At 38.4% G+C, this 140,540-nt stretch overlaps 14 protein-coding genes across 22 annotated transcripts; 7 read left to right on the forward strand and 7 right to left on the reverse strand.

Annotated features, from left to right (window-relative positions):
• The first annotated feature begins 1,046 nt into the window (after positions 1 to 1,046).
• Positions 1,047 to 2,520, forward strand: LOC116248414 (uncharacterized). The gene is made up of 4 exons (XM_031621188.2): positions 1,047 to 1,410; positions 1,506 to 1,609; positions 1,728 to 1,985; positions 2,194 to 2,520. Exons 1-4 carry the CDS (start codon positions 1,236 to 1,238, stop codon positions 2,344 to 2,346), a joined length of 690 nt encoding a protein of 229 aa, XP_031477048.1. The 5' UTR covers positions 1,047 to 1,235; the 3' UTR covers positions 2,347 to 2,520.
• A 2,892-nt stretch (positions 2,521 to 5,412) lies between these two features.
• LOC116248639 (uncharacterized) lies at positions 5,413 to 12,523 on the reverse strand. Its single transcript, XM_031621545.2, has 7 exons — positions 12,137 to 12,523; positions 11,115 to 11,286; positions 9,715 to 9,873; positions 9,304 to 9,531; positions 8,965 to 9,195; positions 5,775 to 6,012; positions 5,413 to 5,688 (listed from the first exon to the last, which is right to left on the reverse strand). Exons 1-7 carry the CDS (start codon positions 12,190 to 12,192, stop codon positions 5,558 to 5,560), a joined length of 1,215 nt encoding a protein of 404 aa, XP_031477405.1. The 5' UTR covers positions 12,193 to 12,523; the 3' UTR covers positions 5,413 to 5,557.
• Positions 12,524 to 21,650: 9,127 nt separating this feature from the next.
• On the forward strand, positions 21,651 to 24,456 carry LOC116247256 (protein SINE1-like). Its single transcript, XM_031619307.2, has 3 exons — positions 21,651 to 21,802; positions 22,066 to 23,433; positions 23,820 to 24,456. The coding sequence occupies exons 1-3, from the start codon at positions 21,692 to 21,694 to the stop codon at positions 24,351 to 24,353; spliced, it is 2,013 nt and encodes a 670-aa protein (XP_031475167.2). The 5' UTR covers positions 21,651 to 21,691; the 3' UTR covers positions 24,354 to 24,456.
• An 11,619-nt stretch (positions 24,457 to 36,075) lies between these two features.
• On the forward strand, positions 36,076 to 54,470 carry LOC116247725 (phospholipase D delta). The gene is made up of 10 exons (XM_031619999.2): positions 36,076 to 37,609; positions 38,952 to 39,068; positions 39,940 to 40,134; positions 41,184 to 41,465; positions 41,553 to 41,627; positions 41,772 to 41,919; positions 50,931 to 51,079; positions 52,199 to 52,369; positions 52,889 to 53,086; positions 54,031 to 54,470. Exons 1-10 carry the CDS (start codon positions 36,692 to 36,694, stop codon positions 54,322 to 54,324), a joined length of 2,547 nt encoding a protein of 848 aa, XP_031475859.1. The 5' UTR covers positions 36,076 to 36,691; the 3' UTR covers positions 54,325 to 54,470.
• A 796-nt stretch (positions 54,471 to 55,266) lies between these two features.
• On the reverse strand, positions 55,267 to 60,820 carry LOC116248948 (uncharacterized). The gene is made up of 14 exons (XM_031621994.1): positions 60,407 to 60,820; positions 59,634 to 59,745; positions 59,414 to 59,526; positions 59,182 to 59,304; positions 58,757 to 59,031; positions 58,557 to 58,632; positions 57,755 to 57,841; positions 57,543 to 57,623; positions 57,407 to 57,439; positions 56,751 to 56,804; positions 56,635 to 56,676; positions 55,955 to 56,033; positions 55,795 to 55,865; positions 55,267 to 55,692 (listed from the first exon to the last, which is right to left on the reverse strand). The coding sequence occupies exons 1-14, from the start codon at positions 60,566 to 60,568 to the stop codon at positions 55,612 to 55,614; spliced, it is 1,389 nt and encodes a 462-aa protein (XP_031477854.1). The 5' UTR covers positions 60,569 to 60,820; the 3' UTR covers positions 55,267 to 55,611.
• A 13,093-nt stretch (positions 60,821 to 73,913) lies between these two features.
• Positions 73,914 to 75,474, forward strand: LOC116249168 (24-methylenesterol C-methyltransferase 2-like). The gene has a single exon (XM_031622346.2). The coding sequence runs from the start codon at positions 74,033 to 74,035 to the stop codon at positions 75,104 to 75,106; it is 1,074 nt and encodes a 357-aa protein (XP_031478206.1). The 5' UTR covers positions 73,914 to 74,032; the 3' UTR covers positions 75,107 to 75,474.
• A 9,021-nt stretch (positions 75,475 to 84,495) lies between these two features.
• LOC116248934 (thiosulfate sulfurtransferase 16, chloroplastic) lies at positions 84,496 to 89,722 on the forward strand. The gene is made up of 6 exons (XM_031621973.2): positions 84,496 to 85,073; positions 85,173 to 85,277; positions 86,041 to 86,114; positions 87,900 to 87,970; positions 88,060 to 88,113; positions 89,298 to 89,722. Exons 1-6 carry the CDS (start codon positions 84,856 to 84,858, stop codon positions 89,367 to 89,369), a joined length of 594 nt encoding a protein of 197 aa, XP_031477833.1. The 5' UTR covers positions 84,496 to 84,855; the 3' UTR covers positions 89,370 to 89,722.
• Positions 89,723 to 92,740: 3,018 nt separating this feature from the next.
• Positions 92,741 to 98,982, forward strand: LOC116247797 (BTB/POZ domain-containing protein At2g30600). Of its 3 annotated transcripts, none has more exons than XM_031620117.1 (13): positions 92,741 to 93,129; positions 93,319 to 94,185; positions 94,339 to 94,656; positions 94,832 to 95,062; positions 95,510 to 95,671; positions 95,783 to 95,995; positions 96,085 to 96,132; positions 96,214 to 96,272; positions 96,499 to 96,631; positions 96,727 to 96,801; positions 96,882 to 96,962; positions 98,531 to 98,599; positions 98,676 to 98,982. In XM_031620117.1, the coding sequence occupies exons 2-13, from the start codon at positions 93,319 to 93,321 to the stop codon at positions 98,892 to 98,894; spliced, it is 2,475 nt and encodes an 824-aa protein (XP_031475977.1). In that variant the 5' UTR covers positions 92,741 to 93,129; the 3' UTR covers positions 98,895 to 98,982. The 3 variants fall into 3 exon arrangements, with proteins under 3 accessions (XP_031475977.1, XP_031475978.1, XP_031475976.1); XM_031620118.2 differs by lacking the exon at positions 92,741 to 93,129 and adding an exon at positions 93,130 to 93,192; XM_031620116.2 differs by lacking the exon at positions 92,741 to 93,129 and having other exon boundaries at positions 93,136 to 94,185.
• A 1,242-nt stretch (positions 98,983 to 100,224) lies between these two features.
• On the reverse strand, positions 100,225 to 105,465 carry LOC116249023 (5'-adenylylsulfate reductase-like 5). The gene is made up of 4 exons (XM_031622118.2): positions 105,160 to 105,465; positions 101,180 to 101,364; positions 100,941 to 101,065; positions 100,225 to 100,834 (listed from the first exon to the last, which is right to left on the reverse strand). The coding sequence occupies exons 1-4, from the start codon at positions 105,364 to 105,366 to the stop codon at positions 100,416 to 100,418; spliced, it is 936 nt and encodes a 311-aa protein (XP_031477978.1). The 5' UTR covers positions 105,367 to 105,465; the 3' UTR covers positions 100,225 to 100,415.
• A 2,206-nt stretch (positions 105,466 to 107,671) lies between these two features.
• Positions 107,672 to 111,831, forward strand: LOC116247153 (uncharacterized). 6 transcript variants are annotated; one of them, XM_031619145.2, is made up of 5 exons: positions 107,793 to 107,935; positions 110,462 to 110,606; positions 110,688 to 110,758; positions 111,216 to 111,297; positions 111,375 to 111,831. In XM_031619145.2, exons 3-5 carry the CDS (start codon positions 110,699 to 110,701, stop codon positions 111,518 to 111,520), a joined length of 288 nt encoding a protein of 95 aa, XP_031475005.1. In that variant the 5' UTR covers positions 107,793 to 107,935; positions 110,462 to 110,606; positions 110,688 to 110,698; the 3' UTR covers positions 111,521 to 111,831. The 6 variants fall into 6 exon arrangements, with proteins under 6 accessions (XP_049931751.1, XP_049931752.1, XP_031475005.1 ...); XM_031619147.2 differs by having other exon boundaries at positions 110,714 to 110,758; XM_031619146.2 differs by having other exon boundaries at positions 110,462 to 110,546; positions 110,660 to 110,758.
• Positions 111,832 to 113,889: 2,058 nt separating this feature from the next.
• LOC116248228 (uncharacterized protein At1g76070) lies at positions 113,890 to 115,262 on the reverse strand. Its single transcript, XM_031620890.2, has one exon. It carries the CDS (start codon positions 114,889 to 114,891, stop codon positions 114,232 to 114,234), a length of 660 nt encoding a protein of 219 aa, XP_031476750.1. The 5' UTR covers positions 114,892 to 115,262; the 3' UTR covers positions 113,890 to 114,231.
• Positions 115,263 to 118,665: 3,403 nt separating this feature from the next.
• LOC116247038 (uncharacterized) lies at positions 118,666 to 121,435 on the reverse strand. Of its 2 annotated transcripts, XM_050075764.1 has the most exons (4): positions 120,907 to 121,435; positions 120,154 to 120,443; positions 119,705 to 119,910; positions 118,666 to 119,068 (listed from the first exon to the last, which is right to left on the reverse strand). In XM_050075764.1, the coding sequence occupies exons 2-4, from the start codon at positions 120,241 to 120,243 to the stop codon at positions 118,810 to 118,812; spliced, it is 555 nt and encodes a 184-aa protein (XP_049931721.1). In that variant the 5' UTR covers positions 120,244 to 120,443; positions 120,907 to 121,435; the 3' UTR covers positions 118,666 to 118,809. The 2 variants fall into 2 exon arrangements, with proteins under 2 accessions (XP_049931721.1, XP_031474845.1); XM_031618985.2 differs by having other exon boundaries at positions 120,154 to 121,435.
• Positions 121,436 to 122,962: 1,527 nt separating this feature from the next.
• Positions 122,963 to 126,576, reverse strand: LOC116248257 (protein STRICTOSIDINE SYNTHASE-LIKE 6-like). The gene is made up of 4 exons (XM_031620943.2): positions 126,069 to 126,576; positions 124,635 to 124,942; positions 124,086 to 124,218; positions 122,963 to 123,407 (listed from the first exon to the last, which is right to left on the reverse strand). The coding sequence occupies exons 1-4, from the start codon at positions 126,471 to 126,473 to the stop codon at positions 123,132 to 123,134; spliced, it is 1,122 nt and encodes a 373-aa protein (XP_031476803.1). The 5' UTR covers positions 126,474 to 126,576; the 3' UTR covers positions 122,963 to 123,131.
• Positions 126,577 to 129,159: 2,583 nt separating this feature from the next.
• Positions 129,160 to 132,397, reverse strand: LOC116248181 (protein STRICTOSIDINE SYNTHASE-LIKE 6-like). The gene is made up of 4 exons (XM_031620828.2): positions 131,747 to 132,397; positions 130,453 to 130,760; positions 129,986 to 130,118; positions 129,160 to 129,627 (listed from the first exon to the last, which is right to left on the reverse strand). Exons 1-4 carry the CDS (start codon positions 132,146 to 132,148, stop codon positions 129,352 to 129,354), a joined length of 1,119 nt encoding a protein of 372 aa, XP_031476688.1. The 5' UTR covers positions 132,149 to 132,397; the 3' UTR covers positions 129,160 to 129,351.
• Between the last annotated feature and the right edge of the window lie 8,143 nt (positions 132,398 to 140,540).

Below are 140,540 nucleotides of genomic sequence, written 5' to 3' on the forward strand. Positions count from 1 at the left end.
TTACTCCAACCCTACTAGAATGACAAGAATGCAATTTAGTCATAAAGGATAACATAACTATAAAAGTATAATGTTGACATTTTTTATAAAATGTGCAATACTTTCGGTTAGCTAAGCTTTCTCGTTGACTGACTGGGTGGATATTAATGTCGCTGTCACAAAAATTTATGAAAGGTACAGAGATATCTAAAGATTTGGGATTTCGACATATTTTAAAACCCAACTAATACGGCGACTCAAACAATATACACCGATGCACATTGGTCATGCTTAAATTACTTTTGTATTATAAAAAAAAGTTAATAATACTTTTTTATATATAAACTGAAGGATTATCACGGTAGTGGAGTATTTCATCCTACTGCCCATACAAGAGCCGAAGCCCTCAATGCAACAACTCATTGTTCTTATAGTATATAGGGTATGCTTTAGGTGCCTTGAGGTGCCGCTTCCACTACTCTTCAACTTACGTGTCATATGTAGTTTCTTTTACGATTCAAAACGAAAATTGACAACCTACTAGCCTCTACCCCAACTATTACACCACCTTTGTGAGAACTATTTTTATAAGGTAGTTTGTTTCAAATATTTTAGAAGAAGCTTGATTGAAAAAAACATTTGTACTTTTGACATGTGCATATTCAATATAATAACTAAATCTATATTTTTTTAAATAAAAACATGTAGTAAAAAAACATAGCATTCTTCTTATCAAACACTCTCTCTAGCGATTTCACTAAATGTAAATAGTGATGTTGATTCAGTGCTATACTTAAAACATCCATAAAAGCTACTTATAAGTGGATTCTTTGATTGTATGAAGGGGTATAGCATACAGGTTGATTGTTACGATGATGCAGATTGTGTAAACGGTGTGTTCTTATTTTGATTCCTGCAGCTCACTGCCCACCCAGACCTCTGAAGATAGAAAAAATGGAGGGCTTACAGGCTCCAAAATTGTTTTGGTTTTTTTTTTTTCGGGAAAAGATCTCAGAAAAACGGGTGTTTAGGATGGAACCTCAGTCTTGTCTGGGAAAGTATTTCTCAGATGCGCACAGTGGGTAGGAAAGCTCAGGCGGCGAATCAAGAGAAAAGATTCTGTGGGGTCGTAAAAAGATCGAGGTTTGCGCGAAGGAGGATGGAACGGGGAGGGGGGAGAGGTTGGAGCAGATCTTTTCGCAGGCTCACAGGTCTGTGGTTTGATTTCTCTCTCCCTTTCTCTCTCTTTTCCGCAAATGGAGTCCCTTGCTGCAACTGTTTCGACCATCCCTCGATCATCGTCGATCTTCAGCCCTCACGTCACCGGAAGAGGATGCGACGCCTTTCTTCGTCCAACTCTCCGCAGCAACTACCAACATCATGGTTCTCGTTTCCGCATCTTCTTCTCGAGCAGGAATTCTTCTTTTTCTGGTATTCTCTTTCTCTCTACCTCTCTCGCGATCAGACACACGAGTTGAACGAATGGCTGATGCCCTTCTTTTGTTTTTCTCCTGATGTTTTCTCAGGCCACCATGGCAGCAATCAGGAGGATCCATCATCTCCTGCCCCCGATAGCAACGCCATCGTTCCTCTTTTCAGAGATAAAGTCTCCTTCTCCCATCTTTCCAAGGTCTCTCTCTCTCTCCCTATCTCGGGGACCCCTGACCTGTTCATCTGCTGTTTTCTTTTTATCTGTTTTTGAATTGAGATAATTGCCGAAAGCATTTGATCATTTGCAATTGATACAGGACGAAGCGATGGGCTTGGTTCTGAGCGCGGCCGGAAGAGGATGGACGACGGATTCGGGGATGGAAGGCCCACCGTCCCCAGCGGCTGGCGATCAGCCGGACTCTGTTGCTCAACAGGTCTCCACCTTTCCATGGTCGCTCTTTACTCGATCTCCTCGCCGTCGCATGAGGGTTGCGTTCACCTGCAACGTCTGTGGGCACCGCACCACCCGCGCCATTAATCCCCACGCCTACACGGATGGCACCGTCTTTGTGCAGGTAAATATGCATTTCAGGTCACACTTTCGGTATGAAAATGCAAAAGAGAATAGAGGAAAAATGAAATTTGATGGCTCAATTATGTGATTTGGCAGATTTGCCATCGATTTAAGCAGAATTTGGAGCAAAATTACACATGGGCTTCTGTTTATGATCAATTTCTGTGGATTAGATTTGTTCTGAAGCGATTGTTTGTGCTTTTTGTCAGTGTGCAGGATGCAACGTCTTCCATAAGCTGGTTGATAACTTAAATCTCTTTCTTGAGATGAAAGGTTCCAGGTATCCGAAATTCCGGAAGGAAGATCCCATGGATGATATACAGTTTAGATATTTGGGCCTGGATGACTTCCCTTGCCCGTAGAAGCAGGTTCATGAAGAGTTGGTATAGTACTATAGAGGCTGAGAAAATGATGTGTACAGAGTTCATCAAGAGCTATGTTAAGTTCTTGAATGTAAGTTGATATATCAAAATTAATGAGAACTATACATAATAATATATGATGTGAAATCCAAAGGATCCTTTTCTTACAACAAATGCACAATTTCTTGTTCCATTTCTTTACTGCTTCCCTTCTTGTTGCGTTATTGAACTGCTTTTGTTACTTTAGATGGTTAATTTAGCATAAACAAGTTAAGAAAAGTTTCTGAATTTTGGATTTCCATGAATTAGCAGAAGAAGATTGGTTGCACTTGCACCTAGATTTTGTTTATATATAGGTAACTTCTTCTTTATCTTTGTGGATGACTACCACATTCTTACACAGTTGGGGGAGTTTTCCTGGTGAACAAGGAAGGGCATTAAGGTTCTCAGTTTTCACACAAAACAATTCTAATGAAAAACTGAACCATTTGGTGAACAAGATCGTGGTTTCCCTTGTCATTAATAAAAGTTCCAGATCATATAGCTGCAGTATTTATAAGTTCAATATGACAAAATTCTCTTGCTTGCAAGATAGATTAGAATTGGAAGACAAAGAACATGAGCTCAGATAATACAAATGGGCAGCGGTATAATCCTTGTTGTGGCCGCCAATAAGTTCACCATGATCGACGTTTTGGATCTCATACACTTCTGATTCTTGAAACTTTGGCTCCTTCCTAAATCTGGAAAACAGAGGATTGCACGACTACTAAAAGCCGCAATACCAAAATTGGCCTATTACAATCGATTCGGTGCTTTTGGATTTGATAGATGATTTGATTCAATGTGGACAAAACATATTTACTGTGTGTATTATTCTTTTATATTTTCATTGTTTTATCTTTTGTTTTCTTTGCTCTTTGATTTTTGCTTAAAAAATGTCTTTTGTTTCATCGAATTTGCAAACTGACTGTTTCCGATTGGACTCGGCTAATTCTCTCAAACTTTTTGCTGACCGATTCAATTGAGAAGTCTATTTTGAAAACGTTGGTATAAATAGTCTATTCTATGGTACCGGTACATCTGATTGCGATGGGAGATACTTCAAAGAGATTGAAGCCCTTTCTTTTGTCCCTCTACCTTGAGTTTAGAACTGCTTTGCGACCTGAGTAAGAGCAGGACATAGACGTGCTAAATTTGTTGAAGGCAGATGCATTAGAAAACTGGAGTCATCGAAAGAAAGCAAGAGAAGAATCATTGACGGAGGCGTTTGATAGCGTGACATAATTTTCAAACTCCCACTCTCAAAGTATAAGTATGTTGTACTATGAAAAGAATCAAAAGCAATGCTTCAATTCCCAAGGATACATAAGATGACATGCTCTCAGATATCATCATATGTCTAGCGAGTAGATATGAACCCTAATCTCAAATTGAACAATTTTGCCCCCAGAGCTTTTCTTTCATCCCCTTAAATTATGCTATTCGAGGACTACTTATAATTTCTTTTATTTTCACAGGCAAATCTAATGTGAAGAGTAGTCATGTCAATAGAAAGAAAAAGAAAAGGGGATTTTAAAATAAGTCACAAGGAACCATCCATCATGCTTATGTATCACCACACAAGCATCAAGTTTTTATTTATTTGTGTCAAAAAATAATTTGAAAGTAATTCGAAATAACTACGAAACGAAAAATATATACATGTTTTTTGAAAACCAGCAGACCAAAGCCATACTGATACGATTGATGTCGGTCAATACGGGCCGATACGGAACTGGTCGACACAATAGGCTCGTGGCAGCAATGCACATGATCTCACATGCCATCAGATTGCAGCCCTTTTTTATTGGGAAGATTTCAGCAAAAATATCAAATCATTGGCAATAGCGACAATGACAGACACTAGTTTCAAGTATTATCAGGATCATATTTGCTTTCATGGTCGTTAGAGATATCCAGAAGTTGCTTTCTGTTACATCTGCTGTTACATGCTTAGGGGCCTTATCATTTTGCCATCTGAAGTGAGAAACAAAAAAGTATCCAAGAAGAACATTTAATCTTTTAATTTTTCAAAAACATACCAAAATCTTGAGAAATGTTTCAGAAATACGCCAAATGTGCCCAAGCAGGTTATATGTTGGAGGGAAGCGTGAAAGGAGCCCAACACACAAATTGAGATCCAAATCTGCACCTAACTCTACGATATTACTGAAATAAAAAGAACACACCTAAATAATTGGGATCCATTTTAAAAATATCTAAGCCGTTTGCATAATTGCATCTACTTAAAAAGTCAGCTAGTTAAATCATGTTGTTGGGTTTTTGCCTTAATATCTGTTGAGAGTATTGATATATATATATATAGAAACTTCTTAGGTGCTTTGTCTCTCAGTCAAACAGCTTCCTGCATCTCCCTTCTATGGTGACCAGTGAATTGACTTTAGGCTGAACAGCTGTAGCCTGTAGTCCTCCTATACCACAGATTCACAATGGCAAACTTTCCTTCAACTATGGATAGTGGCTTAGTTAATTACAAGAAAAGGAAACACCAAATAATTGTATACTGGGGTCGCCGGCCTGAACCATGTACACAAGCTTCTCTATGTGCAGCTCGTTGAGCCTTCTGAGGCAGTGCCTGTGCCTCAAAGGAAGGGGCCAATAGGAATGAAACAAAAAACGAGCAGCAATTTATGAGTGAATGCGAAAACCAAGCTTTGCTTGATGGGAAGGGCCTTTACTCGTTGACAATGAGGTTTGGCTATTACCATAAACTTGATCTGACTTGCTAAGAGCTTTTCTTCTGCAAAATTAAGTTTAATCACTTTGAACTTGCCATTAGACTGCTTGCTGATGGCATTAAAGCAAGCCAATTTTCAGCAAGTATTGCCCCAATACAATGCCTTAAGAATATGATTGATTTATGGTCATTCTGTGTCTGGAAGGACATGAACTTAAGAATGATAGAGTGCTATCTTAATTCATGACTGCACACAAGCAGGCACTCATGAACCATGATAATTGAAACAAGCCAATTCTCAAAAACCACTGTTCTATGCAATCGCATGAATAAAGACCATAATTTAATTGATAATCATTTACATGGACATCTTTTGTTCTGCTGGCATACATGAACCAAAATAAATCAGCTACTGCTATCAAAACAATATATTGTACATTCATGGAGAATATAACGAATGAAGCACCTGATTCAAGTCAATGATCGTCCCAATACAAACCAGGTCGTTGTTGCAAGAGCACCAATGCTTGTGTGTACAAAAAAGCGATCAAGCACAAATCCATATATGGATATTCCCGCAGTATTGTTGGACAAAAAGTCTACTGCTTAATGAAAAAACACAAAAAAAAAAAGTTTATAAGGTTGATAGTGCAAGATATCATGAATGTTGAATATGAAAGTTGCATACCTAATGCAGAACGTCCAGCCCAATCCACCTGAAACTGAGAAAACAAACGGATTCCATTCTGTATATCCTTTTCAGCTGCTTCATTGATTAATAATGGTTGCAAATTCCTCATTGCTTCAAGTGTGGCATTTGCATTCATGGAAGATGCAGATTTTAATATGCGTCGATGCAAATGAGCTATTCTAGAAGCTGATCTCAGGCAGAAAATCCATCCAGTTATGTTTACGATATTTACAATCTGAATATCACGAGGCAACAAGTTATCAATAGCACATTCAGGGATCGCATAAACTAACAGCAACTTCCTAATTAATTAATTTACATGAGCAAATCCCCAAGGAAGAAAGTACTACTATATTAAAATGTTAAACAGACACCAATAACCTGCCAACGAATGATACTGAAAATAAGTGAAATCTCCAGGTAGAGAACAGAAAATAAACCTTTTTTTTTCTGGATGTGTCAGACAGCGACATGGGAGCTAAGTGTTTACTATGCTCCATCTTACATAACAATCGATGTAAGTGGTGCAAGCACCCCTTCCCTTACCATCAGAAACACAGTTTCAGCCTCAACACAAAAGAAAGTTGACTCCAGGTATTGAACTCTAAACTGCCATCTGTTTGGAGGCTTTAAGTCAATGCACCTAGTCCAATGTGTGAAACCCTTATGGGCATAGTCCTCTCAATTGGCTAAGATCAATACGAAATCACAATAAACTGATAGCAGTATTAAGAAAAGCTTCCAGCAATCTTATTACTATTGAGACTTTCAGAACAAGCATTAGTTCATGAATCTTTGTTTGTTACTTTCTAGATCAAGTGTTCAACTCATGCTATTTAAAAAAAAATGTGATATTTGCTAATAGAAATTAGTACAGAAAATCTGGACCACCCAATTGAACAAACCTTGAGCTGGGGATCAGGAACATTGGAAATTGTAGCGGTCAAATCCAGGATACTAAATTCTAGTGACATATGCCTACTTGATGTAGGGCATCCTTCTGTTGCAGTTGGGTTTTTCTCTCCACCCATTTGTTATGCAATGATTTGTGGAATATTGAGATATTCGAAGAAATTGGAGACAAGAATCACAGAAACATAATTGCTGCAATATTGAGGTTTACAGTTGTATAGATCCAAAAAGTACTTTATTATATTGAACCTGCCGTTTGGTTACTACGCTTTTTATGGGATTAAGCTAGGAATAGGATCTTACAGGTGAAAGAAAGAAATGATTGTGAAAGTAAATTCATCAAGCTGCAGCATGTGGTATTCTTACAAAGGTCATTTTGGCAGCTAATTAACTTGTATCAACATTAACAAGTAAGAATGCAAGTCACATCTAATTTAACATCTCATGAAAAATGTATATATAAAGCTCATCAATGAGAGAATAGAAGCATCACTATTTTAAGATGCTTATCAGATCCAAAGTTTAATTTGAAGCATCTTTGCTGATATTTTAGAACACCAACATATGGGGTACTAGAAAGTTGGAAATGAATTGACATATTCTATTGAACAGTTAGCAACCTAACCCATGGGAGAAATTGTCTTTTCAACCATGTACACCCCCTCTGTGAGCACTTTTTCCACATACAAGATTGTCCCCTTAATTTAATCTGGCAATCAGATAATTTGGTCAAAGAAAAATTTCCAGCTAAGTAATTCTATAAAAAGGAAGCCTGAAGATTAATCCTAATGAGACAGGAACAAGTTGGGATTCAAATAAATATAATATACTAAGTTTGCTGAGAGTACAAATAGGCTTTCCCTTGGGATGACCTTTTCCTGGGGGTATTGCTTAATGAAAATGACCTAGAAACACCAAATTCAAGAAACAACTATTTTGCTTAAAAATATTCTTGACACATTGAGCACAACGGGAGCTCTAATCAAAGGAAAGAACTTTATAGAAAAACAAATGCTAGACACAGGACAAAGCCAAACTAAGGATACAGGACGATGAAGAGCCCAGGTTGAAATTCGTTGAGAACTATAAGAATCAGTTTTTGAAGGATCAAATAAGCACAGAAGCCCGCCGGGACTTATGCCTATGAAAACGTAGAGGCCAGGTGGTTCATGGAGTGAGGCTGAAGAAAAATAGGGTTCTTTAGTGATAAGTAGCCAACTACATGGGGCATGCAAGCTTAATTTACATGGATATTGACCAATGGGTAAGCCAATACCAAAAGCACTTAACTAATTGCAGCACTTAAAATGCCTATTCATGAGATAGCCACAAAGTCAGTTTTGGACATCTCAGTAACCCTTTTTATTTTGTTTCGTTTGCAGTTGCAGCTCCCAAGTTTCACTTGTTTGAATGAGGTATCAGTTTGTTCCTAGCACTAAAGAAAGCTTTCTTCTATCATTTTATTCTTTTTTTGTTTTTTTTTCATATTCTTTCAATCTAATCTTTTGAAATCAAGAAAAATTATCAGGAGACAGATATACAGATTCAGAGCATGTACACTGACTCATACAGACAATGCAATAAATAATGCACTTTGGTATAAAAAACAACAGCCAAGCTTGTATTTTCTACTTGAGTATTTCTGTAATTTATGAGACACTTTTCCATAGTACAACAAGAGAATATCCAGACCTACATCCACTGCTGAAAGAAAGGACTTGTTGAATGGGTGGATTTTCCTTGGTTTCAAACAAATTTCTTGTGTTGCCACCATTCTTTGTCAGCTATTCATGATTCAGTAAATAGCAGGACAAATACAAGGGATGTTCATACTTGAAAAGTTCGAACCCAGGGAAGCACTAAGCAGATTGAAGCACAAAGTAGCATGTTAAGTGAAAGTCGCAGCAGCATAAAACCTAGATGACAAAACAAATACAAATTTGAATCTAAGTGCATGTAGCTCTTGAGAACTGAACATCAAATTCTTGCACCATAAAGGTTTTGGATATCCAATCAAATAAGAACAGCTTATAACTGATTAAAGAAAAAAGATTTCGTTTGAGAATTCAACAGGTAAAATTACAGAAATGAATATCATGCAAAATGTTAAGGTTGTTGTCTTAAATATCACATTTTGTGTAAGAAATCTGTACTACTCACCACATTAAACTGACTCAGATTCTACTACCAGATTATGCATCAAACTGTGTTCACTTAGATCAAGTGGCTCAGACAATCAATATTTTGCAAGCAAATAATGCAATCTCATACTCACCATCAAATCACCAGAAAGCAAAATTCCGGTTCCAGTTCTGACATCATCTACTATCTCATATAATGAAGCCAAGAAACCACATACTGAAATACCGCCAGTCATAGCTAAAAAGAACCTGAAACGGCGACTTGTAGCCTTCAAGCATTTCAGAACCGTCTTGTAAGCATTGAAGTAGTACCCAATATCAAGTCCTCTTCGAAGTAGATCGCTATACAGTTTCATCTTTGTCTCCTTCAAATAGACACGAAGTGTATAATAAATATTTAGCTTGGAAAACTACTGTTAGCAATATGATTATCATTTCTTAATGTTCCTGACAAAGTGCAGTGCGAAATTCACCTGTAAGACACATGCTTCCCCAAAGAGTGTACAGGCATATAAGTATGTCCCTGTTCCGAAACACCATGACAAACATAGAGCAACAGCAATAATGATGGTGTCAAGTGCCTTGTTCTTGAACCCAAATGGCAGGGGTTTCAAACTAACAGTAAGATAAAGCCACAGTTTGTGTGCCACATAAGCACATAATAAGGGAAGAAAGAGTTTGATAAGTTGAATGCGGCAGGTCTGCATGATAAACAAGCTTGTCATGTAAAAAGAAATTACAAAATAAGTTATCTTGTAAGAGAATACAAATACAATTCTTGCTCATGCTGTGCTTCATAAATCAGTAATCAACAACTGGATGTGCAATAAAGCAGCTCCTATTTCATGTAAAAGGTAAGGAAACAATAAGAAAAAAAAAGATACCTTCATGATCGATTTGTGCTTTTCTTCCATTTCCTGAGTCTCTTCAGTGAGGAAAAGGATACCTTTTGTACCATGTTTCCAAACAATATGGCACAAGCATATGAACGATATAGACGAAATCAAAAATCGAAGCAAAATTACCAGGGGTTGGAAAACAAGCTGCAATCAAGAAGATTGGTTCACTTTTAAGGAATAGACATGGAAAGATAATCAGTGTATGGAAAGCTTATAAAATCTTCTGTAAAATTTCCAAACAAGATATAGATACTGGTAATATTGCCAGAAACAAAGTGTATATAAGAGAAATCTTGGAAGATAGCAGGGTTCTTTATATCCGTTCGTTTTAATTCCCCTTCTGCAGAGAAGTGGTAGTTCTCATATACCTGTTTTGGAACATGCATGCATGTAAATGCTTGGATGTGCACACAGAAACAGTACTTGCTATTATTTTTCAGTTTTTCCCCCTAATATCCTCTAATTTAAACAACCAAATCATAAACACTTTTTTACATTTAATGATAAAAGCTTGTCCCACATACTCACTGTTCTACGTGTATTAAAGAAACATCCTAGAACAAATGACATTACATGAATGTCTTCCTTAACAAGAGAATAAAAGCTAAAAGAGCAAGGAAGAACACACAAATAAAGAAACAAATTTGGTGACTGTAGGACAGCAAGCTTGGCTTGAGGATGTAAGACGTGTTGGCAACTTGCATGAAACTTGAAAGATATAGTTGGGATTGTGGGACCCACAAGGGAACACCTTTGTCCACCTGAAATAAGATCCTGTTGGAATTTTGGGCACTCAGAAAGGAAGTTTCCATTCAAGTGCTAAAGAGAATGTACATATAAAAAACATAAATTTTGGGTTTCATCAATATGATAATGTTTTCATTTGAGCATGCAGACATTGAAAGGGAAGAATGGAAGCCTTTAAGTTGTGCAAATCAACGAGTTTACAATTGTATGTTGACATGCTTTCAGACAGAGTAATAGTGGAGGCCACTTAGTGTTCTCAAATGTAGATAAAAGACTCCCAGTATGCAGATACGATGTTTTTCACTTATTTCACATTTCAATTTTTGCTTTATTCCCCTTTTTGCATTAGATTAGTCATGCAGTAAATATAATAAAAGCACAAAAAGGAAAACAGGAAAAGAAGTATGTTCTACAAGTCCTGTTGTGGAAAGAGTGAGTGCAGTTAAATTGTGGTGATACCAACTCTCTCCCCCCCACCCCCCTTTCTCTCCACACACTCCCACAAAATCATATACATATAAAGTCCAATACGATATCTAAATTATTGACAACTAGGAGACTGTTTCGTGTCAGGAGAAATATCATTTAAAACAGTCAATGTTTCTTGTGCAACAACGAATGAAAAGAGTTATTGATACCTCTTGGCTAGGATCGCTAGATTTTACAAAGATCAGCCTGAGCACAGGTATCACGAATATCAGTAACACTGCCATAGTGCATAGGAAGATCCTCCAGCATAACTGCTTAAAATCGTTCCACCATGATCTTCTGTCATGTGGAAGTCCTGGCAGCCGCAAAGTGGAAGGATCTCTGGAAACACAACCAAGATTTAGTCACAAAATTTCAATTGCCACAGAAAAACAGAAATATGCAATTAGGTCTTTCAGTTTATCGGATATTAAAAACTTCGATGTTCCTTTAGGAATCAAGTGAACTGAGGACTGAGTATAGTTCCATTGAATATTAAAAACAATTGAAACATAAGTACATTTCAATTGAAAATTAAAAAGAAAGGTGGGCATTTCCTTTACTCTTCTATAACAAAAAACCGTATCCGATCTCATCTTTGACTCACCAAGCAGGGGCAACTAACAAGTCGCTCTTATTCTCAAAAGCTCCAGGAGTCGGACTTGATACCAACAAGCGTGTCAGACAAAGATGACAAGCCGCAAGTCCAATCAATAAATGCACTAAGCCACTAACCACTATGTACCACCACGCTCAAAACGGTTTCTCATGTGGGTGGATGAATTAAAGCCACCTCTCTGTCACCAAGTTGACAAGACGTCATAAGTTGACAGCCCCGCAGCACACGAACGTCGACAAACTGACAGAACATCGTGATTGTACAACCCAAAAACTCGAAGCTAGTTGTTCTTCCTGATCGGAAAACGAGAGTGTGGATTCTTTAACCTATTGCTAAGTCCAACCAACATGGTAAACTAGATCGTTTTTGCCACATTTTTACGAAAATAGAAGTATCATGGCAACGCAAAAGTTCTGAAATGGAAAAGGAAATGCCAGTGAAATACATAAAAAGGGAGAGATCAGAGACTCAATCAGAAGACGAAAGAAGCTGAAGATTATAATCAGAAACACAGGCAAAGGCTGTAAAGCATTCGATCCGCAGCACAAAGAAACGAAGGTTCCAACTTGTTACCGGAAGTGAACATGGAGCAGAGAATGGGAGAGATCGTTCCCTTCTTCCATTCGCATCCTGCAAAGCGTCCGCAGGAGATAGAAAGGACCAACCAATTTCAATTGAAGGCTTCAGCCAAAGGAAGGATGGCCTGCTGGCATTATCGGGCGCGAACCAACGGACAACTGGGCAGATGGTAGGCCTTGATTTTCGGTCGCAGGACCCACAAGACCTTCCCCTTCTTGACCACCGATTGGATCCCAGAGAAGGAGAGAGCGCTGGCGCACGGGCATATCCCTCCTTTTCATATACTTGTCACACACACACACACACTCTCTCTCTCTCTCTCTCCGTGAACCTTTCTTTCTTTTTGTGCTGTTATCTTTCCTGTTTCGGGTGCAGACTGGTTGTTAAATGTCACAGGCAGGAACACAACGGACAAACGGGCATATATTTTATAAAAAAGATTTTTTTCTGCGAATGGTTCTCAATTATTAGCTACCCATGAAATCCCATCATTGCTTCTCTCATTTTTGTTGAAATCCATCCACAGTTTTAATGCCATCAATCCTCTCCGTCAACGACTCCGATAACATATAAGTTAATGGCTGAACTGATCCTGCTTAAAAAGAAAACCAAAAATCACCGCCAACCATGCAAGTCTCTTTCTCTCCTTAATTATAACACAAAACCTCCATGAATCCTTGCAGAAGCTTGGATCAATGCACACGCGTAGCGTCCAGCCAAAGCAGCAAGGATCTAGGCTTTCCGAGTCAAAGACAATCGTCTTTTTTTTTCCTTGAAGAAACTAACAAACACAATCTTGCGTCATGAAAGCTGCCATATAGGTTTTTATTTTTTGTGAAAAAAAGAAAAGAAAACATCGTCGTGCTTGTTTAAGTTATTATAAGTTTGAAAATAGATCAAACTGTCACCCATTGAACCACATTGCCTTGGATACTTAGAGGTATCTTTCATCTGAACCGACAGTATTTTTTCTTTATTATCAATGTATTGTCATCTCTGACAAAACAAACGCTTGCCGGCTAGCAGACGTGATGTCAATTATCGTCACTGTCAAATACATAAATATATAAAAGGTAAGAGAGAGAGAGAGAGAGAAATATATAGTAAAAAAGATGAATGCCAAACTGGAGAACCATCTTGGACCACTTCTTTGATAAACACATTCATGTTGCTTAATGGCAATGTCATTGTTGATTCGGGAGCCGCCTATACATGTGAAATATGTGCAAGTCATCAATATTTATATTTCTTGTTGATATCTTAATATAAATCAGTTATTGTTAAAACGTTTTGCACATGTTTCCTGTATGCACTGTAATGCACATTGTAGACGCTAGTTTTACTTTTCAAATAATGTGAATTTATTTTAATTTAATGTATAAACAAGATTTGAAAATCAAAGATTTCTTAGAGTTCATCGGAAACATGAAAGGAATGAAATTTTATGTTGATATTTAAGTTTCCAGACGCGGACTGCATGTCCATGAACCATGACTGTTTTTTCCGGAAGCACTATAAAAAATTTAGGCTTTGGTGGAGATCCATGATTATGAGTCATCAATTTAGTAAACACTTTATAATGAGTACTATGTAAATTAAGTTTTATTAAATATCACTGTTAATATCCACCTTTCTAAAAGTATATATGTATATATATATAACGAGATTGAATTGTGACTTTAGTTTTTTATAGTCACCTGGTCATTTAATTAGAGTTGTTCGATCCAACATGAAAGATGATTACAGGAAAAATAAAGAGAAAAGGTGATTGGTATTTTCTTTGTTTGGTATTAGCTCATTCATTCTTTCAACCATCCATCTACTTTCATATGAACGACCTTGGTCAGATGGTTGTATTGAATCTAAATTGTTAGAGTTATAATTCACTCACTTTATATATATATATAGATAGATATCAAAAGAGAGAGAGAGTCCACGTTACTGTCAATCCTGTCTATTTAGTGGTTGTTACTCGTTCAAACTTATACAAGAAAATTTAGCAAAAGGTTAGCTGTTACATATAAGAATCTTCCAAAATGGCATAAAGTTAGAAAGGAAAAAGAATTTATCTCTTTCTTGGCTCATAAGGATAGTTGGACCAAAGCACCATTCAAAGTTCCAAAAGGAGGCTTGATAAAGCATTTGAATTTCAGAGCGGCTTTCAGAAACTATATAATTTTAAGAAAACTTTCAAATATATATTTGAAGTTGGTCACTGCATCGAACCACAACAGATTCATTAATATTATTGGAGGAAGTCCACCAAACTGATTTAGATACAGCCCCACAAGATTTCTTTATTTTTATATTTGATATTCTAGAAAATATGTTCATTTATATATTTAGTGCTCCTTAGCCAGGACTGGAGCCAAAATAATATGGTTAAGGAGCACCAGTTATAAGAGTTTACGTTTTGAATTGGAACCAATATGTAAACGAGAAAAAATAACCTTAAATATCAATATTAGAATAAACATTTTGGTTGGTTTATATGCGCAACTGCGACATGGTGCCCACACATATGGGTGAACAATGAGTTGAGCTACTCGAGCTCGACTCATTAAAGCTCGGCTCGTGAATGAGTTTGATCCGAGTCATTTGCTTAACGAGTTGAGCTTGAGTTCATGAGTCGACTCGTTCAAACAATCGAGTTGAGTTCGAGCTCAACACGTAACTGCCGAGTCAAGCTCAAGTCTTAATCGAGTTTGTCGAGCCTTAATCAAGTCGATATATTCAAACAAGTTTACAAGTTTGTCAAGCTTTAATCGAGTTGAGCTTGAGCTCAACACGTAACGATGAATATCAATTCTATTCAAATGAGTTTGTCGAGTCTTAATCGAGTCGAACTCGAGCTGCTTCCGTCGAGCTATTCTCGAGCTCGAGCTGATTGAACTCAGGCTCGACTTGGCTCGTGTTCACCCCTACCTACGCATGCCTCCATTCCTGCCCTCAGCCTAAAATTCCTAGCTCCGCCATTCTTTGAGACTCCCATACAATGTTCAAGATAAGAAACCATTTTTAGGGTTCGGGATCTCTTGGCACTCGTCTAACCTGCTGTACTTAGTAGGAAGACGCTAGTCATTTGCTCATTATGCTCTCTCTCTCTCTCTCTCACACACACACATCAACTTTCATAAAAAGAATAAGCAAAGGGTCCATGTTATTTGTTGGTTGGAAATAACTCATGATCATTTCCCTTAATAACAGGGAATGACTAATGTAAGTCCAAGAAAATGGTTGAGGCTCTGTGTATTCATCATCAGTGGGCCTAGCCAATACATCATGCTATAATTATTTCATGACAAATCTAGTGAAGAAGAAGTGACAAGTTTCTGTGCTGGGGGCCCTCTGTCCCTTTACTGTGTGCTCGTTTGGCTCCCCATGTGAGTGAAAGCGCCAATACATTGATCCCTCTCAGATGTAGTTTCAAGTTAAAGAATGCACATCAACTTATGAGGTAAAAGTGAAACCCCATCTAAGCGCTGCACTTCTTTTAGTGGTCAGATTTATTGTCTTGTCCTCCCTAAGTTTAATTTGAAAAGGTTGAGTACTGGGCCTTGGTGGAGAAAATAAAATCTAATTAAGAATGCGATTAAATTTTGGTAAGTAAACGTGCATGCAACTTAAGATTCGGTCTCAAACGTGACAAGGGTTCGGCCAATCTACGTGTAGGGTGATTATTTATGTCACAGATCCAATAATTTGAGGTCCGACGTATATATATATATATATAGTGGTGAAATTTGGTGTTTGATTACTTTGTGGGCCCTACATTAGCTTCAGGTGTAAATGGCATCCGATCGGATTCATATTCAGTTTGATTCGGATCAGATTCATTTTTGGACAAATATGTTCTATCTAATGTTATTAAAATTTAGAAATTAGCAAAACGTTCAAAATTTGGATTTGGATTCAGATGTAAATATAAAAATGGATTCATATCGAATTAGAATTGTAAAATCTGATTCGGATATGACTTTTCTTTCTTCAAATTTGAATCTGAATATGCAAATATCCGAAAAAGCGTATATGATTAAGGGATATATCCATCATTTCCGGATCTCACGTCCTCCTTTTTTTTTAATGTAGTGGTGAAATTTGACGTCCTTTTTTTTTTTACATAATGGTGAAATTCAGTGTTTGTTTACTTTGCGGGCCCTACATAAAGAGGTGAAATTTGGTGTCCTTTTTTTACATTGGTAGTGAAATTGAGTGTTTGTTTACTATCATATCAGCTTTAGATCAAACACATCAGAAAATTGTTAGCTAGTGCCTAGTTGTGCTTTCATTTGATTAAAAAAAATCAAGTTGTAACATGAATGAGACACAGAGGAGGTGTTTCATTTCTTTGGAGTTTAGATATATAAATAGGATGCGATGCAGATTTGTTGATACGATCAGAGATGCATACTAAAATGTATAGTTCATCAAACTAAGGAACTCAAGGCACACTTGAGAACCCCATTATTATTTTTTGGTAACATATAAGATTAGAGTGGAAAAGTTTTCATATTAAATCTATGAATTTCATATAGTTTGACAGTTGGAATATTCTCTGAATGCACCACGACTACGGTAGATTCATAAAACATTATACCTAGGTGTATATACATCTATTTAAATCTTTGGGAAAAAATTATAGAATACTGTGTTCTATTTGCCAAACAACCTCTTATGCATAGATATATGAAATTTAGAATTTTGCGCGCACAGATTTGGAGATTAATGTGAATGTATATAATACTTTATATGCTGTTTAATAACAAATTAACCATATATTATCATAGACCAATTAAAAACTATGTGATTTTGTAAATGATCAAGATGGTATCAATATCAGATTTTATAATTATCCTAAAATGGACTGCTTTGACATTCAAATATGATCTAAAGTCCATAGTCACACAAAAAAGCGCGACAAAAAAAAAGTGTGCAATAATGCCGTTTAAAAAAAACGCAAAATGAAAAAGAAAATTTTCTCTCTCTTTTTTTTAAAAAAAAAAATCAGCATTTTTTTATGTTTTTAAATGCCAGGCTGCTTGTTTCAATTTTCTAACTTTATAAATATCCTAATATAGACGGCTACAACAATATTCTTGACTTGCAAAATATAATCTAATTAGTCACAAAACAAATGCGATTAAAAAGTTCGTCAATAACATGAAAAATAAGGCGGTGAGAAAAAAATGGCAAAAAATACCGTTTAAAAAATGTGAAAACACAAATAAACATGTTTTTAGTGTTTTTCTCTTTTTCTTTTTTCTTTTTTTATTTTAGGCTTTTTTCATGTTAAACACCTCGTTTCAATTTTTTAATTTTTATTGTTGTTTATGTACGTCTCCTTTAATGTAATCAATATTTTCATATTTTTAATTTTTTTTCAATTTTTAGGGGTTTAAATTTTTTAAAATATTACTATATTTGTATTTTTTTATTTTTTAAATCCCGCCATATTGTGCCCAAAAAAATATCGTAAACACGGAAAATAATATTTATGACTATGACCTAAACATTATATTTTCATGATTAATTATTTAATATCCATCTTTAAAATTATATTTTTTAAAGAAATCTTTCTTTATGACCAAATGTGACAACTCGGTTACATCTTGGTATACGCAAACCATTCATTTTAAAATTATTTCTGTTGGTGCTAAGTCCACATCAGAAAGTATGTGGACGACCATTGAATGATCAAGTGCTGCACACTTGAAAGTTGCCTTTTCAGTTTTCATTTAATAAGAAATGCTTGTTGGATTGGAATTATTGAATTGGAATTAGTATATGAAAACATATGCATGCTTCTCTATCAGATTTTGTGGCATTTAACGCCTCTATCCACCACCGCCTCTTGTTATTTCGACTCATTTGGCATTCGAGTCGTCTGTCATTTTTGTGGTGTTCTTTGGTTAGTGGGTCTCTCTCTCTCGTGCCATTGCTTTTACCTGACTTTTTTTTGTAAGTCACATCAATACTTTTAACTGCCTGCTTTGACCTTAGTTTAGCTAACCAATGTCTCTTTTGTTGTACAACGGTCACATATTTACATTTTTTTTTGTTCTTGTCCTTTTTTCCATCATATGATTTCATTTGCTTGGTTGTCCTATCACAACCAGGTGCATCCAAAATTGAGTCGTTTTGGCTTGTCGATTGAATGTCCTTGACTCACTAGGGTTCATCTGTTCATCTCCTTCATTAATTCGGTTAGCTAAGCTCACATTTCTTCATTAGCTTGGTGGCAAAATATGGGCTGCGTTTGGAGCTACGCGACCGAACTATGCCCAAAAGAGGTCCCATTCAGTTCGTTTGGCTCTATCCTGAACTTTGGAAAAAATAAGGAAACAAGTTTAAGTTATATTTATTAGGAGAAAATTATATCAGATTAATAAATGACATCCGATTAGATTCAGATTCAGATATATATAATATCCATTCAGATTCAGATTTTGATTGGATTAAGTTTTAAGTAAATATCCTATGTTCAATGCTCATATGTTTCGATACTCAGACGAATTCATATTCAAATATGAATGTAAAAATCTAATTCGGATCAAATTAGGATTGTGAAATCAAATTTTCTTCATTTGTATTCAAATCCAATTTTGAATATGTGAAACTCTGAAAAAACGGCTATAGTTAACCGTATATTTGATTTGAATCCGATCCATTGACATCCCCATCTTCACACCTACCTATATATGGCTCCACCACAGGGCCCTTTCAGTTTTGGACCACAAATTCATAATTTTCACAAAGTAATACAGATTCGAGATCCCTAGCTGAAATCAAAAGCACGATGGGTTGCTGACCAAATGTGACCACTCCTTTACACCTTCATATATGCAAACCATTCATATTTTATTAAGTCGAGCTCGAGCCCACCTTGCAAGCTCCAGCCAAGCTCGAGCTGATCCATGTGTGAGTCCACCCTAGCCAAGCTCGAGCTGGCCCAACTCAAGCTTGACCCTTCGTAGGTACATCCCTACATGCAGGCATAAAAAAGAACGGCAAATTGTTTTGTTCGATGAATCAATTTGAATGATTTGATTTTGGTATATTGGAGTTTTGTGGATTATCTTGATTAACAAATAGGGGTGGAGCCAGAAAACTTTAACAAATGGGCACTAGTCATATAATTTTAGACTTTTAAGGGGCACTTCTATATAAATTCAAAAAAATAGCCATAAAATTTCAATGTAAAAATAACCATTTTCTGTGTGCTTGAGTGGGCAATTGCCCACACTATGCCCACACCTCCTTTCGCCCTTGTTAACAAGTTTTTGTTGTTCTTGATTTTGATTTACTAGGTTCTTGCTATGCATGTTGTAGTGGTATTTATATAATGTTTTCTTGCATGAGCTTTGTATTAAAAACAACAGAGAAAATAAGTTAAGTGAAACCAACAAACAAAGTGTTTTTTTTTTTTTTAATCAAAAGATAAACAGAAGAAACAAAACAAATTGCACAGCATGCAAACGCCAACATACAAAACAGAAATAATACAAGCCAAACATCCAATGTACAAAGAAAACAAAATCAAGCAAAAAGAACTTGATGTTTTGTTCCTAAAATCCTTCAAATAATGAATAGAGAATTCCGCGAACAAGATAGACATAACAATAGTTTCGTGGACAGGACCCCGTGTTCATTTTGTGCATTTTGTCTAGAAGATCGTTATCAAACGGCCTCAATCTCTGCATCAAACACATTATTAGGAGTAGTTTGGCAACAATAATAGTAGTAAGTTATGTGATATGTCTCTATTCTTGGACAAATTCATATAATTAAAGAGCGAACAAGATTCACGTTTTTTAGTTCTAAAGTGAAAAAAAAAGATATAAAACCAACGCTGATATGAAACTATAGATGGTTTCGATCCTAAATTCGTGGATCTCTTATCATATCAGATGCTTCTATTTGCAAACATGTTTCCTTAGGTTAATATCGCACATGAAAATAAAGTTTTAAAATCAAAAGACTTTTTGAAAATATGCGAGCCGTCAAATTGGAGAACGTTGAACAGCTCCCGCCCTCCTGCACACAGACGCACAGGCAGACGGACAGAGACGGCGACGATGATGGCGGAGAGGGCGTGGGACATGCTGCCGGCGGCGGCGCTAGTCACCATCTTCAGGACCGATTCATCGGTGGCCCTCCGGTGTGCCGGTCGTGGAGCGATGCCTCAAGAAACCCTCGCTGCTGGGAGTCGATGCTCGCCGAGGGAATGTGCCCCGCGCTCCACTTCATCAACCACAATGACTACGACGTTGTTTTCCCGCCTGAGAATCTCTCTGTCCGGGGTATCGAGCGGTCCGGCGGTGGCGCTACCACTCTCTACCTCTCACCTCCCGCCCCGTTTACGTCGTCGACGATGACAATCTCTTCTTCACTGCTGAGAGGTTCTTTGACTTCCTCGTTCGTCAATCTCCCTGGTATCGGGTTGTGAATTATTTGGCCATCATTTTTGAGGTAACGATGGTCCACTTTAATTCAGTTGGATATAGAGAAAATTTTAACATGTAATCAATAAATCAGGTCAAATTCGGTTGTAAGGCATCTGGTCAGATTTGGATTCAGGTTCAATTTTAAATAAATATCTGATTAGATGCTAAGGATCACTGTTGATGAATGTTCAATGCTCCTCTTGAAGTAAAAAACGAAGTCTTTCAATGCTTCAAGTTCTTGAAATGCTCCAGCTCGATTCCCGTGAAGAAAAGCGTTAAATGCTTCCTATTTAGAGCTCTAGCTCAATTCACGTCAACCAAGAGGAAATCTCAAAAAGATGGTTAGAGAAACGAGGGCCAGCTACAGAAATCAACATTACTCTTTGGGGAATAGGTGTTCATTTAGACATTGCACTCGATTTTGCAACGGCACATGAAAATATTTCCTATATAATCCTATTTCCTATTTCTTGTAATATGCATAGTAAAAAGGGAGCAACCGGGTGACATGAATGGTAGGCATTTCTCTTTCCTTAAATTGCGATTTTTCCTATACTAGTGTTCATAGATTTTGAAAATCGACTGCATCATAATGTGGATTGAACTTCCGTTCAAATTCAGTCTCCAATTCAAAAGTTGGATTAGGACATGATTCAGTTGTGAAAAAATGGTTTGGATACGGTATACATATATACATGTTCTATTTGCATTGGAATAGTAAATATCTGAAAAACTGAGTATCAAAAAAAGGTATACTGAATTCAAATCGGATCCATTGACATCCACACAGACCTACAAAAATGTTTATTTCTATATTGATGTCTTAGAACTATTTTTTCATTCAAGGATTGGTGCCTCATAAAAATCTAAAATTTAAATGTTAATGCCCCTCAGCTAGGAATTTTTTTGCACTTCCTTTGCCTCTAGAATAACAGTGAAACTCTTTGGATGTCTATTATTTGTCTCAAATTGTTACAACGAAGAAAGAAAACCACCAACGTTCAAAACAACATGAATTCAAATTCTTGGCATAAGTACAAGGGGAAACAAAGGTGGGGTTTGAACTCAAGGGGTCACCGCCCTACCGACACCATTTGAAATTTGAATGAACCCCACCCTTCTTCCGTCGCCTGCTTCACTCCTCCCACCCTCTCTGGAGCCCGCAGGTTTGTTGCGGCCGGTCCTCTCTGGAGCTGTCACGCCCCACGCACGCCAGGTTAGCTCTTCCTCCTCCTTCTTGAGAAAACCTTCTCCTTTAAATTTGTTTCTTCTCTTTCAGCCAAACCCCGTGATGCCCAAAAGTTATTTCCCTTGCTTTTGGCTCGAAATCGACCTGAAATTGACCAAAACCCTGACTATCGATTTTGATACTTGTGGGGAAACTTTGGGCAGTTCTGTATGTGGTAGTTTTGCTTTCTCTTTTGCTCCGGTTTTCAAGTTTCCGCAGGTTCTGCTATTTCATTGAATCGCAACATGCAGAGACGAGCCGCTTCCGCAGATCTTCTTTCAGCTTCTTCAATGGGGAGGAGCGTCAGTCCACTGCTGAAGCAGGAGCTTGCGAACCTCGAAAAGGATTCGAACACGCGCCGGTCTGCCATGAAAGCTCTGAGATCTTACGTCCGAGAGCTTGATTCCAAGTCTATCCCTCAATTCCTAGCCCAAGTCTCAGAATCGAAAGAATCAAATTCTTCATCGTACGAGCACACCATCTCTCTCTATGAAGTCCTTGCTCGTGTTCATGGAAAGAATATAGTTCCCCAGATCCGAAACATCATGTCGACTATCATCTCCACCTTGACCTCCAGTGCTGGTTCTTTCCCACTCCATCAAGCTTGCGCGAAGGTTGTACCTGCCATTGCACGTTATGGAATCGATCCTTTATGTCCTGACAGTGAAAAGTCATCGATTATTGACTCTCTTGCTCGGCCCCTGTCGGAAGTTCTAATGGGACGTTCTGAATGCTTAGCTTCTGGTGCTGCCCTTTGTTTGAAAGCTCTTGTGGAATCTGATAATTGGAAATTTGCTTCTGATCAGACAGTGAATATGGTTTGCTTGAAGTTATCTGGAGCTCTTGAAGAGAAGGTAACACAGACGCATTCTCACATGGGTCTTGTAGTGTCTCTTGCAAAGAGCAGTCCATTGATCTTAGAGGGATATGCTCGGTCACTTATAAGATCGGCTATCGACATATGTGGACCTGGGGAGACTGAAATATCTGCACAGAAGCGCTTGAACGCAATCCAACTAATAAACTCCATTTTGAAACATGTAGACCCAAGTAGCATTTGTTCCGAAATGGAGCAAATTCTCGTCTTTTTGGAGAAATGCCGCTCTGACCAGTTGATGTTTGTAAGGAGTGCTGCCACCGACGCTCTTTTGAATGCAAGAACCATTGCAGTAGTGAAGAAACTAAAAATCAATGCGCTTTCAATGGTGAATGAGTCTTTCTTTTCTCAAAAAAAAGATCGTAGCATGAGTCCATACAGTGCAGAGTCCACAATCACCTGTAACCACTCTCCTAGGTCTGTAACACCTGAATCTGAGACGGTGACTTCTGTTGCTACATCACCCATTTCGCCTGCTCAGTCATACTGCAACTTTGGAAGGCCTACAAATCGTAGGCTTTGGATGGACGCTCATAGTGCTGTAGATGTTTCCTTGAAAGATGGTCTTTATTCTTTAAGCATGACGGATGGGCATACAGGTTTCATTGGTACTAGCTTCGAGGAAGATCGCAAACACTTGATCGATGAGGATGTTACTTATACGGGAGCTGAACTTTCTGAACAGTTTACTGGGTTTGGTTCAAATTCTGAAATTTTGGAGGCAGAAAATGATATCCCAAAGGTACAAGATCCAAAGAAATAGCATTTCCTTTTAATGATTTTATTTTTAGCTGAACCAAGGTTGCGATATAAACCCAATTCCAGTTTTACAAGTCAAAAATGTAGTTCAAGCATCAAACAAATGAGTTTAACCTTGGTTCTATATGATGGTTGGAAAATTTGCTTTTTCAGTGAAAGAAGCTTTACCCAGTGTCTTAAGCCATATTATGTTCTGCTTAGAAAAAGTCTCATTTGATCCTTATTGCAAATAACACTGGGATTTTCTTAGAACAATTTTTCCTGATAATGTTTCACCCATTTCTCGTTTGCAAGAGTTCAAATGTCTGGTTTTTAAATATTTGACTTTTGACTTCTGACATGTGTTTTGTTTTTCTCTTCTTTTCCCAGAAGAAGTATCCAACAGTTCCTATAGATGACATCAAGATTTTCACAACTCCCAGAAAGCTAATGCGGTCTCTTCAAAACCAGGACGCTGAGAGCAATATCTTGGATGAAGAATCTAGTGATCGAAGTAGCCAGAATTCCAACGGAGCAGAACTCAGCCCACTAAACAAAATTCAGGAACATCTCAAATTGGAATTTTGTGAATGGAAGTCTTCAGAAGCCCCCAACATGACCGATTGGCAGAACAATGTTGAAGATGCTGCATTTCAAGCCGACAAGGTCCGCCAATCACAATCCTGTCATAAGGCAGAGTCTGTATCTTCAACTGATGGGGATCCAGTGGAGGCTGATCGTGCCTTATTTGATGAAATGGCAGAAGGAAAAAAGAAACCGCGTATTACCGTCAAGAAAAAGATGAACCCCATGATGCTCGTTTTCAGTTTATGTTTTGTCGTATTGCTTGTTTCTATTGCAGTAATGTTCATCACAAATGGGACGAATCACAGGGATATGTACAACAATTTCGTTGCCACCTGATACAACAATTTAGTTTCTGGATAATGTAACCGATTGTTGCATGATTTTTTGTAGTTGCTTTGTGACTGATTCCATGTCGTGTAAGTTATATTTTTAGCTTTTATACTGTTTTCCCATCTTGAGATAAAAATGTGATATTTGCAGAAAATTGACGACACAATATTGAGTTCTTTCTCATGGGGCGAAGCATCAACACATGCAATAGAAACCAGAAAGAAGAAAATAAAAGCAGATAACCATAGCTATGCGCATATTGAAGGTTCTATTTCCATGAGATTCTGAATAATGAAGTAGTTGGAAGTCTTGAAGACATTGTTAGATTTCACGTTTAGTCAGTCAAGTTACATCGGGCTTGCCTTCTCGTTCAAGAGATAGAACTTTGAAGAAATGATTTTACTTCGTGTTAAATTTATGGAGAACAAGTTTTGCTTCATGTTTCTCTCGAACTGAAAGTACAGTAATAGAGGTTTAATTGAACTGCCATAAGTTTTTTGGTTGCTAATTGTTTGTCGTCCATCTTGCAGCTGACGATGAAGTATGATGCTGGACTAATAGCCCCTGATATGCATAGATCCCATTTACCTTTTTTATTTCTTTTGTCGGGGCTGCCTTTCAAGGGCAACACTGTCAAAAGATTGGACTGTAGAATGATACAGTGTTTTCCAAACTTCATCCCGCTATCTACTTTCCACCTTCGTAGTACTTTAGATCCCACATGCTGTTTGCTTAGCATATATTTTCTGTCAGCTCGGCCAGTCTGGGAGACAAAGAAGATACTTGCATGGTATTTGTTGTGGTCTGGCCTTACCTCGATTACTTGAAACAAATGCAACATCGGTCATGATTGGGGTTTAAAATCAGCGTGAGTTTTTCTCTGTAAAATAATGTGCTCACCGTTCATAGTAACTTTTTTGCTGTTTAAATGCTTCCAACAAGGACCTGGTGTCAACTCAAAACAGCCTGGAGTCTTCTTACTTGTTTCCGGTAAAGGTGTGCAGCGTGCTCTATCTCTTGTTTATTTTTCAAAACAAACTTTTCTTTTAGCATCCTGTTGGTCCCTGAGTAGCTGCTTTCATATTTCCTGTAAAGATCTTGTATCACATTAAAGAAGCATGAGTTCTCCTTAGAGTTGATACTTAATACAAATACTATTTTCTGCAACGTTGTGAATATTGGTTTCCATCTTGTATCCAATACTTATTTTTGCAACCCTTGTCGCTGCTACATCCTTTGGGTTGTTGCCAATATGCAGGCCATGTTGACGGCACTGGTTTTCTGGATTCTGTATAGAGCTGATTATTTGAGAACCAGTGTCAGCTTTGAAAACCAGCACAAAAAGCTCGTTTTGTAAAACCTCGTTTTGTATGTCTAATTAATGCCTATTTAAATCATATCATTAATTTTATTCTTTATCTAATAATAAAAGGTCATATACAACGTTTCACCATGTTATATGATATAACAAGACATTATCTGTTTCAACTTTAACTTTGAATTCATGTCTATTTGTACCGTTTCTCCTTTCTCACTTCCAGATGCCAGTAAAGATGGCAAACACCAACGCCAGTTTTCTGATCCAAAAATCCTAAACGTTTTTCACCACGATGACCAACATTTATGTTGTGATGCAGTTCCAACATGTAAGATGAGATCACCGAGACTTCAAAACCATAAAAGACACGTACATACAGTCATATATCTAGCTATAGAAATGAGCATCCCAATTAGAATAAATGATAACAAAGTTCTTTTATAGAAATTTGCTTATCCTATTCTGTGTAAGGATGATAGGGTTGTTGATTGTATTTGTCTGTCAAACTCCTCCATGCTTCTAAGGAACTAGACGAGTTTAACAGTCAAGCCTGTTCCTGCATTTCATCGTCAGAGGATTTGCGCATTCCACTCCTTCCCTCAGGAACAGTGGTGGCTTCGTAATGAAGATATCTATTATAGGCTTTCTAAAGGTTTGTGCTCTCAATCATATCGTGTAGGTGTCCAAAACTGAAGCATCTGTCACTTAAGAGGATGTAAATTGAAATCAGAAGCTGGGTTCCTCAAATTGGTTCAATCATGCACGGAGCTTGAATTGTTAGACTTGATGCTTGCCAATTGTCCTCAGCTGTTCTGCAGCACATGGGCCCTTGCTGGCCAGAACTGTAGGCGCAATTTCCTCAATTATGGGCCAGGGAAAGTATCAGCAATTGCTACCAGCTTCCCAAAGTTGCAATTCCTTAATCTTTGCTCTACTGAACTTAGCATCCACGATCTTTCTGTGAAAGACCCTCGTCCTGATCACAATGAACGTGCAGTTAGTTACATCAGCTCCACCAAATGTGGAACCACGTTAGCATGTAATCCATCCTCATGTAAAGAGGATGTAACTGAAAGGGTAAACCTTATGAAGTCTGTTAAAACTGAAAAGGTTATCCCCATCCATTGTAAAGCAACAAAGTATATAAAAGGAAAGCAGGAACCACGGTAGTGCGTGTGTGTCCCTGCATCGTGGATATAGCCTTAACAGGTGAACCACGTTAAAACTTCTGAATACTTTCATTCCTCTCATATGGTATCAAAGCTAATGGTGCTCCATTACTAAACCAGCGTGGACATGGCAGCCAGCTCCTCTCCGTTTCCAGGCCTACCAGCTCCTCTCCGTTTTCAGGCCTACCAGCTCCTACCTCTTTTCAACACTTCATTTCAACCAAGTTAGATTCTGATAACTATGTATTGTGGGCATCTCAATTCCGACCTCTGCTTATCTCCTATGATCTTGAAGGCTTCATTGACGGATCAAAAACTGAACCTCAAAAAATAGTCATCAAGGATGGCAAATCTGCTCCCAATCTTGAGTATATAGATTGGCGTCGGCGAGATCAGCTTCTCCTTAGCTGGCTTATTTCCTCTTTGTCTGACTCTGTTCACTCCCAAGTTATTGGATTGGAAACGTCTTATGAAGTCTGGACCACTCTGCAAGATGCTTATGCTGCACAGTCACGTGCACGCATCTTACAACTTAAGGAGCAGCTACAGAATTTAAGAAAGGGAAACAAATCTATTTCCCAATTTGTTCAAAAAGCTAGATCCATTGCCCACCATCTCAAAGTTGCTGGAAAGAAAGTTGAAGAAGAGGACCTTATTCTTCATATACTCCGTGGTCTTCCACCAGAGTATGATGCAATGCGTGTTTCTATATCTATTCGCAAGGATCCTGTTAGCATGACTGAATTACTTAGTCTCTTGCTGTCCCATGAAGCCTATATTGGTGAAGATGATTCTGTTGAAAAAGCATCCAACTCACAAGTTGAAGCTAATGTCACTCACAGAACCAACCAAGGTAGCGGAAATCAATATTATGGAAGGGGAAACTATCGTAGAGGCCGTGGTGGTCGATTTGGCTCACGAGGCCGAGGACGAGGAAATTACAACAACAATCAGCAAAATCAAAGGTATTATAATGATCAACGCTCTCACATTGTCTGTCAATTATGTGAAAAGATAGGGCACTCGGCAAAGACGTGCAGATTATTCCAGCAATCAGACAATTCTAATTCCAATCCTCCTCATGCGTATAATGCTGCTACATCTGAGACCACCAGTGATGATTCGTGGTATCCTGAGTCTGGTGCTTCCCATCACGTTGCTCCTGATCTCAGCTCTTTGTCAATAAATTCCGCTTACTCGGGCACTGACTCTGTCAAGGTGGGAAATGGTACATGTTTAGCTATTAAACACATTGGTAGTTCATCCTTTAAAGTTGGAAATCTCAACTTCAAGATGCATGATATTCTTCATGTTCCTCTTATCACCAAGAAACTTCTCTCTGTGCATCAGTTTGCTGAAGATAATAACGTTGCTTTTGAATTTGATGCAAGAGAGTGCAGAATTAGAGATGCCAGATCCAAACAAGAGCTATTGAGAGGACACGTTAAAGGAGGAATCTACACTCTTGACTTTGACAAGTTTAAAGAAAAAGTTGCTTGCATTGAAGAAAAGGCTAGTCGCGCTACATGGCACGCCCGGTTGGGACATCCAAATAGAAAGATTGTTGATCGTGTGCTTAGTTCCTTTAATTTACCTTTTTCGGACTACAATATCAGAATTTGTTCTTCCTGTCAAACTGCTAAAATGCATAAGTTGCCCTTTAATCGCATTGATTACAGTAAATTGGAACCTCTAGAGATCATCTTTTCAGATGTATGGGGGCCAGCCCCTATTTCTAGTATCTATGGACATCGTTTTTATGTTATCTTTGTTGATGCATGGTCAAGATTACATGGTTGTTTTTGTTGAAACATAAATCTGAAGTGCTTGAGACCTTTCAAAAGTTTAAAGCAATGGTTGAAAATATGTTTGGAAGAAAAATTAAGAACTTCCACAGTGACGGTGGAGGAGAATACAAGTGCATGGACAACTATTTTTCCAAGGCAGGAATTAAACATCGTTATTCCTGTCCTCACACCCAAGAACAGAATGGCGTCTCCGAACGCAAACATAGGCATATCGTCGACACTGGATTGACTCTTATGACTCACAGCAATGTGCCAAAACAACTCGGGAATTTTGCATTTTCAGCTGTAATATTTCTAATAAATCGATTGCCTGCTGCAGGCTTGAAAAATAGAAGTCCTCTTGAATTGCTTTGGAACAAGGAACCCAACTACAAGTTTCTTAAAACTTTTGGGTGTTTATGCTTCCCCAACTTGAGAGCGTATAGATCCAACAAACTTGACTATCGATCTCATGCTCACGTTTTTATGGGTTATAGTGATAATCATCATGGCTATCTATGCATGGATCCTAACTCATTCAAGATTATTGTGTCCAAAGATGTTATTTTCAATGAGAAAAATTTTCTTTATTGAAAAACCAGCTAATGACACTTCGGCTCGAGGAACTCACCCACAAGCTGTTCTTGTGCCTCCATGGCTCTCATCTTCAAGCAGTGCCCTTGCAGAAAATCCTACTGCTCCTGTTCATGACAGTGGACCGCTTATTGTGCCTAACTCGCCACAAACAAGTCCAGATCAACCTGCTCCTCAAGAGGCACTGCTGGTCACCTCAAGGCCTCACTCTATGGTGACACACTCCCAAACTGGTTCACTCAAACCATCCTCTCGTTATGCTTTCTCTAGTCTCTTGGTGACTAAACTCCTTGAAGACAAGGAACCAAAAGATTTTAATGAAGCCACCAAGCATAACGAGTGGCGTTCTGCTATGCAAGACAAATTTCAAGCTCTTTGCAAGAATAAAACATGGTCTCTTGTGCCTCGCACCTCGGACATGAATGTTGTGAGATGCAAATGGGTGTACCGCATCAAACGCAGGTCAGATGGCACTCTTGAGCGACACAAAGCTAGACTTGTCGCAAAAGGGTTTCACCAAGAAGAAGGAGTCGACTTCTTTGAAACTTTCAGCCCTGTCGTCAAACCAGGTACTATTCGAACCATGATCTCACTTGCTTTACGGGGGAATTGGATAATTAGACAACTTGATGTCCATAATGCGTTCCTTAATGGAACCTTATATGAGGAAGTGTATATGGCTCAACCGCCCGGCTTCATCGACCACCAATTTCCATTACACGTCCGCCACCATTGGATAATTAGACAACTTGATGTCCATAATGCGTTCCTTAATGAAACCTTATCTGAGGAAGTGTATATGGCTCAACCGCCCGGCTTCATCGACCAGCAATTTCATTCACATGTCTGCCACCTTCATAAGGCCCTATATGGGCTAAAGCAAGCCCCTCGAGCCTGGTTTCAACATCTAAGTCAAAGCCTCTTTCATTTTGGATTCACGAGTTCTAAAACTGATCCTTCTTTATTTATCATGCATAGTGGTGAAAATATCGTTTATATTCTGGTCTATGTTGACGACATTCTTGTCACCGGCAATTCTCAAAGTCTTACTAACAAGATTATTAAGCTTCTTGGTGAGCAGTTTGCCTCAAGGGATCTTGGGAGGCTTCATTTTTTCCTTGGGGTGGAAGTTTTGTATAATTCCCAAGGTGCTATCCTCTCTCAACGGAAGTACGTCATGGATCTTCTAAAAAAGGCAAAAATGCATGAGTGCAAACCATCCACCACTCCAATGTCATCCTCCTCTAAATTACACATTGGAGACGACATTGATTTCGAGGACCCTACCTTGTATAGGAGCATTGTGGGTGGTTTACAATACCTATCTCTCACAAGACCAGACGTCGCTTTCAGCATCAATAAAGTGTGCCAATTCATGCACAAGCCCTCCATAGCTCACTGGACAGCGGTTAAAAGAATCCTAAGGTATTTGAAATATACTATTCAGTATGGATCGGTGTTCAAAGCATCTAAAGACACTAGCATTAATGTCTACACAAATGTTGATTGGGCTGGGTCTCCTGATGACCGAAAATCCACCTCAGGGTATGCAGTTTATATTGGCCCTAACCTTGTTTCATGGAGTTCAAGGAAACAACATGTTGTCTCCCGCTCAAGCACTGAGGCCGAATACAGAGGAGTAGCAAATGCCGCAGCAGAGCTAACCTGGATTCAGTCTCTCTTAAGTGAGATGAAAGTTAGTGTTGTCAACACACCAGTCATTTGGTGTGACAATATCAGCGCTAACTACCTTGCAGCTCATCCCACGTTCCACTCCAGAAGCAAACACATTGAAGTTGACGTTCACTATGTACGCGACAAAGTTTCTAAAGGTTTGCTCAGAATTCAGCATCTCTCATCAAAGGACCAAATTGCTGATGGCCTAACCAAGCCCATTGCTGTCACACAGTTTAATTATTTCCGTGTCAAGCTCAACCTCAGAAGCATACAATTGCACTTGAGGGAGGCTGTGAAAGACCCTCGTCCTGATCACAATGAACGTGCAGTTAGTTACATCAGCTCCACCAAATGTGGAACCACGTTAGCATGTAATCCATTCTCATGTAAAGAGGATGTAACTGAAAGGGTAAACCTTATGAAGTCTGTTAAAACTGAAAATGTTATCCCCATCCATTGTAAAGCAACAGAGTATATAAAAGGAAAGCAGGAACCACGGTAGTGCGTGTGTGTCCCTGCATCGTGGATGTAGCCTTAACAGGTGAACCACATTAAAACTTCTGAATACTCTTTCATTCCTCTCATATTTTCAACCATTCTGAAGAGTTGCACGTGCCTGCAGTTTCTTGATGTCATCAGCAGCGAGTGTAGTGACCTCTATCGTGACGAGGATCTCAATGATATGGGTGCTAGGATCCCTGAATTTCTATGTGAAAGCATGTATGGAGAGTGGGATAATTATGTTTATTTCTGTGATGATGGTGATGAATATTTGGAATATGATGGCTCCATCTGGCAGCTTCATGCAGTTTCAGGATGATGACGACGACGAAGATGATAATGATGGTGATGAACTTATTGATCAATACCTTAGTGCTCTTATGTTCGCCCAAGATTGGAGCGATTAACATCTTTTAGTTGGCGAGGTGTTGTGCTGTTTTTGTTCATAAGGGCCTGTTAGTAGGCTCAGGTCATGCTGGTGACTGGGGAAATGGGTGTTTGAGTGAATGCCCGCTCAAGTTTTTTGGATGTGATACATGGTACAAGTAGGTTGTATGTAATACTTTGCTCTTGTTTACTGGCGTGGATGTTGACCTAGGTCAAGGATTATCAAATGCTTGAATCAGCATATATTATAAATGGATGAAATCTAGGGTTTTGCTTACATATATGGAAATTTAGTCTGAATCTGTACAACTATTTCTAGATGTTTTATGAAAAATTTGACCATTGTACACCAGTGAAGAACTTTTGAAACTATTAGATTTTTTTTTTTAAAAAAAGGTCATGAATGCTTAGTGTCTACAGATTTTATTTAGAACGGCTTGGACATTCTTGACTTACAAAATCTGATCTAACATCATATTGTCATGATTAATTATTTAGTGTCTACATATAAAATTAGTGTTCTTAAAAAGATCTCTTGTTCATCAAAATGCTGAGAGGTTGGTTGGGGATTTCAGCCTTTAGCCCCACTGTGGCATGTTGGATAGTGGCTATGAGCCCTATCCCTGCTTTCTTGTATGTTAACTCTGAGCCCGACTCCTTTTCAGGCCGGGCCGGCCCGATGCCGGGGCTTACTCCTCTGACGTCGCCTTCTCCCCCAAATCGCCATTTAACCCATCGTATTCAACCAACTAACTGATATTGCTCTGGTCCCAACAAACAAAAAGTTGGATCTAGCACTTGACTTGTTAGATATGGACCTTGAGCACATGATGCACATCCAATTTTTGGGATGGCGGCATTGTCCTTTTGTTGCTTGAGCTTTTTCATGGTGTCATTCCCTCAGCTCTCAGCGACAAAAGCTTTCTCTTTTATTGACAAGGATCTGATAATGATTTGGCCCCACTATTATATAAATGTCAAATCTTTCACATTGTGGCAAAACAACACTCTTCAATACTATCAGGATAGCACCCTCTAGAATCGAACCAAAGATTTTGTAAATACACATGACACATCCCCATCAGATGTGTGTGTGAGAGAGAGAGCTTGTCGTTAGAGACTTAACATCTACAGGAATCAAGCTGATGGCAGACGCCGGTCCTGCCCCTTCAACCTAACCCTTGCACCGGCCATCTTCTAAAGAAAGCATAATGTTGTGACATCTCTTATTAGGAGAGTAAAAATCTTTCTTCCCCTCCTAATCTTTCTATTTCTCAAGGAATTGGGGATACACCATATTTTTTTTTCCTTTCCTTCTCATTTTCATTTGCCTTTTATCAAAGCACATTTTTTTTAAACATTTCCCTTCCCCTCCTTTATACTTGGTTATCTAGACTGTTCTATTCTTTTCTATCTGCTTCCTTCCATCCCGTCCATCCAAACATAGTGTTAGTGTCATAGGTTGTAGGTAGAGTGGGATATAGTTGGCTGACTCGCTGAGTTGGCTCAGGAATCACCCGAGTCAGCTCAGTGGCCACTAGTTAAGTTTGGCTTGACTCGCCCCTAACTCGGCCCTGACTCACTCGATTTGAGTTACTTTAAAACTCGACCCGTTTGACGAATTAACTCGCCGACCCAATGACTCGGTCACCTGCCGATCTGTGTTAGGTCAGCAAAGTGCGAATGGACTCTTCACTATAGCTTAGGCCACTAGGCGGCGTTTGATTACTTCACATGCTCGCATATTTAATGGCGATTTAAGATCTTGACTAATCCATATAATTTTTGCGCAATTCAAAATGTACTTTTTAAATTTACTTCTATATTTGAACTGCACGGATGTAAATGAATCGAATATGTTTACTCAATGTAATCGAATGTAATAAATAAATTTGAATCCAATTACAATTCAAATTCCATAAGAATTTCATATTTGAATTTAAGAATATGAGTCTGCTTATGAGGCGAAAAGAGCTCCGCTTCCATCCTACCGTGATGAAAGTTCGTTGAGAAGGTCTGAAGCATGGGCAGAGCTAGGATTTTGTTTAAGGGTGAGTCAAAAGGTCCAATGAACTGCAATGAAAGGGACGAAGTTTTGTGGGTTAGATCTAAGTAGGACCAAACTGAACCCAAATCCAAACAATACATAAACACAACAAAAATTTTTTAATTTTTTTAATGTATTTTTTTTTTCAATTCCTTGGGGTGGAGCTATGGCATAGGAGCCCAGGACAGATTGCAATAAATAATTTCACTCTTAGAAAAATCTTTCCTAACATGTGCCTAACATGTGCAAGCCATGACACCACAAGAAAAACAAACCCAAATTTTGACATCTGGAACCGCGGAGAAGTTTCTCCTTTTTTTTTTTATAAAGTTGAACTTTGATTAAGCACACCAACGGAGAAATCCACAATTAAGCACACAGCCTCCCCTTGTTTTAAAAAAAAAAATTTCCACACACACACACACACACACACACATATATATATATATATATATATAAACGTTTAATTTGGGTGTGTTAGTCGGATCAAAACTCAATTTCTAAAGGTAGGTTCAGTTGTAAATCCAATTAAGTTGAACTCAACAAAGGTCGTTAAGAATAAGGCTAGGTCTAAGTTCTGTGGAGCTTGCAAGGTCATTTTCATTAATGGGTTGAACTCAAGGTTCTATACTTTTGTTCCATCAAATTTAAGGCTAAAAGCTTTGCCCACATGACTCCACAAAGTGAGAAAAGAGCTTGGGTGGCTGGAAAGAGGGGCTCCGGATGCCAGATCCAACCCCACAAGTCACTGTTTCTCCACAGTTACACATTCTTTTTGGCGTTAAATGCTGGATCCGGGTCCCACTACCCGAATCCACTTGACGCATTTGCTTCTTCTTTGGATCTGGGTTTAGACTTGACTCTTCTTGAGGATCAATGAATTGGATTTGGATCAACAAACTTGGACGCAAAATTTGAGTCGGTTGCCCTTTGTCGTTGGTAAAATATTTGGTGAAATAATCCGAGATTGCCACCTACCGCGTTGAATGATGAACCAATAGGCTTTGGAATGAACAGATTGATTGCACCCATAAGTTAATGCGGGTAGAAAACTTTCCACGTGTGCGCTGTAAGCCCACAAACAAAAAACTCCCACAAAAAGATATTTTTCTTTCCCTTTATTTTGTTTTTTTTTGTCGGACGTGTCAGGTGAGTCTTTCATCTCATGATTTCTCATCTGAAATTCTTGGAAGAAATTTTTCCTGCATTCAAAATTGACACACCCTACATGGTGATTGCTGCTCTTTGTCTGTATCGAAAAGAAAGTACACTGTTTGATTCTACATGGTCGAAGTCACCGTCCAATTTATCTTCAAAATATGTTTCTCACGTTTGACGACCTACATGGTGATCGTGTTTGATTCTGCATACCCGAAGTCACTGTCCAATTTATCTTCAAAATATGTTTCTCACATTTGATTTGACATCCTGCATGGTGATTGCTGTTGTTTGTCTGCATCGATAACTTCAGAGTAACAGTAAAGTAAAAAGGTGTAAGGATGAAAAAGATGACAATTTTTTTCCTATGTAAACCAGAACAAGCTCTCGTCTCGGGTCAAAACTATACATCTCAATCATCAACGTAAAAAATATCGAAAGCATAATAAATGTTTGAAGCAAGGCCCTGCTCTAACAGATTCACTGGAAAACCAGTAACTACCCAAGAACTCTTCTCTCCCACTCCACTCACGTTTCTCTCTCCCCCCACTTTGTTCGTAACGCTTTCCCACGTCGTGCTAGTTTCATGGGTTCAATGTTTAGTTCTTTTGATCAGTTACTAAGTTCAGATACCAGAGTTTCTGACGGATCAGATAACGACTTATCATTTTTTTACTCATAGTTGGATAAAAAAATGCAGAAGAAACAAATTCCAATGTCCATGAGAATGAGATATTAGTCAATTCCAGGAGGAGAGACAACATAGAAAACCCACATTGAATTTCTAATTGAACATGGCGTTTCTGATCCACTGGATTACTTGATTCAAATCAAATGCCCGAGTAAGCCATTGGCATCTCCCACGAAAGATTGGTCTTATTTTATCTTCAACACCGACCCCATGATCTATATTTCTCTCTTCCGCTGAATTGCAGGCTTTGTATGACACAATCTATACGTAAGCGACCCGCAGGAAAGAGAAGAAAAAGAGGAGAGAAGAAGATCACTATGACACAATCGAGTGTTCGGTTGCAAATCCTAAAGAGGCGTGAGTGCGGGAGGGGTTGTGGGGAGGTTGGGGGGCCGACAACGCCACTGGATGGGAGGGCCACCACCATGGCAGCAGCTTCGCTAGCTGTTTACACTCACATAATGAAGCAATCGGCATGTTGCTTCTTCTTTCCTCAGTTACGATTATTTTATTAGCAGTTCTTTGTTCCTTTCTTCCATCTCAGTCCTCCTTTCCTCCCCTTTTATGTTTTACCTGACATTTTATTTACAAAACGGTAAAAAATCTGCAGAAGAGATTAGGGAGAAAGTTTGATTTCAGTTTTCACCTACCAGTTTTCTACTCTTTTTGTCTTTGGTTGGAGATTATGGCTTCCTCTTCTGCCCGTCACCTCACTAGTTTTAACCTCCCTTATCTATGACGACTTTGAGCCTAAGCATCCCGTCATCTTCTCCGCCCATTGTATAAACGGTTTTTTCTCTTTTTGGAGATTTTTTATTGTAAATTAATGAGAGAATCAGGTTGTGGATTTCTTGGGGAGGGTGCTGAACTGGAAAAGGCTGGAGTTTCTTCTTCTTGCTGATGAATGTGAAGGAATTGGATGTGTTGAGTGTTGGTAATTGCAGGAGATTTCTGGGTACAAAGGCTGTTCTTGTGGGGAGGGGAGGAACTTGAGTTTCAGATAGAGCTGTCGGGAATGATGGAGGCGTCGGAGAAGGTGGAGTTCTTCCATGGCGACCTCGACCTCTGGATTTTGGAGGCTCGGTCACTGCCCAACATGGACCTGCTTTCGGAGCATCTCCGCCGCTGCTTCACTGTCTGCGAGCCGTGCACCGCCCCGTGTCGGAAGCCGCCGTCAGGCAGCGCGCGTCACCATCACCGGAAGATTATCACTAGCGATCCCTACGTCTCAGTGCTGGTTGCCGGCGCCACCGTAGCCAAGACGAGGGTCATCTCCAACTCTGAGGACCCTATCTGGGAGGAGCATTTCACTGTCGCCCTTGCCCACCCTGACTCCAGAATCGAGTTCCAGGTGAAGGACAATGACGCCTTTGGCGCGCAGCTGATCGGCACCGTCTGCATCCCGGCCTCGAAGATCCTTTCCGGCGAGCAGATTGATGATTGGTTCCCCATTATCGGACCCGGAGGTAGTCCCCCGAAGCCGGATTGCGCTTTGCAACTCCGGATTAGATTCCAACCCTTGGAGGGAAATCCGCTGTACAGTTACGGCGTGGGTGCTGATACGGAGAGCGCCGGCGGCGTTCCGAACACGTACTTTCCTTCTCGGAAGGGTGGGATGGTCACTCTGTATCAGGATGCGCATGTCAGGGATGGGGACCTTCCTGAGATTTTGCTCGACGGCAAGAAGTACGAGCACGGTAAGTGTTGGGAGGACATATGCTATGCAATCTTGGAAGCCCACCATTTGATCTATATTGTGGGTTGGTCTGTGTATGACAAGGTCAGGATTGTGAGGGAGCCAACCAGGTCGATCCCCGACGCCGGGAAGATGACGCTCGGCGAGTTACTCAAGTATAAATCTCAGGAAGGAGTTCGTGTCTGCCTGCTTGTTTGGAATGATAAGACTTCCCATGACAAGTTCTTCTTCAAAACGGTACGTTTCTGGGTACAAAGGCTGTTCTTGTGGGGAAGGCCGCTGAACGGATAGTACTTACAGATTATTGTTGATTATGGCATATTATCGGTGAGCGTGTGGCCATTAATTTTGTTAATTAAACATCCGTAACGTTGCGTAGTCTTAAATCTTCAACCAAACCGATTCTTAGGGATGAATGTTAGATTTCAAGCCAAACACATGGATTTGTCTCTTGAGTAGTCTGCATAATGCACGTCTCCTTGACGTGGTTTCTTGCTGCAAATTGAGCACAATCTGCATCAATATGCAACCGAATGGGAGGCAAGTGCTTAATTCACGATCTCTCTTGTTTAGCCATCCGATATATTGGACACAGTGCTCAAAATGTTCGGAAAACTGATATACTTCATATTTGGGACTCTTTAATTTGTAAGAAGAATTTCAATTTCATAAGTGTAGATTGTGGCCATCCGTCGTATTGTTATCTGCGAGCCTTATCTTGTATTTTTTGACTTTGAGTTCTGGGCGCATGTAACAGTTTAGGAAAGTCGAAACGTGCATGGGTAACCCAGTTTATTTTTATCTCTCGAGGAATTGGAAAGGAATAAAAGATTTAAAATGTACTTTTGATTTAGTGTAGCTGGTAATCTGGTGGACTTGAATGTTTGACCTTCCGTTAGGCATCTGGGTGATTTATCATTGTCTCTAATCGACCTAATCAATCACCTTTCGCTTGCTGAGAGAAAATAAGACGCCCAAGATCACGTCAGTGCAAGAAAGAGACATGCCCCCTTATAGAGAAATGTCTTTCTAAGTGAAGGGCCTCCCTGAATTTGTTTAGGCTCATGTTAGGTAACCAGTTGGACTGTTGGAATGCTGTAATGAGAGAGCAGGCTATTTTATAAACCGATCTCCTTGTTGAATCCTAGCTTCATGCCATGTGAAAAATTGAACGACTAAAAAAAAAGTTGTATTTGCTTGAGAGCTGCTCCTGAGTAACAATGATAGAAGCAGAATAGAGAAGGATAAATGGACCCGCAAATGGAGCATAGATAGTCCCATGTGCTATGATAAGTATGGACATGTTAATGTTTGACAGTCCACCGTCTTCTCTTCTGGAAAGGTTTTGCTTTTGTCATAGATGTAAAAATGCTGCTAGCCTACATAGAGGAACAGTGCTGCTGCTTTGAGGATGAGCATATGGCATCTTTGTGCTACATACTTGACCTTTTGATAATGGACATTAATTGTTTGTACACGATTGATGATGTTGGTTAAGACCTATATAGTCACTATTAGTTTGCTTGCAGCCAGGTTGTGACTTGAAGAATAATGGAATAGCTTTGTGGTTTTGGTGCAGGCAGGAGTAATGCAGACTCATGATGAAGACACCCGGAAATTCTTTAAGCATTCATCTGTCCACTGTGTGCTGTCTTCTCGCTATGCCAGTAATAAACTTAGCATTTTCAAGCAACAGGCATGCCATATGATCCACTGTTTTGTTTGAACTTTGAATCTTCTTTCTTTCGTACAACTAATGCTTAGTCAGTAGCTATTCCCTGTTATGAAACTTGAACATGTTTTCAACTTGTTTATGTAGATAGCTATTTTCATATGAATATTCTACCCATTATATGTGATGGCATGTTTGGAAGGTGGATTTAAGTGTAACCCAATCGGACAGCCTACATGTTGGAAATTTTAACTATTTTGTTGTATATGTAGCATAAATTTCTTAAGAACAAAGTAGGAAACCACAGATGATGCATGTGCATGCATTTTTCATTTCTGAAATGTGTTTGGCTTCATTTTCAAAAGTTCTAAATGTAGTTATATAGATGAGAAGTAATTGTACATCTATGGCATAATTTGATGGTATGTGAAGCACAGAATCAAGAGTCACTAGTTGCTATGACCATGGAGCTTTTCTTTATTTGGTAATTTGATTTTTCAAATCTGCAATGATATTTTCTTTCTAAATTGATAATATGAAAAAATAGATGCCATTCCTCTTTAGTGATGCTTTTAGCATGCTTCTGGATGGTCAAACGTCAGTTTGGCAGTCATCGAGGCCTTCCTACAATGAGCCACACTTACCCTTTATAAATATATCTAGTAATGGTGGCAAAGTTATTGCATGCATCTGTTTTCTTGTAAGATACTGAATGTAATAACTCGACTCTTCCAGATTTTCCAGATAAGGTCAGTTGTGAAGGCCTTCAATTTGTAACTTGATATACCTGTTCATGTTTTTTTTTTTTTCCATGGATGAATACATGCGTTGGTATTTGGAACCCCAGAATTTCATATTTGATGGTTTACTGTTGGATTAATATGTTTCTGCCCAGGTTGTAGGGACGTTGTTTACTCATCATCAGAAGTGTGTACTTGTTGATACCCAAGCCCCAGGAAATAACAGAAAAATCACTGCATTTATAGGAGGGCTTGACCTCTGTGATGGCCGTTATGATACTCCTCAGCATCGATTATATCAAGATTTGGACACAGTTTTTCAGGATGATTTCCACAGTCCTATAATTCCAGTGAGTCCTCGTAATCATTCCACACGTACAATGGCATTCGTTTTATTGACTTAATGTTTGCTGGTTTATAACATGAAATTCTTATTGTTTATTGTGGTAATTGAAAGCAGTTCAAATTGACTAGTCAAGTTTTAGTGGTTTAGTTAAGCTTGGTGGCGGTGCATCCATTGTAGCTTGCCTCTTTTGCATTCAAGTTAACATTTAATTTTGTGGAGATGAAATAATGGGCCAGATATCATGTGGTTATTATGTATAATTTCATGTATAACTTGATTTGCTATTTGGTTGACAATGTTGCACTTTCAGTCTTTCATGTCATTTAGAGAACAGCATCCGTTGCTGTTTGTAATGTCTGTTACTTTACAATACTTATCACAATTATTATAAAACATCTAAATATGCTAGAAGAGTAAATCCAGGAGCCATGCATTATTGTGCAAAACTAGAAATTGATTTATGTGCAAGTGCAGCATTCCTCTACCTACCATCAGTAGGGTGTATTTTGATTGCCAGAAAGAATATCCCACCTTTTTCTTATCGTATCTCAACCACGAAAACTAGAAATTGATTTATGTGCAAGTGCAGCATTCCTCTACCTACCATCAGTAGGGTGTATTTTGATTGCCAGAAAGAATATCCCACCTTTTTCTTATCGTATCTCAACCACAATGAATTCTTCAATAGTGATTGAGTATCACTTTTCTCCTCCTATCTGTAATATGGTTGTCTTGAAGAATGCTATTCAAATGTCCATTATTCCTATTTACATATATACTAATGTTAGAACCTTGAGGTTCAGACAAGTTCTTTTGGGTCATTACATCAAATGCTTGGAAGACATTATATTGCAGATTTTAGCAACTAATATGAGTCTCTTGAGCATTTTAATCTTTTATTGAAATGTAAGAATTTTAAGTCCTTATTCTCTTGATCAACAGTTAGGCTACTGTACAATATGGGTGGCCTTCATTGTGCTCTATATTCCACCTATTCATGCTGTTAAGACTGTTCAGGGTTTTGTGACAACTTTGTTTCTATCCTTTTGTTAGGTGGGTACAAAAGGCCCTAGGGAGCCATGGCATGATCAGCACTGCAGGATTGATGGTCCTGCTGCATATGATGTACTTAAAAATTTTGAGCAGCGATGGCAGAAGGCTACAAAATGGTGGGAATTTGGACAACGGTTCAAGAAGGTGTCTCATTATCATGACGATGCTTTGCTTAAGCTGGAGCGGATTTCATGGATACTTAGTCCTTCTCCTACTATTCAAAACGATGATCCAATCCTATGGGTTTCTGAGGAAAATGATCCAAAGCATTGGCATGTTCAGGTTGCAAAAACAGTGTGTCTGCAATGTTAGTATTTTCATAGTCCACTTAGATGCAGGTATAAACTAATACTTTCCAAATATTGGCAGATTTTTCGGTCAATTGACTCAGGTTCTTTGAAAGGATTCCCCAAAGATGTTGAAGTTCATGATGCTGAGAAACAGGTTAGTTCTTTTGCACACCTTACGTTATTCCATTTCAGGATAAAGTTGCAAGTTGACCATGTTTCAACCTGGACTATATTCTGACTGTTGCATTTATTCAACCTTTTGTGTTTTGTTGACTAATTTGCTTTTCTTTGCTTCCAGAACCTTGTTTGTAGAAAGAACTTGGTGATAGACAAGAGCATACACACAGCATATGTTAAGGCTATCAGATCTGCCCAACATTTTATATACATTGAAAATCAATATTTTCTTGGGTCATCTTATGCATGGCCAAAGTACAAAAATGCAGGTTTGGATAAGAATTATATTTTTCATGTTCACGTTCAATTCTGTTTGTCATTGAGTACCATGCTTCAGTCATTACTGACCTGGCTGCCTTGGAAGTTTTATTTGGAAGAGTTCACTTGTCTGAACAGTAAGGGCCTGTAAGATAATATTTTCTTCAATTTTCTTATAGCATGTCATTATATATGTGTGTGTATGTGCTATGTGTGTGTGTGTTTCTCTGTATATGTGCATTGATGGACTTACTTCTATTCTCTTAGTTAATTTAGTATTAGGATCTTCAGTTCTTTATATTGGGCCACTTATTTCTGTGTAGAGAACAGGGCAATGATATTCTGGGTTTAATAGTTCTGTGGTTTGTTGTGCGATGGTATAGTTAAAAACAGATGAACCGTAAGTCTTTAAATACTCAGACTATCTTTTAAATTGCATATGCTATTTCTTGTTCAGCTGCCTTATTTATGATTATACTCTAAATATTGAAGTCCATTTCCTTTTTAACTAGCAGAACAAGCTACAGCGTTCTTATCTTAGTTGTTAAGGCATCGCCTAGTCCACGCCTAGGCGTGAGTCTATACACCCGTTGCCTAAGTCCATCACTTAGGCGACAGGCGTTAGACTGGCGCCTAGGCTGGCACCTAGGTGCTCCTAGGCTGGACTAGGTGATAGCACGCCTAGTCAATGGGAAGGTGAAATGTCACCTTCCCTTCAAATTAAGTCCTGTAATTTTATTATTACACAGTGATACCGTGTATACTTATATTATGTGCAGTTATATTATATAACTTCTGTTTTTTAAGTACAGTTTGCTATACTTAATTACATTTGTTACCCGCACCATACCGGTACAACACTGGTATGGGTACGAGTGTGGTGTCGGGTGCAGCGTTGACCGTGTCGGATACAGTCAATGTACCCGAGACCGAGTCCAAAATGGTCCATCGCACATTTTAAAAAACCATTTTTTTCCCTCTCTCTCGCACGATGCCTTCGCCCTCTCGCCTCTCCCCTTCCTCGCCCCTCTCATCCCTCGCCCTCTCGCCTCTTCTCCCCCACACCCCTCTTGCCCTATGCCCTCTCTCTTGCCCTGTTCACAGTAGAAGAAGACGTCTCGCGAGGAAGAACACCAGATCCATTTCATTCCCACCGCAGTATTTTTCTTGGTCTTTCCCCTTCTTTCTAGGCCTCTGTTTTTTATCGTGGGGTTGTGTTTCGTCTGACCACCCCTCTTGCCCTATGCCCTCTCTTGCCCTGTTCACAGCAGAAGAAGACGCCTCGTGAGGAAGAACACCAGATCCATTTCATTCCCGCTGCATGTATTTTTCTTGGTCTTTCCCCTTCTTTCTAGGCCTTTGTTTTTTATCATGGGGTTGTGTTTCGTCTGGCCAATTAGAGATATATTGTTGTTGGTATACATATCTACTATATCCATCATTGTCATGTTGTTTCTCTTTCTGCTCTCAACCGGCAACTTTTTCTGCAACCAGGATCAGCTGATGGTGGCATTACTGAAGTCAGGGAGGAGTGAACAGTTGGAACAGCCATGGAACTTGGAAGTAGGCTAGCAGTCCCTTGGAACTCCCAAAGGACAGATTTTTTGTCTTGGAATTCTTAGTATCTATAAATTTTGGATCATGATTTAATGATTTATGAATATGCTATTTTGTTTGTAATTTTTTGATATGTATATATATATATATATATATATATATATATATATATATATATATATATATATATATATATATTTAATATATATGTGTATGGCCGTATTCTCGCACTCAAGTTTTTGGAAAATGATTCGTACCTGCACCGGTACCTGTACGGCTGTACCGGCACCCGTACCCCTACCTATGTGACATAGTTAATTACATATTCTATATCAACTCATCAAGTGGAAGTTCCAGCCATATGTTAAGTGCTTATTCTATAAAACCATGAATTTCTGTATATATCTTATGTGCTCTAAAACATATTTTGTGGAACCTATGCCAGCCTTGTTACCCATGTTAAGACCTATGTTTATGTTAAAAAACCACCAGTTTCTCTTGTTTAGTGCACATCTAGTAATCAGAGAAATACATGCAGACCTCACTTCAACATAGTCTGATGTTAGAGCTGCAAAGAAACAATATGAACTATGTAGATGATAGTCGACACATGAAGCATAAAACATTTCCTAAATTCCTATGTTGTAGAAATCCTCTTTGATACATATCTTATCAATTCATGGTGATCAAATATTCAGTACACAAGTAATAGAGTAAAGATTTGTTAAATATGGGTAAAATTCTTCATCTTCATTTACAGACTAAATGCAATTCTTGATTATGGCAACTAATTTTAGCTAGATATGACTTAATTACAGAAGAGCTCTTAAAGAATTGAAGTGTTAGTAACAGAATAAAAGTCTATTAGATATCGCTGGTGCCTGGCAGTGCCTAGACGCCTTGACAACTAAGGTTCTTATGGAAACTTGGTGGAGAGGCCTCTTCTATTTTGGAGATGTGAGAGGTGAGGTGCTTTCTCGACTGCTCGTTCTGTAGGTTACTCAGTAATGGCCATGAAGCTGCTTCCTAAAGGGTTAGAAGAAGCTTTGTCCGAAGTCCTTGTCATAGCTGGTATTACTGGATAAAATCAGCACAGAGCAACCTGAAGAAAGGATTTCGCTTATCAGGCGATTACTGCTTTTGTGAACAAGAGGAAAAGATGAGCATCTTTTGTGATACTGTTTTTCTCCAGTTGTCTGCTGCCTACTTGGTCAGACAGAAGCTGGTTTTGGCACTTTCCAGTTGCCATGAAAGTTTCTGTTGAGGCTCATATAATTCATGAAGAGGTGCTGGGGTTTGGTCATAAGTGTCTATACCAGTATGGTAATTGTTAAAATATAAAGCCTTCACCAGCACGTTGAAGAGGAGTCTCTTAGGATTCCACCTCCTTGTAGAATGTGTTAAAATATTTAATGTCCTTGTAACATGTGAAGAGTCTCCTAGGATTCTATGTTATAGTTAATATCCTTGTTATATGGGAAGTCTCCTAGGATTCTATGTTGTAGTTAATATCCTTGTAATATGTGAAGTCTCTTAGGTTTCTATGATGTAATTAATGTCCTTGGAGCTTGTGAAATCTCTTAGGATTCTACGATTGGAGACTCTTAGAATTCTGAAAATGAGATTATAAATAGAGGCCGTGCAAACCATTTTGGCTACGGCTTCTTCTCCTCAGTTTCTTCTTGTTTTCATTCTCTCTCTCTCTCTCTCTCTCTCTCTATCTTCCTGCGTGAGTGCTGTTTTCGGGTTACAGATATTGGTGCTACATTTCTATCATGGTATCAGAGCGCCAGGTTACGTTATCTCTACCAAACGAAATGCCCAAACAGGTCTGATCTGGTTAGAACTCTTTTCTCATCTTGTCTCTATCCTGAATTTACTTGTCTCTTGCGCAATTCTTGTTTCTTTTTCTTCTTGCTTACCAAGGACACATCTTGTTATATCGTGTCTTCTTTCCCTCTCATCTTCTACCTATATACCATTCCTTTCTGCTGTCATGGAAAACCTTTCGCATTCTGGCATGTCCTCAAGTTTTCTTCCTCACCTTATTACCGAAAAACTCAACCATGAGAATTATCTGATCTGGAAAAGGCAAATCATGCCTTTCATAAGAAGTCAAGGCCTCTTTGGACATCTCGATGGTTCAACAAAGGCTCCACCAATATCCGTCTTACAGGAAATAAAAAATGAGGCAGGAGAAGTTATTGCTGTTCATGAAGACAACAATCCTGAACATGCTATGTGGATGAGACGTGATCAAAGTCTGGTTGCGTATATTTTGTCCACTTTATCTCAACAAGTGTTACTTTCAGTTTCTGATGATTGTACTGCAGAAGAATTATGGGAAACCCTTGCTGATACCTTTTCCCAAATATCAGAAGCTCGAATTATGTACTTAAAGAAAGAATTTCAGAATTTGAGCAAAGGTTCAACGTCTATCATGGATTATTTGGGGCGTATTAAGGCCGTCGCAGACCAACTTGCTGCCTCAGGGAATAACATTTCTGATAAGGAAAAGGTGCAGCAAACCTTGAATGGACTTGGGCATGATTATCATGCTTTTATTACAGCTCTTGAGGTCCTTCCTGTTCTGCCTTCCTTCAACGAACTACAAGGTAAACTTCTCCAACATGAAATGAATATGAAAAGAGTCATTGAAAGGACTGATCAAGGGAACTCCCAAAATGTGTTGGCTATGAATGTAAAGTTTGGTAAGAGCCATGGGAACTCCAACCATGGTGGTCGTGGCATTCTACCAACACCACATAACCAAGGTATGTCTCTTTTGGATACTTCAAGAAAAATACCAATTTGTTTTCAGTGCAACAAGAAAGGACACATGAAGGCACAATGTTGGTTTAATCCTCAAAATAAAAACAAAGGGGTAAGACATGATTATAAACAAGGAGGACAAAGTTCTAAATCCACCGCTGAAGATATGCAACAGCTATTGATGGCCGCATTCTCAAAGATGACTATAAAGCAAAATGAGCAGGGAGAATGGTTCTTGGATTCAGGTGCAGCTACCCATGTGACAGGAAATGCAGGTAAATTGACTAACTTATCCCCTCATTACGGTAGAAGTTGCATTATAACAGGTGATGGAAAATCTCATCCTATTACACATATTGGAAATGCACATATTCCATTGTCATCCTCGTCTCTATCACTGTCTAATGTTGTTCTTGCTCCCAATATCAAAAAGAACATCATATCCATTTCTAAACTCATTGATGATACAAGCTCTTCTGTTGAATTCACACCTTCTTCTGTCTATGTCAAGGACCTCCAAACGAAGAAAATGTTCGCTAGAGGGGAGCGTCAAGGGAATATATACGTCCTCAAGGAATGTCTACCCAAGGATTCATCCACTTTTGATATAGGATTGAAGACATTTTCTCTTTCTCATAATGCGTCATCAGTGCCAAGTTCTTGCCATTTTCAATCAAAAGTAAGGGGCCCTAACCAATTTTTGGAGTCTGATTTGTGGCATAGTCGGCTAGGACACTGTGGTCGACATTTCATTGAAAAACTTGTGACAGATAGTCTCATTCCAAGATCAAGTTTACCTCTTACTTCAAGTGTCAAAAAATGTTCAAGTTGTGGACTTTGTAAGAGTCATGTTTTACCTTTCCATAATATAAATCAAAGGGCTTCCAAACCTTTTGAAACTATTTTTTCTGATGTATGGGGGCCAGCCCCTATTGATTCCATGTCTGGGTCAAGATATTATGTCTTATTCATTGACTCTTACTCACGTTTCACCTGGATTTACTTCATGAAACACAAATCAGAAGTACCTCACATATTTCGAAACTTCTATGCCATGATTCAAACTAAATTTTCATCCAATGTGGTGCATTTTCAATGTGATGGAGGGGGAGAATATTCCTCGCTTGATTTTATTGAATTTCTACGTGAAAAAGGGATAACTAGACAAATTTCCTGCCCTTACACACCACAACAAAATGGTGTAGTTGAGCGGAAACATCGACATATAGTTGAAAGCGCCATGAGCATGATGTATGATACTAATGTGCCCATTTCCTTGTGGACTGAAGCCTTCCATACTGCTGTATACATAATAAATTGTTTGCCTATGACACTCTTGATGTCTAAATCGCCATATTTTACACTCTTAGGCAAACAACCTGATTACAAGAACTTGAAGGTTTTTGGTTGTGTATGCTATGTTCACGTTGATGCTGCCTTGAGGAACAAGTTTCAAGACAAAGCTATTCAATGTAGATTCGTTGGATATGCTGATGAATATAAAGGTTTTCGATGCTATGATCCAACAACTAAACGTATCAAAACTTCAAGAAATGTCATTTTTGATGAACATAGTTTTGATAATACAAATGAAATGCCTATGACCATTGAATCTTATGATCCCTGGACCAGTACACAGTTATTCAATGCAGATCCTGTTATAGAAAATGATGTGCCTCAAAGTGAAGATTCAGAGAGAGCAATACAACCGTCGGATATGGCTCAAAGTGAAAATCAAGAAGATCCAACACAGTCATTAAGTCATCACGAAAACAATAATGAACAGAGCAACGATGCACATCGGTATTCGGGTCTTATCTACAGTCGACGACTAAGGGACAGAGATGCTCACAGTGAAGAAGACAACATGCCCCACCTTAGAAGATCCCAACGCATTCGTCATCCCATTCACAGGTGGGTTAGCTATGATTCTTTATCACTTGATTTTCAGTTATTCATGGCAAAAGTTGGCAAGGAGGAAGAACTTACTTCATTTGATGAAGCATCAAAATCACATCATTGGAGAAAGGCTATGAAAGAAGAAATGGATGCCTTGCATGAATGTGGAACATGGGAGATCGTTCCGAGGCCACACGAAAAGAACGTAGTGGGCTCCAAATGGGTATACAAAATTAAATACAAACCTGACGGCAGCATAGAAAGACACAAAGCAAGGTTAGTAGCAAAAGGGTTTACACAACAATATGGAGAAGATTATGATGAGACATTCAGCCCTGTGATCAAAATGGGAACAATTCGCGTGATTATATCATTGGCAGTTGAATATGGATGGAGACTACATCAAATGGACGTGAAGAATGCTTTTCTTCATGGTGATTTAAGGGAGGAAGTATATATGGAACAACCTCCAGGATACACGAAAGGAGACTCTCATGCATGGGTTTGCAAACTAAGAAAATCTATTTATGGACTTAAACAGGCCTCACGTTCGTGGTTTGACAGTTTCTCTTGCAAGATTCAAGAATGTGGTTTTCGGAGATGTCCTCTAGATCACTCTCTTTTCATTTATCGAAAGGAAAACATATTTACTTTACTTCTTATATATGTTGATGATATTGTTATCACAGGCAATTCAGAAAAACACATAGAAGAAGCTAAAGTTTTGATGATGCAAAACTTCAAAATGAAAGAGGTTGGTGATTTACGATTCTTTCTTGGAGTGGAGATTGATAGGCACAATAATCGCCTCACATTGACACAACAGAAATACACGTTGGATTTGTTGAAAAAGTCAGGTATGTCTGATTGTAAGCCTGTTGGAACTCCTAGTGTTCTAAATCAAAGACTAAGTGCTCAAGATGGGGAGTTATATGAAGATCCTACGCAATATCGAAGTATTGTTGGGGCACTTCAATATCTTACATTTACTAGACCAGATATTATATATGCTGTGAATCAAGTATCCCAATTTATGCATGCACCTAGAGATACTCACATGGATGCTGTCAAAAGAATATTAAGATATCTTAAAGGGACAGCAGGAGATGGCTTAGTTTATGGTAAGAGTGAAAATATAACTACTGGACATCAACTTATGACATTCACAGATGCAGATTGGGCTGGAGATCCCGATCAAAGAAAGTCCATTTCTGGTTTTTGTATTTTCATTGGACGTAATCTTGTGTCTTGGAGTTGTCGAAAGCAAAAGGCAGTAGCAAGATCCAGCACTGAAGCTGAATACAGATGCATGGCTGCAGGTACTGCTGAAGTTACATGGGTTAGACATTTGCTAGAAGACATTGGAGAAAAGATTAAAACATCAATGTTAATGTGCGATAATCAAAGCGCTATTAACATTGCCTTTAATCCCGTACAACATGGTCGAACAAAGCACATTGAGATTGATCAACACTTTGTTAGACAAAAGGTGGAAGACAAGGAAATTCAGCCTATTTATGTTCGTACAGATGAACAAGTTGCAGACTTATTTACAAAAGGATTAACAAAGGAACGATTCTGGTTTCTAAAAGGCAAGTTGTACATGGTGCAAAACCATGCACAACTTGAGGGAGGGTGTTAAAATATAAAGCCTTCACCAGCACGTTGAAGAGGAGTCTGTTAGGATTCCACCTCCTTGTAGAATGTGTTAAAATATTTAATGTCCTTGTAACATGTGAAGAGTCTCCTAGGATTCTATGTTATAGTTAATATCCTTGTTATATGGGAAGTCTCCTAGGATTCTATGTTGTAGTTAATATCCTTGTAATATGTGAAGTCTCTTAGGTTTCTATGATGTAATTAATGTCCTTGGAGCTTGTGAAATCTCTTAGGATTCTACGATTGGAGACTCTTAGAATTCTGAAAATGAGATTATAAATAGAGGCCGTGCAAACCATTTTGGCTACGGCTTCTTCTCCTCAGTTTCTTCTTGTTTTCATTCTCTCTCTCTCTCTCTCTCTCTCTCTCTCTATCTTCCTGCGTGAGTGCTGTTTTCGGGTTACAGATATTGGTGCTACATTTCTATCAGTAATCACATAGATAGAAAGGAATTGTAGTTGGTAAAGCTTCAGTTTTGCAGCTTATTATTATTATTATTATTTATTATCATTATTATTGTTGTAAGCAACAAGAATGTCCATTATCCATGCATGTCATCTTGGTTTTGTTTACCTTGGACTGGGAAAAGTACCTATATTAAGGCATCCATAATCATGAATGATATGAAGACCTTCATCACAAAATAAAATTGATTTTTGTTTCTTACGAAGGGAGATTTAATTGTAGATAAGAAAATAACTTGCGTTTGAATTTTGGATGTTGATTCCTCAATGGCAGGTTTATCAGCAGAAGTTGGAGTTATTGTTTTGATAGATCATTTCAACAACATGAGAAAACATCTAGTTGAATTGAATATATGTACTTTGTTTTTAACCTTTCCCTTCTAGAGAGTGTTATGCTCAAATATGTTAGATAGAGTTTGTCTTTCTTTGCATATGCTCTCGTGCAAGGAAATTCGTGGGTTTTAGACTTTTAGTGCACTAGCATGACTAGACAGCTACAGGGAACTTGCTCTTCAAAGGCTTTCATGATCATGCTTATTCATTTCCATAATCTTGAGTTGTTTGCTGGGATTTGGTTATATTGCTAGTCATGGTTGTTGCAATTGCTGAAAGACCATGTTGTTGTTGGTTTTGTATGCCATGTACCTTGTTCTCTAAATTTAAAAGCACAGGTGCGGATAATCTGATACCAATGGAGTTGGCTTTGAAGATTGCTAGTAAAATAAGGGCAAAAGAACGTTTTGCTGTTTATGTTGTCATTCCAATGTTTCCTGAGGGTGTTCCTACCAGCCAGACTGTTCAAGAAATTCTGTACTGGCAGGTACTGAGGTTTTCTTCATTTGCTTTTAATTCATGTTTATGGCTGTGATGTTCTGCCGTATATAGAACAGATGATAATCATAATTGGGTAACTCATGATTCTGGCATTAGAAGGGAAAAATGGCACAAATGAGAACATTTGTTCCTTCTCTGTTTCTTTGGTTTACGTTTATTGGACAACAAATCATCTTGTAAATGAGTTAATGTGAACGAAAGAGCTAGTCTATCATGAAGGCTTGTACTAACAAATTTGTACAACCATGTAAAATCTAGATGTTAACTGAAGCATGCTGATTTTCCATTACAGTTTGGTAAAGGGCAGCAGCTGCCAATGCTGTAAAAGGCAGTCAATAATATATTCCTGGTGTGCTCGTTGTGGTTTGGTCTTGTCAATTGTTGGCCTGATACTCTTTGTTGGTAGTTCAAAAGAGTACATGTGATCCTCCCTTTTTTTGGTTTTTTGAGCTCATCCATGGTCCTCATTCTCATGCTCTGGCTTCTATTTTATTGGTCTTCACTTACCCGATGGAAGAGGAACATCTTGTATTGTCATTATAAAAAAAATTCCAACATATAATAAGTCATATGTACAAATACTTGTCTCAACTACATCTTCTCAAGGCAAAATCTCATGTATACGTGTGCGTCTGTATGTGTGGAAAGTATCAAGAGAATTTTGATACCTGAAAAAGCTTAAAAACTGTAAAATATAACAGAACTAAATAATGGATGTGAAGATAATGATTTGTTTATACCGTCGTAAAGAAATAAAAATAATGAACATGTTTAAATAATTTTTTTTATATGAATGTGAAGAAAGATGAAATATGTTTAAAACTTTAAATTATAAAAAATGCAAAAGCACTCCCAGGTTTTTCCGAGCTTTTACAAAATAGAGAATAACAATTTCAACTTATCAGTTATCACAATATATTTCTTTTGCATTTAAACTTCTCCAATTTCGTATTTTTATATCACAATGTTTTCAAATTATCAGTGCTGTCTATAATTATCCAATGTTTAACTTTATATATTGTAAAACTTTTGTATTATTTTTATAAAGCAATTTCCTATCTTAAGGATGTTAGGTTTAAAGTTAATTATTCTCTCCTATTTGCAGGGGCAGACAATCTCAATGATGTATGAGATCATTGGGCGAGAACTTCAATGTCAAGGCATTTCTGATTTACATCCACAGGATTACCTAAATTTCTACTGCCTTGGTAATCGAGAAGCACCACCAAGTGAAATGCCTGGATTGACCGATCAGCCTGATGGAAACAGCCCAGCGGTGAGATATTGCAACATATTGTTCACTTCTCTTTAGTTCACTTTTATCGAGTAGCAACATTTAGAATAGGATGTTATCTTAATGTTGGTTGGTACCTCAACCCACTTTTGCTTTCTTCATGCTGAAGCTGGTTCCTTGCCAGTTAATTGGGTTCACTAAGTATTTGTGTGGATGCCAAATTTACTTGAGTAATTATTGGCCTAAAAAGCAGAGGAAGATGTCACTAGTGTCATTTTTCTGCTTAAGATTGGCCTGCCTTCCATAGAGCCATCTTCTTTCACTAGTAGGCAGTAATAAGCTTTTTTTCAGTTTTTGCGTGCTTCATGCTTTCTAGTGAGAAATTGGTTAGACATATCTGCTAAATGAAGGTACTTTTATTATCCACTATTTTTAACTGGAAGGCAGAACTTTGCGTTCCCTTTTAATCACTGTTGTTGAATGACTTACATTCTGTACTTGCTTCCTACTATCTTGGAAGAAAATCTCATGTTTTTGCTAATTGAAGAAACTAATTGGCAGGCTTTGGCTCATAAAAATGGACGATTTATGGTATATGTTCATGCTAAAGGCATGATAGTGGATGACGAATATGTGATTATGGGATCTGCTAATATTAACCAACGGTCGATGGATGGTTCAAGGGACACCGAAATTGCCATGGGTGCTTATCAACCTCATCATACATGGGCTAAGCAGAAAAATCATCCTCACGGGCAGGTTTGTCCAGTTCCTTATAAGTTTCTGATACTCAGTATAGGTTGGTTGTTAAATACAATAAAGCAATCCGTTGAATATGTCATGACTTCTATTCCTTATTTGTCTCCTATAATGAGATGTAAACAACTTAGAAATGATAGTGGTTCTTCCTGTGGTTGAACTGACATTTGTTTGTCTTTGGTACCACCAAAATCATTTTTCCTGCAGTTGCATCCATTTTGCAAATGATATATATATATATATATATATATATATTGTCTCTCTCACGCCTGGCATTCTTATCCCCTTGTAAACCACCTGTGGGACCCAGAGTCTGTCCCTCTACTTCAAAATGGCCTCGGCATACAGGCAAAATTTTCTGTCCATATATATCTTGTGATTATATCGATCTGACTCTCCAACCTTGTTGGAGTCTAATGCTGGCCTTTGTACTGTTGCAGTTGTCTTTGTCTTTGCTTCACATCTTCATGTCAAGCCTCTGTTTGTCTAATAGCATGAGTTCACCAAGTTGTCCCATGCTGGTGGTACTCTTGGATTTAGTTCTTGCTACTTCCCAAGGCTTTGGATTCAATTGTTGATATTTCTAGGGGCTCAAAAGGGCCACTTGTTTGAAGTGACTAGTAACTGAATTGTCCCTAACTGGTACGCTTTCAGACTTAGTTCTTGCTACTTAAGGTTCAAAAAGGTTAGGTGAGCCAAAATTGCTTATCGATCCCACGGAACTGGAAAGATGATGGTTCCTTGGTTTTTGTGTTATCTGCTGGGTGAATTGTTTCAAGTTTGAAGGAATAATGAGAAATTATTGACTAGTACTGTCTAGAGCTCATTCTTCTGGAGCACAGAAATGCACACACACACACACGTGTATGAACACACAAACAAAATCAAACTGCTACAACTCTTGGTATGCTTACAGCAACTTTGTTAAATTTCTTTCCTGGCAGATTCATGGATATAGGATGTCGCTCTGGGCAGAGCATCTTGGCATGGTTGATGGTTGCTTTTCAAGCCCTCATAGCTTAGAATGTGTCAGGAAGGTGAATACTATTGCTGATGAAAATTGGAAGAGGTATTCTGCAGAAACAATGACAAATTTGCAAGGGCATATCCTTAAGTACCCAATCAAGGTCGATACAGATGGAACTGTAGGGCCATTACCTGGACATGAGTTCTTTCCTGATCTTGGTGGGCGGGTACTTGGTGCAGCTACTACGTTACCTGATGTTCTAACTACATAGTTTATTCAGATTTAATTTCCTAAAAAAATATGTTGTTGTTCAGTTGTATACTTGCATATTGTTTTCATTCTTTGTAACAATGTAAAATCATGAAAACATGTTGATAGTTGTCTGTCAAATTGAGACGGTCTCTCTCTCATTCTCTCCCTCTCGCCCCCTCTTATATCCTTCTTATTGTGCACTCATAACCACCTCATTTTCCGCTCATTAAAACCTCAGAGAAGTCATTTTTCTGTCATTGAACGAAACTGAAAAGTTAAGACAAATGGGCTAGGGTGAGCACATTTAGGTTAGATTTCGTGAAAATTTACTAGATAAGCACGTAATAGCCTATACACAGAGAAATATATGATGGTTCATGGTTACATCATTCCGTGGTATGAACCCCTGCTTGTATGGATCTTCGTTCCAAACGTTATTAAATGTGTCATTTACTATTTTAGTAGGTTTAATTGCTTCATATGCATGATGTAATGAAAAATTAAGTGTTTTGGGATAAGGCTCCAGGTGATGGTTTTCTCTTTGGACGACAAATTTTTGTAGATCATGACTTCTCTCTCTCTCTCTCTCGCTCTCTCTCTCTCTCTCTCTCTCTAAGTTTTCTGGGATACACTAATTTTCCTACATATTTCTATGATACAAATACACAAATTATCTCGTAAAATGTCAAAAATTTAGGAATGAGAAATTAATTAGATTTTATAAGCCTTCTCAGATGAATCGACCTAGTTTTCTGAGTTAATAAAATCAAATTCGGGCACAGAATTTTCATAATTTGTAGAATTTATATATTTTCAAACATTATACACTTTCTACACAGGAGGGTTTTCGAGAAAGCAACTAGTTTCAAGACTATATAGTCATAGCGGTCTTTCTTCTATAACAAGCCAAGTCGATGAATCCTTTGGTAAGAATCAAATGATAACAATGTGCAACGAAACATTACAGATTGTATTTTCTTACATTAACTCACCGACAGTAACGAGATATCTGTACATGTTGACTGTGTTATCTCCACTGATAATGTAAAATCATTCTCTCTCCCTCTCACGTATGATATTATATTCAATGAGAAGAATTTACTGCACGAGGTCTTCTGTATATTGTGAAAGTTCGATATTTATGTACAATGAGGCGACTTTACTGCATGAGGTCTTTCTGCATGTTGTGAAAATATGCAATTTGTCGTTCCAAAATGTATACTACTTGGAGTTGTGCCATGAAATTAATCTTTTGGCTGGTGTCTTCTTTTCCTGTGTAAGCTTCACAATATCATTTTTGATGACCTTAAGCGCGCACCACCAAGCTGCTGAGCGCTGAAATAGGAGGAACGGCTCTCATAGTGCAACTTTGGACAAATGCAGCCATCTGTAAGTATGGAAGACAGAAAAAGGAGGAAGAAATATAACTGCAACTAGTTTCAAGAGCCATTAAAATCATGCAGTTAGATGTTGTTGATAAGCACATTACCATGACAAGCCCAGTGCACATAATACTGAAACCAGGGAAATGAAATGGTGCTTCTGCTGAAAGGAACAGAGCTAGTAGGCAGGGATGCACATGCATCATCAGTACATGATAATGGTGAACACATAATCACTAATAAGAGAGAAAATTCAAGCAGAACTACCAGTTAGAGGAGTCACGACCAAGGGGGACACGGTATTTGCCAAGGAGCAAATTCCTGAAATGCATCCTTGAGCCTTCCCCTGCAATTAGCAGCAACAAGAATAAGAGGAAAAGTGGTGCTGACCTCTTTAAATGAACAGTAGAAATTGAACAAGTTTCAGAAAATCGGTAGAAATCTCAATCATTTGATCTTGAAAAAACCATGCAACATGTGAAAATATCATATTTCCAAGTTCCAAAGTATTTCTTCCCCTGTAAATATCTTAATCCAATGCAGACAACGATCATGTAGGAGTCCATTCAAGGAGCTTCGTCATTGATGCACCTATTAACATATACTCTGACTAAATTTCTGAATTTAGTCCTGCATAGTCCACCAATTGGGATATCTTCTCAAAGCTGTCTAGTGCTTGCATCCGTACCTCACACCATAAAAACTCACAATTATGACATTCTAAAAAAAGTCGTACTGTTTTATTGTAAGATTTCAGGAATGCTCATGCAATGCTAAGAAAAGATGGTATTTTCAAGAAAAATATAGACACTGAAATATCATATTCTTTTCCTGCAGGCAGTATTCGTATGAATTTGTCAAAGCTATGCAAAGGAAAAACTAATTCTTGACTTGCTAATCGAATAAAATCTACAACATGCTAAATAATTGGTTTAGGAAGATAATACCTGTTCATCAGGACCAACTTGTTTTGACACAATGCTTCTTATCTACACGAGAAAAATGGAGAATAAGTTGGAAGTTTATCAGGCCAAAATGACTGACCTGCAGATGTTTTACTTACACATGGATGGACCATGACAATCATCAGCCCAAAAAATGCAGCGACGTATGGCACCTGTGACCAACCCAAATGGCTAAAACTTTCAGAATCGTGTATGGAGTATGGACAGCTTTCATTTGAACATGCAGCAGAGGTTAACGGTAGGTATAAGCTAAAGTCAGCAAATCAATAAGACAAGATTCTATATGATAGCAAGAGAGGAAACAGTGACCTTGGAAAACAGAAAAAAAAAGAAAAGAAGCATGTCAAAATCACACTTTCTATATTCTTGGATTTAGTTTTTTGGTAAATGGTGCCCCCTTCGGTTTTTGTACATCTTCTTCCCTTCTAGCATCCAGTACTCTGCAGAGGAACATTTCGTGCCTCAGTTACTGAACATATTTTGGCCAACTTTGAAGTGCATCACAGCTTCAAAAGTAAAACTTTTGCTCTTGATGGTTTTCCTATATTCTCGGCCACATACTGTATATGCAGAGTGGCCTCGGTGATTATCAACTTTTCCCAACAATTTACGGAGGTATATGAAAAGTCAATTACTTATATGTTTTAAACTCAAATGCCATCCCCCACAAAGATCTTTACTATAAACCAGAAATATATACTTAAATAGACAGGAGAAAAGAAAAAATAGCTGCGCAGTGAGTAGAGAGCATTACCCAATTGGTCCATGCCAGAGCATAGAGAAAGGCCTGCAAAGTTTTTAATCATTCAGTACCACTTCCAGAGACCAAAAGCATGTTGTTGCTTAAAATGAAGATTTGACGTGGATAAGCAGAATGGAGAGCCAATTACATGAACACAGTTTGCGAATAGTCCAACAGAAAGCAGCCTCTCTTCTCCCACATAAGCAGCTAGTATGGGCATGATAAAAAGCTGCACATCAAAGTCCCTTTTGTTTGTCTAATGGTCATCAATAACAATTGAAACTTGGCAATTCCATTTATAAAATGCCATATAAATTCTTCATATAAATTAAAAGAAGAAAAGGAATGTAAAACGTATACCTGGGAAACAGCACCAGCTATGCCATTTATAAGCATCAGCTCTGCAAACTGATCTTTGCCAAACTGATACTGGGCTCTTAGATAATACTGCACGGAGATACATGACTTTACAAACACTGATGTGAGCATGATAATTCAAAAAAAGAAAAAAGCCGAGGAAATGATTCAAAAAGTGTAGTTATATGCAGTTAATTAATTGATTATCCGCTTTTATTGATTTCTTGTATTATGTCTTTTTGCACTTTCGTTTGTGCTTCTAAAATTTGTCCTCCAAAATTTCATTGCAACAATTTATGATTTCTGAAGGAACATGCAGAAGTAACAATTGGCAGTAAAGGAGCACAATTTGGTACTTGTATATATTAAAAACATGCCTAAAAGCCTCTTGCAATGCAAGGAATTCAGTTAATAGACATGTTCCCATACCTAGTAAACTATGATATAATATATCCGAGATGCGCTAAACTGATCAACATGCATAAAATTGAAAAAAATTGTCTAAGAAGACAAAACTCTGAGCATACTTCATTTCAACATGGCAGGGAAACGGGCTATCCGTCTTGGCGGATGAAAATGAACAGGGGAACGTTCACTACCATTTATGTAGGAACCCATGTAGTCACGTTCAAATCCTCAGAAGAGAACTTTCGTATTAAGCTCTCTTTAACCATGGAAAATGTTTTTCTTTCCCAAAACAACGAGAGAAAAGAATGAACAAAAACTTTTTCTTGCACGCGCATAGAAAAATGGTAATCAATCAACTTAGGAAACCTATGACAAGCTTATTGGAATTGACAAATACCAGCAAGGTGGAATGGAGGCCACTATCTCCAAGACTCACTAAGAAGGCAATACCTGAAGCCTGTGAAAAAGATGAGCTGCAGCAAGACCAGACAGAGGAGATAATTCATGAGACACAAAATAACCAACATTTCCATAGACATTACACAAACGCGTACACCCACAAACACACAAGCATTCTCGTAGTCTAAATAGTCATACCTGCTTGTCCACATAGAAATTAAGTCATGCAGTTGCGTGAAGCTTCTGAAAGGAAGGTGGGATGCATGATCATGGCTGCGCGATCTGAGAAGAGTTTCTTTCTTGGTGCCCATGAACCGCCGGAACCTCCTCGTCTTCCGCTCGCCCACCATTTCCGGCGAAGCAGTGGCACCAGTCTCAGCAATAATTGATGCCGTTGGAACAGGGACGACCGGTACTTCCGGCAGCAGGAATCTCATGTAGAGGAGAGCAATCGCCCCAAGAAGAGTTGATAACTAAACAGGAAAAAATTGCCATAATCCCCACTAGGTAGTTGCTATACATAAATGTAGATTAAGGTTAATTAGGAAGTCGGGGCTCATTAGGACCGGAATTTTCAGCGGCTTCGGATTAGTAGTTTCGAGTGCGATTAGGAAGGTAAAAACCTGAAAAGCAGAAGCCCTGGAGAGGAATCGAGAAGCGAGAGTTGCACAGACGAATGCGCAGGAGGAGGTGCCAGAAAGCAGCCCGAACGCTGTTGCCCTGCCTCCTTCACTTGTATTATCCGCCTGTTCCAAAGATTTATAACATGTTGGCGTATAATATATATATATATATATATATATATTATATATTGAAACTGTATTTGCAGAATTAAAGAAAAGAACAAGTACTTGCCACATATACTAGAGAGAGGCAAATAATGCTGCCATCACAGATAATTGAAGTGAGAGTCTTTGCTAAGTAGTAAGCAATAACAAATTGCTTGCTTTGGCTGCACGCCAGTATTGCTGCAATTACATCGTGACATATATTTGACCATAAATATATGAAAAAACAACAGAAAACAGTATGCATCATCATAGTCATAATAATGGTGTGTCGTCATAAATCTTACCAGATGGAAAGATGCCGATGGACATGGGAATTGTGAGCAAAGGTTTGATGTCAAAGGCATCTGCTAAGCATCCGACCAGGGGAGTAACAATCAGGTTGCCCATCCCTGCTATCTGCCATCAGCATCATCTTCAGTCTTTCCCACATTTTATTTGGAACAAGAAAGAACCATTTGCATATATATATATATATATATATATATATATATAGAAAGAGAGGGAGAGAGAGAGAGAGAGAGAGAGGAAACTGAAAAAGATGAACATGTATCAGATTTAAGGCCGGACATGTACGTTGGCAGTAGATACATAAAATCATATAAAATATGGATGAAGTGTGTGGTGATTCACGTATCTCGGTAGGGATACATGAAATATATAGTATATTTAATGCCGGGCTCATGTACACATGCCAATATAGGAGGCTTGTTGGTGGAGCCAATTTGATGATAATGAAAGAGCAGCTGATTTGTGAGCCAAATCCGGCGTAGTGATGGACGGCTTGGTTCATTTCCCAGCCTTGTGAACGAAGCAACAAACCTTAGGCTGCCATCTAGAAGAGCATGGTAAACGTATGTTTCACTCCACTAATATTACAGTTTTTATCAGCCTGAGCGTGGTTTTTAGTAAAAAGAAAAAACTGCAACAAGCTTGACTGCCATTGATTAAACTTCATTAATTCAACTCCTCTTTTCCGAATAGAAGAGAAGAGGAAGAAACAATGACAGAAAGAAAGAGTGAAGGATGGTTCATGGCGAATTTTCAATGACAGACATACCGCCTGCTGGAAGCCGGCGAGATAAATAACGAGGCCGCATTCGTGTTGGCCGGGGCAGAGAGCCCCCATGAGAATGTCCGTGATGGAGGGCAGCACCATGAGCGAGCCAAGTTGGTAGAGGAACAGGCTCACCATCAGATGAAGATTCCTTCTTTGCTCCATTTCTTCGTCTTCTTTTTCACTCAAACGCTAGCTCCATCACCGCCCTTCAACTGACTTCGTCCGCTTGCTCTTCTCCTCCACGCTCTCAGGCTGAAGCAGCAAGAGTTGCGTTCTCAGAGAAGGTCTGGAACTCTTACATGCATTTCCAGAGAGTTCTTCACAAAGATCGGAAGCAAACAACTTTCCCTCACCTGTATATAGCTAGTGCAGACTCTTTTTTCCTTTTACGTGACAAATGAGTTCAATAGTTCCTCATTCTATTGGTGCCCACCACGTCTCCCCCGGTGATTAAAGCAAAGTTAGAGAGAAAACGCCCAAAAGAAGATTGAGTAGCTTCTACGTCAGATCTTAGAAGAGGAGTGACGAACCTACCACCTTCTCTTTTCTTTTGTTTCTTTCTTTACAAAGGGAAGAAGAGATATTTGGCCCACCCCCCAGGGAGTTTGCGGTTGATTGAGGACCAATTCTTGTGTCAAATCTTCTCTCTTTGTTGCTACAAAAGGAAGTAATCAATGCTTAAATTAAATTAAAATGCGGCAAGGGTGGTACCCCAAGACAAAGCTTTGGTTAACTCCAGGATAAATTTTCTTGATGCTCACTATAAACAAATATTTAGCCTAACTACTAGTCTAAGACTAGTTTGCATGAGCATGCAAGACAATTCCAAACTCACGCATTTGACATAGAGAATCCGCTTGACAAATGTTCTACAAAAATGATATAGAGAATCCGCTTGCACCCCACTGCAATTCAAACATGAAATATTTCTAACTAATTTAGACTAATTTAACCAAAAAAGGAAGAACAGCCCATATTTTGTCTGTCTGTAGCTTGCTTTGGTGTTTGGAGTTGTCACCCTTGCTATACTTCAACTTGTGCGTCGGTGGCCTTTCATTTGCAGCATAGCACTTTGGATATTCAGAACAATACTTTTAATGGAGAACAACACTTTTAATGGTGTGTAATTTATACTTACAGAAAGTTTAACTCGGATTGCCTTTTTGACAGCAACGTCCAACCCACCGCACTAACCTCCTTCGACTTTAACAGTCACGGTTTAATCACCCGATTTCATCTTCACAGATTCTGCTACAAATTAAGAAACGCTATTGCTTTCATCATATGCAGTTTTCAGAAAGGCACATATACAAGGAGAACCATACTTTGACAACTAAGTGCGAATTACTTTTTGTATTGTTTAATATTTTAAGTAAATCAAATATTTTAAAATATTGTAATTAAAATTCACATCATATCTAAACGAAGTGTGGAATAAGTAGTACATTGGACGACCTGCATGTAACAACAAAACTTTGGGATCCTTTAGAGTTGTTTGGCGGTGTCCTGTGAATTTGCTTCAAAAATTAAATCAGAATCATAAAATACTAGAACAAGTGTTTTATGAATCTACCTCATTGGAGCAGATTTACAACAAGACACTGGCAAAACGTCTGTATTACCAAAGGACTCCTTTAGATCTCAATCACAATATGACTTTTGGATATATACGGTGGGAGATCCCCTGTCTACCAAACAAATGAAAATGGGATTGTTTAAGATCCATTCTTAAGATCGTTCCATCAAACACACCTCAGTCATGCCTAACAAAAGCAGTCTCCAACTAAAATATAACCATCATCTAAGCTTTTGAAAGGTTATTTTACACATCTTCATACACACATTGAAGTTGGTGCACATAAATGTTCCTATTTTAAGTAGCCCGTTTGAAAATTGGAACAACAAATTGTTTCATTTATGCCCGTCTTCAAGGTAGATATATGGCAAAGTTTGTTGTTATTCATATTGTCAAACGATCCCTCGAGGCTCTTTGGCAGTTCCTCGAGGCTCTTTGGCAGTTAAAACATTATGTGAGTGTTCAAATAATCTATTCCAAAGATTATGGTAGATTCATGGAATAGGAAAATATGGTAGTTCATGAAACAATTACAAAATGTTTCATTTGTCAAACAACCCCTTAAAGTTCTCATCTAACCATTGGTTATAGGGACGTCAATATATCAGATTTGAATCGGACATTCGACCGAACCAATTCAAAAAAATCGGGTATGGAAAAAATTTAATGTCCAATTTAGAAATTGGATCAGATCCGGATTTAATAAATGACATCCGATTGGATTCAGATTTGGATTGGATTCATTTTTAGACAAATATCATGTATGTAATAATAATAAATTTTGAAAATTAGCAAAAATCCGGTTCAAAATTCAAATTTGGATATAAGTATAAAAATCAGATTTTGATTGTAAAATTGGATTTTGGATTTGGATTTGGATATGACTTTTCTTTATTCGAATCTAAAATCGAATCGAGTATGTGAATATCCAAAAAGCCAAAATATGATTAAGGATATATCCGATAAGTTGACAACTCTAATTAGTTATAGGGGTTATAATAAGTTGTTCAGTTAGAGAAACAGTGATTGATAATGCCAACTTAAAATTTATTACCATCCGGGTGTTCATTATGATCCGCTTGTTAAGAATAGACAGTTGAACTGTTGTTCTTTTAATTTGCTAATTTGCTTTTCTACTTATCAAGTACGCAGCCCTGATTATTTATATGTGGAGAGCTAAACGGAGCGAAATTCAAGCCAAGTTGTCTCATATGGTTGCACAAGCTAAATCGCAAGGCCGAACGAACACAAGCCGATCTTCAAACTGGTCAGGTGACTCGAAACAGCCAGTTAGTGGAATCCAAACAGGCTATACTTGACTTAAAACATGAACCAAGTTTGAGCTGCTTTAATGAATCAATGATCAAAGGGATGCCAATTGATTGGATTCGAATCGAATATACTCTTAGTTGTATCTGTCTTTCCAAATCTTCATATACTTGGGTTCAAAATTGGATTCGCCTACCAACCAAGAAAAGTCATATCAGAATATGAATCTAAAATTCAATTCACAATCAAATCCCATCCAAATCTGATTTTTTACATTCATCTTCATTTCTGAATCCGAATCTGAATTTTGAACTGAGAGATGTTTAAAATGTAAGAGTATTAGATACAGGATATTTATTTAAAAGTAAACCTAATCTGAATTCAAATGTCATCAGATATGTATGTATGTCTGAATCCGATCACATGTCATTCCTTAAATCCGAATATGATCCTATCTCTTAATGAGATTTTTTTTTTTTTTTTATACTGAATTGTTTGACGGATATCCGATTCAAACCGGATAGATAATCCTGAATGAACATAATCTCTACATACGCATTCGCTTCTTTGATCAGCTCATTTTCAGGCCTAGGCCACATTTTAGCCTGGGACACAATTGGGGGCAGTCTTGGATCCAGATCTGTATCGAGATTTGCATGCCATTCTTACGGGTGCGAGATCTAGTCTAAATCATTTAGCTGTCACAGATTTGACCCAACTGATGTCAAATCATAGATGAAGCACGTCTTACATATTAGTGGCAGCACCACCACTCATTTAGTGATACAAATATTGAGGTCCACATTATCTCCTTCTTCTGATTGGGTTTTCAAATTCTAGCTTTTGAGGCTTATACCTTTTTAGCCTCATAGTTTTTCTTGGTCTGAAAGTTTGAAGGTTATGTTTGTTTCACAGTGGATCTCAGAATCGTAGTGATCCTAGATCACTAATTCCATCTTCCTCTCAATCTAACCTTTTAAATATCTTGAATCCAATCCCGAAGCCACCCGTGTGAAGCATAAACTTCCGATAAGCAAGAGGTTAACAACTCACCAATTGAATAAAACTTAAAGAGAGGTTAACAACTCACCAATTGAATAAAACTTAAAGACTCGCATTTCCCTTGTCTGAAAGGTCTTGGGCTGCATTAAGACGTGGGTGGCATTCCACATACCGGTTAACTAGAGTATTGCGCTACAGTAGAGGTGAGTAGCACTCATGAGAATCCGACAAGCAGTGCACCCTTTGATGCAACCGCCAACCCAACCAACTAGCTTTTAGAAGAGAAGCAATTTTTTTTTTTTTTTTGATACATAACCCTCGTCTTTCTAAAGTGACTCTCGGCCTCTCACGTCGAAAGGCAGGGTTAGCTCTATGGAAAATTTATTAGCTTTTACTTTTTTTTTTAATTAGTAATTAATTTTCAATTGCTTTTAAGTATTAAAAGCCAGGAGGTAAGGCTTGGCATTGGGTCGGGCCCTTGCTTCCTGGTAGGTACCTAGTACTCGGCTCGACTTAGGCTTGAGCCTGGGCCCAGAAATAAAGACCCAATAAGTTTGGGTAGACCTGATATTTTTTTAATTAATTATTTTATTAATTTATATATATAAATATAATATTTTATTATGAATATATATATATATTTGATTAATTTAATCAGATCGAACCTAGGTTGAGCTTGCTCTCAAGTTTTAATGGTCGGACCAAGTTCGAGCCGAAGTTTCGGCTTGAACCCGACTCCTTATCTGGTCGGGCCCCGAGTTCCAGTATGATGCCCAAGCCTAAGGGAGATGAAGGGCCAAATACTAGTTAACCGACGAATGATGATTTGGCATCTATTAACACCACTTTTCAAGCAAGTCAATGCACTTGTAGTAATTTGGAGGTGGTCGAAAGGAAAGTCAAAGAAATGAAGAGTGTTCTTGAATTACGTGTACGTTATAGGGTTTTATTGAAAATCGCTTGCTTTCGGCTGGAGCACTGCCACCGCCCATAGTTTTTCTTCCTGTGCCCTCGTTCTCTTTCCTGTCCCCATTGTAGAGAGGACAAGCGACAGTAAAAACAAACACTGGAAATCTCAAGAAGTCCTCCCGTGTGGGCCATCTCTAAAAATTTTTAAAAATATATCATTAAATCTTTATCGAGGAAAAAAAAAAATTATGGATTGGTCGTTGAATCATAAGCTGTTATTAATGTTTTTTTAATGATAAAAAAAAAATTAGCCATCAGACAACTTCCAGCATTCACCACTACTGCATTATAAATTATGGTTTTACATAACTTTTTTAATTATAACTTTTTATTTTTAACCATATGATAAATGTTGGCATTTAACAAATTTGCATTCCTTTATATATGTGCATTGTTTATTATGATTGGCACAAGGACAAAAATTCAGCGACTGGATACACTAAACAACAAAAAGGCAAAATAAGGCCAGCAGAATTAATATTTGCTAAAAAGGAAACAACCACTTAGAATGTAAAAAATATTACTGTACATATTGATTATGATCATACACTTTATTGGTGTTGACAGTTACATGGAAGATATATGTGGTCGAGATGCTCTAAATTAAAAAAAAAAAAAAAATCGTTGCTTTTAACGTACTTTTGTCTTTTATAAATTAAAAATTCTAGCCACACGACTGCCGCTATCTAATGGCTTTAATAAGTTAGTTTATATAATACCAATGAAAATAATTAGTTTGCTTAGTTGATACTATTAAATGTTATACGTAGACTATGTATTATATATATATAACACATACATTCGACATCTACCAGAGAAGAGGTTAAGTGTACTTTTACAAAATCTGTTCAACAAAATGCAATTGCAATTTTTCTTTCTTTTGCATCATCGATGGCAATGTACAACGAGTGAGCCGAGCTCAATCTCCACTAGATATCGAGTAGAGCATTATGAGGTAAGCTCGAGCTCGCAAGCTCGATTAGTTTAATCCATTGTCACAAAAAATGTATATAAGTATTATACGACAAGGTATATTTCTGATATAATATGGTAAAGTTATATATCTCGAAAATATCTAGGAAAAATTTCAGTAATTTTTAAAAAAAAATTAAAACATTTAATAAATACTGAAAATTATTAAAAAATAATAAAAATATGAAAAAACATGAAAAATGCATATTGTACTTGTATTATACCTGTTTTTTATTTGTTGGTGTATTATACTGTATTATAATCGTATTACACATGTTTTTTATTTTTTATCTTTTAAAAACGTGTTTTTTTTTATTTAAATGAAAATGAAAGCCACAAAACATATGTCAAAAAATCGCCAACATGTTCTTGAAGATTCAAATAGAGATGACAGGAGGAGTTGAGTCGAGTTTAAAAGAATCGAGCTGAACTTGATTTATTAAGCGAGTTGACATCGAGTCTTTGGCTCGATTAGTTGTACATCCCCAAAAACAACAGAAACTCAATAGAAACAAAAAATTTGAATGGCTTTGGCAAATCGCGCCCTTGGCAATCAAAGTACTCCGTCACCATGTGGACCATATGGCAAGCAGATCCCCTTCTGGTCCCGGACGGCGTCAGTCAAGTTGAAGAACCGATGGCCGGAGAGGCTCGTGGCGTGGACTCGTCGGTGCTGCCAGTCCACTCTCTCTCTCCCCTTCCCTTCTTCTGAGGCTCTGCTTCGTCCCTCCCCATGTGCTCTCTGGTTCATCTTCCTCGTCCTGTCTTCTTCTTCTTCCTCTCTCCCTCTGTCTGCTCTTAAATGCTGCGGCACTCAACGCCTCGTCCTGCCTCACATTGATAACGACGCCTCTGCTCAAGTACACCGTCGATACAGGTGGTCATTTTACTCCGGCCACAAGCCGACAGCCATCGACACGTGACTTGTGAATCAGATGCAAGGGGGGAGTAGCCATGAAAGACAAGCCTTTTGAAGAAGCCAAACAAAAACTCATCAAGTTGCTTCGATTTTGTGCCTGAATTTGGTTCACCTTCTGCCTACAAACGCAAGATCCTGTCTACTACATGACCAAGTAGACGGACCCGATCGTGCACGTGAGATAACTTTTATCTTTTTTTATCTGTTGCCAAACAGTGAACCGAGAGCTAAAAATTTTTTTTGCTAAGGAGCACTAGAACCCTTTGTTTTTGTTTTATGTATTTGCAGTAGATTCATCAACAAAGTGTTTGATGAATAGCAAATACATAGAATACTAACAAAGTGTTTCTCTTACCAAACATCTCATCACATTCTAAATTTTAAACTTTAAGAGGCACCCAAATAGAAATCTAAACAGTTGCGCATGTATACCAACCAATTCAAGTGTTTAGTGAATCTACTCAAATTTTTGTGGCATATACATGAAACATTGATAAAGTGTTCTTTTGTCAAGAAACCTTTAAAAGTCAAAATTTTAAACTTTAAGAGGCACCCACATATAAATAAGTAAAACTTAATGAAGTTGTGCATGTATACCAGCCAATTCAAGTGTTTAATGAATCTCTCTCAATTTTTGAGGTAGATACATGAAACACTAACATAGTGTTCCTCCTGCCAAATAACCCTTAAAGTCTAAATTTTAAACTTTAGGGAGCACCCACGTATAAACAAAACTTAATGAAGTTCGGGCAGTTGTGCACGTATACCAGCAAATGCAAGTGTTTAGTGAATCTTCCCTAATTTTTGAGGCAGATACATAAAACTAACAAAGTGTTCATGTTGCCGAACAACCCTTAAAAGTCTTAAGTTTTAAACTTTAAGAAGCACCAACATATAAATACGTAAAACTTAATGATGTCCGGTCAAACACCAGCCAATGTGATAGCTCCACAACTGTTGCCAAAATATTGGGCAAAGACATAAAAAAATGTAAAACAGGAGGATAAAAACATTAAATTTTACTGTTTTGCTTGTTTTAAATTGAAAAAAAAAAAAGGAAACACATTAACATTGAATGAAGTAAAAAATGGAGAAGGAGCAATTGAGCCCTTCAACTGCTCAAGCTGAAAGAACTCACCCACATTTACTCCTTTTTGGATTTGTTTAGATGCAATTCACATAAGGGTGCATATGGGTAAGCCAAATATGCTCTAATTTGGCCTAAAAGTTCTTGTTTTTCCCTTTCTGGATATACTAAATCTGATCCTTTTGTATTTAGCTGATCTTAATTTGGCCCTTTCTCTAACCCAAATATGCTCAAATTTGGCATCATTTTGGATTATATGCAAGGACAAATCGGCAAGAAGCACAGGAATAAGTACTTCTGATTCGAGTTTCACATCCAACCAAATCCAAATTAGGTTTGGAGTAAGGAAGCTGGATGGATCAGTGAAGTTCCATTGAGGTTCTTGCTTAAATCTGAATTGGGCATCACAGAAAATCTCGGATTTAGATTAATCTAATCCAGATTCCATTCTAAGTAATATCCAAGACCACTTTTAATCTACTAAAGTAATACGGATCAGTTCAAACCTAAGAATGCTAATTGCTCGTGTTCCACATAAACAATTAGTCCAAGCCGTTTGCATCTCTAGGCATACGGTGCGTCCTTCATGTGTCCTCTTCTCGATTAATTATAGTAACCAGATGGCCTCGGACTTGCATGTGCAGAACTTTATTTAAAAGTTTTTTGGGCTGTCCAAAAGATATTTGGACGTATCTGATCACGTGGTACGAGTCCTCTTACTTAATATGATTCCAAATAAATTTAGATCCAAATGGCAAGTTCTCTTCGTATTAGGGTTTCAGGTTTGGATCGTAATCTCAAAACTCGAAGGCATATTTATTAATTCTGTAATGCGAGCGGCTGACAACTATCCTCGAGGAAGTTGGCGCAATGGACGGCACATGAACTGGTAAGCTCTTGTGGCGTCAACTCTTTATACTGTAAAAGAGGGAGCAGAAAAGGGGAAAAGAAGGCACCAAGAAAAACATTGAAGCATAACCGGTGGGTCACCTCGAGACACTGAAAGCCAGGGGCGGAGGGAGGGGGGCCCACCTAGGCCGTGGCCCCACCTCAACTAACTGGAAAAAAAAATGTACATTATAAAAACTAAAAAATTTTAGTTGGGTAATGTATTTTTTAGATTTGGGTTTAGTTTAGTCCTACCCGAATGAGTTTGTTAGACCGTTCGGCCCGTCCCTAAAAAAAATCCTCGCTTCGTCCCTGCTCAAAGCAGTTCTGGATTTTAAGGTGATGGAGAGAAAGGAGGAGGCTTCGGCCTTCACTTAGACGGTGGGATTAACCTCCCGCTCACCCGAAATAGTGTGATGTAGTACGAGGAACGATGCTAATTTATGATCCGATCGGGTCTCCCTTTCTCTTCTTTTGGATCTCGGATCTGCGGGTTTTTCAATGTAAAATAGATTTGAAGATCGTGAATTTGAAATTCATGAACCTCCAAGTGTGGATCTCAGATCACCCACCGATCTCAGATCTGGGGCTACCAGACATTGAATATGATGTAACTACAGAAGGCTCCCAATGCTGAAAATTTTCCATTTGTAGAACTCTATGCCAAAGGCTGATTAACCTTTTTTTCAAATCAAAATGTTATTAAAACTGTGAATTTCAATCTTCTAGTGATAATTTGATAAGAACAGACATATTTAGGTGGTTTCGCGCATTTTATACGACGCATAAGAGAGTACAGCGCATAAATTTGAGCCGACCCTACCATGTTCTTCATTCGCCGGTTGGTGCGCTTGCAGTGCAGTAGCGGAGCTACATGTGGGCGCATGTTGGCAGCTGTCCTCACAGACCCCACTCATTTTCGCAATTAAGGATCATTTATATGTGGTGCTCGGACGACTCGGCCCAAGTGTCTTATAACAACACAGCCCATCAGCTAAAAATTTCTGGCTCTACTGATACCTAGGCCGATAAACCGTGCATTATGACTTTGATGTAAAATAATTTTCTTTTTCGGGAATCAATTTCAGATTCCTTTTTCCTAGTCAGACACACATAAGTCATTTCGCTCTCCCAATCACTTATAAAGCTGGTGGCGACTTGTCACCCACCTTTTTTATGGAAAATTGAAATCAGCGGGCTACCTCTCTAACCAAATGGTTATTTTTTTTAGGTTGTTTAGTGAGGCTGATATATATATATATATATATATATATATATATATATATATATATATATATATATATATATATAGAGAGAGAGAGAGAGAGAGAGAAAGAGAGAGAGAGAGGCCAAAGACCAAGTGGGACTATATGCGGTGATGATCTGTCAAAGACTCTCAAGAGTGGCAGGCTTGGCAGGAAGGGAGAAAAATGTGTATTGTTTTGTTTGAAGAATACAGTATATAAAAATTTGTGGATGAGAAGAGTGTGTCACGTGGAGGGCAAATTGGTGGGGTTTTGTCTCGAAGAGTATAAACGTAAATGAACTTTTGAGACATTCAATCCCAAAAAGTAGAATGTCGAGAAAAAAAAAAATCAGCAAGACACTGAAACCGCTAGCGGTCTAGCGCCTCAAGATTGGCCGTGAACCTTCCGCCCGGTGAATTATAAAATTCTTAGTGAGCCTCCTCTCTCTCTCTCTCTTAAACTTAACATTTTTAATAATACACGTATAAGAGCTGGACAGCTTTTCTTCAATGAAAATGGAAAGTTTAGTGTTGCTTTAGAAAAGTAATATTTAGTTTATATGTTCTCATTTGTTTTTAAAAGTAAAAATAAAAGAAAAGTGCATTTCTTAATTGGGTTTGCGGTTGGCCGTCTTTTAGTATGATTCTCGAGTTTGCCAACTATGGCTTTCAGTGTTTGGAGTAATGTTTTCATTATGCTTCAATTTGTATATATCCCGGACATGTCCGGTGCAACAGCCCTCTTTGAAGATTTCCTCCTTTAAGATCTGCCGATCTTTATTTTATTTATACTACAGAAAATTTCAAGTGCATTGCATTTTTGTTTAATGAAATAAAGCATCAGTTACTGTAGTGAAATTGTTAAATTTGAAAGCCTACAATATAACATTTTTAAAGTAGGATAATGAAAAGTGTATGTCCCGTACGTTATCTTGTGCAGCATGTCCACACCAATAACAAGGTGTGCATTGTTCGTATTCTAGACATTTGAATGAACCATTTCAATGGACAAGAGCGTAGGAAGTTGCACAACAATTACATCCATTTGCCTCTTTAAGAAGGTGTTTGGTAGCAGAAATGTTGCATTTTTTGAAACCGATGTCTTGCATTCCAAAAAATGGAGCATTCCTGTCACCAAACACGCTCTAAGGGGCATTTAATAACCCATGTAATGGTAGAACAGGACCACCTCCATTCCAATATAGGATAAACAGGTGAATCAAACACAAGGTCTCAAAGTTCACTCATTTTAGAAACAGCATTTGTTCTCCTTGTTCTTGGTGCCTAGAACGGGAAGTTAAGTCTTGTTCCCACCTCTCGTCTCTTATTAAACATGTCCACTTCCTCTTTCTTCTTCTTTCTCTTTCATCCCTTGTTAGCCTTTTAGGTCTTGGTTTCTCGGACAAAGAGCCGTTAATGAGTGTATCTTTTATTTGATTTTTGTAGGTGCTACTATCCTATTAACATTAACAGTTAAATTGGGTTTAAGAGTATTTATGTGGTTTGCGTACATGTGTATTTATTTGAAGTATCTTGGAATTGCGGGTCTCTCTTTAAACTTATAGTGTCGACTTTCCATGCTGCAAAAAGGAAGACAACAATATACAAGTTGAAACATAAAAGCGATGTCACAAGAAGACGCTGTAAGAAGCCCTGGGCCACTTATTGATAAAATAACAAAAATATTTTTTGTTAAGATAGAAAAATGTGTTTTGTTGAGATAGTAGTGCATTTATAGTGAGAGTTATTTCGTCATTGTATGTCAAAAATTAACGTTTTCTATCAATAAGCAGTCCTTCTAGAGTTTCTCTCAAACAATAACGGTCTTTTTTGTTAACTTTTACAAGTTAAAGTGTGGACTTGTTATTTGCTAGGGCGTTAGGGACTCTCTTAAAATTTTCTTCTAATTATTTTCACAATTTAGGCAGTTTATAAATATATAAAGTAAGTAAATGAAAAATGGTGATCAATTTAATGGATATATAATCCACAAAGTGCTACAATGTGAATTTAATTTTTGCTTTAGTCTGAATTTGGGATTTTGCAATACTTTAGATTAGTTTATTGTAAACTAATGGCGGTAGATTTTGCATGTAGGTTTAACAATCATGTCCAACTTTAAACCTATGACCGATCCAAATAACAAAGTAATATCCGGCCTAAACTGCATTCCTTTTATGTCTTCTGGGTTTATGGTTGTATCAGGATACCTTTAACTTGATGTCGTCTATACCGGTGGTTTATTTCGTCGCTGTACCCACTTATAGCGGTGGCGCACTGCGCCGCTATATACCCTAAGTACAGAGAGAGAGAGAGAGATATTCAACTTTACCGTATTATACCTGAATGTCAGGTTTCTCGTTGTATAATACATGTACATGTTTTTTATGACAATGGTCTTAAGTTCAACTCTCTAATTTAAAAGGTTCCTCGTTGTATAATACTCATACATGTTTTTTGTGACAATGGTCTTAAGTCCAACTCTCTAATTTCAAAATTTTACATATTAAGATACAACAACGGAATCATTCATCATAAAAATTTTAACTAATTAAGTCTGATAAGCGAGCCTATATTCTTAAGAATATTGCATTAGTATTTCATAAATCTACATCCAATATTAAACCAAATTCACTAAATGCTAATTACCAAACACTTCTTAAATAACATTGGTGGACAAGTAGTTCAAGCTGAAAAATTCAAATAGAAGGTAAAATATCGTTAAATAAGCAGCAGATAAGCCGAGAAAATGTAGGAGATAAAGACGACAAATAACCGTCCCTAGGAGTCCAGCCAGGCGCTCTGGTTCGTCTCCAGATGGACGGTTCTCATCAGATTTCTTCCAACAGGTGGCGTGATCTGACATGCTAGGACCCTCAAGGGGCATTTTAGTCTTTTTGAGGCCACGCCACGTAGGAACAACACGAGGAAGTTTCCGGACTTTCCCTTTTCCCGAATCTACCCTTTTCTCCACAACGATCCGACGGCTCTCGTTAACTGACCTCTTTCTCCCCTTTAGTAAAAGTATTTTGATAAATGGCCTCTTCAAAAACGGGTCTCTAAATATGTTATATTTTTTATCTGAGGAGAAGGATCATAAATAAATAAGTTTCTTCTAAAAATAACTTTTTTGGAAAGTTGCAATTTGTAAAAATGAGCTACCTAAGTAATTGGTGTTGCTTTTCATCCTAGTTCAACTTTAAGAATTTAAAAAGTTAATGTCACCAACAATTTATACATTTTTAAAGGAGCATATTCTGAAATAGATCTCGAACCTCCTGCTTCGCGTGCAGAACCTTTTTATTATTATACTACTTCTTTTGACACTTGAAGCATCTGTTTCAGTAAAAAAAAAAGAAAAAAAAGAAAAACCCAAGTCTCTGTTTTATTATAGCAAGTGACAACAGAAGCAGGGTAAGATTAAGAAATTGGAAACATTGAGGTCGTTTTCCAAATTGTGGGATAAATGTAGGGTCTGAGGAGAAAATTGTTCCCGGATTATAACCGCTCCATGACCTTGCCCTTTGGGGCCGTAACTATTCTCCTTTTGGGATTCCTTTTTGTATATATCAGTGGGAAACTGTGAGCGTGTGTCTGTCTCTCTTTCTTTCTCTCTGTGTCTCCCGGGGAGCATCTTTGGAGCGGAAGGAAGCGGCGGCAGAGTGGTGGTGGGGAGAGAGGGAGAGGCGGAGGGAGAGATGGAGACGGTGGCGTTACTGTGTACGACGGGGCTGGTGTTCGCGGGTCTGTACTGGTTCGTGTGCGTGCTGGGAGCGGCGGAGCAGAAGGGGAAGAGGGCGGTGGATCTGGGCGGCGGCTCCATCTCCAGGGAGAAGGTGGAGGACAAGTACAAGCAGTACTGGGCCTTCTTCCGGAAGCCCAAGGAGATCGAGCGGGCGGAGACGGTGCCGCACTTCGTGGACACCTTCTACAACCTCGTGACCGACATTTACGAGTGGGGATGGGGGCAGAGCTTCCACTTCTCCCCCTCCGTTAAGGGGAAGTCCCACAAGGAGGCCACCAGGCTTCACGAGGCCCACGCGGTTGACCTCCTGAACGTCGGCCCCGGCGACCGGATCATCGACGTCGGGTGCGGCGTCGGAGGGCCGATGCGAGCCATCGCCGCGCATTCTGGTGCCAACGTCGTGGGGATCACCATCAACCAGTACCAGGTGGAACGGGCCAAGACCCACAACAAGAAGGCGGGGCTGGACTCCCTCTGCGAGGTCGTCTGCGGCAACTTCCTCCAGATGCCCTTCCCTGATGCCAGCTTCGATGGAGCGTACTCCATTGAAGCCACTTGCCATGCCCCGAAGCTCGAGGACGTCTACTCGGAGGTCTTCCGGGTGCTCAAGCCTGGGAAGCTCTACGTCTCCTACGAGTGGGTGACGACGCACAAGTACCGGCCGGAAAATGCGGAGCACGTCGAGATTATCCACGGGATCGAGCAGGGAGACGCGCTGCCTGGGCTGAGGAGCTACGCGGACCTCCCGGAGGTGGCCAGAAAGGTCGGTTTCGAGGTGGTGAAGGAGGAGGACCTGGCTCTGCCACCTGCATTGCCGTGGTGGACGAGGCTGAAGATGGGGAAGCTGGCCTACTGGCGGAACAACCTTGTGGTGATGGTGCTCACCTTCCTCGGTATCGCTCCGAAGGGCGTTGATGATGTCCACGAAATGCTGTTCAAGACCGCCGGTTACCTCACCAGGGGAGGCGAGACCGGAATCTTTACCCCCATGCACATGATTCTCCTCAGGAAACCCATCTCTTCGTAAAGCGAGAACAAAAAGAAAAATAAATGGTGTTCACAGAGGAGAACCATGAGCAAAGCAGAAGCGAGCCGCATCCAAAAGCTTGACGAATTGAAGGTTGCCCTTGTGGTACAAGCAATCCTCTTTCTCTCTCTATGTATCTCTCTGGTAGTTATTGGTAATTAAGTTTGTTTTAGTTAGGAATGCATAGATCTCAGGAAAGAGGGAGTGAAGAAGATGTTGTTCTTTTCCCTTGCTTTCTTTCTTTTTGTTTTTTTTCCTTTTCTTTCCCTTGGGTTTAATGTACTGGTTACTTTCTGATCTTTGATGTTTGTGAGGAAGACGGGGGGAGGGGAACTGAAGCTAATTTAATTATCGTCTATTTGGTTTTCTCTTTCTTCTATTGCTTTCTTGCATCTTTACTCACTTTCTGTAATGAATTTACGTTGGTTGGTAGTGATCCCATCTGCTTATGGTACTGATGTGTTTGTGTACTCACGTTCAGTGAAATCTCAGGTTATTTTGGTTTCTCAAATGTGGAATTATTTTTCTGTGTGTTGCTTCGTATTCTGTTTGAAATTTGAATTGGAAGATGAATTTGGTCAGATTGGTGGAATCAATTGCTTCTTTATGTATGCATACGATGTGAGTTGTCCTTTTGACTTTCTTTATATATTAAACGATTAAAAAAAAACAAAACAAACAAAACTTGGTGGCTTCTGGTTGTCTTCTCGTAGAGTACCTGAGGACGTGTGATAAAATAAAGAAAGCAAGCTATCGATTAGTGGTCCTTCTATACGTGTTCTCAGAGTGGAGCATCTCGCTACTGGTGTTGATCTGAAAAACCTGCGTGTAAATATCAGAGGAATGCTTCGTTTTCTCTACCACTTGTTTTTATATGGTTGTCCATTTTCTTGTGATTCTGCCAATTTGTGGTGACGGTGGTGGTAGCCGGCCTTATTGTTGTCTTCCCTTTTTTCTTTTTCATTTTTCTGCTTTTCTGTCCTTGTTTTGTTTCAAGGCCTTTCTTCTTCCTCGTGCTTTCGCGTGTTCCTCTTTTCTGCAAGCTTTCCAGCTAAAAAATTCACCCTGTTCACTTGTCCCTTCTTTGGGGAGGTATCTTGTCGCTTTAATGAGGTCGACACCTTGCTTTCTTGCTTTTAAGGCAAAAAACTCTGCACTCTGATTATTAAACTCTAGGATCTCTTTTCATGCCAATGTGATTATCTGTAGAATACTGCCCCTTGGTTCGTCGTGTTAATGTGCGGTGATGATCTGGAAAGTATTGTTGGTGCTTGTATGGAGAGAAGAGGACTTTTGCTTGCCTTCACATATGGATGGAGAACATCGGTCTTTGTACGTTGTGTGAATATGGTTAGGCTAACGCATCTGTGGATTCAATTCACACTAAAGTCCGAGTGTGTGTGAATGAAATCATTCGGATATTCCACTGTGAAGTGTGAACCTCTTCATGGTTTATAACTGTTGCTTTGTGCTTTTTTGTAAAAAAAAAAGAAAAAGAAAAAACGTTGCTCTGAAATTTCAACGAAGTATATACCTCAACCGAATCGGAGGTCTTCAGCATGAAGATTCCTTTCTCTAACAAAATAGAAAATGAAATTGTTTTTCATCTTTTGCCTGGACCCAGTGTCATCCTCTCGGTGGAAAGCTATTCTCTTTGCTAGGGAAACCTTTTGAGATGCGGCTGACACCGTAGATTTGGGTCGGTCTTATCTCAATCTCTTTCTACGTTTTTAGTGGAACCTCTTTTCAACGTTTTTAGTGGAACCTCTTTTCAGGTGAGCAGAACTCATTGTCCGACTCTAGTTTCCCTCTTTCCCTTGTTCCTAGATCTAGAGGAGTGTTGGAATCAAGGGGTGAGATTTCTACGACCTTTAACTTGCATTCAGAGACCCACTCCCCTTTTGTTCCATCCTACAGGTTAAGCTAGAGATGTATCTGGGCCGATTGAGCTATGCCTCTTTGAGCTACTGGAGCCTTTTCTTATTTTGGATCCCTTAGCTGAAACTTAAGCTACTCATTGAAGAGAGTCTTTGACTAGGTGAAGAGTGTTATGTTGAAGGCCTTTTATATGTTTTGAAACTTTGGTAGTGTTTGATCTCATATAGCTGCTTGGTCGCGGCTCACTTTTTGGGTTGGTGGTAAAATTTTTTGGCTAATGATGTAGGTTCATTTGAAATTTTCCAGCTTAAAGATTATGGTAAAAACTTTTATCCGGAATGTTTGGGCATGTGCATGTTTTTGTGTTGTCTATTCTTCTCTTTCTTGTCTAGAAAGAAATAGAAATTCTTTGCCTCCTAAATGCCAGTAATTTCATGCAATGTTTGTTCACGAAAATGTCGCCATTGATCAAGCACCCTCCAACTGGTGAAGCTTTTGAATTTTGAAATTTTTTTCTATACATAGCACATGTATCTCTATCCTGTCCAACCTTATAAGCATTTATTAGAATGCACGGCTTGTGCAAATCTATTTCCGAACAAATTTTGATTTAATTCAAGTTCTTGGAACAGTATCGCTATTAGTCTTTTGTTCCAAGATAGTGAAAGGCCATAGTCAGGTGAGGAAAACCTTCTACCTATAATAAAGAACTCACTGGTTTTAGGGGTTCACTTCTTGGCCTGTGTATAACCTCTCTGTGAAGAACATCTCCGATGCCTTATTTAAAAGGTGTTTGATAAGTGGGGAGCATGTTTCTTGTATTTTAAAATCCATAATAAGAGCCAACAAATGAAATGCATGTGGTTACATCTCCATCGACACAGACAATGAATGTGAAAACTCAGACGAATGTAACATGGACTATATGTAACAGAAATGAAGCTTGTAGTTAAAAAGCTTGGAATAGATGAAAGAGTCTGGTGAATGTACCATTCACTAGGTGTAACAAGAACGTATCGACTTAACTCATACAAGTATGTTAATTGATGGAAGTTTGTTTGCAATACAGAATAATGGCGTCTATGAACATCAAACTGATGATCAGGCGGCAACCAACTCGAAATAAAAACACGAGGAGATGAAGTTTCTTTTTGTTTTCTTTGTCTTATTATTGTTATTAATACTATGGTATACATGCATTATTCGTGAATAACATCGCAGGGGCTCCGAGGACATTGACAGTTCCCCACGAAGAATTGAATGAGGGGGGAGCAGTTGGAAGGAAGGAGCTTTGGGAACGAGCAGAAGAGACAAAAAAAGGGGGTAAGTTTGAAGCGATAAATGGCTTCACTTGGACCACGGGGTTGAAGACAAAGGTCATCAATGGCGGGTCATTGTAGAGGGCAGCGAAGATGCAGGGAAGGGGACAACGAGAGAAGTGCCTTTTATCGAAAGGCGGTCCTCTGTTACAGACGCCATTAAAGACAGTCATAGTCACGACAGATCTGTCCAAGTTGGAGCCTAGGCCTTAGATCTTCCTATCACTTGGGCGCCAGCTCAATCCGTCAGGGATGATTTCGCCACATCCTCCAAGTGGCACCTTAATTTTATGTACTTTCTCCCTCATGCAGATAGGAACACATAGTTAATAGGATTGAATTGATCAGCCATATGATTAATTTACATGATTTCTTTCAAAATATAATTTTCGACAGTAAGTGGCTCCCAATAAAAGTGGAAGATGGGATTCACCATTTCTTTAATCTACTTTTTTTTTTTTGACATCTCAAGTTCATATACACCAATCAAAAAGACTGTTGTAGCTACTAGGCGACAGAATCGATCTTAAAATTTATTAACATTTTCTAAAATGGGTATTGTCAATAATTCCGTTAGTATAGAAACCATTAAAAAAACAGTCAATAACTTATTGGGTATTGTGTGGAGTATTTACAAGGAAGAAGTACCATTAGAGTAATATTTTCAAAGGAATTGCATATAGATTGCATATAGATCTGATGGCTCTAGAACTGTTAGGCCTATGTTATATGAAATAGTACCTAGAATTACTACAAGAAAAAATATATAAAAGATCTTTAAGCCATGCTAGTTCCCCATTAGGGATCTAACCTTTTGAGTCATGACCATGTCAGTTATTTTGACTAAGACTGATAGCAATATATACAGAGGCGAAGTCAGGATTTTTTTTAGGGACGGACCGACAGTCCAACCTGTGAATCTGAGTAGGACCAACTGAATTGAAATCCAAAAAATACATAGCGCAATTAAAAAATTTTATTTTTTTCATTGTAATTTTTTTTTCATTAGCCGGAAAGGGGCCATGGCATAGGCAGCCTCCCTTCCTTCCACCCCTGAATATATATATATATATACAAAAATCTTCTGCTTCCATAGCACAATGTTCAATGCATGGCATTGAGCTGCCCTGAAGTTCAGATGGTTTTACCTTTTATATATATATATATATATATATATATATATATATATATATATATATATATGTGTGTGCATAAAATTTTGGATGTCCTACGTACTTAGCATTCAAATCCTGACTTTACTCGTTACCACACTAAGGAATATCCGAATCATCGGATACCATCGTAGTTGTGTATCTCCATTGAATATTATCTCTTTGCATCCCTAACATCTAAGGATATTGCTGTCAGATTCAGATCAGAGTGACATTCTCACCTTGAATCCTTATTAATTTGTGTACTCGACTAAAAATGCACTCATGGATAATAAATGCACGTCATAACGTATCAAAATCATACTGTTTTCTTCCTTGTTAAAGGACGTAATAAAGCTGCATCTCCAACGCTATCTGGTCCAAATTCTAATTCTGTAGGATAACTTCGCCGAAATCATGGGCTATGGGGAGTTTAATTCAAATATGTATCTGAATTCTGCTTCAACTGCAGTGGTTGAATGTGGGCTTTAGGCACATTCTCATAACTTAAACCTCTCAGACTTGAAGCACTAATTGATCATCCACTGCTTAGCCAAAACGGAGAAAGAACAACATTTTTCTGAACTTAAGCAGCTTATATATGTGCCGAACATGAAAAACCGATGACCATGAACATCTGGCTTTCTTCATCTTGATCCCTTACTCAAAAGATCTGAAACATCCGGTGATCTACTATATCATGTTCTTAAACTTTCTTGATCGATCTCTAGCCCACATTAAAGATGGTGGCGCGCGCACAGGTTCATCTCCACAGTTGCAGGTGGTGGTATCACAGAACTTTAACGGTATGATTTTGCCGCCGGAATCCGTTAAGATCGAAACTTCCGTTGAGTTAGTTGCTCGGCGATCGAGAAGCTTGTTTGTCATGTTATGTTGAGGTTCTCCAATGGGTCTGAAATTCATCGGATCAACTAAACAGAAACGCTTATTTGGTGTGTCAAAGGCAACGGATTCAGAACAGAAAATTCTGTGCAAAAGAGAGAGAACGAATTTACAACTTGGCAATACCAGAAAAAAAGAGAGATTGTCTTAATAAACTGTATTTCTTTCTCATCTCAATCAATGCGGACTGTTCTAGAAAATTTGGTCATTTCAAACCATAGGTTGTACATATTTAGTTTATATATGTATGAAGAGTGAATTGTGCATTAATCAATTTTTTCTGTCTACTATTTTTGTATTCTCATTAAAGGAGTGAGGTTGTCGGTCACGTATATATAGTATCTTATTTTTTTCTAGGACTGTAGCCCAAAAAGTTCGGTCTTTGTCTATATTTAATGTATATTGTTGAGAACTGATTGAAACAAAGAAGAAACAATTATGAGGCTTTATTGTGGCTCGTTAGCAACTAATCTACTTATAAGGTATAAAGGCACAAAGAGTGACTGGCTTAATTTTGGAATTTACTTCTTTCCTATTAAATATTCGTTGTTGAGCATTTGATAAAGCAAAACTGTTATGAAATCATTTTATAGATAACAGGTTCAAACAGAGCGTCGATTTCTCAAACTGTGCAAATGGTCTGGCCCCTTGCACACTCAAAGGACGGACCATCCAACAGCTCTAAAATTTCGGCTTTATATATATATATATATATATATATATATATAGAGAGAGAGAGAGAGAGAGTTATAGTTATCAAACCTTCATATGCTAAACTTAGTGGGAATCCTTTAGGCAATTGATTCAAAGGAGATCAGATAATAAATATTAAGAGCAAATATAGATGTTAAGTTATTTTTTCACGAGTCTAAAATAACCCTCAAAGACGATAAGAGATTTCATTTAAGGAAATTCATTTGTTTCTCTCTCTCTCTCTCTCATCCTTTGAAGGGTATTTGGACTCTTGAACAAACACCTATCCTGCATATTTGCAACTCAATTTTCACTATTTGATCTCATTGGAACGACCCAAACGATTTCCATTAAAGTATGGTGTGTGTGTGTGTGTATATATATATATATATATATATGTTGATTTTTATTGGATTCAGTAGGAAAAATCCTGTATAGATCCACATCATTACTAGTAGAAGTGAAAGCAGATTGTCGAGGATCTTCGCTTCTTGCTACTGAAATTCACTCTTTGTCTAAGCAATAGATTTCATGCAGCACTGATTTGAGAACTCCAACTTGGATCAGAGAGACACTTAGTGCATCACAGATGTCTCTCTCTCTCTCTCGATCTCTCTTTAGATATTTACATATTATTATATAGTAGGTAACCCTTAGATGTATGTCTGGTAAGTAATCATCCTAGTCGTTGATTTTTTCAGTATGAAAAGCAAAGAGAAAATCAGAAGAAAGAGTCATTAATTAATGTCAGATGAACTAAAATATCTTACTTCTTTTTCCATGTTGATTTTTTCTCAATCTTTCATCTTGAAAAGATCAACAGCCAAAATGATTTCTTACAGATCATACACATAGGGTCACGTGTGTACCAAATTATATATATATATAATTGAAAATATTTTGAAAATCATATACTGCAGATGGAACTCACTATATTAAGCATTATAGTCATGCAATTGGTATTCATCTAGTGGGGCCTATCCCTGGCATAAAGGAGTCGGCAAAGTACTAAGCACGCAGAAAAAAAGTTGTGCCTAGAATACAAGAAACCAGGAGCTGTCTTTTTTTTTTTTGTGATTTGTGAGTGCGGCCCTATAAAAATGAAAGATCTAAACTGGCAGAACTGTGTATTAGTAACTGCTTATTATGAAATCATATTTTAGTTATATATTTTTAAGTCAAGGACGTATTCTCAAAGAGGTGACAAATTAATGGTTCATATTGCGCAAAAATTGACAGAAAATTCGAAGTCTTTTAGAATGATCTTCGTCTAATGCAATTATTTGAATAAATTAATTAATGATAGTGAAAACCATTCGATGATTTAGCTAAGGTGAAAAGCAACTTATAACAACAGGTGCACTTATGATAACGCAGTTTGTGGTTTGCACAACAGATAGGGGTTCTAAGGAATTCAAATAGTTGCATGTTAGCTACACTCCTAACTGTATGTTTCCAAGGCAAAGGAGCTCCCACAACAGTGATCCGTCCATAGAGGGGCAGAGCCAAGAATTTTTCATTAAAGAGCCGAAATATAGTTTCAAAATTTTGATGAAAGCCAAAATATCATTTTTCAAAATTTATATAGGATAAATAAAAATTTATAAACTTTATATTTATAATTTTAAAAAAAGTTGAGAGGGGGTCTGCCCCCTAGCTCTACCCCTGCGTCCGTACACATGGGGAAGGCCACTGAGGACAAATTCAAGCTCATCATCAGCGTTCAGTTGAGAATCTTTCTTCATGAAGCTTATATTGGAAGATGTATAGTTTTTTTTTACACAAAATATGTGTATATCCATCTGTTTGTACAAAGTGGAACATTTGGTTACTAAGGCTGGGCATCGGGCCGGGCCGCCAGTGGGTATCTGGTACCCATCCCGATAATTTATTGGGCCAGCCCGGTTGGGCCCCAGTGGGCTTGATATTTTATTTAAATATTTATTTTATTATTTTTAATATAAATATAATATTTTATTATGATTATTTACATTTCTATATTATTTTATACTAAATATATATATTTTAAATTTAATCGGGTCCAGCTTGAGCTCAGGTTTTGAATAGTCGGGCCCAGCCCGGGCCCCAGTTTCGAGTGTCGGGCCGGGTCGGGCCAGCTTACTAGTTACTACATAAGTGGAGCAGTTGGTATGGAAAAAGGCTGACCAAGGATCAGCTGGAATCCCTGTCTTAAACCAGCAGGATAGTTCAAACTGACATTTTCTTTCGCCGCTCTGATGCACAAATAAGGTTACGAACGTCTTCCCACATAAGGAATGTGACCTTAATGTTCAGGGGTGGAGCTAGGGTTTTCTTGAGGGGCAGACCGACAATCCAAGCTCTGGATCCGAGTAGGGCCAAATTGAATTCAAATTCAAAAAATACATGGTGCAATTAAAAAAAAAATATTTTTTTTTAATGTAATTTTTTTTTCATTGGCCAGGGTGGGGCCATGGCTTAGGCAGGCGCCCCCCTCCCTCCGCCCCTGTTAATGTTAGACATCCCCTCTTCCTCATGCAGATGCGGATTTCTACTCTTCTATCTATACCAAATAGCCATTGGAAAGCACATTTTCCATCGCTTTGAGAGTTCCCTAATCTTCATTTTGCGAGTGCTTTGATCAGGTATTCCTTCCTTCTATGCTCCTCTTTTTCCTTTCCATGTGCGATCATTTCATCGACCATTTGATCTTGAATAGTTGAGTTCTCCACCAACCCCACATAGCTAATAAGGAGGAAAACTCCATAACTTAAACACCCATTTTTAAACCCACAAACTTCCAAACATATTTGGCATAAGAGGAAAACACGAGAGTTAGATTCATGGGCTTCTTTGCATCAATGCAAAATAGGTAGTCCAAATAATAATAATAAAAAAAAAAAAAAAAAGCACTTGGCGGTGCATGTGACAAAATTGTGTGGCAATAGAGATAGGCCTCCATTTGGAATACCCACAGAAGTTGGCAGTGTATAATAATATTAAAAAATATGAGATACTTTTTTGAGATTATGGAGAAAAAAATGTATCCTATACTTCATGATATAATACAAGAACACTTTTAAAAATGCACCTAAGAAATTGGATAAGTGAAAACAAATTCAAAATTTCCAATTGTGAATAGTTGCATTCAGTAAAAACCATACAGGAGGAGTAGTTGCATTCAGTAAAAGGTTAGGTAAAAGATTATAAAGAAATTGCCTTTTTAATACGAATTGTTTAAACCAAATATAACCATAAAATGTCATTCCGACAACCATTTTTTGATGAATATCCACCAATAATTCAATCATGCTCCTTAACGCAACTTCGCGTTCTTGAATTGCCTGAGCTTGACTTTGAGATTATTGTGAACTTTTTAGTTGTACAAATCACATCCGATGGATCCAAGAGGGAGAGAAAGAGGATCAGGGAGAAGAGGGGGGACAAAAACTGGTTCAATCGGCCTGGTAATGGCACTATTGATCAACACTTCCGACGAGCTGTTGTGGAACCTCTTTTCAAAAAGTTTGAAAAGAGGAAGACCGAGTAGAGAGTCCGAAGGGCAGGCAGCAGGGAACTGCATGTTGACTCCACACTTTTCTCGCCTGCTCCTATAAGCACTCCCCAAGAATCTGTCTCCCTCGCATGTGGGGACTGGGAGTGATGATCTCTCTCTCATCAAGGGGGGGCCTCCCCACCAATACCAACTGGCCTGTAAAGAATACCCAACTGAATCTCAGGGACGTGTTGTTCTGAAACACGTCTCCTTCTCCTCGTTTCCATCCTCTGTTGCCCCTTGCTCTTCCTCGAACCTCTCCAAGAAACCATGAGCATCGTCATCAGAGCTCGCTCCGCCACCCGCCTGCTTCGGCTGCTTCCTTCCCTTCAAACAGCAACCGCGATCCCCTCCGTCTACGCCCGCTCGCTTGAGTCACCACCATGCCTACCACCCTTCCTCCCCACCAGCCAACAGCCCTTCTTCTGTCCCCAACCACACTCCCCATTCGCCCTCTTGGGAAGTGCTAGGCCTTTCTGTAGCTCCAGGTATGAAAAGGATCGATGCATTTCATCTGCAAACCATGATTTACATGCTCGATTTATGTGACTGCTTCTTCTTTGTCTTGAATCCGTTCGCGATTTCAGGCCGGAGTCCGCACAAGAGTCACAGCCGGAGGCCAGTACCAAATCGGTGCCTGTTCACGTCGCTCATGAGTTGCTTCAGGCTGGCCATCGTTACTTGGATGTTCGGTATGCCTCTTTCTCTTTGCTTTTGGCTATACTTAACCTCCCTTTTGCTGTGTTTCTTGGATTTATGGTGAATTTGATGGATCTTTGCGGATCTGGAATGGAAGTGAAACGAGTATAAGAAAGTTTACTGCAGTCGTCGTTTTATCGTCAGTAAATGCGATGTTTCTATGCTTTCTTTTCGTGTTCATGATGAATTCGATACATACCAACTGGAATGAAGCCGCAGTGAATATGAGAGTCATGGAAGAAGTTTTAAAGTGTGTGTAGACGCATTCGCTTGTCGGGAAAAGTGTGAAAAGTAGGAATTTTTCAGTTGTTGCAAAATGTGGGTAGCTCAACTGCCCCCAATGGTATTTGGTGATGCAGACTTATTGCAAGGAATCACACATAGATTCGCGTAATATCGAGTCGAAATAATTTCCAAAATGACATGGCGGTCGTTCAAAAGAATTGGAAGACTTTACTCTGCCGCTGATCCTTGAGCTTTGCGATGTAAACTGCAGCAAGAGATTCGGTTTTAGAAGATCCGAACTGTCCAATACTTCATTGATAAAATCAAGCAAGGATTTTCTTGTGCTCACTCTACCAGAACGATTTGCAGCATTCACGTTATTGATTTAAACCTCTACTGTTTAATCTCATTTCCTGCTCCCAAGTTTTGTGCTTCTGAATATTTTTGGAAGTAAGTTTCGTTTGAAGGGTGTATGGTGTGGACAAGTTGCCTTTTTCATCTAAAATAATTATGATGGGTTTGTTTGAACAGGACTGCTGAAGAATTCAACGCTGGCCACCCCATAGGAGCTATTAATATTCCCTATATGTTCAAAAATGGAGAAGGTGAGTGGATTATAGCTAGAATTTCTCCCACTTTATATGCTTTTTCTCTTGCTTCTATTCATTGATGTGACTCCCATCTTCTATGGAAAATAAATGCTCTAGAGAAGCAAAGTTATTCAGGAAAAAGGATTTCGCATAAAAGCACATCTTTTAGAAGTTAAACTTAGTTAACCATAAAGTTGCATATTTCACTTTTTTGGCATCAAAGAAGCGTTTTCATTTTTATCTCTAGAATGAGTAAGTTTGTGCGTGTAGAAATGTGAAGATAGGAGACAACCTGAAGAGAACCGCCGTCTGCTTCTGGTTGTGAGAATCATTTTTGCTGCTAAAAGAGTCATGCCAGAGAAGCGAACTTCACTTGTTAAAGCCATTTGTCAAGCACGGAAATGAATGAGTTTTGTTTTTTCTTATTTTGGTTCTACATAGCAATATGGTATACATCTTATTTCCAATCACCATTTTGGTATGAAGAAAGAAAAACTTTCATACAGAATCACAGATGGCTTCTGCCATTAGCGGCCTCCAAGGAAAACCAATCTCATGCAACTCATTCTCAATTGCCAAAATGCTATGCCGACTTCTCAAAATGCAATCGAGCCCTTCAAAGTGGTTCTCAAATGTCATTTGGTTATTTTTCAACTATGTTTAGCATCATACTAGTGTCTCGCTATTCTAGTCCAATTTCTATGTGCTGTCAAAGTTCCAGAATTTTCCAAGTTACGTTACAAGTTAAAGCCTGTAGATCAGGTGCATGTCTGACCAACACTAGACGAGAAAATTATTCAAGATTGGTTGCTAATGAAATGAGCATGGAAATCCTTACTTCTTAGACATCACACCTTTATTTGACATGTTCATTTCTGTGGGCATGTTTTCAAAATAAACAGGCTTTCCATATTACAGTTTCTCTATTTAGCAGTCCATATACAACCAAAACAAAACTTCGTTCATTAGAAGAGAAGTCTTTCTTCTATGAAGTTCTGGTATAATGACTTCTTTGTTTCTCCATCCAGCATGGACCTCTTTAAACATTCCTTCTTTCAAGCATCTACCAAATTCAACACAGTTTGTGAGCTGAAGGAAGCAACTGAGAAGGAACGTGAGTTTGCGAGGATCCTTCCTGGTCCATGGATCATTCCGAAGTAATGTTCAAATAGTATGTCAGTTTAGTCACTTATGCCAACCCTTTGATGTTCAAAATAGTATTGTCAGTTTAGTCACTTGTTCCAAGCCTTTGATATGGTGGAGAAGATATTCCCATCCAAGAGTCTGTGTCATGCTTTTCTCCAAGAAGGCCCTCATCATCCACACTTGTCATAGACACATCACAACGTTTATTCATGATGGCCTTAATTGTTTACACCTCCAAGCTGAACAGGAAGTGATATGTGGTTCTGTGAATAAATCTGTGCTTAGCAATCTCCTGCCTCCTTTCCAAGGAAATCACTAACACAATCCAAGATGTTATGCAGTTCAGAAATCTATTTTAAGAAATCTTATGAACGTATGAGGCATAAAAACCTTTTTAATTGTGGAGAGAACTACAAATTGTCATGTTTTTAGTTATGAACTGTTGTAACCGATCAAACAAGCTAGCTTTTCAATTAACTGGAAAAGGTAAAGTGCAGCGCTGTTGTAGGATTAGGAAGTCCTTTTCTATGGGGAAGGCGTAGTCCCTTTTTATCACAACTTGATGCTTTTCTGAAAAGACAGTAATTTTTTATAAGTTTCTTCACTTTTTATCCATTCATTCATTACAATAAATTGTTTCTACTGTATCGTTAGAAATGACAAAGAACCCGAAGTTTTTGGAAGAAGTATCGCAACACTTTGGAGAGGGGGATCAGATAATTGTGGTAATTTATATAATTATATTATTTCATGCTTTGCTACTTGTAGATTTCTGTCACTAAGAACAACTTACCAAGTGTTCACTAATTTGTAGGGATGCAAAAGTGGTAGGAGATCACTATTGGCCGCCAGTGATATGTTGGCTGCTGTAAGTTGCAATTTGAACTTTATGATGTTTTACGTGGAGTCATTTTTATACAGGAGACTTTCTTTATAGTTTATATTTCCCTATCAGGTACGGATACCATGGTCAAAATAGTAAATTAACTAATTAGAAATGAAATTTGCCTCATGTGCCCCAATGAAATCTCCCTGATGTGGTTTTTCATGCATGACACATGCATACTTCCAACACCCGCAGAGCAGATCTGGAAAACACACACATGCAACTGCCCACTTTATAGTCATTCTAATGCACTTGTAAATAATATATATGGGAGACATGAAAGTATGTTATTTAAATGTAGAAAAATGGAGATCAGATATAATAAATGAATACTTACACTCTATATGGCACTTTTCATAAAGTTGAGATGTAGCAATGCCTAAACTTATTTGGACAATCTTGAATTTTATATTTTTTTCTGCTTAGAGCAGTTTTGGAGGAAAAACTTTGATGGTTAACTGTATTATCAATTGCTTACTTGTGCTCTGCTGCTTTTATCTTGATTCTGATGCCACTGAGAGCCCCATTCATTCCTTGATAGATCAGTTATAAATCACTAAACAACTCACCCTGATCAGAAAGATCTGACATCTCCAAGTGTCTGAATACCTCTGCCTGGCTGAACTCAAATTTTTGAGCCGTGTGGATTCTTTTGCAAAATCATGCTCTGCAAGTAGCTCCATATTCTTTCTCATACATGCCTTGTGATTAATTTATACGGATGTGAAAGCTAAAACTAAAGCAGTACACATCATTATGAACCACATATGTCTCATGCTCAGGTTCCATAAATATTCGTTTTATGACCAATGCAGGCGCAATAATCAATTACTTTTCTTATTTACCTGATGCATGTGAGCTTGTATTGGCCAAATTTTTGGAACCTTTTCAATTCAGAGTTCATAAGTGGCATCTACCTGTAACTTATTATGCTTTCAAATTTTCATTTGGGACATGCCTTCACAGCAATTGCTACCTCAAAGATGTGTAGACCTTTTGGTTTGCATTATAAGTTTTACTGATCCTCACTGCTGCAGAAAATGAAAGATCTCAAGTAAATGAGTGGAAGAACCCCCAGGATGTCTCAGGGATTTCTTCATATTGACTTTTATGTAACATGGAAAGTCAGTGATGTTTCAAGTAATCCTTCTGTCCTTATTGTGCAGGGATACAGTGGAGTTACTGATGTTTCTGGAGGTTATACCGACTGGGTAGAGAAAGGATTTCCAACGAACTGATCTCTATCTCTCTCTCTCTCTCTCCCTCTTTCAAAAGTGGCTACGATGAGAGACATAGCTGATCAAGCAATGGACTACGCTGTCATAAGGAGATGGGCGTATGCAATTGCATTGTTCATGCACGAATTTGCATTATAACTTGCAGGATCTTGTTTATTTTCTCACCGATCTTGCTGCAAATAATTATTCAAGGATGAGATGCATCACTCCTTTACGAGTGCATCCGACTGAAGTAAAATAAGATACTCCAAACAAAAGCTGTTGTTCAATTCAAGTGCCTGCATTATGCTTAAGATGCACATATATTTAATTGAATTCCAAGTAACTGTTATAAAAAAGGAGCTGTATGTACTTCCCAGTGGGCAGGAAGAATCTCAAGGGCTTTACCATGCATTCACTAAAATGCAAGCACCTCACCTGTGTAAGAACCCATTTTTTGCATGTCGATCATGAAAAAAATACTCGCCAAGGGATAGCGGTACCTTCATTTTTAAGCCAATGAAAGAAGAACCAGCGCCAGTTCATCCTGACCAGCATGAATGTGAAACTAGTTTATAGTGGCGGTGGGTATGGGCAGTTGTCCACACCCGTCTCACAATGTTTGTTTATTTTTACCAAAAATGCTTTGATATATTTGATTGTTTATATATATAAGCGCCCTAAAAGCATTAAAGTTATTGAACTACTGCCTCTCCTAACTCCTAAAATTTGTGGCTCCGCTAGTGCCAGTGTGTTGTTTTACTCAACGCCATCGATGTACTTTGATAATTTTGTTTAATAATCCATATTTTATGAATACAAACATTGAAGACATGTATTATGGTTGCTTGCAACACTATTATTATTATTATTATTATATCTCTGTGTGCGTGTTTTAAATGTTTGGGGCGCACTGATGTCTGTACTGAACTCATATCTACTTCATACCTGTACTCATGTAGCCAGATAATAACATATCTCTTTCAAGTAACCATAAACAGAATTGGTATGTCTTTTGTTGTTATCAAATCTTAAAGTGTGTTCCAGTTCCTTTGTCGATTCCACTTAGATCCGAACTATTAATCTGAGGTCTTAGTCTCGTTTGATATTAGCCATGAAACCAAAGCCTTCAGACTTTGACATAGCACGCCTTCTATATCCACATCCTTATTTGGTGAACTTTCAGATAGAAATCCTACTATTCCTACTTAATATTAGAAAAAGAGGTATATGGTTTTTGAAAAGACACATAAGAATAGTTTGGTAAATGGAACAATTTGTAAGGATAGTTTGACAAATGGAGCAATTTGTAAGTGTTCATTAATCTAACCTAATTTTTGGATCAGATTCATAGACACCCAGTTTTAGTGTTTTGTGAATCTGTTGCAATTTGAGATAGATAGACTCATGCAACACACACAAAATGTTTCAACTACCAAACGACTCCTTGAGGTGTCTACCATATAGAAAATTATGTAACTATTTCATGAATATAACATAAAGATTGGTTTATGGAACACCTTAAAAAATAATGAATCTTCCCCAACTTTTAAGGTAGATTCATAGAATAGTAACAAAATGTTTTATTTGCTAAACGGACCCTTGAGGTATCAAAATTTTCAGTAAATTACTTAAATAAGAACCCATAATTAAGTTTTCCCCTTTAACTCCAGCAATTGGTGTACTGTTAAACCCAATCTATCAAGTTCTTTTTTTCTAACAATTTCATGCTCAAGGCACCTATAGTACCATGCCAAAAGAATCTACGCATGTGTGAGCTCGAATTAAATCTCAAATAGATTAGTAGCATGTTACATAGACCCACAAAACATAACACATGTGAACTGTAACTGTAATATTAATTTTCTATAACAATGAAAGAAGGGTAGAAATTGAAAGTTAGGTTGAAGATTTGATTTATGGGACTGTTTGATTTTTTTTTTTTTTTTTTTGCTTTATCTATGTATTCTGGCATTAGTAATAAAAGCAAGCTTTTGAATCACGGTTACCAGTAAAAACATGGCATTGAAGTCTACTTGGAGGCCCATCTACTTAACATGATTCCTTTTACATTTTTAAAGTTTTTATGCAATTTATGCAATTCCAATATTGTGTATGTAACAACTCGATTCACTCCTAGGCTCGGACCCTTGGTTCGGGATCAGTACCCCAAAAAGGCTAAGAACCAGAACAATCATTTCATTAATGACCCTTTTATAAGCCCTTGAAGATCTCTCACAATCTTTAATACATGACTAAACTGTTAGGACGTTCTAATATAAATTAAGTTTGAAACTTTTTAAATTTTATATTTATTCATGTTATCAAGTTTAGTATATCTATTCCAATAATAGCAAAAACTAATTCTTGTAGTTCCACCCTGTTTGACTAGCTGTTCTAACGTAATTAATTAAATTACAATAACATAAACAGATTCCTATTTGGTAAGTGCTCATAAAAGCCGAGCCCATATTTAGCCCTCGGGAATCGAGAAAAGTCCAGAATCAGGCAAAGAAATCAGTAAAATATTGTTCCCCAGAATAATTGTGGTGTTGCTATCATAATCCAATTTGTTTTCATGAATGGTTTATCGAGGCTTCCATTTGTTGCTTTAGTTTTTGGTGCAAACTCTTTCTGTATCATCACATTTCACGAGTTACTAACGAAATATTTATTTGGAGGGTGTCAGAATTCTTCTGATTTGAGATCAGAAGTTAATAGTATGTTTGGTAACCTCCCAATGTACAGTTTAACAAAATTATGGATATAAGGTGAGTCATGTCATAAATCAGATTCCAAGATTAAGATCCAGGATAATCGAACACCCCCGAGTTCTAGCTAGTCTGCAATTTAAACAACAGAAAAAAACAATATGAAATAGGTAAGAGCATGCGATAAGAAGAGAAGATGGTGAATGTTAGGTCGAAAACCGTTTCAACTTTCATTATTCGTGTTGATTGAGATTTTACAGGATGTAATCCTTATAAAGTTTGGTAATCCAGCTTAACCTTGTTATGGAAACGATTAAGAGGGTTTGGACGAAACCCCAAAACATATTTTTGAAGGTAAAAAATTATTTTGCTTTCAAAATATAGTTTCATGAGAGTTTGGATGACAAGAAAAATTAGTTTGGTCAAAAATAGTTTTTAGTGTTATTCAAAAACACAGGAAAAAAAATTCTCATAAAAACTTTTGTTTTTTAATGTGCCATCCAAACGTTTTCAAGATATGATCCTCAGTTGAAACAAAGCGAGATCTCATTGTTTCAAAAACAGAGTTTGCGACGACACAAAAGGCCCCACTGCACATAGAGACAAAAACCACCGCTTTCATAGGTTTGGAGAGAAGCCGTCAATGCTTATCCACGAGTCCCCATATGCATCCACTCGCTCGGAGATTTTTGTGGGGGCTGTGGGCACAGACGGACTCGGCCGGGGCCCGATGCATCCCCCCGCCCCGGTCTCTGATTCTCTCCCTCTCTTCCGCCTGTCTGTTTTCTTTTCAGTTAGCCCATGTTAGACTGTGATGGGATTCAGTGGCGGAGCCGATGTGAGAAGGAGCCGAACCGGCCATTTACAGCCGTAGAGACGATAATAAAACAAACTTTTATATATATATATATATGCATCTGCTATAGCTGCAGGGCATTCTGGAGATCACCAACATGACAGTTCACTATCATGCAGCATTGACGTGTACCTCTTTTCCTTTCCTCCATCCATCTTTTCTGTAATAAGGGGGAAGAGGAAGAAGGAAGAATAATACCCAACAAAATTTTGAGGTGGATGCTTCTCGTTCTCTGTTGACATACTTTCTTCTTTTCCTGTAATGATCCATTTTGCAAGTACGTCATCACCGTCATGAAAAAGAGGGAAGAACGGCCGTGAATTGTGTCATCGATGGTCATATGAACTACACAAATTTATGTTCATTCGTGTTTCCGTTTCTGATTCATAGAGTTGATTGACAGATGGGCGTAACGGAAATGGGCAGGAGGAAGGAGACGAGAAGGTCCCTCACCGTGGCGCCCTTCGAGTGCGCATGGAGGAAGGAGCTGAAGTTCAGAGATGCCGGCAGAGGGTGCGTCTCCTTCGACGCCTTCGCGCAGAACGACGTCACGATAGTTTTCCGGGAGCAGGCCGGCAGCCGGCACTACAATTACAAGATGGATAGCACCCCCAATTACACCGTCATCCTCGGTAGCCACCGGAACAAGAGGCTGAAGATCGAGGTAAGCGGGAAAACGGTGGTTGACGTCGCCGGCATCGGCCTCTGCTCTTCTTCCTCGTTCCAGAGCTACTGGATCAGCATCTACGACGGGCTCATCAGCATAGGCAAGGGTCGCTGCCCCTTCGAGAACATCGTGTTCCAGTGGGTCGATTCGCAGCCAACGTTTAAGGTCCAGTACATAGGTCTCAGTAGTTGGGATAAACACGTTGGTTACAGGAATGTCTGTGTTCTGTCCTTAGATAAAGACTGCAATTTCCTTGAAAGGAGACTCTTGGATGTGGATGATATGATCGAAGTGGACGTTGGCGACGACGATGGAGAAGGCGAAGAGAGTGATGAGGAGAAGAGGAGGGATAACGGAAATGATGGGAGCAGAGATAAGATAGAATTGGAGCACTTTTTGGAGAGTTGGGATCTCTCGGATGTCATGTTTGTTGTTGGTGCTGATGAGAAGGTTGTTCCTGCTCATAGTGTTATTTTGAGATTGTGCGGTAACTTCTGTGATGTTTCTTCATCAACTGGGGAGGCAAAAGTTATTAAGATTCCTTGGGTGGGTTATCCCATTCTTCATGCCCTGCTTAAATTCATATACACAGGCAGAACCCAGGTGAATTAAATTTTTTTCGTTCCTACAGTTGATTTTGTCTTTTGCTTTCCATATGGTTGCCTACCCATCTAGAGAAAATGTCTCTGTTTCTTAAACGGTTTGATAAACAAATAATAAAAATTGACATGGTTGTTTACTTTCATTAATGCCCAGATTTTGGAATCAGAGCTTGAGGCTTTGAGAGATCTGAGCAGAGAATTTCAATTTGTTCCCTTAGTGGAGAGATGCGAAGAGACTATGAACTGTGGAAAAAGGAAAGACTCGTCAAATGAATTGGAAATACTCCATTATAGCATTCCTTCACATTGTTGGGGCGTCTTTCCATATGATCTTCCACTCGACGTGAAGAAGTTAAGGCAATTGCTTTCGACCGGCGAGGAAAGTGATGTGGACGTATATATTGATGGCTATGGGGTGATAGCCCGAGCTCATAAGCTAATACTCAGCTTGTGGAGTACTCCATTCTTCAAGGTCTTCTGAGATTGAACAATATTTCTGTTGAACAGCTCTATCTTCAATTCGATTATTGATTTCCATCCGTGGCGCTCCATGCTTCTATTTTGAAAGTGTATCTTCCTTTCATAAGCCACATTGCCGCCTGGAAGATTTTGCTTCAGTTAAACGTTTACAGGTTTTTTTCTTGCAGATGTTCACCAATGGAATGAAAGAAAGCAGTTCAAAAGCTATCCGCCTGTGGGATGTATCTCCTGAGGCTTTTTTGGCTATGCTTCGGTTCATGTACGGTGGAGATCTTGAACTGAAAGACAGTACAGAAATGGTTTCAGTGTTGATACCTCTTCTTTTTCTGGTTGATCAATTTGGGGTGAATTATCTTCATCATGAGTGCTGCAAAAACATTCTAGAATGCCTTTCTGAGGTGATCCTAGCTCTTAATGTTGAATGCTTTCTTTTTTGTTTATCACAAGTTTTTGTTTCCATTTATATGTAGGGAAGATGCTGTGTTCACCAAACAGAAATCATGGTGTACAACTTTTTTTCTCGCTTTTCTGTTGAGATGTCAATTTAGCATGTGTTATTTATCCATTTTCAGCTTTCTGAGTGACCTTGAGCTGCCAAACACAGAGAAAAAGGATTACTTGTTTTAATTACAACCACCAGTTTACTTGATGTTTGGAATCTGAGTTCATCATGTTTTATCATTTATGATTGATTCGTTTCAATACATATCTATGCAGGGTTGGGGTACTCATACTGGATGACGCTCATACTGCAAGAGTTATTTGTGTTGTTAATCGTTGAGGCACCAAAAGATATTTGGCGCAATTTTATGTTTGTCGTTAAACTAATTCTAAGTTCTTTGCAGGATTTGGTGTGCCCTGTCCTACAAGTAGTATCAACACTTCCATCTTGTAAGCTTCTCCAAGAGACATGTGAGAAGTACTTTGCAATGCATTTTGATTACTGCACAACTACCAATACAGATTTTGTGATGTTAAGCAAGGCTGCATTCACCAGGATCCTTGAGGTACATGTGAATTGATTAAATGTCTCTTAGTTCTCTCTTCTAGTATTCAAATACATATGCTTCATACTTACTGATACTCCTATTCAATATATTGGTAATTGTGGGTTGCAGCATCCTTACTTGACCGTAACATCTGAAGAAAAAGTCCTGGATGCTGTTATATTGTGGTGCATGCAAGCGGACAAGATTTGTGGGTGGCAATCTGTTGATGAGCTCTTGAACATTTCAACACCTGAAGCCATTTTTTCAGAGAGGCTTCTGTCAATCCATTTGCTGCTCCCTCTTGTACGGTTTCCATTAATATCCACAACAACACTTCAATTGGTATGTTTTTGTAGGCATAGACTTGTTTCCTTCTGGCACTGTTTTTACAAGATTTCATTACTGACCTTGTTAATGCTTTCTAAGTTTAGCTTGAGAGCAGCAACCTTAGCAGGCAGATTCCAGTTATCCGACAACTTGTGAGTACAGCTATTACAAATTAATCCTCTTAATGAGAACTTCTCGGTCTGAATTTTAATTAATCTCATCTCATGTAACAGGTTGAGGAAGCCCTTAGCAACTCTAACATGGGGGCAGCAGGAAAGATGAATGATCACAAGTAAGGCTGCATGCTTAGCCCTTATGTTGGAACCGTTTGAATGTTTCTTCATTTTCTCCTTTCTTCCAACAAAGCTGTTGTTATCTTCTTGAAAGAAATAATAATGGGAAAAACTTTGTGAAGTCATGGGAAATCTTCTTCCTGCTGGATATAAATTTGCTTAATTTGTTCATTTAAGTTATATGGGATCATTATAGACAAGTTCTTATAAGGTTCCAAATTGTAGTGCAAGATTTCAGCATCGAGCGACAAGCTTCAAAGAACTAAGATATATATGCGATGGAGACAATAATGGTGTGATGTACTATTCTGGCACCTCATATGGGAAACATCAATGGGTTAATCCCGTCATAGCCAAGGTCATCTTCCTGACTTAACATTGTCATGTAGCTCATTGCCCAATTATGTAGACCTTTCATATGAATCTCTGTTCTTGTCATTCTCTGATGTGCAGAGAGTTATTATTACTGCTAGCAGTCCTACTTCAAGATACACAGACCCTAAAGCACTAACATCAAGAGCCTACCAGGTTTTTATCAGTGGCACCAAGAGCATGACATCTGTATTTGTGCTTATTAGGAAGAAAGTTAATTCATTTGTTTACATTAGGCAACCTCCTTTACTGGACCACATGTTGAAGGAGGTCAAAGCTGCGCTTGGTGGAAGGTTGATCTTGGTCAAGAACATCAGGTTTGGATATTCATGTTGCCATTGTTGTTGAATTTTTTGTTTTTTTATGTCTTTGTTATGCATTTGTTTTCTTACAAAGATAACATAACGTAACACACACACACACACACATGTGTGTGTGTGTGTGTCCATTTCTAATGAAATTCTATCATTATTGGAAATATTCATATGTTGAAGTAATTAAGTGACTTATTTTGCTTAATTTGTGGGTGGTTATAGATTAAATGAAGGTAATGAATGTTTGTGTCTTTGTGTATATGTATGTATGTATGTATCATAGTCACAAATAACGTCTCTGAATTTTAAACGGCGAGGTTTTTCTCAGGTATAATACGGTGAGCTTGAAAAAACGGGAAAAATACAGTAATTTTTTAAAACTTTTTAAAAAACTAAAAATGGGTGAAAATAAAATAAGTGAGAAACTAATAACATAAACATGTAAAGATAAGTAGATTTGCAACAAATAAAAAATAGAAAACGAAAAAAAAAACTATTTGGCATTAAAAGAAACTGAAAAATTGAAAAAAGTGAAAAATGAAAATCGTTTTTAACGTTTTAAAAAAACATGTTTTTTTAGTTTTAAACGGCCATTTAATTTATCGTGTTTTTTTTCGAAAAAAAACATGTTTTCTGTGACTATACTAGTATGTATTGATTGCTGGTATCAATTTTTCATGAAATCTGTAATTATTGGAAATATTCATATCTTCAAAATAATTTATTGACTTTGTTTGCTTAATTTCTGGGTTGCTGCGGATTACGTGCAGGCATAATTAATGTAGCAAGAGAAGCCAAAAATGTATAATGTGCTAAAGAAACTTATCAAACTTCTTCTATCATGAGTAGTGAAAACTAGGAGCACTAGCATGTTGCCGATAGCTTACCAAGTCCGTTTTATGTCTATTTCATTATATACTTACATTGAAGGGCCACTGACAGAAAACGGAGCATTCTGTAATGAAAAACAGAACATTCTGCGATATAGAAGTCAGTGGAAACAAAATTGAAGCACCAAGCTCGTGCATTGTCCTTCATTCTCTTGCTTGTGATGTTCTCATTACTCCATATCCTTATTTGTATCCTTCAAGTAGTATTTTCTTCCATGATCATGGGGACTTGGTGTTTACATATGACATCCATTTGTATGTTCTACATTCCCCTCAGATTCAGCAACAAGTATAATGATATTAGTAGTCTTGTCCTCTAAAACTGATGCTTCGTTGCTGTTTAGAGCTGGTTCATCTGAAATATTAGGTCTATACAGTTCCATATTGCTGCACCATTGTTCAATGATTGGCTACAAAAGCATAACCATAAAATTTATCAAAGGGAGCCAATCATCTTTTAATGTGCACTTTGTATGTGAGCTATACATAGTGATTCCAAAGAGAATTCATCATGGTGGCACTCCATTCTTTGACTTGTTAGCTCTCATGCTCACCTGAAGATTATTTGCAGACCAACCGTAGCTAGTTCTTCAACAACTACACTAATTTCTACAGCTGAATGTTCTATTTCCTCATAATTGGGAAGGAAAACTGGAAAAGTTGACTGCTTTCTTTGTGCAGCTCATGTGCAACTACTACACCATGAGACAAGATGGTTCCACGGCCTATCCAAGATGCTGGTCTTTAGAGGTATGTGATTCTGGTGTACTTCCGCCCTGTTTTCTGGTGCCGATACCAACACTTGGAGGTGGAAATAATTTGATAGGGTTCACTGGATGGGGAGAAATGGAGTGGATTGCGCACACATGAAAATGACCAAACAATTTGTAAGCCGGGTCAGTTTGCATCATGGCCAGTCAACGGACCAAATGCACTACTTCCTTTCAGATTTTTCAGAATAATATTGACTGGTCCCACTACTGCAGTTTCAAATCCATGGAATTTCTGCGTTTGTTTCTTAGAACTGTATGGATATTTTCGCTGAGAATGTCATTTAAATGTAAAAGTAATAGTACCTGCCCCCACTGTGAAGTTGTACATTATGCTAAACAAATAAGAGTAGTTCTTTTTCATGTTCCATCTACCACTTTGCGCATGTCCGCACATCCACAAGATGCACACACCTGCCTACATGCCTAATGTTGCCAAGTTGATGTAACCGCAAAGATGCAGGAAGTCCTGTTCTTTTGTTACTGGGAATGCAAATGGGTTAGACATGTTCAATTACCACCTTATTTCTAAATTCTAATCCGCGGGAATGACTGCGTATGTACAGTTTCGTAACCACATTCGGATTTGAACCCGACATCTGATTGGGATTTCATAACGATCCTACCTGAATAGATATAAATGTCGGGTCTTAAGCTAGTCGGATCAGAACCTGATATCGAAATTTGTGGTTCTGAAGTCAAGTCCAATTCTGATTAGTCGACTTCAGTAAGGGTTGGATCCAACATGAATCGGAACAGTTATAACTCTATTTGTTACTACTAGCAACTAAGTACTATATGCCGACGAAATATGCATTCATTGAGACTTGCAAACCGTATGAAAGAGATATTTTCTTATCATCAGCGACTCTTATAACATCAAAGGTTCAGCAGCAAATAATCAATATTTTTCAGAAAGATAACTTGAGTCAAAGCATGTTTTATAGTAAATTGATAATCATTAACATGTTAGCCTGTTGACATCTTGTTTAATCTTATTTTAGGAAAAGGTTAAGTGGTTAAACTTAAATCACACGTTTTTCTAGAACTGTTGATCTCTAATCTTTTTTAGAAGGGTATGTCTTCTTCAACGTACGTATTCGTTTAAGTTACATTTTTAGGTCTTCCTCCATAAATCATCAGACTTCTTTGGCAAAAACTTCTGTGAAACCATCTGTTTTTAGCTGCTTGACATGAATTTCTGTTAGGCCATACTTTTAGGTGTACTTAATTGATCTTAAACCGTCAGATCGGTTTGACAGAGATTACCTAGCAATAACGAGTAATCGATCGAGCACATAATCTTGGTTTCCGAAAAGGCAAAAAGTTTAATGGCCGGAATTGGACTAAGAGATGTGGCCTGAACAGTTTAATAATTAACTGAAAAACTGAAAACACGTTTTAACGTGAACAGGTGATGAACAATACCTAAACAATTCACACCAAATGGTTCACAACCATCTAAACCCCATGTTTCCTACAAAGGCCTCCGAAAAGTAATCCTCAAAAGATCGCACTTGTAATATATATATATATATATATATATATATATATATATATATATATATATATAGAGAGAGAGAGAGAGAGAGCGAGAGAGAGAGATCTTGGAATAATATTTTACCAATAAATCCGCCGCCGCATCAGTTACCTACAAATTGACCGGAAAAGCTGGCTTTAATTGAATAATATACAAACATCTCATATACAGATCCCCATTCAGACAACAGCCGAAGAAACGAAGTAGAGGAAAAAACGGCGGAGGCACGGAAGCAGCAAAGCATGCTTGCGTTCCGTTACCCCTCCATTCTCATGGTACAAGACGATGATGACTCACCAAGCGATACTGAAGCAAGAGAGGAGGCCCAAACCTTCGCACTTCTTGCTCCTTTCTGAAACTTCCTCATCTCCGACAGCCTCAACTTGCTCCATAACCTCTTTACGTTCAGAACATGCGTTGCTTGTTCCAGTAATGGACTTCTGTTCTCAAAGACCCTTCCCAAGCTTATGCGCCGACCATGTATGTTCCACAACACTTTCATTCGGCAAAACAGCCATGGGCATATGTAGATGAAAGCACGGAAACACAGAAACAAGACCGAAAGGGCAAGGTAGCGTTCCCTCATCAGCGTCTCCCACATGGAACCATGGCGTAGCCTTATAGTAGCTTCCTCCCCTACATTCTCCTTCGTAGGACATAATTCAGCTTCAGTACCTGCAGGAGGAGTTTCATGAGCAGAAGATCTCCATTTTTTTTTTGTTTTTGAGAACAAATCGATGAACCATGGGCTGTACACTGGCCAAGAGTTTGAATGAATTACCTGTGATTTTCTTATAAAACCCTATGAGGGAATCAATGTCCTTTGGCCCATGATAGCGAACCTTGGTTGTCTGGTTTACTATGAGAAATGCAGGTAAACTATGAACTCCATATCTTGAAAAGACGCTGTAAACAGTATGATAATGCCGGTAAATGGAACACATTAGTCAAACCGTTAAAATTTAAGCTCAGTAAAAACAAACATGCACAATGATGAGGAGACAATCCCAGATGTTTGACCTTGGTAAAGCAGATGATTCTTCGACTGCCAAGTGTCTGATGCATGGAAACAAGGAATTAAGCATGTCAAATGCAGCCTTTCCATTGACCGAGAAGGGGCACCAAGTTGCATAGAAAAGTACAGATGTATATGCCTCACTCATGAACCCAGACGTCAGAAGCTCATCGAGGGTATCACCATCCACCTTCAGGATACACAGTAAGGTCAGTTTCAAATTCCACAATGTGGTAGCTACTAACTAGAAACAAGAGAGAAGCTGCTTATTACAACATCAGACATTCAACTTTCAACATTTTCTGCAAAGTGAAGCAGCTATTGTATTTGCAATTTTGTCTTTCTAATGTGACAGATGCCCATTGGTTTGCTCTTTCTCAAAATTCATGAGAAAATAGAGGCCAACTATCAACTTCTATATTCGAGATGAACAGAGATTTTGCGGCAATTATTTTTACTAATTTGCTATTTATGCCCAAAAAGCACTCGTTACTTGCAGAAACTAACAAGAAAATAACGAGGCAAGTTTCCTCCATAAAATAAAAGATAACTGGAAGACGCTAATAAGAAATATAGCAAAAAAATTAGATGAACATTTTTAGCATATGGTCACTAAAAAAGCGTAGAATATCCACCTGTTACCTCAACAGTTGAATTGCACTGAAGAGAACATATAAAATCCATGCTGTTGAATGTCAAAGGTCACAAGTACAAGACACACAGGTAGGATAGCAGATCAAGCATCTGTGATGCTTTAAATGTTTTCCTTTCCAAGATAAGAATTTTGAGAAAAGCAAAGACATGAAGCTTCTTAAACCAATAACAGTTAAAAAAAATACTAAAAGCTTTGTACTAGAAGGAAATGAGTAGCAGTTTATGTCACACAAAAAAGGGGTAATATCCGCATCACTGCAGATGTAGGGGCAGCTCTGACACGTGCCCCAACTTCACCCTCTATCATTCACTTTCAAAAAAAATTTCCCTCTTCTTTTTTCTTCTCTCTCTCCCTCTCTTTGTAATTAAAGTAAAAAAGGGACAGATTAAGCTAAGAAACAGCTATATATATATATATATATATATATATAGCCGCACCCCTGCACCATTTTTTGAAATGTGCTGCACTGGCATCTGCATGGGCACCGGCACCCCGCACCCATATGACATAGGGTTTACTTGAATCATTTGAACACATAAGAAGAAAAGGCAACAGGAAAAATTAGAGAAAGGCAAACAAAGGTACGCTTTTTTTGTTCCTTCTTCTTTTCTCTCCTTTGCTTAGGTTGTTGAGTTAGGCAAATCCCTACCAGATTTGGCAAAGAGATGCACCCAGAAATCAAACAACTCATTTTAGACATGCAAATTGAATGTCTAAATTGAAGTTACCTAGCAGGTACACAAAGCTCATATTGGTGGTGAGTAGTAAGTAAATTTGGATAATGGAACAGGAAAAAGGACTGAATAGAAAGTCAGAAGCTCCTCAGACGCGCTGAAATAAGTAGAAAATGCAGAAACACATTATCTGGAGTATGTAACAAATGTTGCCTCACTCGATTGAAGAAAATGATGCAAACAAGTTTCAAAATTCATGATCATTGACTTATATAACCATCCACACAAATAGATAACAAAAATTTCTATTATTTTAATAAAAGGGGCATACTGCCATGTTCTGTTACCAGAATGAATACCCGTTTGGCATTTGCTGACAAAATAAAACAAGCCCCCAATATCCATGACCAACAACAATAGGTCCAAGTTAGGTTATTTATTTGTAGCAGCAAATCACCTACCTACGCTTTATAGACGAATTTCTAAAGCTATTGCTCATTTGTCAAATCATTAGACTGAGATATCAATTAACAGCTGGATCCTTGGGGATGTATTTTATTTAGGTCCTTTATTAGGCCAACAAAAAAATGGAAGGTTTCAGGTAGTTTTGTTGACCGGAACTGCTGGATGTCTTTTTCATCAGTCACTGTTTACTCAGCAACCTGTTCTCAATTGAACTAATTTACAGAAAAGAATAATTCAAATTTCTTGCCATCAGGTTCTAGCATGATTAAACAACTGCTTTACCTCTTCAGAAAACACCAAAGACATGGAAAATGTCAAATCTAGCGTATGCTAAAAAATAGCCACAGAACCATGAGACAGGGTCCACGTAGATGACAAGTGCAAATATGATTTTCTGTTGCATAGCATTAGTGCCTCACCCAGGTGTCCTTTTTTATTTTTTTGGCGGGGGTTGGGGGTGGTGGTGAGGGGGGTGTGGAAGGTGGTGGAGTGGGGTAAAGAGAACTCTCCAATTCCAGAATATTTTTCTTTGAACAGTGGTGGAGCTAGGGTTGGGCTTCTATAGGCAGTTACCCACGTGCACGTACATAACTTATTTTATTTACATATTGGTTTTCCCACATAATTCAGTTTATCATATGTTGGTGCATCTCAAATATAAGATTTTTTATATTAGTGCCTCTCAGCCACAAATTTCTAGCTCCACCACTGGTTTCAGCTACAGATATCCCAGTAGTAGTGGAGAAACTGATAAGTTATATTACCTTACATCAGTACACAGATCAGTGGTATTCTTTTATGTGCCCATCTAGCAGTCAACAATTATTTTTGTGTCATGTACAGCAAGGAGAAACACAAAGTTCCAATACACTGATAAACTCATTAACAGCCAAAAACCCTGTCAAATCATAAATAGGTCCAATCAGTTAAAAAATTGCAGATGGGAAATAATGCAGTCAGTTTAAAACTTTATTCCTTCACAGAATTCATTTTGAGTGAAGCCAGCACTACATCAAGTAACTGTAATGAAATTCAGATCGAGCCATCGAGGGACCCATTAAATTATTATTAACTGTTTAACAAAGACATGGCTGTCAGCTGGCTCTCCACCAAAGAGGCAAAGATCACTGTTTTTCACGAGAATAGTAGGAGGAATTTTCTGCTAAGTGGCCCATCTACCAAAGAATCAAAAAACACCGGTTTTACTGATGCAGTTTTGTGCGTTCAAAAGCATAGTTCTACCAATCTTTGTGAGAGTGGGATTTTCTTTTAAAAAAGATCAATTCACAAAATGCAGCGAAGAATGGATTCAGATATACAAATAATAGAATTGATATGTAACAATATCAATGAAATTAACTATTCTAGAACTAGCACCTCTGACATGAAAGTCAACGTTAATGTTCTATATGCAAGTTCAACATGGACAGAAATATTAACCAACAAACGTCCTTCACAACATCAACCCTCGAATTCATGAGTAAAGAAGCGAGCTTCATCGCTTAGATTCGTCAAGAACAACCATTGAAAAATCTCAAATTCCACGTAATAAGAAAATAACATCACCGGGAATTCCTTTCTCTTACTAAAACATCAAATGAAACGAAGGCCTTCTTAATCCGTCTACAGACACCAAAAATCTAGAAATCCTATCTAAAACTTCTTACACAATTATCTATACTTGCCCATGATTTGAACGAATCCGTCAATAGGGTAAGTGCATGCAGTTATCTAGCGATTTTTTGCAAGAGAATTCCTCGAGAACAACAGCCTAGCAAGTAGATCTCAACGAGCAGAAAAACTAGATCCACGACTACTCACGACCACAAAGAAGGATTAATTATCCCCTCCCACCACCCACACCCCCCCTACCCCTCTCCCACCACTACCGCTTCTGCCATGAAACATGGGGCAAGTTGTCAGCAGGTATTGTCTCTATGTGCCATAGATCAAAGCAAACGAACAAAAAAGGCGGTGGTCCATCGCCGGCGAAAGTCTAATCATTCTAGATCCGTGATAAACCATCGTTGAATCATCCTTCTAATGCAAAATAACTCAAAAAAAGAAGAACAGTGGCGACGGCAATTATTCCGATTATCCCAGAAAAGAAACATCGAATCCTCTCTTGTCTACTGAAAGAATCACGGGCCAATAACTGAAGGAAAAAAAAAAAGAAAGGAAAAGAACGCACCTGCAAAGGGGCAACAGGGAAAGGGAGAGGGCATCCCCGTCTGGAAAGGACAGCATCGACCGCCGGTTGCACGGGGCAGACGTCAGGATCAGAAACAGCCAACGCCGGGTATCCGGCGAAGCCGGAGACAAGCAGAAAGCCGACCAGGGCGAAGGCGGCCGCCGACGGACCACGGCGGCAGACGCAGAGATTCTTTGCCTTCATCATCTCATCTCAACATCAGCGTCATCCTCTCGACCGCAAACTCTAACCCAACCCGCAACCCGGCTCTCTCTCTCTCTCTCTCGCTGTGTGCAAATGACAGCCTTTCTTCCTCCCTAGCATTTTGAGGGACATTTTCGTTGGAACGCCTGAAGTTTTGAGCTATTTCTAAATCATACCTTTACATTTTATGATTTGCAAAAACCGATTTGGGCGTTATGGCATTCCATTGTGATAAGCAGGAGCTTATGTAACAATCTCTGCATTAATGCCTCTAGATGACCCTAACAAACAACCTGTTCTTAGTTTTTATGGCAGCCTCCAAACATAGAAAACACTCTCTTTACTGTTACCATCTACTGAGATAGTGTCTTCTGTTTTATGAGATTGTATATTGAAAAAAATTCTTCTTTAAACTTTCTCTTTTGTCTTTATAAAAAGGGGCTCTTGGTTTACTATCAATGATACTTTTGTCAACTTTTGACACATTTTGGGCATAGATATAACCTGATAAGCCCAAATTCTCCCAAAAAAAAGAAGTCAAAATTTTGGAAAATTTGGTCGCTGAGCTGAATTATTCAAGCAAGTTCTTGGACTTGGCTCGAATTTTGCCCCCATTTTTAACCACCTCCAGCAACAATACTTTCAAGCAATTGACACAAGTTTTTACAAAACCATGCTCCATTTTTTTAATGGTAATCGATCATAAGCTGAAAGCTGAACAATTTACATTTAACTGCTTCTATAATAATACAACCAAATAGAAAATATTGAAAAAAAAAACGAGGGACTTGTTTTTGGAATTTACTGTCTCTGATGAATCAGCTGAGTTTACTCTTTCACAAAATTGTGGACATGGTTGAAATATTAGTGAATTCAGATCAGATCTTGCCTTTATTGGATCTCGTGGATTTGGAATTGCCTACATAAGCTCAATGATTAAAACTTTGAATGCACAAAATCCAAGATACTTTACATGTGATTCTATTCATGTCTTGGAGAATGAATTATTGGAAAATAGTATCCAGCTGAAATATCGTCAGTGGGACACTTTTATTAGAGGATGCCCTAATAAGGGCTCCTTTTTTCCTTCATTTTTGGTATTTAAAGAATTTGATATTTCCATCATTTTATAAAAACAAGTTTTTTTTTCTCTTTTTTATCTTTTTACCATTCAAGATATGTGTCTTCTTTTCACACTTGGAATGTATTTTCCTTGTTTGGGGTCCGAATATATGACCTCCTCTGCATCTTTATTAGTATATGCTAAAAATACACTTGGTTTTGTAAGATTTCAAAAATAAAAAGGTGATCTGTTTTACGTAAAGTTTTTCATTGACCTTGTAACAACCTGACCCATTCTCGGGCTCGGGTTAATAGCCTCCCTTTATAAGTCCTTAAAAATCTCTCCAAATCTTGTAGATGAAAAAAGGTGTCTGATGCATTTGTTTTAAGCTTGTTTTTTTGTTGAAGCTTTTCATAAAATTTGAATTAAAGTTTCACATCTATATAGTAGAGTACCATGCATTCAAACATGGTCAAGTGAACTTTTCATGTCACTCGCCTTAATTCCAATCTTCGCCTAAATTCATAACAAAAAGTCACATCTGATTTTCATTGTGGTTAGTGATAAAATTAAAATTTTCTTACCAACTCATTGACATTCTTGAGTGGATTGGAAAAATTTTAAAGAGGTCTTACCAACTAAAGATGCATCTGCATAGAGAAAGGAAAAAATGATAGCGACAAATAATATAAGGCACAAATTGCAAACCAAACACAACTTATTTGTGGGTCCTTTTGGCTTTGGGGATAGGAAGCAAGGTCAGAGATTGAGTGCAATGGTGATGTGGAGCCAAATAAGAGACCCTGCTTACTTTTTATTGCTTTTCAAAGGCATGAATTTTCTTTGGAATCTCAAAAAAGAGCATTCAACTTTTATATAAACTGTGTTTTCATTTAACTATCTTTTCTTATAATTTCAGCTTATGGGTGTCTTCATATTTTATATCTTAACATTTTTTTTTATTGGAAATGCAAAGTACTTTACATATTGAGATTTCAGATTTCTAATCCAAATTGAATGAGAGAGTTGCCCTCCATCCGGGGGCAAACAAGAATGCACCTCTCTCATCTTTACCCTAATTTAAGCCAAATTAATCTGGATATCATCTATTCCAATCCCCATTATTTATGGACCTGAATTATTCAATTTGGATCAAGATTTCATCCAAACAGTTGTAATTTGTATCCAACTCGAAGACAAACTCCCCAGCCCAATCCATATCCGTGCCAGATTAATGAGTCGGGCTTGGGTTGGATGTTGAGAGTCCAAATTACTGAGTTTCCGAGTCGGAGGGAAAATGAAATCGAGGGAGTGAGTTGAATCACAGCGAGAAGTATTATGATTTCTGACTGTCGCACCGTCCATCGAGAATCCGGGGACTTCTTCCGCGCCGGACCGGACGGGTTTTTTTTTTCTTTTTTTTTTCCGAGAGATGGCCGGCGGCAAAAACAAAGACTATTGCAGAGCACCGACTGTGGAGTAGCAGGAGAAGAAGACGGCTGCCTTTGGGTACTCTCTCTCTCCCGTTCTCTCTCCCTCCTTGATCGAGGGAACCATGTGGCAAGACGACCATGGGAGAATGCAACTCCTTCTCATTGTAGAGAAGCAAAATAGAAAAGGATTTTTTTTTTACTTTTTTGCTGCATCTTTCATACTACTCAAAAATTAGGAGTTTAAAATGGAGTGACTGGACTAATTTGGGATTCCATTAGCTAGAATTCATAGGCCAAATTGAGAAGAATGTAATGAGTGTCGTGGATTTACCTTCTGTGGTATATATAGTGAAACCGAAATGGCCAACATTAACATGCTAGTTGATCGATTTGTTAGGGAGGAATTATCGTGAGCTTCTTTGATTCCTTCAGCGACAGTTCTTTAAGTGGCGCTCATAATTGGCAGGGTATTTCTCTTATTCCCTCAATTCCACATGCTGAAGCCGAAGACAACCAACGTGATAGTTGCTCGATTTGTCACAGTGGTTTGTTTGTTAGGATGATTGGCAGGGGCTCTTCATACTGCTTAATGCCATAGAACAAGTCGAAGATGAATAACATGGTTATTGATCTATGGCCATTGGCAGTTTGAACCTGGGGTTTCTTATCCATTCGATGCCATAAGTGAAGCCAAGGACCAGGAATGTAGGTCGACTTTCGTTTTAACTCGTGTGATCCTTTGGGGGTGGTCGGGTTTCTTTTTTCTCCTCTTTATTTCAATGCTTAAAACTACAGGGCTGCGTGTGAACCATATTGTATGTTTTGGAAGGGCAGTCATATGAAGTCTGACTGGAAATGTTATTTTCTTCATCCCCTCTATTTCTGCATGTAATGGGTTAATCACAGCAATGATTATCGGAATCTAAACCTTGTTCACATGCTGCAGCATAACTGGACTTAAAAGGTGTTTCATTTTATATTATGCCAAGGTTGACCAAGATCAAGTTTCATCTGGCTTTGAATGATGGAGTTACTTTTTTGGTCAAATTAGTGTGTAGTGTCACGGATGAAACAAAGTCTGGCTGAAAATGTTTTGCTGTCCAAACTATAAGGAGGTTCAATTTATTGAAAGCAGAGAGATTCAAAAGTAAATAAGAACTCCTCTATACCTGGTGATACAAATGCCCCCAAGTTTTACGAGCCTGACTGTTGGTCTAAGTAATGTCCTCTATGGTAGTCATGTTTTTTGTTACAATGGGTATGGAAAGAGAATCACCACGGCTGAGAGCAAGGAAATTGCAGCCAAAAAGATGATGAGATCAGGTACGTTAAGAAAAATATTCATCAAAATTTGTTGACAGTTGGAGTTGAGTTTTACGGGATTCCATGTCCTTCATTCAATCCTTCATATCTGAGAAAGGTACCTATACCTCAGATATCTTTTATCATTTTCTTTTTTTTTCTCTTTTTTTTTGTTAACTTTGTTGCCACCTTCCAGCTGGTAGGATACTCTCACTTTATTTTACGATTGCGTCTGTCGGTAGAGATTATTTAAAACTTGCCAGTGGTTCTTGTTCTTTTTTAGTTGGCAAAGGTTAAGCTCTCCTCTGCATTAGGTCCTCCACGTTTCTAATCTTTCCACGGGGTGTTGGAAGTTGTGCTTCTTTCAGGAATGGAATACAAGGAATTATGTTCCAAACAACATTTGGGTGCAGCTAGTAGGAATATTAAGCACATATTCATATTTATCAGGAAGAATTTTTATGTCCTTTTAATCTTCTACAGTTTCTTGATTGCTATTTATCTGGTTTCTCACTTACAGTTACAGCTTATCCCAGGATCACGTCTTTGTACTCAAAAATAAGGGGGCATGGAGAATTTTATACACATGTTATATTTATCTGGGATCAATTTTATGATTGGATTTAACAGGTAAAATAAACGTAATGAAGTATTAAAGGTTAATATATTGAGAGCTTTTATTCTGGTTAGTCTGAAATCTTAGTTCAATTAACGCCACAGATGAGCCAGTTAGGAAATATTTGATGACATCCATGATAGTGTAGATGTTGGAGGGTCTTTTTTATCTCAAAGGAGAGTAAAGAAAATTTCTGCTGTCCGGGTGAAGTGCTAGTGCAGAAAGCAGCCATGGCGTTTGTAAACGATGCAGGTTAAAGCCTGTGGCTTATGATTAATTGTATAAGTTGTGGGATAAGAATGCAGCAATCTTGTATATGCAATGAAAGAACAAAGCACGTTGGCGTCAACTGACATTTTATAAGTAGGACCAAGTGGAAATGGTTCATATTCAATACACATTCACATTATCAATGATCGACTGAGTTTTCCATTACAATTTCCAGAGATGATCCATTCTGTCACTAATTACCAGTTTACATGTGTTTCTACTTTTTGCTAGGCTAGCTTGTAGTATAAGGATAATCATCTTACCATTATTATGATTCTGTTATAAGTGATTAAGAAGTGGAGATAATAGAATGATCTCTCTGTCCTATTACTCTTCCTGCTTGCAATTCACTTTTTTGTAAGAAATTCTTTCTATCCCTTCTCTAATGCATGCACATCTTTATGTTGATGATAGCATGATTCCAGCAAAAGAAAGGCAATCCTGACCAGTTCCCCTTTCCCTCTTTGACGGGACAGTAGAGGTTCACAAAGTTATTCAGGTGCTTCTTGTGATGTTGGATCATGTTTAGCTATTTGGTGGACAAACTTTAGTGTCGCTGGTAAAATTTTGTTGACATCGTGTTTATGCATTATCTGCGTTGTGTTTATTCAGTTTTGAACTGGATTTATTCTCCATTCAGTCTTTCAATACATGTTGCTCTCGCAGTCGCAGGAGGATAATGCCATGGGGATTAAAGCACCTTCCCTTCAGGTCAGGATACGGGTTTGCTTGCTTTTATATGTTCGCTGTTGATTTGAGAATGTCTGCGTGTACTTTATTGATTTCTAATTCATGAAAGGGCTTTCAAAAATACTGTTATAAGTACCAGTGTTTTAAAAAAAAACACAAGAGGGAAAAGAAAAGAAAATTAAAAAAATTGGGAAAAATCGCAAAATTTTGGAAGAAATACCAAAGTGAAAAAAGCACATTTTATCATGCTTTTTCTCACTTAAAAAAAATTAATTTATTTTATTTTTTTGAAGCTTCTTTTGTCATATATTTAAATATTTTGAGTTTTGGTTAGCATTTTTATGAGAGAATTAGTAAAAAAAAATCAAATCTTCATTTTTCCTTTTTTTTATTATTTTTTAATTTTTTGGAATCCCCAAAAAAGACAGACTTCTTGGTCAAAACCCAAACATGTTTTTCATTATTTGAACAATTGCAGGATTTCATCATGCGTGCTCGTGTACTGAAGCTCTACAGGGATGCATTGAGGACTGCTCGGCGAGCTCCTCCTCACTCCAGAGGTGAGCTTTTTGAGATTCTTTTATAATGCAAGGGAATTTCATTTTGCAGTTTTTGTAACATTAAACAATGTCTGCAGATGAGCTGAAGCAAGCAATGAGGCAAGAAATGGAGAAGAACCGGAATTGTCATGACAGGCAGAGAATTCGCTTTCTGATTAGTGAAGGAACACAGAGATTAAGAGACTTAGACCAGATGCTTGATATGCAGGGACATTCTCAGTAACTCACTTCAAGTAGATTCAGCCTTTCACATAATTCAGTTTTAACATTTGCTATTTGAGCTGGTATTTAAATGGTGTTCGCAATCTGCTTTTAGTGCTTATCCATGGACCATCATAGTCCAAATTGGTGGAGCTTGTATTTTTCTAGTTATGGGGAATAACCCCTTCTTGATGAAAGATCATAACCATCCTTCTCTGTCACGTAAAGGCTGAGATCCGGCTTTCTTAAATCTTTTTCTCGTTATGAACATATTAACAATATTTAACTTTATATGCATATTGCAGCCCCATTGCATAGATCTCTTAGTTTTCACATCTTTGATAGCGATTGAACACCAATGATGAACCGTATCTTTCTAATTCTTTGTATTTCGTTGGTGATTAAAAGCCTTTAATCATGATGAATCTTCTACCTAATTGTGCGTCAATGACATATGTCCTGGTGGGAATTGTTATACAAAGATTCCATTCATCGACTAAACTCGGAACCGAACGTTGCTGGTCAACAATTCTCGGAAAACCCCCTTATGTGCCTCCCCAGTAAAATCTGTTACACACGTTAGATCGATCGTATTGCAGGTAAGCAGAAAATGCTTCGCTTTGCTGGCAGTGGGACGTGAACAGGATCTAAAATTAATGGCCATGATGGCTTTCATTTACCCTTCTTCAAACAACTGCAAATCTGACCCCACTCATTTAAGGGGACAGCTTGTTAAATGTACTGTCACAAGTCCAGTTCTCTGCAAAGTAGTACATCATATATTGTGCATCATTATTACTATAGTAGAAACTTGTTACTGATTGTGTAGATTCATCGCAAAGAAAATGAAATTTCAGCAACCAATTTTCTATTGAAAATATCACTTTTTTTTGGAAATTATATCGGCCTTCGAAAATTTAGTGATTTTTTCTTGAAAGTATACTTATGTTTATTTCAAAGTAGAAAAAGAAAGGCTCTTCCTTTCTGATAGAATTGTAAATGACGGATGCCTTTATTATGGTCGCCATGGTTAATCGTTCCAAATGGTAGTAATAATTTAATAGTTAGCCTTATTCCTAAATCTGAAACTCTGACTTTTCTTTTTTAAGGATAAAAAGTAGATAAAGTGGTATGCCAAAAATCACAATATTTCATCAATGGTTTGAATTCTCCGTCATCATTCCGTGGTGATGATCAACAAGAACCATCACTAACGATATCATGGGGATCTGGTAAACAGGAGGAGATTACTTGATCCTTGACCATCTTTGGGTAGTGATGAATTCTTGGAAAACTGCAGGCGAGAAAGGAAAAAGGTTGTTCAACATAGTGAGCATGCACAATTCTAGCAGAATCTGCTCTGTTTCTACTATTGTCCCTTAACAGATACTAAAATCTCAGATGACAGCAGAAGTAAGTAACAAGTTCGTTTTTTTGGTATACGACACCAGTTCACACAATCACTTTTTAGTTCATCTCTCTCTCTCTCTTGTCAATCTTGAAAGTGGGACAAAAAAAGGAGAAGTGAATTCACATTTTGTTATTGACATGCAGGATGTCTTCGAAGAAGTGACAGTAACTCCCATTTGAGCTTCCTAGATACCTTCTAAAACACCACAAGATGCAGCTATATACATAAAATTGTAACTTTTGAGGACTTTATAATAGAAAATTATCATAATAAACTCGGACATAATGCACTATAGCTGAATATTTGAATTTTGAGTCAGTCCTCCACAATCGCGCCGTGTGATCTCCATGTTCGCAAAAATCATGCTCTTTCAGTGCACAAATAATCTGTATATGGCTTTTGCGTCATCTTCAAGGCTTTAAAATATGAAACGCATCTGCGCAGTTGCTTTGCAAGAAAAAACGCGACTGCTGATCAAAATATTCAGTCAAAACATAGTTGTGCATGAGCATGCCGCAACATCAAAGCAGATTATTTGTTATGGTCTTCACCTACGACGGTGAAAAAGCCACAACCACTTGTTGACACATAGCAAACTGTACTATCTGTCGTTAGGTGGTTGAACTCTTTGAAAGGGCATGACACCCAAGTCGCCCTCGCGGCAATACTGAGTTATTATTTGTATTTCCTCAATCTTCCTTGCAGAAGGCTGCCTTTAGTGTTCGTTGCAATGAATATTTCTTGCAATGAAAATGATGAAAACAATTTCTTGCCAAAATTTCTCAGTTCCGGCAACCATTGAAAGCCTGGTACTTTTATAACTTATCGAGTGCACATTGTTAACCTCCGTTATTATTCCAGATAACATCGTTTGATTAAGGCTGACTTTACTAACGTTCACAGGTCAATTTAGGTGCACCACCAAACCTTCTCACTTAACATATTAAATACAAATAATCCACAACCACAACAACCCTACCTTATGAAAGTTCAAAAAATCTTATAATATATATTTTGGTCGACAAATAATACCATTTACAATTTACACCGAAAGCATAATTTTCAGTAATTAACAAAATATATATATATATATATATTACACATCAAATGACTAAATTGATGGGAGATGTCACCTACCAACATATTCTTTCTTGGCTCTTCCAAAAAGAATCGGTAAATTTTGATGTCGATAACTTATGAAAAAAATAAATAAAACTAGATAGTAAATTATTGTATCTGTGGTGGAAAAAAGAATTACTGCTTCTGCTACTGTACAACCAATCCCTGAAATTACTTCAGATCTGGTGCAACCCCATGGACGTTTAGCTTTTCTTGAGCTGCAGGTCGGGAAGTCTGGCCATGGCCCTCCTCTTCCACAGGTTCACCTCTTCCTTCGGCTGCAACTCCACCACCGCACAACCATCGTCGGCGTCCTCCCAGCAGGCAGAATATTCCATGGAATGATCTTCGTCGTCCGTCAGCGACCGCCAGTCGAAATCCGCGAGCGCGTTCCGCCGGCTCGACAGCCTTTTCATCTGGCCTAACCCTGGCCGGTCTTCGGCGGCCTCGGTAGCCATGGTTTCAGCCGATGCCAGCACTTTCCGGTGCCTGCCGAAGAGCCCCCGCAGCTGGGAATTACCCTTCTTCCTCGGCGAAGAAGGCTCCTGCTCTTGGTCCCCGAAGCTGCGCGCGCGCCTCGCCTGCTTCGAGTTGTTCTTCTTGTTGGTCTGCTTGACCCTTCCCATGCAGGACACCTTAGGCGATGTCGGCTCGTGGGGCGTGCTGAGGAGGCCGGCTCCCTTGGTCTTGACCCTGGCCTCTGCGGGGACTAACATGCCGGAGAATCCCTTGGAGACGTCGGATCTCAGCCGGGAGTGAGTCCCCACATGTGCGTCCTTGCCGGGGCGGAAGGGCTCCTGGCTGCCGAACGGGACCAAGGAAACCTTGGCCAGCCGGGTGAAGATGTTGCCTTTGGATCTCATGAACAAGAGGATCTATCTGCTGCAAAGATGATCTTGATGAAGATGATAATAAACCCAAGTGAAGAAGAAGAAGGCGGCGATGATAATGATGACGGTGACGATTGAATTTGGTCTCTATCTAATACGTGGTTGTGATATAGATCTCAGAGACAGAGATAAAGATAAAAGGAGAAGGAAGAAGGGAGGCCCGTTTAAATAGGGATGGAAGATTGATCGGCGTTCAACATCATAAGAACTCCGTCATATTAAACAGCGTGAGCTGAGCCCAAGACTCGACATGACACGTTTGGAACTTCAGCCGCGTTTGCATGTCACGTGGGGCCCACATCAATGTGATCGGGACGGGAGGACCGAACAGCTGAAGGACTCGACCTGGAAAGGCCTGTATTTACCCACCAGCGTTTGTCAGGGTGGAATTATTTTCCCTCCTCTTTTTATCTATTTGTAAACGTGTTTTTATTCAAAGTCCGAGAGATTTGGTATAGCTGGTCGGATTGGGTGATTGAGGTCTATTTTCATAAAAGGTTAAGTACCTCATGAATGGATCATACTTGAGCGCATGGTACATTGGCTCCATCGCTGCCCTTGACCCTGTGTTCTCGATGAGTGGTGTTTCGACACTCGTTTTGAAAGGTGGGAGATTTAGTAATTTTTTTGTTTGGCAGAAGGATGACGTTGAGAAAAAGATGGGGAAAGTTTTACGGTGGATGGGTTGTTGAGGAAGGGGTTTAGTCAAGGCAGACGGGCTGGAGCAGTTGTCAAACTAGGAATTGAATTTCCCTTCACTTTCTTGAGAATTCCATTTCAGGGGCCCTTCGCTTTGACCTGGGATGTGAAAGTTTCCGGTGTTGCGTCGGATCCGGGTTTTCTTGAGACCCGAATCGGATCTTGGCGCACACCGAATTCGGCCGGATCCAACCTCGTTGAATTGGATCCGCGGTTGGACTTGGTTTTAGAGGAAGAGAAAGTCTTGCTTTTGCTGACGAAAGGCAGGGCTTGAGGTTAGACTTTAGCATTTATAGCTTTTTATTGTCGTTTTAATTTTAAATAAAAAAATACTATTTTTATTTCTTTCAAAGCTTTTGGCACCAGCTATAAGCGTAGTTCTTATTCAAAATATCACCTATTATCAGGGGTGAAGCTAGGATTTTTTTCAAGAACGGGACAAATGAGAGTTGGATTTGGGTAGGGCCAAACTGAACTCACATTCAAAAAATACATACAAGCAAAAAAAAAATCAATTTTTATACTGTAATTTTTTTTTTCATTTGCTTGGGGTAGGGCCATGGCCTAGGCGCCATAAGTGGATAAACATATATGCTATTCTTGACAGAATCAAGAATTTTTTATTAAGGTTTACTGTTATATATATATATATAACTGTAAGACATCTATATAAAAATTTTAAAAAAAGGTTGGTGTTGGCATGGGCACCTATATGTAGCTCTGCTACTATATGCAATTATATAGAACCAGATGAGTGAAGGTTATGATTTCTAAAGGGTTGTCGGCAAGATTGGAGTAGATTAGTGGAGCACTTGAATAAGTATCCCATAAATTTACTTTAATTCTGAGGTAAATTCTATTCATAAAACACTCACATGTTGTTCCTAATGCCAAACAGCCGTGAAACTCAAGGTTTGGAATTGGACATTATTGGTGTGGCATAAAGTTTTTAAACCATATCCACTCGATTTATCATTCAGACATATAATTTTGTCCCGAATACTTGTTCGGATCTCAAGCTTTGGAACCGCATGATCAGGTTGGAGTTACTTGGCTGTACGTGTTCAATGGCCGGTTATGCTTTATCTGCATTCCAAACCATGGAATCGATCATGCAACAAAAGGTCGAGGGTGAAAATGTATACAACTCATAATATAACAAATCAAGTACCAATACATGCTTGATGGGCAGATGTTAAAAGGAAAAGCACAGTGTGGTTTCAACTCATGGTGGTCAGGGGTGGAGTAAGGATTTTTTTTTGTTGCAGGAGCGAAACTATAGTTTTAAACTTTTAACAAGGGCCGAAATAAAATTTTTCAAACATTTTTTATGCGTTAAACTAAACTTTTTAAAATTTACGTATATATTTTTGAATTTTTTAAAATCTAAAGAGGGCCAAGGCAATGGCCCCTCCTTGCTTTTACTGATACAATACAGATTTTAGACGATGGTAGCTCTTATTTACCATGATTTCCTCCTATAAATATTTCCCCCTTTTTTTGCATTATAATTATCTTCGATAAATTCCAACATTATCAACCGTTGTGATTCTTACCTTCATTTTGGCTTGATCTTTGATTTCTTTTCTTGAACTATGATAAGATGTTGATGATGATACGACCTGCTTTCTTTTTGGCTGTTGTCGCATAGCATCCTGGAGATGGGTCTTTTTTGTTTATCATATCTCCCAACAGCCGTTCTTTGGATATTTGATCAATCTTGAAGTGCATGATCTCTTAATCTTTGTACTGTATTAGCTTTTGGCTTGATACACCCAGAATTATGGAATTTTTAATCAAACGCTCATTTTTAAGAAATTGGAATTATCAAACAAACTGACTATTTTGTTTCCGGAACTAGGAAACATAAATCCAGAATTTTGATTCCATTCCAATTCGAGGAGGAATTTTGATTCGGGAAGTTTCATTCTTAAATCAAAATTTCAAAACCATCAAGCCCGGAATCTTATAATAATTGTTCTCGTTTTTAAGAAATGGGAATTGGATAATCGAAGACAGAATTTTGATTCCACAGTCATAGGCTCATTCCAAAATTAAAGTTCAAGAATTATGATCCCACTTAAGAGATGGAATTATGATTCCAGAAATTTGGATTTTTTTTTTTCATCTCGCTTTGGAACACAAGGCATGAAGGCTTTAATTCACAATTCTAGAATTTTAATTCTCTTGTAATCAAACGATTCATTTTCAATTTTAAAATCAAAATTCCAGACAATCAAACACAAAAAGAAACAGAAACAGAAACTGGAATTCTCATTCCCATTCCAGTTTGAGGCAGAATTTTGATTCTCCCCAAAGAAAAAGAGTTGAGTATTGGCTTACATAAAATCGTATGCGTGTAAGTTTCAAATAAGGTTTCTGATCACATAATCGAGATAAGCTGCAAAACATAATTAATGTAACAAAAAAATAATGAATTTCACCTTTGGAAACCTCTGCATCTGTATGGGATTCAAAAATCTTTCTAGCGCCTTCGATTTTCTAGATGAACGGCACATATTGTTATAACTACGACGGATTGAACCTCTCACTAAAAACTAAATGTCCCAGACCCGATCCATTTAAGAGGACGCTGGTTCAAGATTCATATCCGGCTCCTATTGGAGGACATGAATGAGTGACTAAAAGAATATGCAAATATATAGAACCTAGTCGATGAGGTATATATTATAATCAATTTTCTTTCAAAAAAAATGTGGTTATTAATCGGAACTAAAGTTGGATATTGATCTAGAACAAAATTTCTAAACCATATCTAATCAATTTATTAGGCGGACAGATAAGTTTTCCTCAAATAATTATTGGGATCTCTTTTTCCGGAACTTGTTGAAGCATTCGGATTTGCCTTCAGAAAATGCTCAGAACTTAAATTGTATTGCTCACAATGTAATCATCCTGAAAATTTTGTTCTAACAATTGGGAACTTAAGAGAATAAAAATTTTAGGACTCGGTCTCATTGTGTGCAGCCCTCAAAAACAAACAGTTTAGACTCAAATAAGATCGACGAAGACAATTAGACAGAAAACTGCAACCAAAATCAAACGCTTTATCAGACAGAGAGATGCGAACTTCTTCCAAACTAAACAATTGAATCAGCCATATACACAAGACCAAGCATGAAAACTGTATGTAATTGACAGTACAACACAGTGATCGATACATTGGGATCATCAAGTGTAGCTTCTCATTCCTATGCCAGTGTCCTTGGCAGGGGAGCCAAGGCTCCCTTTGGCCTTGGAGTAGAAATGGTAGTAGAAGATGCTGAGAATGCAGGTGAAGAAGGTGAAGGCGGCGCCGGCGGCGAAGACGCCTTTCCTGATGGTCTCACATGAGAGGTTCCCCATGTTGAGATTAGCCCTGTACTTGGTGTGGTATGCATTTCTCACCGAGCCGGCTAGCAGACATGCCTCCGCAATGATAAATGTGATCCTGCAACGTTCAAACATCAATGGCGTCATGCCCCCAACAAGTAGCTGTGGCTGCTGTTTTTAAAACAGTAAAGCTCTGGACCAAGAAGAATCCTATACACCTTACCATGCGGATGGGCTCAAAAGTTTCTAAGTTGAAGGAGGTCAACAGTTTGATATTTAGATTCTAATGGCGTTTTTGCCTGTTCCCCTCTTACATTGACTATTGAAACAGCTAGAGGATGCAAGCATGGCCAATCTGGCCACTACTGTTACCAAACGCATCGAAAGTGGAAGGGGGATCAGAATCCCGAACAGTTTCTAAAAAATTAGCAAACCTCAATACTTGATCAGACCCATTAGCATCCCTAGTTATAGCCAGCAGGGAAAGATTAGCATGCTTGGATTTCCGGCGCCGGTGCCGGAAATCTGATCAAAAGAACTTTGTGGGGTGGCGTGAAAACCAAGAGAACTGTATCCTTGTGCTCAATCCCAGCTTGCTTATCGGGAGAAGAAATCTGAACAAAAGAACTTGTGGGTAGTGTTGGAAATCAGGTGCATGGCAGAAGAGGGGTTTCTTGTGTATCTTTTTTCTTTTCAAATGGATTAGAAAGCAAGAGCTGGCAAAGGTGAGAAAGTTTCATGGGAATCAACCCACCAGCAGGTAATAAACAAGATCATGGCACAGGCACGAGCCCCGCTGGGCCTCAGCCCTTTCCCGCAGCAGAAGCAGCTGCTAGACGCCATGACCAAAGCTTGGCTCCCCAAGAGGACCAACAGCGCCCCTACCCCGTATCCAGTCGCAATATCAGAGCCGTACGCGCAGTAGGTGTAAGAACCAGTGGGATCCGAAACAATCTGAGCCTGCAAGCACGATGAAGCGCACAAAGTTACATTCAATTTACAAAAGAGCGTTGCCCTAGGATCTTCAATTTCATATCTGTCAAAAATTCGCGGCTAGGTGCGTCTCTCGGCATAATCTATTCGAAAAAGTCAAGCTTCCAGGACCAGGTGCATCTCATGGCATAATTGAAGTAGGAGTTCTTTAGTTTCAATTTTAAGCAGAAAACGAAAACCAAAATAAGAAGGAAAAGGATGGCGCCTTACATGGCTTCTTCTTTGTTCTGCGGCAGCAGCAAGCCCCAAAGCGATCACGTCCAACAATATGACAGTCACTATCACCAGAATGGAAGCCATGGAAGCAAGAGGTCAGGCAGAGGAGGAGGAGGGCCTCTGCCTTAGATCTGGATTGGTGGCTCTGTATTTATTACCAGCAGCAGGGGACACAGGGTGCAATTATGTGAAGGAGAAGCAAAAGATAAGCATTAAATTATAAGAAAAGGAGTTCTTTATTTTTTTCTGCTTTTGCTGTTGCCCTTCTCCTTTTGGTTGGTCCGCTGCAGTAAAATCATTAAAGCAACAAGATCAGTTGAAGGGTTGTTAGCTCAACCAACCTCAGCTATGTGGGGAGAGTGATCGCCCAACTGCAGGCTTTGCCCTTTAATGGAGTCTCTGTCGTCTCTATTCTTACTGCAAGTGCATCCCCATGCTTCTACTTGTCTTTGGTAAAAAAATACTTGAGAATTTCATCCACGGTATTATCATTTTGAAAAAGTTATCTGGGTCTAGTGTTAGATGAGCTGGGACAAGTTAGCAGTGGCTTGCTGGTATTATGCGATTCAAGATTAATGTCGTTACCTCTCTATCTGTATGCTCTACTCGTTTTCGATGTATAACTTTTCTAGCTCTCTTAAGAGGAAACGCTCCAACAAAAGAAGAGTTGCAACACTCCGAGAAAGAAGAGTTGAGGTTTAAAGAACCAAGATTTAAGAGGAAAGAAGCAAACGGGTGAGAACTCACAACTTAATAGTCCCTCATCGACGCTGGAGCACGACATCCGCTGCCCACTCTGCCTACAGTAAGCCGGCCGGATCTCTGCAATGATCGGAGACCTCACTCCCTATACCGTCCTCCCAAATCCAGGCCCAACCATTCGCCTTTCTCCCCGATCCATTTCACCGACCGGAAGTTACAGATCTTCCGAGATGTTCTCCCCACCAAACCATCATACAATCCTCTCCCATCCATCAAAATGATCAATCTCCTGCAAGAGCTTCCTAGAAAAGCAGTCAAATCTCTCCTACCCACATCGAAATCCCACCTAATAAGGCTCCTTCAGTCCAATGCCAACTGCCCACCTTCACTTTCCTGCAGATTTCTGCTCATCTGTAGTGGCCTCCTAACATGGCTCAGGGCTTCAGCTTCAGCCTTGCCTCTATGCCCGCCTTGTAGCTCATACTCGCAACGCTCTTTCCGGCCGGCGGAGGAAATGGCCATGGCAGGTCGTGGTCTGAGGGGCGAGAAGACCCCTTATTAAATCTGATCCCTCGTTCAGGCAGATCACTTTCTCTAAGGAGACTCCGTCGTCCATTTTCAATAGAAGAAGCTAGCAACGTCGGATTTGAATGTCCACCATTGTTGGATATTCGTCTGATTCTGTAAGTAGGGATAACAACGAGTCGGTAAGGCCCGTTTAGCAACCTCAATGTGCATCGATTTGGTCACATCCGGCATCGAAGTACCGGTACAAATCTTATTTGGACTCGCGAGACTTGGCCTAAGGTTTAGTGGTCAGATCTAAATTTGAATCTGAAATCCTTTAAAGATCCAACCTGATAATATGTAAGTTCTCATCTTACATCGTGGGATCCGTATTTAGTTCCAGACAACCAAGTTCACTTCCGAGTCTAACTCTAAATCGATCAAGATACAAGTCTTCCAGCAAACGGTGGTCTGAGCCAAGTGTGAAACCATTACATAATTAATCACAAATTCTCCAATTAAACATAAATTTTAGTATGTAAAAAAATTGTATTTTCGGAACATGATCTACGAAGAACATGTTTTTGCGAAACATAAATGCCATTATGGATGTTGTCTTTGAATCTAGCGATTAAATGCTAATCATAATTACAGACCGTATGTGCTTCCAAACCCATATGTTCCTTGTTATCAAACATTTTCTTTGGTGCGATCTATACAATCACTAGATGGAGAGATCATCATGTAAGTATTCGACACAGGTATATGTGCATGTTCATGAGAGAAGAGATATCTTGAAGATGCCGAAGTTCTTTTCTTTTTTTTCTCTGCTCTTGGGGTTCAAGGTTGCTTTGAGGCATAGGTGAAGAGCAGTACACCTATTAACTAAAATGTTGTGTATTTGCTTTTTACAGTTCAAACGAGTAGTACCAACCTATTCCAACATCTTGTACTTGAATCGTGGGGATCGTCAATGTACTTTCTATCAACAGATACTCAGTATATCAATATCGATTAGTTCTGATATCTGTTATTGAATTGCTCATTCAATGAGCATTTTCAATATGATGCCTTGAAGAGGACTCGAACATCCACGCTCTTTAGCACGAGATTTTGAGTCTTACTAGAATGTTGTGTATTTATTGTTTACAGTTCAAACGAGTAGTACCCACAGGAATCAAACTAATGATCAGATTTTCATTGGCCCACCCCTCCAACCAGCTATACTACGCCCCTTGAGGTGCATCCGTTGAGAGGGTCCTTAGATATAAATGCAATTTGATAGGATAATTTGGAAAACCAGTCTTAGATCCGATGAAAGATGGCAAAGGCCTACGCGACCCTCTTCCATATCGTTTTCTCTTGCTCAAATGCTTCCAGTCAGTCAGTGTGATTAATTGAACTACATATATGTGTTTTCCTAAATCAGCCTTTTCCGGTGCTTAGATGAGATTTTGTGACTAACAAAGCCTGAGAAATGTTGCTTCACCAATTTTATCTTATTTACACATTTAAGCAAACTGATCTAAAGGTGGATATTAGTTAAGCTTTAGGTGCTAGAGATGACACCAACATGGTTAAAAAAATGTTGATAAAACACTTAAATGTTGATCTCTGAAGTCTTAACTGCATAATTCTTTTGCAATTACATAGTGCAAGTCCCCAGATTTTTCTATATGCATGTTATTGAAAAGGCTATGAAAATGAAAAGTTTTTATCTTTATTGTGAGAATTTCAAAAAACCAACACTCTAAGCGGACTTCTTATATGGGATGTGCTGCATGAGTTTTGATGTCAACCCGAGCCATGTAATGGGATTCCAAGAAGCCAAAATAGAGGTAGTCTCCGATCTGCAGCCCCACAGTGACTTTGTCTAGTGCCGAATCTGAATATAGAGCTATGGCTTCGCCTTTCAGATTTACCGCCAACAACCCGCTGTTTGATTGACCCTCAGGTAACTTCATGAACTTCAAGACAATCAGTAGTGCTTTCCTCAAAGACGGAGATCGCATCAACGTGTCCAAGAGCAGGTTCCGATTCTGAATGAATTGGATTCAAAGAATGAGAGTAAGAACCACTCAGCTTTCAAATAGTGAGCCAACATGAGCTTAATGCATTTTAATTAAGTGAGTGCAAGAGTTTAAATGCCAAGAACGTTTAATCCATGGATCTGATGTGGCATAAGTTTGCTGATTTCGCTAGGAAATCCATACCAAGATCCATGATTTATCAAAGGACATAAAAATAGCAGTGAAATCCGTGTTTGAAATCTTCCAAAGATACCAAATCCATGGATCTGATGCAGCATAGGCTTGCTAGTTTGTCTATAAAATTCACACCAAGCAGTGGGTCTTTCCACTCGCCCGGAAGACAATGAACGTGTGTCCAAAGTACGCTAGGCAATGTCCATCTTTACTTGGTGTTATGTTTGATAATTTCAGATCTCAGATCCGAAGCTGATCTCAAGTCTGCATTATGTAGACTCCAGTGCTAAAGGAAACAGTGGACATCACAAATACATATTTGAAATCTGCTTTGCATTATAAAAACCATGGATCTGCAGTCATAAGGGGCTTAGACTACAAATCTATGGTTTTTAGAACCCGATAAGTATGATCAAATCTTAGATCAGAGGCTATCAAACTTAAACTTATAGATCACGGCGACCGCGGCCGACCGTCGGACACATGAGGTCTCTCTAATACAGAACCACCTACCGCGACCAAGGCAATCCAGAAATGCCCATTGCCGTCGTATCGAATATTATCTGGAAGTCCTGGCAAGTTGTCGATGAACATTTCCGAGGTTCCCTTCTGCTCACCTTCAATATAGTACTTTTGACACCTTGCCCTGCCAAAATTAGAGATCCAAACAGCCACTTTCACAAACAGTTGTGGGCAGTTCTAGATGCATTTATTTTCTCATTAACAAGGAACCACAAATACCAGAGAACAAAATTATTTCTCACTTTTAGTTGGACAAAATTTAAGTTAAGGCTTGAATGGCACACTAAAAAATTGCTTTATGAATATTAGTTTTTTTTTAATGCTTTTTAATTGGTTTTTAAGAACACACAAGCCAATCTTTTTAAGGAATGATTAAGAAAACAATTTTTTTTTTCAGAAACAAGTTTTTACAAGGTGTCATCATGGGGAGCAAAAAATAAATTTAAGCTTGCTTTTGCTATACCACAAAAAACTTGAGTATGTTAAAAAAAAAACGTCAGTCTAGTGTTGTAAACAAGAAGGCGCGAAAGGGATCTTTACACCGGAGTCTCGCAGAAGACGAGGAAGTCGCCGGCCGGAGAGACGGCGACGCCGTTGGGAAAGTAAAGGCCTTCCATGAGCACTTGGGTGCTCTTGGTAATGGGATTGAAGCTGATGAGCCTTCCGTGGGGGCGGCCCTCGAACAAATCCAACATATGATCCTCTACCCTGTACTTGTAGGTCGCATCTGTGAAGTAGATGGTGCCGTCCTTCGCCACATCAACTCCGTCCGCCATCCCCACCTTCATTCCGCCGGCTTCGTCCGCCAGTACCTCCACAGATCCGCCTTCCCTCACCTTAAGCAGCCCCTGCGATTCCCGTTTCATGTAAGGATCCTTTAGATTGCTTCCTATATGGATGCATCTAAATTCTCTTATGATCAGTTGGTCTCTTCCAACCATCCTCGCTCGATTACTTACATCCATCTATCATCTTAAAAAGCTTGCAGTCATCCATTCTATGAGAAATCATACATTAATTTGATTTTATTCCAATGGATCGAATGTTGGTACTTCTACTAAATAGCCTATGAAGAACAATCCATTCAAATGATCGAGTGAAGCACTATTCAGGCATGAGTTGGAGTAAATGCATTAGGGTATGGAAAAAAAACTACTTTGGGTGGCAAGCGAGACACTCAAGTTAAATTATTTATCATAAATAAACCCAAGCCAGATGAAGTCATGAAGTACCGACTAATAAGATACAAAGGTCTACTTGTCTCAATTTCTCAAATAAATCCATGGATAAAAAAATAAATCGACCACATAATCTCCCAAAGCACATTTCAGTGAAAGTCAATAATTTTCATTATTTCTTTCGTTTTTGTGACATAATGTACGTCAATTATCAGGTTTTTTGGGTGAAGTGATTGAGCAAATCCAGGTGACCATAAATAAGGATGTAATTTCAGTTTGGAAGAATAGGAAAAGATTCATGGATACATAAGGTTCAACATAAGGTTCAACAATCCATTGTGTGGATAAAAGTTCCATCCGTAGTTTGATTCTCATGACCACTAAACTTTTTGTATTGTAAATGGTGACAGCATAAACTTTAATTTATGGATGTACCATGAGTTTGTTCAAGTTTTAAAACAACTCTAAGCCTCGTAGTTTGAAATATACAATAGAAATTGAAACTCTACGTTGTAGCTCCTAGGAAATAAAATTAAGAGAGAAAATGCCTCAAAAATGCTATAAAGTGAGAAGTAAGACATTTATGAAATAATTATTTGAGCAAAAAGCTCGTAAGTGACAGTAATGGCATAAAAAAAATATGAACAAATAAAAAAAACATGAACGGGTAGAAGGTTAAATAGAATAAAGAATGAAGAGAATAATTAAAAAAATAGACTATATGTATCAAAAAACTAGTAACAGAAGCAAATAAATAGAGGAACGAGTTTGTGATTTTATAGGAGCGAGACCAAACCTGGGGGGAGTCGCAAACGATGAGCTCCTTCTGGGGAGTAAACGCAAGGCCCAGAGGCCGACCACCCACGTAGCTGAAGTTGGTAACCGCCGGCGGCCTTCCGCCGTCGCCGGAAGCCACGGCCACCTTCTTTATCCAACCGTCGGCGCACCCCGTGTACAGAGCACCCTCCTCGGCGTTGTAGGCGAAGTTCTCAGGCCCCAAGACCGAACCCTCCCCGATCCTTTCCAGCCACTTCCCCACCTTGTCGTTCCTCCTCCTCACCACCATCGGCGCCGCCCCGTAGCCCGGCAGCTCCACCGCGCTAATCTCGCTCTCCAGCCCATACAGAGCAATAGCAGCCAGCAGAGGCCCAATCACCACGAGAAAAGCGGCTGCCCGCAGGCCCTTCCTTTCTCCCAACATTACTTCTCGCTTCCTTTGCTGCTTCTGCTGATGTAGAAGAATGGCGATAACGACAATGATTGATGACTGTAATTCGGAGTCTTGCACTAAATTTAGAACGAAGAGAAACTCAGGCTGAAGAAGCGACACCCAAACACTTTTTTATACTGTCAGCCGCTTCTGTTTCTCTCTCCACAGACCCGATCCGAAACGTTTCGAAATCATACAAATAATCCAAATTCGAGCGCGTGTGGATATTGGATCTCAAGATAGCTGGATCCAGACGTCTTCTTAGAAAATCAGATTCTGGTTCTGATCCAATTTGCTCAACATCATATTGGACCTGACATCAGATGAGTCCAACTCATTTCCATCTCTACTTGTAAAGAAAGGGCGTAACTAAGCCAATTGGAGCCATGTGGATCTGCACCTCGTCAGTTATGTGGAACTGCTAGTTATAGGTCTTATAATGTAATATCATGCTTTGAAAAGTTTAGTCTCATTTTTAAGATCGTGATGGTTGTTTTGATTCTTTTAACTTTTTTAAGATTGAAACTGAAGCTTCTAGGGTGTAGTACTAGAATCCATTAAACCAGGAGACCGAGCCCACTATAGTAATGAGCTAGGTTTCTACGGTGATATTAGGAGACCGAGCTCATTATAGTAATGAGCTAGGTTTCTAAGGTGATATTAGAGTATGTTCTACACTCAAGTTTGGATATATGTGTCATAGTAGACTGCGTTGTAATGTTTCACTTTGAAAAGTTTAGTCTTATATCTAAAAAACTGTGATAAATGTTTAGGAACTTACAAAGAAAGTTGTTAAGTGATTGGTTGTCCTGTTTTTTTAACTTTTTTATGACCGCAAAACTGAGGGTCCAAGCCTCCGTAGAAGTTCATGGGTTGTTACTCGTAAGAATTGAGTTTGATATACACATGTAGCATATTTGAGATTTGAGTAGATTGGATCTAGTTTTGTTTTTTTAATCTCAGATCGGTTCCAGTTAATCCTCAAACATGAACCCCAAAATTCACACCCCTACTGACATAAACCAGATCTAATGCATACCCGATTCTAATGTGAGACGTTGCATCGAAAAAATCCGGATTTTTTTCACAACCGATCTGGCACCAGATCACATAATACCGGAACCAATGGTACTGCTGAATTTTTAATTGGATTACCTTCTTCAAAATGAAACCCGTATATTTATCGGGTCAAACCCGACCAAAGAGAGATCCATGTCATAAAGGCGTAGTGTCCATATTGGAGAGTTAGGTGGTGGTTAGGAGGACCCAGTCCATGAAATTATGGTTGAAAGTTGGATCCACTCTGACTTTATTCACTGGATATTAAAATGATTCGTAATTGGTCCCAATCATTGATAGCGTTTTCAATCAGTCGATCGCAGCAAGGTTTATTAAAATAGTAAATACGATCCAATTACAATTCATATATGGATCCCATATGCAGTTTTGCTTCTGAATCCTAAACCAGTCCACATCTAAATGCTGGATAATTAGTCCAACCCGTTTAAACTCTCAACTAGCTGGGTCTTACCGATTACCGATCACCAAAATCCAAATTCAATTAGTCTGGTTTGCTAAAGCTTATCTGGATTTGTAATCAGCAATCCAAATTATTGACTTGATCTGGCCCAAGACTAGGTTCTCCGTCCTTTTCTCTCTCTCTCTCTCTCTCTCTCTCTAGCTTATTAAATTTGCAAATCTATATGATTGACTTGATCATAAACTGCAGAATTTAACGTTAAGATAGCTGAAGTTGACCTGCCAACTGGAGCTACTAATGTTTATGGCCCAATTGTTCACTCAAGGGTCCTTGTCGATCAGACCCACCTATTTATCAAGATAGTGTGTCAAGTTGGACTGACTCGGGCTCGGGCTTTACCAATAAATGAGCACCGCGCTAGGCCAGAAGTGAGAACCCTCTTTCTCAATCATGGCCTAGAATGGAAGCACTGTCAATTCATGTGTCATGCGGAGCTAGGTATGGGTTAGTGTGGGCCTGAAAACCTTTATAATGAGGGAGCTGAATTTGGGTCCAGCGAAATGTCACGTCTACACCAAACTCAGGTCAATGCCCCATAAACACCAAACTCAAATAAGAGTTGTGTCCCCTTGATAAAATTTTCTTGCTCTACTGGTGTCACGCTTGTCAAGTAACATGATTTGTTTATTTAATAAAGTTGTAGTATAGCTGAGCATGCTAGTAGATGAGCCAAAATCGGCCAGCTTGATCACTGATCGATTAAGATTGAATAGGCTTACGCTCAATTGCTCAAACCTAGCCAGGGGCAAAGCCAAGGGGAAGTCCGCATGTGCCTTAGCCCGACCTCAAATTCTTTTAAAAAAAAATTACATGTAAATTTTAAAAAAAATATTTGTCTTATATAAAAAAATTGAAAAATGAATCAAAATTTAAAAACTTTAATTGAACTCCCCTCATAAAAAATTTCTTTCTAGCTCCGCCCCTGGACCTAACCCAGCCTAGTGGTTAGATGCAATTCGGCTAAGATTTGGGTTCAAATAGAGCTTAAGCATATGTTTTCATTCCGTGCATGTGCACCTGTGCATAATATTTCGTATTTTATGTTAATATTAGTGAGTTTTCATGGAAACAAATTGATTATGTTGTTAAACAAATATGGGCTTCGCATCAACCTTTTTTGTATATATGCTCTTGAAAGAACTAATCAAGATTTTGCTTTTCTTTTTCTTTGAACTGAAATAATGTTAAACATGTCATCAACAGTCTCCTCAGAGGAGTAGCGCACGCAAGAATCAAACTTTGATCAGCCTGACCAGCTACTCTACAACCTTCAGAAAGTTTATCTTTTGGATACATTGGCCAACTAACCTGCAACTTATGAATGAGAATTTACGTTAGAACTGCAGGATGAGTTTTGATGTTAAGACGAGCTAAATAAGGGGAGTGCAAAAAGTTGAAGTAGAGGTAATCTCCAATTTTTAATCCACCAGTAACTGAACCCATCGCAGGATCCGAGTATAGTGCTATAGCTTTGCCTTCTGTGTCCACAGCCAACACCCCACTGCTAGATTGAACTTTAGGTAGCATGCCAAGCTTTGTCATGAACATCGACACGCTCCTCAGCAACGGAGATCGCATCAATCTATCGAAGGTCGCATCTCGAACCTGACCGTAAACAAATTTGAACGATGAGAAACAACTGCTGCAGTATTTGAACAATATTTCATATCCGATATCCATACATTTTGAAAGTTGGTTCTTAGTATTATGAATAATGCGGTTCAGGTTTACTTGTGTATCTAAAAGTTCAACACAGATATAAACTTAAAAATCAGATTCAAATCGGCTTCAAATTGTGAAATCTAAAAGTTGGATTCGGATATGATATCAGACTTTTCTCCCCCTTTGTATTGAGATTTGGATTTGAACCCGAATTATGTGATTCATTGACATCTTTCTTCTCAAATGTCCTAAAAATGATAAAAATCAAACAAGCTGTAAAGGGATGCGTTTAGGAATTTACCGCAGCCATGCCGATCCAAAAGGTGCCATCACCATCGTATCGAACATTGTCTGGTGCTCCTGGCATGTTCTCCATGAATGACTCCCATGTTCCTTTCTTCTCCCCTTCAATGTGGTACTTCTTGCAGCTTGCCCTGCAAAACAAGTCCTCCAAATAGTGAGTATCACCAAGTTTTCGCCTTGCTCGTGCACTGGGATGTTCTTTTGATTTCTTTGAACAACAACAAAAGAGAAGTGATCAGATCTATGTAGTGGAAGTTTACCACCATTTTGATCACGCAACCAAACCTATAAAACTGTGTTAGTATTTCATGAATCTAACGCTATTGGAAAGATTGATGCAAGTTTACTACCATTTTGATCAGGCAACCAAACCCAGAAAGCTGTGTTAGTATTTCATGAATCTATAGCAAAGTTTGATGCAGAAGAATATGTTCAAGAAGAATATGATGCACAGCAAGCTCTTACAATGGAGATTCACAGAAGACGAGGAAGTCGAGGCCCGGAGCAATAGCGACGCCGTTCGGAAAGTAGAGGCCTTCCATGAGCACTTTGGTCTGTCTGGTGACGGGATCGAAGCTCAGGAGCCTCCCATGGGGGCGGCCGCCGAGCAAGTCCATTGCGTACTCCTCCAGCTGGTACTTGTAGCTGGCATCTGTGAAGTAGATGGTGCCATCCCTCCCCACATCCACTCCATCTGCTAGCCCAAACTTCATTCCATCAGCTTCATCTGTCAACACCTCTACATCTCCTCCTTCCTTCACCTTCAGCAGGCCCTGCGTTTCCCTCCACTGTCAATTTCTTTTTACTTGATGTTTTTACTGGTGAGAGTTTACTTTCATCCCACAGAAATAATGCTAAGCAGCAAATTTAATTTAGAGAACAAAGAAACTCTGCTTGTTTCAACTGAAATGACTTGTAAACACCACCAAGTTGACAGAACATCGTGAGCATCTTATTATAAACTCAGACTTCCTAATTCGCTAATGAATAACAATGTAACAAGTATGGGATAACCATATGCAGGAACCAAGATTATTGTCTACTTCAAAACTTTGATCGATAGCAACTAAACAATTGCTTGTCAATTTAGTTATTTCCAAACCAATTTCAAGTGATATTACCCCTAGAGATTCTGTCTGAAAAACAGTAAACGAGGTCCTCCTAGTTCACACTTTACATCAATAGATGATAACAACGTTGCCTATTTTAGGTGACTAGCTCGATCGGTGATTTTGATCGTAATGAACCGAGTTTGGATGCTAACTGCTTTAAGGTGTAAAAGTTCATATTCATTATTAAATTCTTAATCATTTTTTACTTTTTTTTTCTCATGAAAATTTTCATTAGGCACTTGAAAGAGATAGTAGTCCAATCATTTGTAAATACATTCTCACCATGAATTTATAGACCTCCATAGACCTATGGAAAATCTTATAATTTCTACTGAGAAACAAAAAGAAAGAGAGGGAAGAGAAATAACATGTTGATAAATACAAGCTAATCAAGTAATGTTAGGTTCATAATTTCTTTCATTGTTGACAAATCATAACTAAGTTGGTGTTGTTCCATGATGAGTAGAGAGCAGTAGATTACACAACATAACATGATTATAATAAAAATGTACCATAAAAACTTTGACCGGACATGGCGTTGGGTGCCCTTTGGTAGAAAGAGAAAGAGCCCCACAAAAGAGAAGCATTGACAAGAAGGGGATCAAAAGTTGTCACCAAAATCCGAAAGAAAAGGCAAGATACCACACCTTGAGAGAGTCGCAAACGATGAGCTCCTTCTGGGGAGTAAAAGCAAGCCCTAGAGGCCGACCACCCACGTAGCTGAAGTTGGTCACCGCCAGCGGCCTCCCTTCCTCGCCGGAAACCGCCGCCACCTTCCTTATCCAACCATCGGCGCACCCCGTATACAGGGCACCCTCCTCGGCGTCGTAGGCGAGGTCCTCAGGCCCCAAGAGCGAACCCTCCCCAACCCTCTCCACCCACTCCCCCACCCTCTCGTTCCTCCTCCTCACCACCATCGGCGGCGAGCCGTACCCGGGCAGCTTCTCCGCAATAATGTCGCCGTCCGGTCCATATAGAACAACCGCTACCAGCAGAGGCCCAACCACAAGAAGAGCCGCCGCCCAAAGGCTCCTCTTTCCTTCCAACATGATCCGTTGCCTCTGTTTCTGATGCTTTTGCTGAGCCTAAAGGAGAAGTTGTTTATAGCGCCGGCGGCGACGTCGACGGCGACGGCGACGGCGGTTGTAGGTGGCGCTTGTCTGTAAGAGCTTACAGATAGAGGTGAGATTGAAGATAGATCTCGTCCCCTTATCCTCTCATCTTTCCTCGGAAAGCCGCTGTGATCTGACAACCCTCCTCTGGCCAGCGAAGGAAGGCGGGGATGGGATCGGTGTTCCTTTCTTCGTGGCTATTTAATTCGATGCTGCTGTCCTTTTCAATGCGTATTATAAATTTGCATCCACTTCCCGATTCCCATAACAATGTTAATAACAGAAAAAATTGGTATGCATCAGACAAAAACCCGACCTGACAAAAATGTTTTTAAACAAAATACGAACATTCTATTATGTTTATTAGTCCGGTTTAATTGAAGTTATTTACAAGAAAAATACTTATTTTCTAGCATTACAAATTTGAGTTGCCGTCCATTTTTTGATTACTATAAGAGCAACTTGAATTTAAAAAATGAATGGCTTAGCGTATGGTTATCTTCGAAACATTATTAAAATCATATGTATATGGCTGGACTATGCAAAAAGCTACTTTATCAATCAATTATAAGTGGTTCACGTTTCCTTCCTGACCTAGTGGTGTGGGATGTGCCATTTACTCTTAATACTAATAAAATAATTTGAATTATTATTTCTACCTTCAAACATGTGCCAAAAATCAGAATAAGAAACCTTCGAAATTTGTCAAGATACGATCAAAATTTTTTGGCTAAGGTAGACCAATGTTTTAAATTTTAAATCTTAAACCAACATGTAAATGAGAAAATAGCTACATGTAACCACTTTATATTGGTATGTATGTGGAGGGGTGGAGTTAGGAATTTTTTATTAGAGCTTAGAAGGTTCAAACTATAATTTTAAAATTTTAACAACAAATTTTTCATATAAGTTGAACTACAACTTTTAAATTTTATATATAAAATCTTGAATTTCTAAGGGGATGCCGTAGCCCCTTCCTCCGCACTTGTGTGTGGGCATTTGCCCACACGAGCCGGCACCTGCTTACGCCACTGTAGCAGATGTCAGAAGTCTAAGAAGGTAGGTCAGGTGGCTGTGCTGCAACCAGTGGGATCAATGGCAGAATTACCAAGTTTTATCTCTCAATTATGATTCATGGGTAGATTCAGTGGTTCACCGAACCAGAGCCACTAGAAGTTTTTTCATTTGCCCACTTCTTCTTTTTTCCTTCATTAGGTAGCCTTCCAATTTTCTGCAGTTTTCGTAATTCAGTAATTGTTTATGTTCTTTATTATTTGTGAGTAATTTTAAGTTTCCCTATTTCAGAAAAATATTTTATATATTTCCATTATTTTCTTAGAAACAAAATATAACAACAGTTTAAGCAGTTTGACAGTATATACATTTATATCTCCTCCAAGTGCCTTTGTGGAAAAAATATCTTCTAGCTATTTCATTTGGATAAGAGATGAATCTGCTTCAGATCTCCTTGTTTTGGACTTTATCTCCAAAAATGAAACAGTCTACTTCTATATGCATGTGCAGGGCTACCAGATTACATTTTATATAGCTATGGGTCCATCATATAGGATTCTCAAATGTTAGAGAATAATATTTTATCTATGTAAACTCACAACATGCCTCTGCTTGTATTTAGACACTGGTGTTGGTTTCTTAATATTTCAAGTGATTGAGTTTTCTATTGTCATAGTGTAGTCACCAATTATGAAGGGTAGAGCCAGAATTTTTTTTTATTGAATAATATTTTTAAAATTTGTACAGGGGGCCGGGGACGGGGCCAAACAAAAGTTTCAAAATTTTTATAAGGGTCAAATATCTTTCTTTTTTTTCCAATATGTGGCGGGGGACCATGGACCCTGCCCATTCCCTCTGCCCCTGCCAAGTCTGGATGGACATGTCTTTGGACATGAGCCCCAATGAGCATAGTTGTAAACCCAGGACTCGATCTCGGATTGGCAAATGACCGGGCCACTGGGTCAACCAGTTAAATTGTCCACTCAGTCGAATTTTAAAATAACCATAATGTAAAACACTAAAGCTGACCGAATCAGGCAAGCCAGGCTGAGTCAAGGGAGAGTCGGGCCAACCTTGACTCGTGGCCAGGTTTTGTAGTGATCAGAGCTGGCTCGGGGCGATTCGGGAGCCAACTGAGAGTTTGCCAACTATGGTGACAAGATCCACACGCCTAATGAGTCCTTGAAATGACATCAATATGTTATATAACCACCAACCATTATGACTGCTTTATTGAATATAAAGGCCCATTTGATGGCTCATAAATGTATCGTAGACGATGAAACAAATTTCAAAATTTTAAATTTGGTCCTTGTTTATCAAATTAAGAATAAAAAGATGACCGTTGTGCAAATTTCTAAAAGATGTTTCGGTAAACTTCACCCCATCCTAAAGGGGTGAGACAGAAATCCTAGACCCAAAAAATGTTTATTAGGGGTCGTTTGATGTATTGAAAATATGGAGTTAAAAAGAAGTTTTAAGAAACTTATTTCATGAGTTGAAGAAATGAAAACAAAATCCAGATTTTTAAAACCCCTTTGTGTTTGGTGGACTTGTGTAAGAAATAAATTTCTCACTTTGATAGGAATGAAAGATTAAAAAAAAAAAAACTTTGATAGGAATGAAAGATTAAAAAAAAAAAAAAAGAACATTGGATTAAGCATTGCTTTAAGAGCCCAATGGTTATTTTTTTCATCCTCAAAACTAACCCAACGGTTACTTTTTTCATCCCAAGTTTGATGGGCAAGAAAAAATTTGAATTTTATTTTCAGTGCTACAAGAAATATCATGCCCATCAAACTGAGCCCTTAAAGCTGGAAATCGCCCATTATCGCTAAAAAGGGGGAAAAAAACTATATCAACGGTTGTTTCCATCAATTTCATCCCATGCTATCAAACTGTGAAAGATATTTGTAGGAATTTTATCCAATCACATCACATCACACACTCAGCAAAAATAAAATGGGAAGAAAATTTCTCATTCTTGATTCCTAGGAATATCTTTCCAAAAATTTAATTCCACCCATGAATCTCATATTCGAGGGAACTTGAAATCTATAGTTTTGTCAAATTGTGAATTTCAGTAGCTATGGATCTCAAATCCACGATGTAGTTTAAAAATCATGGATTTGAGATCCGATTTTGGCGGTGTAGACTTCAAAACCGTGGATCTGAAACCCGGCCTAAGAAAAACAACATTTTCGAAGAAGCTAGCAGAGACTTAATTTTGTGCCTCATCAAATACACTCATGTAGATCTAAAAAGTACTTGTTTGAACAGGTGTGAGTTCTGTCTGTGCAGCCATGACTGCATTAGCTTTGTGGATGATTGAACAAGTTGGAAGTCCCAGCTTTCTTTGAAAACCCAAATAGGGATGCAAATAGATTGGATTTTGATCGAGACCAAACTATCTCAAAAAAATTGGATATGGAAAAAAAATAACATCCAATTAATAAATTAGATTTGGATTCCAGAAATGACAATCTATTGGATTTAGATTCGGACATAATTTCAAATAAATTTTCTATGTTCAATATTCATATGTTTTGGGTATCGGTTCTTGACATAATAGAATGATTGGGTTGCATATTTAAAAGTCAAATTTGAATTCGGATGTGAAAATAAAAGTCTGGTTTGAATAGGATTGAGATCATGAATTTAAAAATCAGATTTAAATACATGATGATTTTCTTTCCATTCATATTCAACTCCAAATGTGAGAACATCTAATAAAGCGAAACAATAAAGCATACATCTTATTTGAATCTAACTTGTTTCTGGATGACCGAGGTTTCCCGCCACTCAAAAGAAGACCGAAGCCCTTCTGCCATGCTTCAGCTTGCTTGTCGGCGGCTCCCTTTTACAACACACAGGGTTGATGCAATAGGAATTTATCTTATGGCTTTCTGCAATGTCCACAACTGTCTCTTCAACTTATGATATCTCTCTACCTACTTCAAGTGACTATGGCTGCAATTGATTCATTAGTGAATAGGGCTTTGCCAAGGTCGGATAAGGATCCATTCAAAGTGCCTAGAAAACCACTTGCGTCCCTATTTAGATTGATCACGCATCAATCAAAAGTAGCAAAAACCAAGTTTGCAAATTTTCTACCAGGCTATTTTTTATTTTTGTATTTAAAAATGAAGTAGTAAACGTTTTAATTATTAAAAAAAACCCAAAAAAAGTTTATTTATTTCCACAGCCCTCTCGCCTTTCCACTGATGGGGTTTCAAATCCAAGGTAAATAAACAATTAAATATAGCCTCAATTAAGGAGCTTCGCCTGAGATTGGTGAGCTTAAGGTGCAACAATGGGATGGTTAAGCCTTCAAGTCTCGATGCGGTCATAGCAAATGGGTCGTGCTAAAAGCGCGTAGCATTGCAATCAGCAGACAATGCCGTTGATTTTGACTATAATTGAATACCGTCAATCACGGATTCCTTGTGCATCCTCACAAAATACGGGATCCCAAGTTTAATCATCTTCACTATTTATATATATATATATATATATATATATATATATATATATATATATATATATATATATATATATATATATATATATATATATATATAATCTTCCAGTCACCTTGAACTCAGCCTAATCACGAATGTTTGATTCATTGCATCGAGTAGATGATCAAAACACACACCAAACCCAGACATACATACACTGAAACATATGGAATAGGTGTATTTTGCTCTTATATATATATATATGAATGTGATATATATATATATAAAAGATTCATTGCTTTTTTAGATATTCACATGTTTGGATTTGAATTAGATTTTAGATGTATTTATATTCAAATTAGATTTTAGATGCATGTCATTGGATGAGAATCCACTGGTAAAACCATTGCAATAGGTGTATTTTGCTGGACGCTGGGCTTGTTAAAGCTTTTAGCAGCAGTTTTTTTTTTTAAAAAAAAAAAAATTCCACAGCAGAGTTTTAAAAGACGTCCAACATATGCCAGTTATGTTATATATATATATATATATATATAAGATCTTGCTAGTTGCCTTCCTTTGGTTATCCAAAATCATTAGCTCACTCATAAGAGCTGCCTTATGGGTCATCATAGTTGACAATTGAGAGGAAAACAAGAATAAAAATGTCATGATATTTTCATTATTTAGTATTATTTGACATCATTATTTGCTTCTTAATTGTCTTAATTATAATAGTTGAGACTGAGGTGGATGACTTTGGATTATTATATACATAAGAGAGAAACAGAGCTGGTTCACTTAATTCCAAAAACCATGGGCTCACATCGTCACCCTTAACTAGAGGAGCGTCAATCGTGGGCCGAACAACTGGGAGGCACACCCGTCGAGAGTTTCCACATGAGACAAGAGCACAGGTTGCCTCTCCCCAGCTAACAAGCTTCCACCAGTTTTCGGCAATAATGGCCGCTGGTCGCCTTGCATGCAAAGGCAACACTAACCAAAAAAGAAAAGAGGAAATGGCATGTTTTTCTTGAGATGGAAGCAAAAAAGAAGCCGGCCGTGTGGTCGCCGATCGAGCGTTCTTTCGTTTGCACATGAAGCAGCTGCGGGCTGTGGACGTCAAGGCATGATTGCAGCGCAAGCCAACAAAACCTCCTTATACGGCAACCCCATGTGATCCCAATACGTGGAAAATAAAAAAAAAAAACAATAATAATAAAGTAAATAATATTGCATTTTTCATTTAATTTCTAACCCCCCCAATTTCTTCTCTTCTGTTTTTTCCACTAGCTCTAGCGTTATTTTCCACAACCTAGCTGAAAAAGTGAGATAAAAAATTTTAGGGCCTTGTTTGGTAATAGTAATCCTTACTTTGTTACTGCATGGTGAATCTACTTTTGATAAAATGAGAAGGTATAAAGAATACTATACCAAGTGTGCTTCATTTTCTATGACAGATTTATAAGACAATAACAATATGTTACTATTGTCAAACAGCTCCTTTATAACATCAAAAAGATGGTTCGAAAGGACTTTATTTACTCGACAACATAAAACTCCAAAGCAAATAATACAAAGTCTATGCCAAGTTGCGAACTTCAACAACCTACACAGATAGTTGATGCCAGCGGAAATCAAATCAGCAACTCAAACTCCTTAGGTCTTAAGCCCTACCGGTTCAACAAGCAATGGACAGGCGCTTTGGTTTTACCTCACTAGCTGCCTGCCCTATTGTTAATAATACAAAACACCAATGTGTTTGTTCACATAATTTCTCAAGGACTTGTCTGCTCTCGTCATCTTCTTTTTTTTTTAAAAAAAAAAGAAAAAGAAAAATTATAAACTTTATGGTTATTATCACAGGCTTTATCTGATAGTTTGTTTTAAATGTGAAAGTCGATTCTGCAATTATTTTCTTTGTTATGAATACGGCAGCTAGAGTGAGGCATGTCTCCGGCCTTAGCCTCTTCCTGGCCGACGGTTCCCGCCGCTTTTCCGACACTATCTACGTGATTAGACGCTGTAGCACCGATTTCCCGACACCACGTATGCCATTGCATGTGCTCGCAATCGTTTGAATTTATTTAGGGTTCCAAATGAGAAGACGTAGCTCACAGGCATGGAAAAAGAAATAAATGTGATGAACATTGTTAAATTATAAAATAAATATTTTCACTAAATTTCAAACTCTAAAAACATTTATATATAAGAAAACTATATCATAACGAAGTTTATATATCTAAATAAAGTAGATTTTATAGACTGGTGTGAGCAATTAGCCCGCAATAGCGGCACCACTGCTATTGCTCTTACAATAGTTCAGGTCTGTTCTTCCTTCAAAAATGAGCGCACCAACTTTTTTGGAAAAATAGTAAACAAAATAAAATTTTAAAATTGCGAAAGTGATTCACTCACACGCTTAATAATAAACTTTCCGTGTCAGTACAAAAGGGTAGATGCCAAACAAAGGTAAGAGCTTTAGAATCGCATCTAGCCCCCGTGTTACTCTAGTCATCACATCGGCCGTTGTTGTAAAAATGGAACGAACACGAGAAAGTAAATCCCGTGATTAACTTTTCTTTCTTTTTGAACTTTTAATGCTCGCCTTTCTTGACTGATGAACGCATCTAAAATTGTAGCTTCTTATTTGGGGTTGGCACAAACAATAGACAGCCTCGGGCGGGTGAATAGGTAGTGTTTGTTTCAAATTCTCACCGTATAATTCTTTGTATTGTGAAAGCGAAGTTGAATACATTGATATGTAAGTTGAAGCATAACAAGAGTACACAGTTCTGAATCTTGATGAGATAAAGGAAAAAAAGAAGGAAAATGCTCTTTAATTATTCCACTTAGATGCATTGGCAATGGAACTTCTGGTTCAAAACAAAAGAAAGAGATAAAAGCATAGTCTTTTTTTTGTCATCTAATTTCAAAAAGTTTTTTAAAAATCAAATTCCTTTGTGCTACCATTATGACTAAAAGCTTGTTTTTTATTGACTTCCATAACAACTTTCATTTTGCCATGAATCCACATATGGGCAATTGTTCACATAGTCTCACATGTTATATTTAATCATATATTAGTGTCATTAATTATTTGTATATACATAGATATAGCACTTTATAAATACCAGACCAATAAGATAAAGGAAAAAAAATCTTATTTCTTAATTTTGTATTAAAAAATATTGTAAACAAAACATGAACATCAATGTAAATAATGTTTTAATTAAAGTGGCTTTTGTAAAAAAATGATTTTTCTACTCAAAATTTAGATGCAATAAGACCTTTCGTTTTTTTATTATTCAAAAAATATAATTAAAGTAAATAAAAGAGACAAACTTAATATATGTTCACTAAAAATATTGCATCTGGCTAGCTGCGCACGCTTAGAACTTAAGTATTCAAAATTGTACTTTAAAAAATTGTCTTGACATGATAGCAAAAGATACCTTTGAAATATATATCTGCCAGATGCATAATACTATTAGATGACTAAAAATTATAAAATTTTATTTTAAAAACATGGTTTATAATGCAGCAGTTGTTTCAACATTTAATAATATTTTGTAATTTTTATCCAATAGAATAAAGAAACTTCATATCTTTTTCAAGGAGTGGGTTGTCCACATTTGACTCACCCATAAATAATGCATTTTCACATGATGGGTAAATATTTTTTTTTAAAAAAAACGTCCTCAAAAGCACCATAAACGGCCATTAAAGGCATTTTTTTTCTCTCACATATTTTTCTCATTTTTATCAAGGCAAAATTTTCGCTATTTTCAACTCATGATTTTCAGTTAATTAAACAAAGAAAGAATTGTACTTGTTATTTTCTTATCGATCAAACA

This window comes from Nymphaea colorata, chromosome 2, assembly GCF_008831285.2.
Source record: "Nymphaea colorata isolate Beijing-Zhang1983 chromosome 2, ASM883128v2, whole genome shotgun sequence".
NCBI classification, from domain to species: Eukaryota; Viridiplantae; Streptophyta; class Magnoliopsida; order Nymphaeales; family Nymphaeaceae; genus Nymphaea; species Nymphaea colorata.

Excerpts from the sequence above, each read along its gene's own strand:
- LOC116248181 (XM_031620828.2), bottom strand. The coding sequence starts at position 132,148 with ATGTTGGAAGGAAAGAGGAGCCTTTGGGCGGCGGCTCTTCTTGTGGTT. Across the intron at positions 130,761-131,746 it reads TCGTTTGCGACTCTCTCAAG|GGCCTGCTGAAGGTGAAGGA; the intron begins GTGTGGTATCTT and ends AGGGAAACGCAG. Across the intron at positions 130,119-130,452 it reads GTCTTCTGTGAATCTCCATT|GGCAAGCTGCAAGAAGTACC; the intron begins GTAAGAGCTTGC and ends CTTGTTTTGCAG.
- LOC116248228 (XM_031620890.2), bottom strand. The coding sequence starts at position 114,891 with ATGAGATCCAAAGGCAACATCTTCACCCGGCTGGCCAAGGTTTCCTTG.
- LOC116247725 (XM_031619999.2), top strand. The coding sequence starts at position 36,692 with ATGATGGAGGCGTCGGAGAAGGTGGAGTTCTTCCATGGCGACCTCGAC. Across the intron at positions 41,920-50,930 it reads GCCAAAGTACAAAAATGCAG|GTGCGGATAATCTGATACCA; the intron begins GTTTGGATAAGA and ends TTAAAAGCACAG. Across the intron at positions 51,080-52,198 it reads AAGAAATTCTGTACTGGCAG|GGGCAGACAATCTCAATGAT; the intron begins GTACTGAGGTTT and ends TCCTATTTGCAG.
- LOC116248639 (XM_031621545.2), bottom strand. The coding sequence starts at position 12,192 with ATGCGAATGGAAGAAGGGAACGATCTCTCCCATTCTCTGCTCCATGTT. Across the intron at positions 9,532-9,714 it reads AGCACAAATCGATCATGAAG|ACCTGCCGCATTCAACTTAT; the intron begins GTATCTTTTTTT and ends TTTATCATGCAG. Across the intron at positions 6,013-8,964 it reads TGCTTTCTGGTGATTTGATG|ATTGTAAATATCGTAAACAT; the intron begins GTGAGTATGAGA and ends CGTGATATTCAG.
- LOC116247797 (XM_031620117.1), top strand. The coding sequence starts at position 93,319 with ATGGGCGTAACGGAAATGGGCAGGAGGAAGGAGACGAGAAGGTCCCTC. Across the intron at positions 94,657-94,831 it reads GGAGTACTCCATTCTTCAAG|ATGTTCACCAATGGAATGAA; the intron begins GTCTTCTGAGAT and ends TTTTTCTTGCAG. Across the intron at positions 96,133-96,213 it reads TTCCAGTTATCCGACAACTT|GTTGAGGAAGCCCTTAGCAA; the intron begins GTGAGTACAGCT and ends CTCATGTAACAG.
- LOC116248934 (XM_031621973.2), top strand. The coding sequence starts at position 84,856 with ATGAGCATCGTCATCAGAGCTCGCTCCGCCACCCGCCTGCTTCGGCTG. Across the intron at positions 85,074-85,172 it reads AGGCCTTTCTGTAGCTCCAG|GCCGGAGTCCGCACAAGAGT; the intron begins GTATGAAAAGGA and ends TCGCGATTTCAG. Across the intron at positions 85,278-86,040 it reads CATCGTTACTTGGATGTTCG|GACTGCTGAAGAATTCAACG; the intron begins GTATGCCTCTTT and ends TTGTTTGAACAG.
- LOC116249023 (XM_031622118.2), bottom strand. The coding sequence starts at position 105,366 with ATGATGAAGGCAAAGAATCTCTGCGTCTGCCGCCGTGGTCCGTCGGCG. Across the intron at positions 101,365-105,159 it reads TCCCTGTTGCCCCTTTGCAG|GTGGATGGTGATACCCTCGA; the intron begins GTGCGTTCTTTT and ends TGTATCCTGAAG. Across the intron at positions 100,835-100,940 it reads GTTTTATAAGAAAATCACAG|GTACTGAAGCTGAATTATGT; the intron begins GTAATTCATTCA and ends CTCCTCCTGCAG.
- LOC116247038 (XM_050075764.1), bottom strand. The coding sequence starts at position 120,243 with ATGGCTTCCATTCTGGTGATAGTGACTGTCATATTGTTGGACGTGATC. Across the intron at positions 119,911-120,153 it reads CAGAACAAAGAAGAAGCCAT|GCTCAGATTGTTTCGGATCC; the intron begins GTAAGGCGCCAT and ends TCGTGCTTGCAG. Across the intron at positions 119,069-119,704 it reads ATCTTGTTTATTACCTGCTG|GATCACATTTATCATTGCGG; the intron begins GTGGGTTGATTC and ends TGAACGTTGCAG.
- LOC116249168 (XM_031622346.2), top strand. The coding sequence starts at position 74,033 with ATGGAGACGGTGGCGTTACTGTGTACGACGGGGCTGGTGTTCGCGGGT.
- LOC116247153 (XM_050075794.1), top strand. The coding sequence starts at position 107,765 with ATGATTTCTGACTGTCGCACCGTCCATCGAGAATCCGGGGACTTCTTC. Across the intron at positions 107,936-110,713 it reads AAGAAGACGGCTGCCTTTGG|TCGCAGGAGGATAATGCCAT; the intron begins GTACTCTCTCTC and ends TTGCTCTCGCAG. Across the intron at positions 110,759-111,215 it reads TTAAAGCACCTTCCCTTCAG|GATTTCATCATGCGTGCTCG; the intron begins GTCAGGATACGG and ends GAACAATTGCAG.
- LOC116248257 (XM_031620943.2), bottom strand. The coding sequence starts at position 126,473 with ATGTTGGGAGAAAGGAAGGGCCTGCGGGCAGCCGCTTTTCTCGTGGTG. Across the intron at positions 124,943-126,068 it reads TCGTTTGCGACTCCCCCCAG|GGGCTGCTTAAGGTGAGGGA; the intron begins GTTTGGTCTCGC and ends CGGGAATCGCAG. Across the intron at positions 124,219-124,634 it reads GTCTTCTGCGAGACTCCGGT|GGCAAGGTGTCAAAAGTACT; the intron begins GTAAAGATCCCT and ends TAATTTTGGCAG.
- LOC116248414 (XM_031621188.2), top strand. The coding sequence starts at position 1,236 with ATGGAGTCCCTTGCTGCAACTGTTTCGACCATCCCTCGATCATCGTCG. Across the intron at positions 1,411-1,505 it reads CAGGAATTCTTCTTTTTCTG|GCCACCATGGCAGCAATCAG; the intron begins GTATTCTCTTTC and ends ATGTTTTCTCAG. Across the intron at positions 1,610-1,727 it reads CCTTCTCCCATCTTTCCAAG|GACGAAGCGATGGGCTTGGT; the intron begins GTCTCTCTCTCT and ends CAATTGATACAG.
- LOC116247256 (XM_031619307.2), top strand. The coding sequence starts at position 21,692 with ATGAACCCCACCCTTCTTCCGTCGCCTGCTTCACTCCTCCCACCCTCT. Across the intron at positions 21,803-22,065 it reads TCACGCCCCACGCACGCCAG|AGACGAGCCGCTTCCGCAGA; the intron begins GTTAGCTCTTCC and ends CGCAACATGCAG. Across the intron at positions 23,434-23,819 it reads CAGAAAATGATATCCCAAAG|AAGAAGTATCCAACAGTTCC; the intron begins GTACAAGATCCA and ends TTCTTTTCCCAG.
- LOC116248948 (XM_031621994.1), bottom strand. The coding sequence starts at position 60,568 with ATGGAGCAAAGAAGGAATCTTCATCTGATGGTGAGCCTGTTCCTCTAC. Across the intron at positions 59,032-59,181 it reads CCAGGGCTTCTGCTTTTCAG|TTATCAACTCTTCTTGGGGC; the intron begins GTTTTTACCTTC and ends TTTCCTGTTTAG. Across the intron at positions 55,693-55,794 it reads TGTGCACTGGGCTTGTCATG|ATGGCTGCATTTGTCCAAAG; the intron begins GTAATGTGCTTA and ends CCATACTTACAG.